Below are 125,118 nucleotides of genomic sequence, written 5' to 3' on the forward strand. Positions count from 1 at the left end.
CTCAAACAGCAGCAATAGATGAGCGATCGTCTCTGACTTTACATCTACAAGGTGGACCAACTAGGTAGGAGTGTCTAATAGAAGAAGAAGATATACTTTATTTGTCATATATGCGTGGACAGTGAGTGGACACGGTATTTAAAAAAACTCCAGCAGCGCTGCTGTGTCTGATCCACTCATACCAGCACAACACACACTAACACACAACCACCATGTCATTGTCACTGCAGTGCTGAGAATGATCCACCACCTAAATAATACCTGCTCTGTGGTGGTCCTGTGGGGGGGCCTGACCATTGAAGAACAGGGTGAAATCAGGCTAAAAAAGTATGTAGAGAAACAGATGGACTACAGTCAGTAATTGTAGAACTACAAAGTGCTTCTATATGGTGTGTGTGTGTGTGTGTGTGTGTGAGTGTGTGTGCTCCTTACATTTGCCCATGTGCTTAAGTTTGTCTCTGAAGGCATCATCTGAACCGGGGCTGTGATCTCCTGCAGAAATGATAAAAATACAGATTGCACAATTGAACAGATTGTGTCTTGCCATTTTTTTTAAACTAAATTTTTCTTACTTTAAGCTGCTCTTGGATCTGGTCCACACACCAGATTTTGCAAAGGATGCCCTTTTTTATGCAACCCTCAATTTCTATTCTGGCTCTAGACCGGCATTGAAAGTGCACTGGCAAGTGTGGCTTCCAATGGCTAGGCGGTTTCAGCCATCTGCTACTCGGACATTAGCCAATCATGTCCATGCAGGTGTCCGATCGGCCGATAGCACCGCTGAGATTCAAACCCTGCACCCACATGTCTCAGCATGGGTGGGATAACATACTTTTTTTCTGCTGTGCCACCCAAGTGCCCATACTTCAAAACTCACTAACTTGTGAAATGAATCGCATTTATCTAGAAGTGTTTATGTTTACATACTTTCAAGTACACTACCATGTAGTATGTTCCCTGCACTGTGTGTTACTGTGTAGTGGAAATGACTAGGTGTAGCTTGTGAATAATCATCTGTCCTAGTTTGCAATCTGGCATCAGCATCGTAAATTAAGCCAAATGCGTCTGGGGTGAAAAGCACAGTGCTATTGGACTCTGGAGCAGAGAAAGTGAATTTTCTGGAAATATATACATCATAGTTTTCTATCTGGCAACCTTAGTCCCAACCTCTAAGTGTGGTAAAGAAAATTGGGGGATGCCCTGTCCTGTTTTAGCATGAATTTGCTAAGTTTGGTACGGAAGAACACAAGCCTGACAACATAACTAGGATGAATTTAAATACCACTGTGGGCCAGACCCTATCACCCAGCTCTTAACATCGGTGCCCAATCACACAAAATTAGAATTAAATCCTTGCAGTCATGTTCAGAAATATAATAACGCCAGGTGTAGACCATGGGTTTGGATCAAGACCCAAACTCACCACGCTATTGTTCTCCAACATTAGCCATTATGAGCAAACACACAGCCTGGTCTGAGATGAGTGTGGGTAAGCAGGTGCAGTGAGCTGATGAATGATATGTACCTTCAGTGGAACTCTCCATGCAAGCAGATGAATGATAAGCCTGATATTTCAGAGACTCGTGCCTCTGACGATCTACAACATAGAGAGCCAGCGTGAGATGAGTTCAGACGCGTAACCTTGCATAAAGCAGGGAAGAGTTATAAAAGGTGAACTTGAGTTAACTTTCCCTCGGAGATGCAAGCACATCAAGAACAGAACAAAAACTGGGAAATAAATCACACAGACTTACAGTGAGAGAAAATAAGTATTCAACCCCTTTTTTATTTTAAAAATAATTTTGGGTCATTCCTACAATTCGGTGCCTTTTGTGTCCCCAGTACTGATCATTGTATTTATTAAGTACATTTTAAACAATACAGTTTCTAAACATCTTACTGAAATATTTAACACTTTCAAATACTAAACACAATGTTTTCTATGACGGGAGATTTGGACCACTGTGCAAAGTCTCCAGCACATCCCAAAGATTGTCAATGGGGTTCAGGTCTGGACTCTGTGGTGGCCAATCCATGTGTGAAAATGATGTCTCATGCTCCCTGAACCACTCTTTCACAATTTGAGCCTGATGAATCCTGGCATTGTCATCTTGGAATATGCCCGTGCCATCAGGGAAGAAAAAATCCATTGATGGAATAACCTGGTCGTTCAGTATATTCAGGGCAATCCGTAGCTTAGTGGTTAAGGTACTGGACTAGTAATCAGAAGGTTGCTGGTTCAAGCCCCACCACTGCCAGGTTGCTGCTGTTGGGCCCTTAACCCTCAATTGCTCAAACTGTATACTGTAACTGTAATGTAAGTCGCTTTGGATAAAGGCGTCTGCTAAATGCCAAAGTAAATGTACATGTAGTCAGCTGACCTCATTCTTTGGGCACATAACGATGCTGAACCTAGACCTGACCAACTGCAGCAACCCCAGATCATAGCACTGCCCCCACGGGCTTGTACGGTAAGCACTAGGTATGAATGGGTGCATCACTTCAGCCGCCTCTCTTCTTACCCTGATGCGCCCATCACTCTGGAACAGGGTAAATCTGGACTCATCAGACCACATGACCTTCTTCCATTGCTCCAGAGTCCAATCTTTATGCTCCCTAGCAAATTGAAGCCGTTTTTGCCGGTTAGCCTCACTGACAAGTGGTTTCCTTAAGGCTACACAGCTGTTTAATCCCAATCCCTTGAGTTCCCTTCACATTGTGCGTGTGGAAATGCTCTTACTGTCACTATTAAACACATCCCTGAGTTCTACTGTAGTTTTTCTACCATTTGATTTCACCAAACGTTTAAGTGATCGCCGATCACGATCATTCAAGATTTTTTTCTGACCACATTCCTTCCTTGAAGATGATGTTTCTCCACTGTCCTTCCATTTTTTAATAATGCGTTGGACAGTTCTTAACCCGATTTTAGTAGTTTCAGCTTCTCCTTAGATGTTTTCTCTGCTTGATGCATGCCAATAATTTGACCCTTCTGAAACAGATTAACATCTTTTCCACGACCACAGGATGTGTCTTTCCACATGGTTGTTTAACAAATGAGAAGCTACTCACTGCATCAGTTAGGGTTAAATAACTTGTTGCCAGCTGAAACATAATCACCCATGCAGTAATTATCCAATGGGAGGCTCTTACCTATTTGCTTAGTTAAATCCAGGTGGTGACCTTTTTTTGGCCAGGCAGTGGATGAGGTTTAATCATGCAATCATAAAAATATCTCATTCTTTCAATACTGTTTAAAAGGTTTGCTTAAGTCCCTCTAAACCTTGGATTTTTTTTCTTAATGAATTTCATTTTATTGCTGATTATAAGGGTTTTTCACACGTCCCTCAAGTTGCTGTCCCCCTGTTATTTCTTACTACTGTCTCTTAAAATGAAGAGCTGTTTTACATACTGACATAATTTCCTGGAGCTCACATGATCTTTTTGGAGGGAAAACAACTGTGGATGATGAGTGGCTAACTCCTCATTTTAATGTCGTTTTTTCCACATTTTATCCTAAAAGTCTTATATGGTCAACCATAACATGTCCACCCTGTTACGGGATATATGAGAAGAAGCAATACGATTTGATCATTTTAAAAATAATCATACTAAAAAGCAGAGAATTTGTCTGAATTCACTTTTATGCTAGCATGGTTTTGCTCACTCGCTAGCTAATAGCTCAGAATGTCCACCCTGTTATGTTACAACCTAATACGTAACAGGGTGGATGTTACAGTGTATATGAGATGCATGTGAAATGTATATAGCTTTATTATTCAGTTTGGTTATAATAATAACACAAATATTGATATCATGTGTGCATCCTTGGACGTCCTGGGTCAGAGACTGCATAAAAATGTTTTAATAAAACCTACAGTTTGTGTGCTTGAGCTTGACCAATATTAGTTTGGAAAAGTATAACATGTCCTTTTTATAATAAAACATGAAAAACAAATAAAAACAGTGTTTCATTTTCAAAAAGTTTTAAGGTCCAAAAGGCACCGAATCCCAGGAATGACCCATATGTGTTTTAAAGCTTAATGGCAAGAGTCAGGTCGATTCTCCTGGCACCTTATGGATAGTGTTTCTCCAGAACAGTACAATGAGTAAAAAGTTTTTAAAATCACAAACTGTTCCTGGACAGGAGCGCCACACAAGATTTCACAGTGTACTCTTAAACCAATGATACAAAAGATAAGACGGAAGCTGGTAGTACTTTAAACTAAGTTGCAAGATGACCTAAACAGCAGAAACAACAGTAATAAGCGGTGAACTTTACAACTATCTCTGTTCCTATAGCCCACACAAACTCCTCTGCAAAAATAGCATTAATGGTCTAATAAAACTAAATATAAAACTCTCCACAACATGTTCGGAGAAAGATGAGAACATACGATTACAAGAACACCAAACCCACAGCATGGAGGAGGAAGCATCGTGATTTGGAGCTGCCTGGAAATATGGACCAAATGTACATCTGCGTCTTAAATCCGTAACCGCCAATAACTGTATTAATTTATGGAGTCTGAGCTCTTTTTTCTCTAACATTTTCATCCTGTAAACATATCTTTCATTCTGAGTATAAATACAGTGCGTACGTTTTTGTTAATATTAATTACTACAACATTAAAAGACTGTGTGTACCATGTATCCATGTGAAGTGGATATGTGCACAGGAAGTACAGAATATTGAATAATAAAACATAAGTGGTTGAATACTCGTTTCCCTTAGTGTAAGCTTACATGATATGCACAAGAAGTACAATTTAACAAAAATAAATGTCATTTTATTGTTGTAAAAATGAAAGCACAACATTCAGTGCACAAAGTGAAGAACGAGCTTCTTTCAGCTGCTTGCACAACCTTCGAAATTAATGAAAAGGATAAGCAAAACCCATATATACCATCATATAAAATAACTGAGTAAACACTATAAAACATTATACATTTTTATAATGTATTTTAAAACAAACATTATAATACAATACAACGTTTTATAATGTGAGAGCACACAACAGTGTTTTATAATGAATAGATTAATTTATTCTTAGACCTTACAGCAAGACAATGATCTAAAACATACACTATATATATATACACTATATATATATATACAGTATATATATGTATGCTTATGCATTTTTTCTCCTTTCTCTCCTGACTTTTTAGTCATATCTAATTACCCAATTGCATTACGCTTCTCTACTGATGCCAATCCCCGCCCTGATTGAGGAGAGTAAGACTGACACACGCCCCTTCCGACACGTGTGCAGTAGCCGACTGCATCTTTTTACCTGCATGAGGCGAGTTCATATGCGGATCAGCTTTGTGTCTGGAGAGCCACACTCTGATCAATGCATTATCCCTCGACTCCACATTGACTGTGCAGGTGCCATCAATCAGACAGCAGAGGTCGTAATTGCCACAGTTATGAGGAGTCCCTATTCGGCTCCCACCCTGTATGAATAACAGCCAATCGTTGTTCATGTAGGCTCCCAGCCCAGCCGGGTGGCACAGCTGAGTTTCGAACAAATAATCCACACCATTTCTAACAGTAGTGTAAATCCAAAATTGAAAAATAAATCGTATGCTTCCAAATAGCATGGCAGTGTGCCTGCGCACAAGTCCAAATAGCATGGCAGTGTGCCTGCGCATAAGTCCATATCAACATGGTGTTTTGAGTTTGGTGTGGAAGAATTAAAGTGGCTTGCACAGAGCTCTGATCTCATCCTCAGTGGGGTACATGCTCTTTTGAATGAACTGGCAAAGAAAACATGAAAATGTAGTAGAAATTCTTTCCATAAGATAAAGAATTAACTTCTTGATCTATCTTCATGTTATTGTAAATTCTATTAATACAGAACTCTGTATCAGTGCCCATGGGGTTGGAATTGGATGGCCATCAACCACATACAACACATATCCAATTCCACATTAAGGGACCTAGCAGCCTGGAAGATCTGGCCAGATTCTGGATTAGGAACTACTGTCAGATAACTTGCTCTGGATACTCTAATTACTAAAGCTGGGTTTTAATTATGTTACCTGGGTATTTTAGCGCATGTATGTGTATGTTACCTCTTTCCAGGGCAATACGAAACTCGCGGTTGCGCTGCAGTTCCATCATGAACTCTTCGTTCTGCAGGAAGAGGGCAATGCGCTCATCCCTCCGGTACTGCTTCAACTTCCTGTCATGCTCTGAAGCCAAGTACTGCGTCAGAGATGACAATGAGGATGAGGAGGACGAGGAAGGCTGGGACAGGCTGCTCTGTGAACGCTGGGGGAGAGAAACAATGATAGCCTTAACTTTGGGATCAACATTAGAATTAACAGTTTGTAGGAACTGTAGAGCATCATGGTTGTTCAAATGTTGCCTGTTGCTGCCTTTACTATGGTCAGTATTCAATTCAATACACATAATAAAAATACTGATTCTCACAATTTTATGAATCTGGAGGTGTACTATATGGCCAATAGTATGTGTACATTTGACCATGAGCGTGTCAGACAAAATCCACCCTGTGTGTTAGGTACATTACTCAGGGCAAGAGGTCTAGCCTTTTGACATCCTGTGGTCACATATGGGGACATTACAATTGGGGTTTGTTACATCTTATACCTCACTCTGCTTAACTTAGACCTGTTTGTCCCCGTTAGTAGACACTTTTGTCTGCGATCTAGTGGTAGCAAAAATACTGGACAATAAATAAGGTAAAAAGATTTTTAAAAAATGCATAGAAAAGTCAAAGCTCTGGTCTTAAAGAGGCTAGAGCAGTGGATGATAGACACAATTGGGTAGCTGGATATGACTCAATAAGGAGAAAAAAAATAAAAGAAGATAAAGAGCATCTGTAAGGTTCCAGGCAATGATGTTGGACATGCACATTCACTGTTGGATGCATTCACTATTCCACTATAATCCAAAAGTGTTCAATATGATTGATCTTTGTGCAGGCCACTGAAGATCCTCCACACCAAGGGGGAATAAATGGTAGAACAAATTTCCCAAAATTGTTACCACCTAGTCAGACATGTATTTCATTAATAATACTTACTCATTAGCAAGGAAGAGTGTCCACATACTTTTGGCCATATGGTGTAGATAACATTTATTTAGACAGTGATGTTGTCATTCACTTATTGTGTAGTGCTCTTCAGAATATATCAGAAACGTAATGAATCGCTGTTCCTGCTGCAAAAGCCTACCTGCAGACTGTCCTGCTGTTGGGGCAGGATCCTCAGGAAGTCGTCAGGGAGGTTGCCTAATAATGGCGGGTTCCAGTTCCTGTATCCACTAACCTGCCTTTGGCTGGGAGGTGGATGAGCATCAAACCTGGCATTGATGTGGACAAACCGAGTTTAAGGTCAGTCAGAGACTTGAATCCATGACAAACTTGAGGTATTTTTTCTTTATAGAAAGCAGGTGAATTGCAGTGTGTTTATGATTATTGGCATCTTTTGAGTAAAAATGGCATCACTGGCAGCCACACAATTATACTAAGAAACCACTGACAGTAGATGGAGTGCAGATAAATAAATACGTGTAGGAACACAACTGATACAATGAAAACCCTTAATAAAGCTTGAATAACAGATAAAGCTGTTTTGTTTGCACTTTTCACTCGCTTTAGAATAATCCCATCTATATACACTGATCAGCCATAACATTAAAACCACCTCCTTGTTTCTACACTCACTGTCCATTTTATCAGCTCCACTTACCATATAGAAGCACTTTGTAGTTCTACAATTACTGACTGTAGTCCATCTGTTTCTCGGCATGCTTTGTTAGCCCCCTTTCATGCTGTTCTTTAATGGTCAGGACTCTCCCAGGACCACCACAGAGCAGGTATTATTTAGGTGGTGGATCATTCTCAGCACTGCAGTGACACTGACATGGTGGTGGTGTTAGTGTGTGTCGTGCTGGTATGAGTGGATCAAACACCGCAGCACTGCTGGAGTTTTTAAAATACCATGTCCACTCACTGTCCACTCTATTAGACACTCCTACGTAGTTGGTCCACCTTGTAGATGTAAAGTCAGAGACGATCGCTCATCTATTGCTGCTGTTTGAGTTGGTCATCTTCTAGACCTTCATCAGTGGTCACAGGACGCTGCCCATGTGGTTGGTGGACTATTCACAGTCCAGCAGCACTGCTGTGTCTTATCCTCTCATACCAGCACAACACACACTAACACACCACCATGTCAGTGTCACTGCAGTGCTGAGAATGATCCACCACCCAAATAATACCTACTCTGTAGTGGCCCTGTGGGGGTCCTGACCATTGAAGAACAGGGTGAAAGCAGGCTAAAAAAGTATGCAGAGAAACAGATGGACTACAGTCAGTAATTGTAGAACTACAAAGTGCTTCTATATGGTAAGTGGAGCTGATAAAATTGACAGTGTGTGTAGAAACAAGATGGTTTTAATGTTACGGTTGATCAGTGTACATATTTATATTAATAGACATGCTTACTGAATCTAATAGTAAGTCCTAATGGAAGCCAAATGTTGTCCTCATATCATACAAAAGAAGAACTTGATTCCCAAGACTTAAGGTAGCAAAATAAACTGAGAGTTGCATGTGCCAAGTGCTAAGCTAAACGGTAAAATTGAATGATTATGAGGAAAACTAATTCATTTTTGAAGCTCTGGCATCACACAACTGTCTCTTTAATTAATAAATATAAGTGTGAGTGTTCTATTTTAAGGTTTTAAGGTTGCCTTTATGTTTATGTTTAGGTTTGAGCTTTGGTATCAAGTAGTATTGCATTGCACTGAGGATTAACGGTATCTTAAAAGCAGGACTGATTTACAGTGCTCATAATGTGAAGCTGCAGTGACAATGTTTGGACATGAGGGGGTGAAATCCAGCCACAAAATCCATGCTGACTGCACATTTGATTAAATCTAAGCAACCAGATCCAGCAATGATAAATTATTTATTATTACTCACTTAGTTCGTGCCCACAGATTAGAATAATCACATGTGTAGACCTACAGATACTTAGTTTTATAGTGATTCTTACGTTGTAAACATTAGGATTAGAAAAAGTTCTCAGTTAAATGGAATGTCCCACACTGATCAGCCAGATCATTAAAACCACCTTCTTGTTTCTACACTCACTGTCCATTTTATCAGCTCCACTTACCATATAGAAGCACTTTGTAGTTCTACAATTACTGACTGTAGTCCATCTGTTTCTCTGCATGCTTTTAAATCTGCTTTCACCCTGTTCTTCAATGGTCAGGACCCCCACAGGACCACCACAGAGCTGGTATTATTTAGGTGGTGGATCATTCTCAGCACTGCAGTGACACTGACATGGTGGATCACTGACATGAATGGACCAGTGCTGATGGAGTTTTTAAACACCTCACTGTCACTGCTGGACTGAGAATAGTCCACCAACCAAAAATATATCCAGCCAACAGCGCCCCGTGGGCAGCGTCCTGTGTCCACTGATGAAGGTCTAGAAGATGACCAACTCAAACAGCAGCAATAGATGAGTGATCATCTCTGACTTTATATCTACAAGGTGGACCAACTAGGTAGGAGTGTCTAATAGAGTGGACAGTGAGTGGACACGGTATTTAAAAACTCCAGCAGTGCTGCTGTGTCTGATCCACTCATACCAGCACAACACACACTAACACACCACCACCATGTCAGGGTAACTGCAGTGCTGAGAATGACCCACCATCTAAATAATACCTGCTCTGTGGTGGTCCAGTGGGGGTCCTGAGGGGGTCATTGAGGAACAGCATGAAAGGGGGCTAACAAAGCATGCAGATAAACAGATGGACTACAGTCAGTAATTGTAGAACTACAAAGTGCTTCTATATGGTGGAAAAAGTGGAGCTGATAAAATGGACAGTGAGTGTAGAAACAAGGAGGTGGTTTTAATGTTATGGCTGATCAGTGTATGTTTGCGTTTGTTTCAGAGAGACTGTTTTAAAATCAGTGTGGCAGCATGAAATAAGAAGCGCATGATTACTCATTGATCAGACTGAGCAATATAGTTCAGTTCTTGTTCTGGTAATACAGAGCTTGTTTTTTGTGAATGTTTCTTTATGATCAACAATTTAGGAACTTGTTGGACAGGCTATTCCAAAATCATAGCTAGTTTGTAGCTTTAACAGCCCTCCATCAGAGGTCAGGTTACAATTTATAAAAAAAAATATATTATATTTTATTTGGGTTGTGGTCAATACTCAGGCCAACAAATTCGGTAGCATATAATAATGCTAACATACAACATTTTATTAAGAAAACTGTTAGCCACCAGAACCGAGATACTGAACTCCTCGGTTTGAAACTCGGCGTCGGCACCGGTCGGCTGGGCACCATCTAGCGGGCATAATTGGCAGTGCCTGCAGGGAGGGAATGACCGGAATATGTGAGCAGGGTCTTTAAACGCTGTGTAAGGACTCTGACTGGCAGATAGAGGCGCCTGTGCAGAGTGCATGGGTGGAAAGGGTTCCATAAGGGCTGCGCAGCAATATACCCTCTTCAACTGCAAAATATCGGGGATCCCCAGCAGCAGAAGACAAATTAACTACACTAAATTGGGAGAAAATGGCTGATCATTTGTCTTCATCTTGCCCTGTCTTGTGCATCCTTCTCTGTCAACACAACCACCTGCATGTCCTCTCACCTGTACCCTGCTGACCAACAGTACTGGAGGTGGACGTTGACCGATCTGGTATACAGATATATCTTTTGATCTGCATATTTAATTTGGCAAAGTTTTGGCCAGTTACCCTGGCTTGGGACCAGCACTTAAGAGTGCACTGATATGTGAAACCCCAATGGCTAGACTCACAATTTAGAAGGAGTGTCTACATACTTTTGGCCATAAAGGATATCGCTGCCACTCATACTAAGATGCAGTGACATGTGAAAAGTAAATTGCACATTAATATTATTATTATTTAATTCTAATATGAAGAGTTGAACATTGTTTAATCAATAAATCTTAACTGGGATGCTAAATGAAGGTAAACTTGACATGCTCTGCTCTCCGTGTCTTGCCTGGGAGGAGGGAAGGGTGGCACGTCGGCCGGGTACTTCCTGTCGTAGATGTGCATTTCGTAGGAGGGTGGAGAGTATACAGGTGGGGGTTCTTCGTCTGAGCTGTCCGGCTCTAATGTCCTTTCCAGGATCTGTGGAGGCGAAGAGACACAAGCTGAATAAAGAACGGATTTGTTAGAGAAAATACCCCGTCTTGACAACTTCTGTGTTGTGTGGAAAGTGTGAAGCAATTGCAACTTTTTCAATTGCTCCTGTTTTTGCAGATTTGTCCACTGACTTGACAACTGTTACAAATTTCCTTTTATAACAGATAATGGCTCTTGCTATGGCCTTAAAATAGCTTTGTAACTCTTTTCAGACTGATATATATATTTTTCCACAGACCGTGGCATAGTGTTTATGTAAAAAGTGATGTTCTTGGGTTTCATCTGAAGGTTACTAAATAAATTAAATATGTAATCGACAAGTCTGGCTAAAGACTAGTTGTTTTTAATTAGATTAATTGGCTTATAAATTAATTTGTTGAACTGATTAATTAAGCAACCAAGCTGGGCGCCTACATGAACAATGTTTGGCGGTTGTTCGTACAGGATGGGACTCCGGACCAGGGACTCCTCATAACTGATGCAATGACAGCCTTTACTGGCTGATTGATGGCACTTGCACAGAGTTGAGGAATAATATGTTTATCGGGGTGTGGCTCTCAATTCACAAAGCTGATCCGCATTTGCAATCGCCTCATGCAGGTGAAAAGATGCAGTCAGTTACTGCACACGTGTCGGAGGGGGCGTGTGTCAGTTGCGGCATTCCTCGGTCAGCGGTGGAGGGTAGTATCGGTAGAGGGGAAGCATAATGCAATCATGGTGATTGGATACGACTAAATTAGGGAGAAAATTGGGGGGGAACTTGAATTTCTAGAGTTTCTAGAATGATTTGTTTATCATGAACTAGTACTGTGATATAGGGTGAAATTACTCATTCACAGTCTTGTATAAATGAATACAAAATCTGTATCCTCAGTACGCAGTTGTTTCCCGAATAACTAATAATCCCAATCGCACGAGCTTGCTTGATTAGCATGCACCAGTTAGCCGAGGCGCAGAAGTGTGGATCATGCAAGAGATCTGCCTGACCCAGTTTGTTTAGAGAAGTCCTGAGAGTGCTTGCTAAGCTTGAAGTGAAGACAAGAGCAATCAGGACTTAAACAGCCATCTGACAAAATATCATCCTGCAAGTGACTTGACTGGAGTTAAATGCTGCACAAGAGGTAAATAAAACATGGAGGATTAGGGAGTTATGCTTAAAAAATGTGTATCATTCATTCTTACAGGCACTTGGATCTTTACTGAGATTAAAAAGGGGTTAAAGACACTACTCATGAGGTGTTATCTAATGTAGGGCACTTTAAATGGAGCTAATTACTTTATAACCAGGGCACTTGGGTTGTGCAGCGGTAAATCGTGCTAGCCAACTACTGCTGAGATCTTAGCAGTGCTAACCGCTGATTGAACATCTACACAGACATGAATGGCTGTGTCTGAGGAGGGCGGGATGGCCGAACAGCCCAGCCAGTGGGAGCAGCTCGTTGGTGCAATCTCAGTGTCAGTCCCAAACCCAGATTATACAAGGAGGGTTTGTCAGGGATTATACGGACCGCAATTATATGCTGTGGTGATCCCAAAAAATACACAATTATGCTGTGGTAGCCTAGTGGGTGGAGCTTTGGGCTATCATTCTGAAGACTGTCGGTTCAAATCCAGGCTTTTCTATGCAGCCACTATTGGGTCCTTGAGCAAGACCCTTAACCCTGTCTGCTTCAAGAGCGCTGTACAATGTCTAACCCTGCACTCTGACCCCAGCCTTCATACAAGCTAGGATACGCTGAAAAAGCATTTAATTGTATTGTACACTTGTACATGTATATATGACAAATAAAGGCATTCTTCTTCTTAAATCACATCAAAATAAAAAGACCAAAGCCCATTAAACAAACCAACATTTTCAACAATTTACCACTGCTAGGTCAGACATCTAATCATAGTAAAGAACATATTTGTAGAAGGATAACCTGAATATATATATACACAGACCAGGCATTACATTATGACCACTGACAGGTGAAGTGAATACACACTGATTATCTCTTCATCACGGCACCTGTTAGTGGGTGGGATATATTACGCAGCAAGAGAATATTTTATCCTCAAAGTTGATGTGTTAGAAGCAGGAAAAATGGGCGAGCGTAAGAATTTGAGCGAGTTTGACAAGGGACAATTGTGATGGCTAGACGACTGGGTCACAGCATCTCCAAAACTGCAGCTCTTGTGAGTTGTGTCCCGGTCTGCAGTAATCAGTATCTATCAAAAAGGGTCCAAGTAAGGATATGGTAGTGGTAAATCGGCATCAGGGTCATGGGCAGCCAAGGCTTATTGATGCATGTGGGAGGTGAAGACTGGCCCGTGTGGTCCGATCCAACAGACGAGCTACTGTAGCTCAAACTGCTGAAGAAGTTCATGCTGGTTCTGATAGAAAGGTGGGGGGGGGGGGGCACAATAATAAGAAGGTGGTCATAATGTTATGCCTCATCTGGTTTTTTTTTTTTATGACATGGGACATAAAATATTTTTTATCACTTAAGGCTTAGTGTATCTATCCAAAGCTTAAGGGTTTTTTATTTAGTAACACAGTTTAGCTCAGAACATGAAGAATTGTATAATTTATTAAAATTGTCATTTTCATTGAAATACCACCTACATAATCAAATAATACAACTATTTCTACACCCACTTTCCTCTGAATTCCATTTCCCCAAATCTCATCCTTTCTCTCATATATTACTAATTATCCTCTGTTCCAGAAAAGGACACACACAAATGAGCTAAAAAATCTTTCTGAGCCAACCTTAACGATGCACACTACATAGTGAAAAGTATTTGAGTATTGTTTTAAATTTCAGCTTATAAAAATGTCTATACTGGCCCTTTTCTGTGATCTATATATATATATTGTTTCTGCATTGTCTCCTTTTTAGCGCGTCCAATTGCCCGATTGCATCATGCTTTCTCTCCACCAATGCCGATCCCCACTCTGATTGAGGAGAACAAAGCTAACCCACGCCCCCTCTGACACGTGGGCAGCAGCCGTATGTATCTTGTCACCTACACTTTGACGAGTGCAATGCGGATCAGCACTGTGTACGGAGAGACACACCCTGACAGCACTCTTTTTCCCATCTCTGTGCAGGCAGGCTAAGCTGAAACTCGATACAATGTATTCGAGATCCCAGCTCTGGTGTCAGCGTGTGTTTTTACCGCTGTGCCACCTGAGCAGCCTCTAAAAATATTTTTAAGTGTCAGTTAAAAAAAAAGTCAAAATGATTTAGAGGAATAGGTGCCCAGGTGGACATAGGTGCACAGCAGGATATTCCGCTGGCACACCAGCGCCGTGATTCTGAACACCTCGGTTCGAATCTCGGCTCTGCCACCTGCTGGGCGCCATCAAGCGGGCACAATTGGCAGTGCTTGCAGCAGACAATAATTGGCCACAGAGTCTGCTGGGTGGGGAAAAGACTAGACTGTATGGGTGGGGTCTACAAACGCTGTGTAAAGACTCTAGTTAGCAGGCCGAGGTGCCTGTGCAGAAGTGGAGGAGCCTGAGCAAATGCAGCAGACAATAATTGGCCACCGTGCCTGCTGGGTGGGATGACCGGACTATGTGGGTGGGGTCATCAAAAGCAGTGTAAGGAACCTGATTAGCAGAGAGGCACCCGTGCAGAATGCATGGGTGAAAAAGGGTTGCGCTAAGGGCTGTACGCGGGTCGGAGGAGGCATGAGCAGCAATATACACACCTCGACTGCAATCAGGGATCCCCCAGCAGCGGAGGACAAATTGACTACTCTAAATTAGGAGAAAAATGGGAGAACATGCATAAATAAAACAAAAAAGAATGGCTAGTTATATACTTTTGGCTATGTAACCTGATAGCATGCATGTTTTTGGTAGTGTAATTTTTTATTGTAATGAGAAATGCTTTAATCAGATTTGCCTAACTGATTTAAACTCTCTTGTTGACAGAGATGGGTGTTCTAAACAGAATTAGTTACTGGAATCAGCAGAACAAACACGACTCACCTCTGCAGGGATGCTGTCCTCTGAGTCAGAGCTTTCATCAGTACCCTGTCCGTCCAGGCTCATCTGCAGGAGCTGGTCAATTGTAGAGTCCACGGCGCCGTTGTTCGACCGCAGCACGCACTCGATCACCTCGTGGTCCATGCTCGGGAACATGATTTTGAAATCATCCATGGCCTGGTTGAACTCCAGCCGCCGCACCTGCAGCACAGACAGAACTGGGTCAGGACCGGCGAGATGTTACTGTTTCATTTAATCTAATGATGTTCTTGCAGACTCGCCTGCTTGTCTGCCGGCTCTATTTTGGCAGGCTTTGAGATGTAGTGTGTATTGAATTAAAGAAATAGACTGGCACTTCTGAACTCTCTTTATCTACTACAGCTGAAGTCAAACGTTTACATACTTTTGTAAGGAACATGTACATTATATGACCAAAAGTATGTGGACACTAGGGTTGGGCGATTTTCATACCGTCATACCATCTTCATAAAATACAGCAGTATACGGTATTACCGCGGGGGGATGAGTTCGCGAGCGATCCGATTCTATTGAACGGCTCTTTCGAATGAACTCGAGTCGCATCTCTGGGAACCGTTATATATACGTTTTATATGTTCTTTTCATTTTTGCGCCGTTCTTATTGGCTGTAATACACCCATTCTGCTTCACATCAGTACGGGGAATTAATCAGTCATAATGAAAGCTGTTTTTTGTCGGAATTCAAATCCGAAATCCGAGTATCGCGAAGAGTGAGCGCGACACACACACACACACAGATAATATTATATTGTATAAACTTGCACAAGTGTGTTTTTTTGCAAGTTCGGGCTTGTCAGTGAATGTAACCGTATTCGGTACACAGATGTGATGACATGCCAGCACGTTGTGCCACCCCATCCCATGGTTTTGAATGGCAAGATACTAACTGTTAGCTTAGCAAGCAAAACCCGATGGAATCGCTGTCTAAGTAGCGCGTTTGAATAACCTGCCTTATAATAAGTCATTGACTTATTAGAATCCTCTCTACTGAGGCAGCTGCCTATGTAGGCAGTAAGACAGCAAGGCAGCTCACTAGGTGTTTGAGCTTTTGTGTTATCGCCTCAAAAAGTGAGCTCCCCCACAACCAATCAGTGAGCTCCAACCACCTACAACTCCCACCCCTCCCTTATTGTGGATGCGCACAGATCTTAAAGTCTCCGTTTTCAAGGTAAACCCTAAGCAGAAATTTGGCGCTTCACATTTTTAAAATACCGTCACCGTTTTTAAATACCGCGGTATACCGTAATACCGTCATACCGCCCAACCCTAGTGGACACTTCTATTAATTATTAAGTTCAAGTGTTTAAGCCACACCAATTACTAACAGGTGTATTAAATCATCAATATTTAATATATTATATGTTTTTAAATCTGTGGCAGTATTGTGGATCTAAATGTACCCATATTTATTTATTTATTAGGATTTTAACATTATGTTTTACACTTTGGTTACATTCATGACAAAAACGGTAGTTACTCGATACACAAGATTCATCAGTTCACAAGTTTAATGTCAAACACCGTCATGGACAATTTTGTATCTCCAATTCACCTCATGTGCAGGTCTTTGGACTGTGGGAGGAAACCGGAGCTCCCGGAAAAAACCCACACAGACACAGGGAGAACATGCAAACTCCACACAGAAAGGACCCGGACCGCCCCACCTGGCGATCGAACCCAGGAGCTTCTTGCTGTGAGATGACAGTGCACCACCTGGGACACTATATTGGAGTTTAGGGGAAATTTAGGACAAATTAGTGATCCCAGAGAGTCTCAATTCAATGAAAGCTTAGGGTGGGCTATACTGCTTCAGGAAATCAAGCATCATTCTGGCCCTTTGGTGTTGCAGTGGTAAAACACACTAAAACACCAGAGCTGACATCTCAAGCTTGTGAGTCACAGGCTAGGTGACTATACAGACAATGATTGGCTCATCAGTGAGTGGGATTGCCAGAGGGGCTACTGCACACAGGTATGTTTCAGTCATGGCTTTCCTCAGTCAGGAGTGAAGGTCAGTAGCAGTAGCGGAAGGAAAATACAAATGGGTAATTGGATACATCTAAATTGGGAGGAAAATTGCATAAAAATGCATAAATAATAAAAGGTAGGCGCCCAGGTGGTGCAGCGGGATATTCTGCTAGCACACCAGCGCCGAGATTCTGAACACCCCGGTTCGAGTCTCGGCTCTGCTACCGATCGGCTGGGCGCCATCTGGCGGGCACAATTGGCAGTGCCTGCAGCAGACAAAATTGGCCACCGAGTCTGCTGGGTGGGGAAAAGACTGGGCTATGTGGGTGGGGTCTTCAAATGCTGTGTAAGGACTCTAGTGCCTGTGCAGAAGTGGAGGAGCCTCATGAGCAATTCCACCGAAGCACGAGCAAAAAAGAAGGGGTTGAGGACTGCGAACGTGTCGGAGGGGGCAGGAGCAGGCAAATATACCCTCCTTAAACGCAATTGGGATCCCCAACAGTGGAAAGCTGATTGTCTACAATAGATCGAGAAAAAAAGGGAGAAAATGCATAAATTAATAACAAAAAAAGGATGTGCAGCATTGTGAACTATCTGAAGCGTATTTGAAGGAACTGCAAAACAGCCAGTCAGCTAAATATTCCAATAGTCCGAAAGGTCATAAAGGTTATAAAAGCATATAGCAGTTTCTTACTTTTTCTTTGTTTTCATGTTAGAAAAATGCGTCCACATCATTATTCATGGGAACACAATACAATATAGTTCCAGTAGATCATTTTTATAATTTCATAAACAGCAGCACGTTTGATGCGCATGCACTCACATGCAGGAAATACAAACAAGGAATGCAAGACCAGACAAACCTGTCGAGAAGGCTTGCCGTTATTGAGCTCAGATCCGCCGTCACCTAGGTTATCTTCCCGTGAGCCATGGCTACCGTTACTGCTGGCGCTGCGCCGAAACAGGCTGGTCATCATCCACCGTGCCTTCTGGAGCCTGGACCAAGCTCTGCCAAATCCTCTGGGCTACAACCCTCTCGCTCTGCTCCCACCCCTGATCACACCTCCGTTATTCCCACATGGTACTCGCCGAGTCAGAGAGCACACTCAAAAAAGGTACAGAGGTGTACTTTTCAGGGTACAACTGCTTCTCACGGAGGTCGCACCAGGAGTGTGTCCTTTTAAAAAATAATGTAATGTACCTTTACTACTCATTTAAGGTACATAACTGGACCTAAAGGAGCCCTAGAGGGTAATTTTACATTCTGTGTACCTTGCAGAATTAAAATGTTCCCGTAGAGTCCTTTTTTGTGAAAGTCTATGGAACGGGGAGACGGCATGGAAGGAGTTTGTTTTTGCTGCAGCCTCATGAGACTGAGCATCAATAAAACATTTTCTTAAGGGCGAGTTCCTCAGATCCGATTCCAGAGTCTAAAACTGAGCCAGGGAGTCTGGGCGTGGGATCTTTTCAGGATCTGCAACACAAAAGTAATTGGAAACAAAGTTAAAGTCAAAAGTTTACATACATTTACACTAAAACCACCTCCTTGTTTCTACACACACTGTCCATTATATCAGCTCCATTTACCATATAGAAGCACTTGGTAGTTCTACAATTACTGACTGTAGTCCATCTGTTTCTCTGCATGCTTTGTTAGCCCCCTTTCATGCTGTCCTTCAATGGTCAGGACCCCCACAGGACCACTACAGAGTAGGTACTACTTGGTGGTGGTGTGTTAGTGTGTGTTGTGCTGGTATGAGTGGATAAGACACATAAATGCTGATGGAGTTTTTAAACACCTCACTGTCACTGCTGGACTGAGAATAGTCCACCAACCAAAAACATCCAGCCAACAGCGCCCACTGGGCAGCGTCCTGTGACCACTGATGAAGGTCTAGAAGATGACCAACTCAAACAACAGCAACAGATGAGCGATCGTCTCTGACTTTACATCTACAAGGTGGACCAACTAGGTAGGAGTGTCTAATAGAGCACCAGCAGCGCTGCTGTGTCTGATCCACTCATACCAGCAAAACACACACTAACACACCACCACCAAATAATACCTGCTCTGTCATGGTCCGGAGGGGGTCCTGACCATTGAAGAACAGGGTGAAAGCAGGTTAAAAAAGTATGTAGAGAAACAGATGGACTACAGTCAGTAATTGTAGAACTACAAAGTGCTTCTATATGGTAAGTGGAGCTGATAAAATGGACAGTGAGTGTAGGAACAAGGAGGTGGTTTTAATGTTATGGCTGATCAGTGTGTATATAAGGCCCTACCTAATTCACAGCAGTGAAAATCGAGTCACCGACCGTGAAATGACCCTCTTGCAATTTGCTGTGAAATTTTAAATGTAAGGTTTGTGTTTAGCGATTTAACATTTTTAATTCACGTAGTGTTCAAGTGTCTCAAGTTTACTGGTTAATCTGCACTTTGAAGCAATCCTAGCAACCCTATGGCAATTCAGTTAGCAATCGCTTAGTCAAAATGTCCAAGATGTTAAAGTGTGCAGCAGCTAAAAACACGACTCAGGTAACTCACACAGATGAGAATTTTCATCTGTAAGACCGTCGCTGAATGTTCTAGGTTTACATTTAACTATTAAGGTAGGCTGTGCTGTGTATTGTAGTTTCCATTTATTCTGTCGTTCAATTTATGAGTGTTATTTAATGACTGCCATGAAATGTAGCACTTTTCTTAAAAAATCTGTGAAATCTGTGATTGGTGGCTCGGTGGGTAGCACGGTCGCCTCACAGCAAAAAGTCCTCGGTTTGATCCCCAGGCGGGGCGGTCCGGGTCCTTTCTGTGCGGAGTTTGCATGTTCTCCCCGTGTCTGCGTGTGTTTCCCCCGGGAGCTCCGGTTTCCTCCCACAGTCCAAAAACATGAAGTCAGGTTAATTAGAACACTGAATTGCCCTATAGGTGAATGGGTGTGTGTATGTGTGTGTGTGTCTGCCCTGCGATGGACTGGCACTCAGTCCAGGGTGTTACTGTGTGCCTTGCGCCCATTGAAAAGCTGGGATGGGTTCCAGCACCGATAAGCGGTCAAGAAAGTGAGTGAGTATTACACCACACTTCCAAAAAACACAAATGTTCTCTGAATATACGAGGGTTCTTCGAAATGTTTCCGCACTTTTTAAACTCTATTTATTAAGAATTTCAAGAACAAATGACATCACTTTTCTACACAGTCACCTGTTTAATGTGTTTTTGGTTGAGCGTGTAGCCACTGATGCACCACTGCTTTCACATCATCACCACATGAAAATCTTCTTCGTCTTAAAGCTTCTTTGAGCAGTCCAAAAATGTGGAAATCAGATGGTGCTAAATTCAGACTATAAGCTCTCTCTCAGTCTCTCAGACACGACCAATTACTCCTCCTCCCACCCTCACCGTTTTCAACCAAAATATAAAAGTGCGGAAACTCTCGGATCTTTCGTACAACAAAATCTGTTGGGTCAAAAAACACACACAGCACCTAATATTAATGATTCGTTGCTGAAGAAAGTGTTGTAATGTTATTAAAATCATTTAACAGGTGGGGACTTCTCTGTGCCTACATAAAAAAGGTTAGCTTGCCTGCAACCATGTCTCATCAACAAGCATTACAATAGGATGCCTTATTTGGACACAGATGTATGTGATCTATTCATTCAGTCACAGAACATTCATGATCATTGACTGTTTTACCAGCGCTTTATCCCGGTCAGGGTCGCTGTGGGTCTGATTCATTTGGCACAAGGCAAAAAGCACCCCAGACAGGTCACCAGTCCATCACAGGGCAAACAAACACACACACACACACACACACTCATATTCAGGGCAATTTCAGAAGCTCCAATAGGCCTCACTGCATGTCTTTGGACTTGTAGAAAGAAACATAAGACACCCAAAAACCCACATGGACACAGGGAGAACATGCCAACACCACACAAAAGGACCCTGGGAATCAAACCCCAAGTTCCCTTTCTGCCACAGTGTCGCCCAGTCACAGATCAATGGCACAGAAATTATTGAAAGACCATAAGACTGGTCAGTGATTAAAAGCTGTCAGCAAGGAGGAAGTGACCAAATATGGACATATATTTGACCAAACACAGGCATAAACACTATACGCTTCATTGTACGTAACAGGTTCAGCAGGAGGTCCCACTGCCAAAGTCTCCGTCTGTTCTGATTACGTATCAGTCTTACCTCCCAACTCTTACACAAGCCCGGGACTCCAGGAATCCCTGTTCCTATGGTAACACCAGAGTCCCTGAGTTGGAAGTAGCGTAGGCTGGCGCTGGTAGGATGTGCCCTGTACTAACTTCACAGTGACCCAGAAGGCAGCGTCTGTCTGCATCGTATAATTATATCCCACACAGAGAAGAACTGTGAGTTTTAAACAGTTAGTTTCGCTTCAGTTGTATATTTTAGAGCTAATAAAGCCTCAGAAATTGTGAAGCTGACTGATTTAACTTCTTAATTGTCTGTAACATGCACAGCTTGTGTGATGGAATGCAGTTAGGAGTCTGATTTAGCTCTGTGTGAGATACTCTGGTTTACTCATGCCCACCTATACACATTCCAATACAGTACCACAGGGTTTCCTGCTTCTAAGGGTTCCATTGAAGGGTGAACTTGCTGTCTTATGTTCCTCATTCACACCTTTGTAAGGCTCTCTTTCAATCATGAGTAGGTGTGATGCCAGGGCAGTGGTTCCCAAAACAGGTATAGCAGCACCACTGGGTGTCATCATCACACCTACTCATAATTGAAAGAGAATTTGCTAGTACCTCTATATTCAAATTAAGGTATTATTGTATTTCATTTGTATCCATTATTAGGAACCATGAGGTAGATAATAGTAATAATAATAATCAGCTAAATCCATATCCAGTATTTTCTAGGCTGGTTCATTAGAACTGCCCATTTTTGTACATCTTAATTTTAATTAAATAGTAAATACAAACATTTTAGATGATGGGATAGCTGTTTTTTTTAGCTATTGTTAAATTTGTAAAGGTTAACCTAGCCCTCTTGTCATTTGTGCTTTTTGTAATGTTCCCAATGTTCACAAATATTACAAGAACACTTTTATAAAGTCAAACCGAAACACATGAATCAGTGCTTAAGAGTTCCTTAACATGGCATAGCAGTCTAAGGTCGCATTTCGCTTACTGCGAGGTTGGACGCAAATTGCTGCTTTGCTTAGTACTTGGCTTAAGTGGTCCGATAAAATGTCATGAAATACCACAACACAAATAACCATCAAAGTTTAGCTGTATTTTAAAGTTTTACACTTTGCTTGGAGGCAAATCGGCGTTTGCTCGGGCTTCGAAAATCAGCTCTCGATCGCTATGTGTGAACTGTTAAATGATCGATCCGAGCGGCTCGCCAATCAATCTCAGACTCAAGAAAAATATCTAGCATGTTAAATATCTGGACCTGTCGGCGACTCAAAATCCTGTAGTATAAAAAGTGTCGTGATCAGGTTGTGATTAATATGAACGGAAGATACAGAAGGGAAACCAATGGAAACTGTTGGCTGGATATTTTTGGTTGGTGGAGTATTCTCAGTCCAGTAGTGACAGTGAGGTATTTAAAAACTCCAGCAGCGCCGCTGTGTCTGATCCACTCATACCAGCACAACACACATTAACACACCACCACCAAGTCATTGTCACTGCAGTGCTGAGAATGATCCACCACCTAAATAATACCTGCTCTGTGGTGGTCCTGTGGGGGTCCTGATCGGTAAGTGAAGCCAATAAAATGGACAGTGAGTGTGGAAAGAAGGAGGTGGTTTTAATGTTATGGCTGATCAGTGTATATTTGTAAGAAATAGGGTGGCAAAAAAATCCACAAAAAAACATGCTTTAGTTTTTTAGTTTTTTTCATTTTATTAGAATACATTTACTTTAAATACCTTCCTCTGATATTTCAGTATTAGACTTAACCACAAAAAAATACAATTTGACTATTCAAAGGTGTCAATAATCCTGGAGCTGAACATACAACCAGATTCATTTCAGTGCTGTTAAATTAAGAAGGCCAATCATGATAGGTCATGAAGACGAAATAAAAAAGACATTGCGAAAATAACTAGAACAATCTATTTTTAGCATGCTAAAGCACACCATGATGAAGTCACCACATTCTGCTGCAGGAAACCATGTGCCCCACTTGTTTCAGAGAAAATACCTCGCCAGAAACACAGTCGCTGACTCGAGTCCATCACTGACAGCATTCAGAGCACATTGCTGATTTGGTTGCTTGCCAGTAGTGACATATTGCTTACAAATCCTATTTATATCCAGTTTAATAAACTGCAAACTACAGTTCCTACAGTGAAGAGCATAGTGAAAACTCATCAAAGTAAAATAGATTCCACACTGAAGGTTTTTTTTAGCATTGACCCAATTTAGTCATTTCAAATACCCTATTGCTCTTGCAGCTTCTGTATCATCCACAAATGAGGAATGTGCAGCCGACGACTTCATTTTTCACTGACCAGAGGCAGATTCATACAGAGGGGCCTAACATACACCGATCAGCCATAACATTAAAACCACCTCCTTGTTTCTACACTCACTGTCCATTTCATCAGCTCCACTTACCATATAGAAGCACTTTGTAGTTCTACAATTACTGACTGTAGTCCACCTGTTTCTCTGCATGCTTTGTTACCCCCCTTTCATGCTGTTCTTCAATGGTCAGGACTCTCCCAGGACCACTACAGAGCAGGTATTATTTAGGTGGTGGATCATTCTCAGCACCGCAGTGACACTGACATGGTGGTGGTGTGTTAGTGTGTGTTGTGCTGGTATGAGTGGATCAGACACAGCAGCGCTGATCGAATTTTCAAACACCTCACTGTTCCTAAAAGATGACCAACTCAAACAGCAGCAATAGATGAGTGATGGTCTCTGACTTTACACCTACAAGGTGGACCAACTAGGTAGGAGTGTCTAATAGAGTGCACAGTGAGTGGACATGGTATTTAAAAACTCCAGCAGCACTGCTGTGTCTGATCCACTCATACCAGCACAACATAAACTTGTAAGATATGCAGTATTGCAAAAAGGTCCTAGGACAGAATCATTAAAACAAACAAACAAACAAAAAACGTCCATCAAATTGTATTGACAAAGTCTGCAGTGTTGAAAATATATGTACAGCAAATGAAATTATTAATTTGGAAGTATAATAAGCTTCATACAACAGTTGGTTCCGACCTTACAATCTGATTGGTTGAGAAGCGTTCTAACCGTGCTGATATTTGTGATAACAGCACGGCCTTTTCACACCACAACTGTATTACTCCGCTGACGCGTTGCCAGTAACGACAAGCTTCATGCACACAAACGCACACGCAGGCGACTTTTTTCGCAGGCGACTTAGACTTTTTTCCCTGATCGCGTTTTAAATCCGTTATCTGATATACAATCTAGCACACTGTGTAGGGAACATAAATCAATTGTCTAATTCACTATCTAGTGCACTATGTAGGGAACATAAATCCGTGATCTGATACACAATCTAGTGCACTATGTAGGGAACATTAATGTGTTTGTAATGCGAACAGTTAGCTTAGTAGGTCAGTTAGCAGCTCCTAAAAGTTCTGTTATCACTCATATCCTCTGGTGTGTGCGAGAGGTTTTTTATTTATTTTTTCCCTTCGGAGGTTCTTGCCTTTTTCTTCTTGTTGTTCTTACCTCCCTGAAATGAGTTTTTGCAACTTGGGATGTCTGCTTTGTAGTGTTAAACTTTATATTCGTTGTGGAACTACTTTTTGGCGGAAGGTATTGTCAATAATAAAGCATATATGCTTTAATATATAACATATAATATACGCTTTGATTTATTTTCTTTCTTTATTTTGTAAAAACTGTTGTATAAAAGCAATAGAACACTTGAGGTCGTGTGTTATCGCGAATAACATCACGGCTATGATTTGTTCGCATGAGCCGAAGGCGAGTGCCGTAGATCATCACAGCCGTGATGTTATTCGCAATAACACACTCCCTCTCGTGTTCTATTGCTTAACTATAAGCTCAGTTATCTTTCTGTGGCCTCATGGCTTCTCTTTAGTGATTATGATTGACTACAGCTGGTGAATTCTCTTGACTCATATAGTAGAGCTAGTCTGAGTTCACCTATTTGCAATGCATCAAAGCATTACAGGGAACTCAAGGACGCTCTGTAGTGATCTCAGAAAGCTGATGTTTAAAGGTCACTTGAAGCTTTTCAAAGCAAATGCAGATTTTTATTTCATCTGAACAAGCATTGGTCAGGCCGCTCAGGTGGCGCAGCAGTAAAGTACGCTAGCTCACCAGAGTTGGGGTTTCGAATACATCGTATCGAATCTCAGCTCTGCCTTTCCGACTAGGCTGGGCGGCAGTATTAACAACGATTGGCTGTTGTTCAGGGTTAGAGGGTAAGAAAGTCGGATCATAGGTCCTCATAACTGGTGCGGGGACTGCGGCCCTTGCTGGCTGACTGATGGCGCCTGCACAGGGCTGAGGAATAATGCTGATGGGGGTGTGGCCCTCCAAACACAGTGCCCGTCAAGTGTATGAACTCAACTCGTCCAGGTGAAAAATGCAGTCTGTACTGACTGTGCGTACTGGAGGGGGGCGCAAGTCAGTTGAGAGGCGTCCTCAGTCAGCAGTGAAGGGTCGAACCAGTATAAAGGACGCATTCAGGGTAATTGGACACGACTAGACTGGGGGATAAAAATTGGGGGGAAAAAGAGGGGAAAAAATATATATAATAAAAAAAAAACAAGCAATTGTCTATAAGTTTAACGTACATGGAACAGTGGTGTCTTTGCTAAGGTTGAAAACCACAAAAAAGGCTGATGTAAATCAGATGCTATTGGAACATCAGAAACACTGTCCACAGTCAAGCAGGCATTATGTTGCCCAGGGCTTGAGGGCTACCAGACAAAAATGCATATTAACAAAAACGTTAAATGGCATAAAAGCAGAGCAGGTGGTGTTGGTGCACTGCTCCAGTAACCAGGGTTTAGTTCCCGTCCCTAGTCACTGTCTGTATGGTCAAACAAGTCAGTTCATTCATCAGTTCTTAATTTTTTTATGTCCAACACAGTCGTGGAAAATCTCTAATTAACCTGACTTTGGACTGTGGGAGGAAACCGGAGCTCCCGGATGAAAACCCATGCAGACACAGGGAGAACATGCAAACTCCACACAGTAATCAAACCCAGGACCTTCTTGCTGTGAGGTGACAGTGCTACCCACTGAGCCACCGTGCCACCCAAACAAAATGAGTAAGTGTATGATGCCCTGAGATGGACTGGCACCCTAGACAAGGGCATCATAGACAAGGCACATAAATATGCTTACTCAATAATTAACTCACCCACAACAGTAGTTGAACTTGGAGTGGGGAATTCAAAATCTAGTTTGTTAATTTAAAATCATGTGTTGTGTATGCACTAGCCCTTGAGTTAATTCCTAGTTCTCTGTGTTTACAGTTTGAGCTTTTGCTAATGGCATGCTAATAAACGGAAAGGAAAACCCCCTAATATGCTTCCAGCTTGCACTTTAGTCCTGCACTTGAGTCACACACTTGTACATTAAAGTCACAAGCAAATATATACTGCATTAGGATTTACTGCTGTGGCTGTTGACAGTACAAGTGTGGCACTCCTCCTGGTGAAACTGTAGCAATTAAACATTCATCCCAGCACACCAACCTGATCAACAAATCGATAAGCATTTCTGATGCCAAGGGAGAATTGTAGGATGCTTACAGTACACAGGTATGCTTACTTATTCTTTTAGAATAATAAAAAACTATTACATTTCAATACGGTATACATTCACATACACATAAACCCCAAAACCTAATTTCCAAAAAAGCTGGGACTACTTTTGGATCTTCAAAACTATTAAAAGTCAAAAAGAACAGATTTTCCTGGAACATCATTATATTTGATAAATTCAAACAGAACTGAAGGCAAAGTAAGACTGAAAAGTCACAATAAGGGAATGATTGGGTTTTAAAGTAGGATACACCAAAGGATCAGTGTTTACAAGCTTTTTACAACGCTGGGTTGCAGCTCACCACTCTGTGCCAAATATTAGAAATATCACTTCAAAAAGAAAGTTTGCAAATAATTTAGTCTTTCACCATCTACTGTTCATAATACTGTAAAATGATTCAGGGAAGGCCGCTCAGGTGGCGCAGCGGTAAAAAGACACGCTGCAACCAGAGCTGGATTCTGAGTACCTGGTATCGAATCCAGCTCTGCCTTACCGGTTCGAGGCTGAGTGGCTGTACGAGCAACGATTGGCCGGTTGCTCAGTTGGGGGGTGGGACAAAGAACCGGATGTGGGTCTCTCTCTGTCAGAATGCGATTACGACCTCTGCCGGCTGATTAGAGGCGCCTGCACAGAGATGAGGAAGAGTGCCCTTAGGGTGTGTCTCTCCGCATGCAACGCTAGGTGGCAAAAATGCATCCGGCTGCTGCCCATGTTTCGGAGGGGATATGGGTTAGCTTCGATCTCCTCAGGCAGGGCAGGGTTCGGCATAGACAGAGAGGAAGCACGATGCAAATTGAACAATTGGATGCACTGAAGGGGGAGAAAAAGGGAGAAAAAATGATTCAGGGAATAGGGAGGGATCTCAGTCTGTGTAGGGCAAATCTGGAAACCACTGTTGAATCTGCAGGACATTTGAGCTCTCAGACAGCACTGCATGAGAAATCATAGCCACATGGGCTCGAGAGTACCTTAGAAAACTACTGTCAATTACTGTCAGTAATTCAATGCAAAAATGGATCCCCGTTTTCTGGTCCCAAGCTTCTCTCAAATCATATGAAAGACAGTGAAATGTGTGCTGTGGTCAGATGACGTTTCAGCTTGATTTTGGGAACAAATGGCAATTGAGTGCCAAGAGACCATCAAGATTGTAATCAGTGAAAGGTGCAAAAACCAACATCTTTTAAGGTATAGGGGTGCATCAGTGCCCATGGCATGGGTGACTTGTATGTGTGCGAAGATATCTTTGACGCAAAGACGTATATTGGAAAGGTGTACGTACGAGGTTGCGTGCATACTGCACACTTGCGTACTGAAAGAGCTTACTGCTTTATCGGCCGAGCAGTGCGCACTGCCTCGAATTTAGTACTTACTGTTTAAGTATGCGATCTGGAACACAGCCCATGATTATTTTAGCTAGACGATGCCAGGCCTCATCCTGTGCGTGCTATGACAGCATGTCTTCATAGACACAGAATCTGTGTGTTTGATCAGCCTGCCAATATATATTGACTGGCCTGTATATATAGGCATGTATGTATATAGCACGCACAGGATGAGGCCTGGCATCGTCTTGCTGATGACTCAGTGATCACGGTAACAGACTATTCATTGGAAGGTGTGAAAAAGCCAAGAAGTCTGAATACTTTCTGTATTCACTGTATGTACATTTTTGACCTAATCTGTATGTATGTACAGCAAGGTTAAACATTGTCTCATCACAATAACAATGCAAAATCACATGCTGCACACATTACAAAGGCATGGCTGCAGAAGAAGAGGGTACGGGTACTGGACTTGCCCGCCTGCAGTCCTGACCTGTCCCCAATAGAGAATGTGTGGAGAATTTTGAAATGAAAAATGCGACAACGACGACCCCGTACTGTTGCTCATCTTAAGACGTGTTTGCAGGAAGAATGGGACAAAATAAAAGCTGATACACTAAATTACTTGGTATCCTCGGTGCCAAAACATCTTTTAAGTGTGGTGAAAGGGAATGGCAACATTACAAAGTGGTAAATGATTTACTGTCCCAACTTTTTTAGAATGTGTTGCAGACCTGAAATGCAGGAATGGATGTTTATTAACAAATGAAATGAAATTGACCAGACAAAACATGAAACATCTCAGGTTCATCATGTCTGCAATCAAATAAAAGTCAAACTCAGTGTTTTCTATTATTTGCATTTTCAATGCTGTCAATAAGTGGTAAATAGTAAGTAAAATTAAAGTATTCCTTTAACCTCAAGTGACTAGATTACTTCTGGGACTATGATCAACGCAAGTGCCAAAATTAAACTTCTACTTGAGCTGGGACAGCTGCCCAAGGCCTCTCACTGTCAACATAAATGATTCAACACTATTATCTGACATGTAACACCAGCCACTGAAGGGAAGAAGCGACTACAGTGATCTCACCAAGGTTTCACACAGCACTAATTTTGCAGAATGAACACCAAAACGTGCTAAAAGTAACAGAAGTTCAGGAACACAATACACATAACTTGTGTACATAAGTATTTAGACCATATTTCACAATAATATGGACACACTGTAAAATGTAAAGGTTTATTCCCGACTTACATTTACATTTTCAGCAGACGCTTTTATCCAAAGCGACTTACAGAACTCTGACAGTATACAGTCTAAGCAATTGAGGGTTAAGGGCCTTGCTCAAGGGCCCAACAGTGGCAACCTGGCAGTGGTGGTGTTTGAACCACGGACCTTCTGCTTACTAGTCCAGTACCTTAACCACTAGGCTACAACTGCCCTGTTTTAAAGAAAACATCTTTTTGTTGATACAATAAAGCAGTGGTTTTCAACCCTTGGGCTTCGGCAGTGCAATGTTATACAGTATTCATTTAAACCAAGTGTTAGTGATCTGTTGATGTCTGTGTGCTGCACGTATTGAACGGGCCATTGTGTCATATGCATTCAAACACTGCCACTAAATCAATCTCTTAAAAGCAGCACAGCTCCTACAGAAGCCATATTTTACTGTCATTTTCAACACTCACATTAATCTGCACCTCATTCAAATAGCCAAGCTGTATTTAGCCTCTGGAAACCAGCCCACTCTCTGTCTTTAAAGCTACTTACTGCCAGAGAAGGACGGACATGCCCTTGTGAATAACACACGGCACATGGCTGACGTCACCTATAATGATTCCAGGCTCTGAGAGCAAATAATGCTTAAGCACAGGGCTATTCCACTGAGCAACGTGTGAAAGGGGTACTACATGAGTCTCCTTTCCACTGTAGGGCTGAAAAGTTCTTGTAGTTCTTGAGTAAACAGAGTTTCTTTTCAAAATTGTAGCTAGTTGGTCACATTTAAGAAAGAGGAAGAAAGAATCATCCAGGGTTTTGAGAACAAGTGCATCAAAAACTGCTGAAAATAACATAATGAAGATGATCACCACTGAGCGAGTTTACATGAAAGCCAGAACAGAAAAGAAGCTACTGAACCAAGTTGGGCGCTCAGGTGGCGCAGTGGTAAAACACGCTAGCACACCAGAGCTGATATCTCGAACTTGTCGGTTTGAATCCCTGCTCTGATAGCGGAAGGCTGAGTACCTACAAATGGCTTGTTTTGTTCTGGGACGGTGCCGGAGGGGATCTCATAACTGATGCAACTGATACCACCTCTGCTGGCTGATTGATGGTGTCTGCACAGAGACGGGGATAATGGGATCAGGGTGTGTCTCTCCGTACACAAAGCTGATCCACATAAGAACTCGCCTTGTGAAGGTGTAAAGATGCAGTTGGCTACTGCACACATTTTCCCCCAATTTTTCTCCCAATCTAGTCGTATTCAATTACCTGATTGCATTTCGCCACCTCCTCTATACTGTTGCTGACTTCCATTCTGACTAGCACACACCCCCTCCAAGACATGCAAGAAAGAAAAGAAAGAAAGATATCCTTTATTTGTCATATATACATATACAGATGTACAGTACAATGAAATTCTTTCTTCGCATATCCCAGCTGGTGTTGGAAGCTGGGGTCAGAGCGCAGGGTCAGCCAACTTACGGCGCCCCTGGAGCAGACAGGGTTAAGGGCCTTGCTCAAGGACCCAACAGTGGCTACATAGCAGAGCCTGGATTTGAACCGCCAATCTTCCGGTTGATAGCCCAAAGCCCTACCCACTAGGCTACCACAGGCCCATGCAGTAGCCGACTGCATCTTTTCACTTACATGAGGCGAGTTCATATTGCACTCGGTCTTGCGTATGGAGTCACGCACTGATCCCCATTATCCCCCGTCTCTGTGCAGGCACCATCAGTCATAACTGCGTTAGTTATGAGAGTCTCTTCTGGCATCCAACCCAACGGAAGAGCCAATCATTGTCTGTGTAGGAGCCCAGCTTGCTAGAAGCAGGGCTGAGATTCGAACTTGTGAGTTTGAGATGTCAGATCTGGTGTGCTAGCGTGTTTTACCACAGCAACTAAATTTTAATAAAAGGTTATAGGTGATAAAGGTGATAAAAGGTTGTGTTACAGATTGTCCACTTATCCATTAACCCATTGACTTTCTTGGCTCAAAATGCTGTCCCTCCATTATTATCTCATTATAATGGGAATATTTGTAGAAGCGTGCGTCTATTATCTGACATGTGTTGTTTACGTCTTTAATTTCCTCCATTAGCGCTCTGTCTCCTCTACTCTTACCCAAACAAATGCAATCAGAGTCGGACCACACAGTTCATCGCTATGGCAACCCCTCCCTCCGTCGCTCCAGATGGCCTCATCCGATGCACAATATTGACTCTCAGATTAATTGATTAAATACGGATTATGCCCCCTCTGTTCAGGGACATGGCATGAAATCAGAGAGTTTAGAACAAAATGATGTGAAGTGCACACTGCTATACAGTAGCATGCCTAAAGCCCGGGGCAAGCATGCTTAATTAATGCGCAGCATGCAAACTAGCACTGGTGCTAGCGCTAAATCCGATTACCATCCTACCCCGGACTTCCCTAATCTTATAATAGCTGTATGTTAAAGCTAAATCCAGTGAAGGTGGCAATGACCAGCACACACAAACACACAAAAACATATAATAACACAGTCCACGTTTTTTCTTGTCTGAATTTCTTTTACAATCTTACGCAAATCTAAATGTATTAAAAATGTACAAAATGTAAAAGTACTACATGTTTATTTATGATGTCTGGAAATAAAAGCATGTTTCATTTAATAAATATATAACACAAATACAATATAAAGTCTTGGTTATACCAGGTTTTTGTAATGCAAAATGTTGTGGCATATTTGACATTCATTTAAAAAGAATGATGAACAAAACAAGGTTTGTAGAACTGCAAGTTCACATCTGCAATCGATACCATAATCGCTTCACTACGTTAACTTAAAGATTTAAAAGTGATGATTCATGTTAATACACATTTTAGATTTGAAACAATATTAACCAACCTGAATTAATTCAATGAAAAACTGTGGGCTGAGCAGCCACATGAACAATGACTGGCCTGTTGTTCATATAGGGGTGGGGTAGTGGTAAGCCGGATAGGGTCTCCTCGTAATTAATGCAACTACGACCTCTGCTGCTGGTTGATGGCGCCTGCACAGGGAGTGCATTGATCAGGGTATGTCTCTCCGTACACAGGGCTGATTTGCATTGGCACTCGCCTAGAGCAGGTGAAAAAATGCATACAGCTGCTGCCTACGTGTCGGGGGGCGTGGGTCAGCTGCGTTCTCCTCAATCAGAGCGGGGATCTGCATTAGTGGAAAGGAAGCATGATGCAATCTGGCAATTGGACACGCTAAAAGTTGGTAGAAAAAGGGGAGAATGCATAAACAAAATACCAAAAAACAGTATATGGACACCACTTTTAATTACTAAGTTAAGATGTTTCAGACACACACATTGCAAACACTTGTTAATAATCAACTATTTTAAAAATGGCTTTTAACTTTGTTGCTTTTAAATTTGTGAAGAACGTTTTACTGTTCCAGCATGGCACAAAGGTTCATAAAGATATGGTTTGATGAAGTTCGTCTAAAATAACCTTCTTGGCCTGCAAAGAGCCCACAAGTGCTCTTTTGACTAAATTGACACACTTAAAATAATCTGGAAAGCCTTTCAATAGCGCTGGAATGTGATGAATATAGTGTAGGTAGCTGTAAACAAACTCAAAAAAAGAAGACATTCTGAAGATATGCAGATCCTTGACAAGGAGGAACGCTGGTTTGAACGGGGAGTCAAAGAGGCCATCTATGTGAAGAGGGAAAGACCATCTCTGAACCCGGGAGGGAGCCTGAGAGTACATCTCTCACCATCTTACAACGCCGTAATAGGAGCTATACCCCAATCATGACCATTGTAATTAATGGTCATTGTGATTTGCATATGGACCTGATCACCGGTTCAATTGTTATGCAATGGGCGGTGATCGGTCGTTATGCAAATCGGCTGCATATAAGGGTTGGGTATCCACCACCAGCTCAGACTGAAGAAGTCACTTGGATTGAATGGCGAAACGTATCTCTACAACAAACTTGTGTCCAGATGAACTGATTCAACTTTGTGGATTTGTGTACCTGGATTATTGTGCATGCATCAACAAAGACATTCTGTGCTTCATCATGTGCTTTAATCCACACTGATAACAATATAATTCTTCCAAAGTAACCATTCCTATTAGTAAATGAGAATAGTGTCTGTTTCTGCTTCTAAAATGAGATTTTTGTGATGCTAAAATTAGTAAAGACGAGCACACGGGCATGGCCAAGCATGCACACAACCCGGAGTTATTAGCACACTGGACTCAGAGTCTTTTAACCTCATTTCTAACCTGCTTCAGCTCGGAAGAACCAGACAGAGGAGAAGTGAGGGAGAAAAAGAGAAAAATGTGAAAGAAAAAGGACAGGGTGGTTTTGTTTTCCATGTCATGCTGTCTTCACTAGCAGCGTTGAAAAGCTAATAATGAGCTGCATGTCATGCTTAAATGAGTCTGTCCAGACTGCGAATCTTCCCCTTTAATGAGCATTATTTTAAGTAATTGATAAACTATGTATATATTTTAATGCATTTTCCCATTTTTATCTCCCAATCTAGTTGCATCTAACTATCCAATCCCATTTTGCTTCCTCTACTGCTGCTGACCTTTACTTCTGACCGAGGAGATTCATGACAAACACACGCCATGACTACAACAACTGATCATTACATTGGTGGTATAACAAGTTCTGTATTGGCATTTAACATTGTGACATGGCCTTCAAAATTTTTGTTAGTGTTTATGATTGACTACAGTACCTAACTTATATAGGAATGGAGGAAGCAGCGTGTATCCAACACCTGAACGACTGAATTTCGCTTCCTCTCTATTGCTGCTGACCTCCAATCCTGAACAAGAAGAGCTATGACTAACACCTGCACGAGGCGAGTTTATATGGGGCTATCGAGTGTGGAGAGTCACGCACTGATCTCCATTATCCTTGGTCTCTGTGCAGGTGCCATCAATCAGCCAGCAGAGGTCGTAATTGCATCAGTTATGAGGAATCCCCTCCGGCCATCCAACCCAACGGATGAGCCAACTGTGCATGTAAGGCAAGGCAAGGCAAGTTTATTTGTATAGCACCTTTCATACACATCATTCATACACAAAAAAAAATTAAAAGCATTAAAACATTCCTGAGATCTAGAACCTCAAAAAGACTTCTTGTAAACATTAGTTACAATTAAGAGAACATGAAATTAAAACAAGAGAGATAAAAAAAATTAAGAACAAGAAAAACTAAAAGAAAATATAGCAAAATAGCTTATAAAATGTGCAATATGAGTAAAAATACAGATTTTTAAATAAAGATTTTAAAACATCAAGGCTAAAGAGTAGTAGAGCTCGATCATAGGCACAAGAAAAAAGAAAAAATTTTTAACCTGAATTTAAACATTTTTACATTTGGGGCACATCTAACATCTTCTGCCAGTCTGTTCCAGTTATATGCAGCCCAACAACTAAATGCTGCTTCACCATGTTTAGCTTGGACTCTGGGCTCGACTAGCTGACCTACAGAGATCTACTGGGTTTATATTCTCTAAACATATCTGAGATGTATTCTGGGCCGAGCCCGTTCAGTGATTTATAGACCAGTAGCAGCACTTTAAATTGGTTAGTGGTTTACCTTAACCACTTAAAGCCGTAGCCTAGTGGTTAAGGTAAAGGACTAGTAATCCAAAGGTTGCTGGTTCAAGCCCCACCACTAGGGTGGCCAGATTCATAGTAACAAAAAGGAGGACATTACACCCCAAAAAGCCGGACATTACACCAAAAAGACGGACGTCATATTAGGAACAGGGGGACATGATACTGCAACACACAGAATGAATCCAAAACCCATATAACAGAGTTTTTGACCAATTTAAGCAAGAATTCTATATCAAATGACTGTTTTACTCACTAAATGTTGTGTCTACTTTTTATATTTAAGTCCGTTCCTCGCTGCCTCCAAAAGTTCACTTTTTGGCATTTTCACCGCGTTCCTGATCATGAGAGCTGAGTGATTGACTCAGGTAGAGGTGTTTACAGGACAGAGAGGGCGGGCGAAATTCAACGACCCAATCACAGACTAGCATTAAGAGGGCGGACCTTCTCCGATTGGCCAGTGGTAGCTCTATATGGAGTCAAATGAGGCTATTAAACCAATGAAATACAAAGCATTTGTTCTGACATGTACCTGAGCCAATGGTAAATAATATTGATCAAAAATGAAACCAGTTCACTCCAAAAGGAGGATTTTTAAGTGTCCGTCCTAGCGTTGCGTGAATGGAGGACTGGCAGCTGAAAAGCCGGACTGTCCGGCCTAAAACCGGACGTCTGGCCACCCTACCCACCACTGCCAGGTTGCAGCTGTTGGGCCTTTCAGCAAGGCCCTTAACCTTTAATTGCTCAGACTGTATAATGTAACTGTAATGTAAGTCGCTTTCGATAAAGGCGTCTGTTAAATGCTGAAAATGTAAATGTAAATTCTATTCTGTGACTAACCAGAAGCCAGTGTAGAGATTTTAGACCTGGAGTGATGTGTTCTGTTCTCTCCGTCTTAGTTAAAACTCTAGCAGCAGCGTTCTGAATGAGCTGTAACTGTTTAATGGTCTTTTTAAGAAAAGTGTAGACACTTAGCCTGCCGGTAGCAGAGCTGAGATTCAAACTCACAGGTTTGAGATGTCAGCTCTGGTGTGGTAGCATGTTTTACAGCTGCGCCACCTGAGCGCCCACCCAGGAAATACTTGGTGAACAACTTATAAGAGAACTCTAATTTGAAAGAGTTTTCTTGAACATACAGGGTGAGTCAAAATTATGTTAACACTAATGGATCTATTCACTGTGAAATGTGTGTCCGGGCTGGTACTGTTGTTCGCTGGTTTTTGTGTGTTGAACGTGATGTCGAACAAGTTAAGGCTGTCCTGTAAATCATCACACACATATGAAGTATGTTTTGTGAATAAATGGTTTGACTTTGACTCACCCTGTATAAGTATGAAAACATTCCCAGGTCTGCATTGACCTACAGGTCCCTAGTGTATATAAGCCTTTATCTATCACTGTAGTAGAAAAATGTGATTTTCTATTAAACACGACAGAAAGCACTGTGTGGAAAACAAAGGCAGGGTGTATTTAAATATGTTCTCAATTTTAATTACTTTCAAGTCTTCGAGAAATTCGATATTGTACACATCACAATATTTGCTGTGGGTCTGTCCCAACTATGTACTGGGTGCAGATCAATACAGGTAAACACAGCAGCAAGGAAAATTGACCTGCTTCCAGTTCTCCTGAATGTAAAGTGAACGTGATTACTAATAATAACTAAGCTTTCATCTCAAATGGAGGCTTGCATATGTCGTCATCATTATGCTAGCCATCATGTTTTCAGGATCCCCCCTCTGCAGTGTGTTCTTGTAGTGTCATGTAGTTATTGTGGTGTGTTTTTAAAAGTAACCAACCCATATTTGTTTTAGAGGAACAATTTCTTGCTCTCGACTAGGGATGTAAGGATGCACCACAAGACAGTTAAAAATCGGCGCACATGCCACGATTCAAATCGTTTTTTCATTTAAGTTAAATCGATATTCACTTTAAACAGCAGAGGGCGCTATTCACCTCGCCTGGTTGACGGCACCTCACAGCGATTTTCCAGTCAAATTTATTTATGTGGGGATACTTTCTTTACTTGTATTATTCATTTATTTATTAAATGTTGGGTTTGTTTTAAAATTTCATTTCAGTTTTTTTACACAATAAGCATTATGTGGCATCATTTGTACCTACCTCAGAAATATTCATTATTTAAATAAATAAAAGATAAGCACAAATACAGTAATTTATTATTTTTTAAAGAGAAATAATGAAAGGAAACTTTGTCATAATTTGTCTTCAATTTAATTTTGTTAAAAAAATCATATAGTGAAGCCAGTATCGTGAATTGTATTACATCATCGGTAGAGTGTATCGTTACATCCCTACTCGACTGCATATACACTTCCTACTGGAACCCCTGTTACTAAACATGAGTATATCATATCATATAACTGCATGTCCTTTGGGCACAGATGCATCACTGAATTGCCCGGTACAATAAGAGCATGAATCTGCTTAATGTACAGTGTTTCTTAAACCTTACGTTAAGCAGGCCAAGGAACAAACAGAGGGAATTTAGAAAAGCTTTAAAAACATCACTACTTTTCATTATTAGCTATCATACAGATACTAAGAAAGGTAAAAGAACAGCCAATATATTGAAAAAAATTGCAGGACATCCTGAAAGCAGCAGGAACAACAGTAACAATCAGCAGTTAATTGCTAGACAACTTACACTATTACAAACCCACACAATCAGTGGCGTAACTAGGCCCCTCAACAAATGTCATATATATATATATATGAGTGAGGTGAGTGAGGTGGGTGAGGTGGGCCCCAGTGCACCTGCCCCCCCCCCCTGCACCCCCCCCTGCACCCCCCTGTAGTTATGCCACTGCACACAATATTTCTTTACTAAAGAGGAAACCACAGAGGTGTATGGATGACACACACACAGAGAAAGAAGGGTTAAATGTATAATCCAGAGAACACCAAACCCACAGTAAAGTATGGTGGTGGAAGCATCATAATTTAAAGCTGCTTTTATGCAAAAAGTAAAGAGGCATTACAAGTCATTGAAGGAAACATCAATGAGGGGCTGTACCTGGAAATATTAGGGAAACATTTAATCAACAATACACAAAATCTGGATCTGGACATTTCAACAAGATAACCCCAAAAACTCTCAAGATTGGTTTCTATGAAGGAAGAAGGTGGTGCTTGCATTGTCTTGCCAATTTCCTCACTTGAATCCTATTACAAAAATGAAAAATGCAGATGGACCCTTGTAACCTTGCATAATTTAAAGTGGGTTGCCAACAGCAATTGGCCAAAATTGAACCACAATGCTGGTAAACAACCACAATGCTGATTACAACGACTTTGCAACAAATTCTCTATATAAATAGTTAGTGGTGACTGGATGCCTAATTTCCATTATCAATTTATTTTTGTTTATGCTTCCAAATACATTATTTTGATGTGTTTATAGGCAGAGTAGATTACATTTTGTATAAATTTGAGGTTTTTCAAGTGGAAATATGAACTCTGAATATATTAAATAACACAAACAATCGTGGTTAAACACTTGTTACCACCACTGTACATACGCATGAGGCTCAATATTTGGTTGGCACCAATTAGCAGCTGTCTTACCACCAACGATGCAGAACATGGGATTACATGTGGTGGTTCAATCCCAAACAGCCTCCTGCTGAACAGCTAGTGCACTACACAGGCAGGATCAGTCACTCTAGGTAAACATTTAGGATTCCAGTTCTGATCTATAAACGAGTGGTTGTCTGATCTAAACCTAAATGTCTAATGTAGATGAGAGCATCAGTAATATCAGACGTGTTGATCATGCATGCATTCGTGTGGAAGATCGTGCTTACCAGGTGCAGTGAGGGGACTCCTGTAGATCCTCATTAAAACGGTGTTCCATATAGTTCTGATAGATGAAACACAGGAAGGATGCTCTGATCTGCATGTACATTCCTCTGTGTATGAGTGTTGGTGTGTATTAGTCTGTGTGTGATTGTGAGAGTGTGTATGAGGGTTGAAAGCAGGTTTGGAGGAAGGAGGAGGTGGAGATGCAGCACTGAGCCAAGTAAAGAACTGGAGAGCAGCCTGGTGGATAAACATACACAGTGCAGTTAACACATATTTATTCATCATTTTTCTAATTTTCATGTTGATTTGCTGAATTTAACATATTAAGGGGGATAAAATAATAAACATAATATATAATATGTCCTTTTTAGTATGCTAAATTAAGCAAATAAATAAATACACCTCAATTTGCATTTAAAATTTAGAAATTTGTACTATGTAGATAATGTGTTACCTTGTTTTACTAAGAAAATGAACAATGTACGTTGGCCAGGGTAGTACAGAAGACTGTATTACTTATAAACATTTCATCAGCTCCACTTACCATATAGGAGCACATTGTGGTTCTACAATTACTGACTGTAGTCCATCTGTTTCTCTGCATTCTTTGTTAGCCCCCTTTCATGCTGTTCTTCAATGGTCAGGACTCTCCCAGGACCACCACAGAGCAGGTATTATTTAGGTGGTGAATCATTCTCAGCACTGCAGTGACACTGACATACATGGTGGTGGTGTGTTAGTGTGTGTTGTGCTGGTATGAGTGGATCAGACACAGCAGCGCTGCTGCAGTTTTTAAACACCTTACTGTCTGTCAGGACTGAGAATAGTCCACCAACCAAAAATATCCAGCCAACAGCGCCCCGTGGCGCCCTGTGACCACTGACGAAGGTTTAGAAGATGACCAACTCAAACAGCATCAATAGATGAGCGATCATCTCTGACTACATGTACAAGGTGAACCAACTAGGTAGGAGTGTCTAATAGAGTGGACAGTGAGTGGACATGGTATTTAAAAACTACAGCAGCGCTGCTGTGTCTGATCCACTCATACCAGCACAACACACACTAACACACCACCACCATGTACAGGGGTTGGACAAAATAACTGAAACACCTGGTTTTAGACCACAATAATTTATTAGTATGGTGTAGGGCCTCCTTTTGCGGCCAATACAGCGTCAATTCGTCTTGGAAATGACATATACAAGTCCTGCACAGTGGTCAGATGGATTTTAAGCCAACATCCCTTTCAGACAGCTTCCTCTTGCATCCACAGTTAATCCTGTTGGATGTGGTTTGTCCTTCTTGGTGGTATGCTGACATTACCCTGGATACCGTGGCTCTTGATACATCACAAAGACTTGCTGTCTTGGTCACAGATGCGCCAGCAAGACGTGCACCAACAATTTGTCCTCTTTTGAACTCTGGTATGTCACCCATAATGTTGTGTGCATTGCAATATTTTGAGCAAAACTGTGCTCTTACCCTGCTAATTGAACCTTCACACTCTGCTCTTACTAGTGCAATGTGCAATTAATGAAGATTGGCCACCAGACTGGTCCAATTTAGCCATGAAACCTCCCACACTAAAATGACAGGTGTTTCAGTTATTTTGTCCAACCCCTGTATGTCAGTGTCACTGCAGTGCTGAGAATGACCCACCACGTAAATAATAGCTGCTCTGTGGTGGTCCTGGGGGAGTCTTGACCATTGAAGAACAGCATAAAAGGGGACTAACAAAGTATGTACAGAAACAGATGGACTACAGTCAGTAATTGTGCTCCTATGTGGTAAGTGGAGCTGATAAAATGGACAGTGAGTGTAGAAACAAGGAGGTGGTTTTACTGCTATGGCTGATCAGTGTGTATATTGATTATTTACTTTGTCGCTCCCTAGTGCCTGAAGCATGCTACTTCATTCTCCCTGTCAATTAGCATTAGCGTGTGACCACTGTTCCTTTTTGCTAATGCTGAATCTACCATGAGGTCCAAGACCATTCTCTCGTTCATATAGGACCACTATTTGGCTTGTATGGTGCCTCAGGTTGCTTTGAAATCTTGCATGTGTTGTTTTCTGTCAGAAGCTCTTTTATAGTTGATAATGCTATGACCTTATCAACTCAACTTCTAACTCAATAATTCAGCTGTGATTTAAAAACTGTAGTCTAAAGTCAACTTTTCTGACTTTGGCTGCAAGTAAAACACATGAGAACATATGAACTCCAAAACAGGCACTTAAAAATAGCTACTAATGTAATCTAAAAGGCATTAAGGCAAGTTTTAAAGCCAGTCGGATCACTATCTTCCTTTAAAACACCTTCCAAAGCCATGTCGTTATCAAAAAGCTGCTTAGAACTGGATGGCATACAAGTCTAAAGCTTCTTTGCTCTAACTGCTTGAGTTTTGCCTGCCGACGTTTTTCATTTCATCTATTATTATCTATTATTTAAAGAGCCACCACAGGAGCACATCATTTTCCCCAACTAAATGTTTTACCAAAAGTAAAAAGTATCACAGTGGGTATGTTCGAAAACCTGAGTAGGGTGGCCAGACGTCCGGCTTTAGGTCGGACAGTCCAGATTTTTAGCTGCCAGTCCTCCGCCCATGCAACGCTAGGACGGACACTTCAAAATCCACTTTTGGAGTGAACTGGTTACATTTACATCAATATTACTGTCATCGGCTCAGGTACATGTCAAAACAAATGCTTCGTATTTTATTGGTTTAACAGCCTCATTTGACTGCTTATAGTGCTACCTATCGTGGGCGGACCTTCTGCGATTGGCCAGCAGAAGGTTACGCCCTCTAAATGCTAGTCTGTGATTGGGTGGTTGAATTTCGTCCGCTCGCTCTGTTCTGCATACACCTCTACCTGAGTCAATTAGTCAGCTCTCATGCTCAGGAACACTGTAAAAACAGTAATTTGTTATAGAATTCTTGCTTAAATTGGTCAAAAACTCTGTTATATGGGTTATGGTTTCATTCTGTGTGTTGCAGTATCATGTCCCCCTGTTCCTGGTATGACGTCCTCCTTTTGGGGGTGTAATGTCCTCCTTTTTGTGACTATGAATGTGGCCACCCTACTAGTGAGCTGCTTCGCTGTCTTACATAGGCAGCTTCCTTAGCAGAGAGGCTTCTAATAAGTCATCGACTTATAAGTCTGGTTATTCGGACGCACTACTTAGACAGCGAGTACATCGTTTTTTGCTTACTAAGCTAGCACAGTTAGCATCATGCCATTCAAACCAATGGGATGAGGTGTCACAACGTGCTAGCATGGCAAATAACATCTCCCTCCGTGTACCGAAAAAGGTTAAATTGTCACTGACTAGCCAGAACCTGCAAATAAATACACTTCTACACGTTTATACACATTAAAAATCAATGATAATTTATTTACATTTGAAAATGACTCTGTTCGTTGCCCCGCATCGTCCGACATATTTTTGTATGAAAAGTTGTGCAGCATTGAATGCTGGGATTGCCTTCACCGCTAAGGAAGCATCAGATGCTCCCTCGTTATTCACTCAAAATACCGGTCAAATTTAAGGTACCTTACTAGGCAGCATTTTAAGGCATCTAGGATTTCAAACTGCCTACTTTTTGGGAGCTCACATAGGATGATGTAAAATGCTGTCTATGTAGAGAGCTCACTAGGTTTTCGAACACACCCAGTGAGTGTGTTCAATCCATGAGCCTTCATCTCATACATACATTTTTTAAAAATGCTATCTAATTTTCATCAACTGCTTTATATTGGTCAAGGTTGCGTGAGTTCCACCAGAAAACACTGGGCACAAGGCAGGAATACACTAAATGGGGTGCCAATCCATCGCAGGGCTTCCGGCCAAGAAGACATAGCCATTAATGTCTGTGTGGAAGACCGGCCAGTTGATAGAGGGCAAGAGTAAGAAACTGCAGTGCCACCAAGTGCTCATCGTATACAGTACAACAAACGTATCAGATACGGAAAGGCCACACCACTCACTGTGTAACTCATTCATTGCTCATGCAGGTGCCTGAACCTGCCAGCAGAGGTCGCAAATGCAGCAGCAAGATGTGCTGCCTGTTGAATGCCAGGCTATGTAAATGCACACCTGAGAATCAAAATTAAAAGCTTGATATCTCAGCAGTGGTGTGCTAGCGCCACACAGGTCACTCCTGAGGTCTTATATACCTGCGTCCTCTTACTGCATACACCGATCAGCCATAACATTAAAACCACCTCCTTGTTTCTACACTCACTGTCCATTTTATCAGCTTCACTTACCATATAAGAGCACTTCGTAGTTCTACAGTTACTGCCGGTAGTCCATCTGTTTCTCTGCATGCTTTGTTCTTTAATGGTCAGGACCCCCACAGGATCACTACAGAGCAGGTATTATTTGGGTGGTGGATCATTCTCAGCACTGCAGTGACACTGACATGGTGGTGGTGTGTTAGTGTGTGTTGTGCTGGTTTGAGTGGATCAGACACAGCAGCGCTGATGGAGTTTTTAAACACCCCACTGTCCCTGCTGGACTGAGAATAGTCCACCAACCATATAAAATATATCCAGCCAACAGCTCCCTGAGGGCAGCGTCCTGTGACCACTGATGAAGGTTTAGAAGATGACCAACTCAAACAGCAGCAATAGATGAGCGATCGTCTCTGACTTTACATCTACAAGGTGGACCAACTAGGTAGGAGTGTCTAATAGAGTGGACAGTGAGTGGACACGGTATTTAAAAACTCCAGCAGCACTGCTGTGTCTGACACTAACACACCACCACCATGTTAGTGTCACTGCAGTGCTGAGAATGATCCACCACCTAAATAATACCCGCTCTGCGGTGGTCCTGTGGGGGTCCTGATCATTGAAGAACAGGGTGAAAGCAGGCTAAAAATGTATGTAGAGAAATAGATGGACTACAGTCAGTAATTGTAGAACTACAAAGTGCTTCTATATGGTAAGTGGAGCTGATAAAATGAACAGTGAGTGTAGAAACAAGGAGGTGGTTTTAATGTTGTGGCTGATCAGTGTATATCTTTCCCAAACCAGTTTTGATGTGTGTCATGGGTACAACACAATAATTACCATCACTACACTTGACACAAGGTACAGTAATGTTAGGTTAGGCTTCAACCTTTTCATAACGAACAACTAAGAAGTTTAGCATTTATTAAAATCTGCTTTGCTTGGTAAGCGTCCTATAAAACTGAGCGTGAATAAAATAATGGCGCTAGCCTCAGGCTTAGGCTTGGGCTTGGACTCGGTGTGCAGCTGCACAGACTGTTTGATCACATTATTCCGGTGAGCAGATGGTGCACAGCAGTATTGTTTAGTATTGTGCTCCCACATCACATGACCCTTGTCTTTATCCCTGTCCCAAGTACAGAGCCTGAAACAAAAGAGCCCAAACCAAACCACCTGCTCCTGCATACAGATTACACACACACACACACACACACACACACACACACACACACACACACACACACAGTAAGATTATAGGCACTGACTGTACTGATAATAAGACTTCAGTACAGCCTGACAGTATAGATTACATAAATATGTAGACAGAGAATTAGTCACAGTCTCATCTCTGATGATTCCCAAAGTTTTAGTGGGAAAAAATAAATGTATTCTTTTTACTAACCTCTTTATTGTGGTCATGGTTACACTGAGTCAAGCTACGTGCAGAAACAGTAGGCCTAAGGCCCTGAACACTGTGCCAAATATCACAGAGAAATGAGCTCAATATACTCACGCATTTACTCACACAACCCCTCACTTATACACACTCAGAGATGGCAATTCAGCATCATCAACATTTGAAAGAACATGCAAAACTCACAGACTGTAAAAAGACACGAGAATCAAACCCAGGGCCCCATGACCAATGTTGCTCGGCAGCACCCACTGTTCTAGCTCTGGGTATATATACAGGGGTTGGACAAAATAACTGAAACACCTGTCATTTTAGTGTGGGAGGTTTCATGGCTAAATTGGACCAGTCTGGTGGCCAATCTTCATTAATTGCACATTGCACCAGTAAGAGCAGAGTGTGAAGGTTCAATTAGCAGGGTAAGAGCACAGTTTTGCTCAAAATTTTGCAATGCACACAACATTATGGGTGACATACCAGAGTTCAAAAGAGGACAAATTGTTGGTGCACGTCTTGCTGGCGCATCTGTGACCAAGACAGCAAGTCTTTGTGATGTATCAAGAGCCACGGTATCCAGGGTAATGTCAGCATACCACCAAGAAGGACAAACCACATCCAACAGGATTAACTGTGGACGCAAGAGGAAGCTGTCTGAAAGGGATGTTCGGGTGCTAACCCGGATTGTATCCAAAAAACATAAAACCACGGCTGCCCAAATCACGGCAGAATTAAATGTGCACCTCAACTCTCCTGTTTCCACCAGAACTGTCCGTCGGGAGCTCCACAGGGTCAATATACACGGCCGGGCTGCTATAGCCAAACCTTTGGTCACTCGTGCCAATGCCAAACGTCGGTTTCAATGGTGCAAGGAGCGCAAATCTTGGGCTGTGGACAATGTGAAACATGTATTGTTCTCTGATGAGTCCACCTTTACTGTTTTCCCCACATCCGGGAGAGTTACGGTGTGGAGAAGCCCCAAAGAAGCGTACCACCCAGACTGTTGCATGCCCAGAGTGAAGCATGGGGGTGGATCAGTGATGGTTTGGGCTGCCATATCATGGCACTCCCTTGTGCTAGATGGGCGCGTCACTGCCAAGGACTACCGAACCATTCTGGAGGACCATGTGCATCCAATGGCGGTGCCGTGTATCAGGATGACAATGCACCAATACACACAGCAAGACTGGTGAAAGATTGGTTTGATGAACATGAAAGTGAAGTTGAACATCTCCCATGGCCTGCACAGTCACCAGATCTAAATATTATTGAGCCACTTTGGGGTGTTTTGGAGAAGCGAGTCAGGAAACGTTTTACTCCACCAGCATCACGTAGTGACCTGGCCACTATCCTGCAAGAAGAATGGCTTAAAATCCCTCTGACCACTGTGCAGGACTTGTATATGTCATTTCCAAGACGAATTGACGCTGTATTGGCCGCAAAAGGAGGCCCTACACCATACTAATAAATTATTGTGGTCTAAAACCAGGTGTTTCAGTTATTTTGTCCAACCCCTGTATATACACACACACACATTAAAATCATCTCCTTGTTTCTACACTCACTTTTCATTTTATCAGCTCCACTTACCATATAGAAGCACTTGGTAGTTCTACAATTACTAACTGTAGTCCATCTGTTTCTCTACATACTTTTTTAGCCTGTTTTCACCCTGTTCTTCAATGGTCAGGACCCCCACAGGACCACCACAGAGTAGGTATTATTTGGGTGGTGGATCATTCTCAGCACTGCAGTGACACTGACATGGTGGTGGTGTGTTAGTGTGTGTTGTGCTGGTATGAGTGGATAAGACACAGCAGCACTGCTGGAGTTTTTAAATACCGTGTCCACTCACTGTCCACTCTATTAGACACTCCTACCTAGTTGATCCACCTTGTAGATGCAAAGTCAAAGACGATCGCTATTGCTGCTGTTTGAGTTGGTCATCTTCTAGAACTTCATCCGTGGTCACAGGGCGCTACCCATCCACCACTCAAATAATACCTGCTCTGTAGTGGTCCTGGGAGAGTCCTGACCATTGAAGAACAGCATGAAAGCAGGCTAAAAAAGTATGTAGAGAAACATATGGACTACAGTCAGTAATTGTAGAACTACAAAGTGCTTCTATATGGTAAGTGGAGCTGATAAAATGGACAGTAAGTGTAGAAACAAGGAGGTGGTTTTAATGTTATGGTTAAGTGGTTAGAACCTAGGTGCTGCGATGGATTGGTGTCCTGTCCAGGGTGTGCCACTGCATTGCGCCCAGTGATGGACCCACTGCGACACTGACCAGGATGTGTTAAGTCATGAACATAAAATGAAATACAATTTTAAATCCTTTAAATTAATACAATAAAACTTTTTATTTAATAGTAATGATGTATAAAATAGTCTCATAATTTGTAAACAAATTGTCTTTAAAAAAACAAATAATGTAATAAAATGTATTTAATAGTTTATCTTTAAAATGTAAAAACTTTAAAGTATTTCGAGAAGTCAGATAAAAAAGTAAACACATTGAAGCTGTAATGAAACACAGCCTTGTTCTTGCACTTGTCTGTACATGCAGTAGTGAAAACGCTTTAATGCTGGTGACGTATAATTAAGCATGTTTAGATGAAAACATGGAAATCTGTAGAACTTCTGCATCAACAGGGACTCCACATCCAATCCAGTAAGTGGAGTGGGGGAAGGGAGGACAGAGGCACCAGATGGAGCCCCATGAATAAAAGATTAAAGAGCTGACTCAATTTGTGGGCACTGCTTTAACCCTTAACCCCAGTATCGAGTCTGGCGTGGGGAGGTTCATAGCTACACTGGTTGGGAAAGTCGTATTGATTTTGTGCTGTTATGTCTGGACTTTTTTTGGCTGGTGATCTTTTTTTCATTTGGCCTGGTCAGAGTCCTGGGTGAAACACTAGGCAAGAGGCAGGAATACACTGGACAGGGGACCCATGCATTGTAGGGTATCAGCCATCCTATCCCATGTTGTTTCTTTAGGTTGGTGACAGTATACACCGATCAGCCATGACATTAAAACCACCTCCTTATTTCTACACTCACTGTCCATTTTATCGGCTTCACTTACAATATAGAAGCACTTTGTAGTTCTACAATTACTGACTGTAGTCCATCTGTTTCTCTGGATGCTTTGTTACCCCCTTTCATCCTGTTCTTCAATGGTCAGGACTCTCCCAGGACCACTACAGAGTAGGTATTATTTGGGTGTTGGATCATTCTCAGCCCTGCAGTGACACTGACATGGTGGTGGTGTGTTAGTGTGTGTTGTGCTGGTATGAGTGGATAAGACACAGCAGCGCTGATGGAGTTTTTAAACACCTCACTGTCACTGCTGGACTGAGAATAGTCCACCAACCAAAAATGTCCAGCCAACGGCACCCAGTGGGTAGCATCCTGTGACCACTGATGAAGGTCTAGAAGATGACCAATTCAAACAGCAGCAATAGATGAGCGATCGTCTCTGACTTTACATCTACAAGGTGGACCAACTAGGTGGGAGTGTCTAATAGAGTGGACAGCGAGTGGACACGGTATTTAAAAACTCCAGCATCCACTCATACCAGCACAACACCACCATGTCAGTGTCACTGCAGGGCTGAGAATGATCCACCACCTAAATAATACCTGCTCTGTGGTGGTCCTGATCATTTGAAGAACAGGACGAAAGCAGGCTAAAAAAGTATGTAGAGAAACAGATGGACTACAGTCAGTAATTGTAGAACTTTAAAGTGCTCCTATGTTGAGCTGATAAAATGGACAGTGAGTGTAGAAACAAGGAGGTGGTTTTAATGTTATGGCTGATCGGTGTAAGTACACTGTATGGCAAAAAATGTGGCCAAAAGTATGTGGACACCTGGCCATGAGCTTTTAAAGTTGATTAAAAAGGTTGTGTTTTGGTCACTGGTAAATTTGCGCATTATATCAAAAGACTCAAGTCAAGCTGTAGGACATTTCACAATCTTCATGACCATGTAGTCGAGCTGCACTGCGTGTTACGAGTCCATTTCCTGTGTGAGGATATAGGAAAGGTATTAGAGGAAACTCTATTTCTGTAGTGTGTTTTGTTTAGGAGCAGGATGTTGGTCTGAATGAATGGACTCTTTATTCCATGCATACCTCAGTCAGTAGGCATGTGCAGGAGTCACACATTCCACACGATGTAAAGATGCTGGTCGGGTTTTGTAACGTTTATGACAATACAATCTCAATGGTGTTATCGGCCAGCCAGGTATCTACATAGGTATAAAAATGCCATGTCTATGCATATTAATCATAAATTACTGTAACAAAGGCAGTGAGTGAGCTGTCTGTCTGTCTGTATCTATCTATCTCCTTGTTTCTACACTTACTGTCCATTTTATCAGCTCCACTTACCATATAGAAGCACTTTGTAGTTCTACAATTACTAACTGTAGTCCATCTGTTTCTCTGCATACTTTTTTAGCCTGCTTTCACCCTGTTCTTCGATGGTCAGGACCGGTATTATTTAGGTGGTGGATGATTCTCAGCACTGCAGTGACACTGACATGGTGGTGGTGTGTTAGTGTGTGTTGTGCTGGTATGAGTGGATCAGACACAGCAGCGCTGCTGGAGTTTTTAAACACTGTGTCCACTCACTGTCCACTCTATTAGACACTCCTACCTAGTTGGTCCATCTTGTAAATGTAAAGTCAGAGACGATCGCTCATCTATTGCTGCTGTTTGAGTTGGTCATCTTCTAGACCTTCATCAGTGGTCACAGGACGCTGTTGGCTGGATATTTTTGATTGGTGGACTATTCTCAGTCCAGCAGTGACGGTAAGGTGTTTAAAAACTCCAGCAGCGCTGCTGTCTGATCCACTCATACCAGCACAACACACACTAACACACCACCACCATGTCAGTGTCACTGCAGTGCTGAGAATGATCCACCACCTAAATAATACCTGCTCTGTGGTGGTCCTGTGGGGCTCCTGACCCTTGAAGAACAGGGTGAAAGCAGGCTGAAAAACTGTCAGTAATTATTGAACTACAAAGTGCTTCTATATGGTAAGTGAAGCTGATAAAATAGTGAGTGTAGAAACAAGGAGGTGGTTTTAATGTTATGCCAGATATTTTATATATATACAGGTCCTTCTCAAAAAATTAGCATATTGTGATTAAGTTCATTATTTTCCATAATGTAATGATAAAAATTAAACTTTCATATATTTTAGATTCATTGCACACCAACTGAAATATTTCAGGTCTTTTATTGTTTTAATACTGATGATTTTGGCATACAGCTCATGAAAACCCAAAATTCCTATCTCAAAAAATTAGCATATTTCATCCGACCAATAAAAGAAAAGTGTTTTTAATACAAAAAAAGTCAACCTTCAAATAATTATGTTCAGTTATGCACTCAATACTTGGTCGGGAATCCTTTTGCAGAAATGACTGCTTCAATGCGGCGTGGCATGGAGGCAATCAGCCTGTGGCACTGCTGAGGTGTTATGGAGGCCCAGGATGCTTCGATAGCGGCCTTAAGCTCATCCAGAGTGTTGGGTCTTGTGTCTCTCAACTTTCTCTTCACAATATCCCACAGATTCTCTATGGGGTTCAGGTCAGGAGAGTTGGCAGGCCAATTGAGCACAGTAATACCATGGTCAGTAAACCATTCACCAGTGGTTTTGGCACTGTGAGCAGGTGCCAGGTCGTGCTGAAAAATGAAATCTTCATCTCCATAAAGCTTTTCAGCAGATGGAAGCATGAAGTGCTCCAAAATCTCCTGATAGCTAGCTGCATTGACCCTGCCCTTGATAAAACACAGTGGACCAACACCAGCAGCTGACATGGCACCCCAGACCATCACTGACTGTGGGTACTTGACACTGGACTTCAGGCATTTTGGCATTTCCTTCTCCCCAGTCTTCCTCCAGACTCTGGCACCTTGATTTCCGAATGACATGCAAAATTAGCTTTCATCCGAAAACAGTACTTTGGACCACTGAGCAACAGTCCAGTGCTGCTGTTTCTGGTTCAAAAGTGGCTTGACCTGGGGAATGCGGCACCTGTAGCCCATTTCCTGCACACGCCTGTGCACGGTGGCTCTGGATGTTTCTACTCCAGACTCAGTCCACTGCTTCCGCAGGTCCCCCAAGGTCTGGAATCGGCCCTTCTCCACAATCTTCCTCAGGGTCCGGTCACCTCTTCTCGTTGTGCAGCGTTTTCTGCCACACTTTTTCCTTCCCACAGACTTCCCACTGAGGTGCCTTGATACAGCACTCTGGGAACAGCCTATTCGTTCAGAAATTTCTTTCTGTGTCTTACCCTCTTGCTTGAGGGTGTCAATGATGGCCTTCTGGACAGCAGTCAGGTCGGCAGTCTTACCCACGATTGCAGTTTTGAGTAATGAACCAGGCTGGGAGTTTTTAAAAGCCTCAGGAATCTTTTGCAGGTGTTTAGAGTTAATTCGTTGATTCAGATGATTAGGTTAATAGCTCGTTTAGAGAACCTTTTCATGATATGCTAATTTTTTGAGATAGGAATTTTGGGTTTTCATGAGCTGTATGCCAAAATCATCAGTATTAAAACAATAAAAGACCTGAAATATTTCAGTTGGTGTGCAATGAATCTAAAATATATGAAAGTTTAATTTTTATCATTACATTATGGAAAATAATGAACTTTATCACAATATGCTAATTTTTTGAGAAGGACCTGTATATATATATATATATATATATATATATAGGCATAACATTATGACCACCTTCCTAATATTGTGTTGGTCCCCCTTTAATGCCAAAACAGCCCTGACCCGTTAAGGCATGGACTCCATGTCTTTGCTTATCAATCACTTACTGTAACAAGGCAGATTAATCATTGACATTTATTAATGTTTGCAACAATAATCAGACAAACGATGTTTTATAGTTTTCTTTTATTTAGACAACCCAAATAAAAGGCACATTAAACGTTGCGCATGTTTACATAATTGTTTCTGACAAACGTACATTTAAAAAAAATGTAGGAATGTTTTCCTTTCTGCTACTCAGAAAGCCTAATCTTCATATATATACAAAATTACCATTGTTAATGTTCTAATACAAAAAAGTTCTTATAAAAGGTTATCTTGCTTCGTCCGTGTGTCTATCCGTACGGTTCCTACCACGTCCTCAGAGCTACACCGCATCTGTACAAACATATACATTCATCTGCCTTCACAGGGTTTACCCAAATCTTTCAACTCACTATGTTCATTAAAATAATAACATCAGGCTCAATTCATTCACACCACTTCAGTTCATCTATTGGTGTCAGTCTGGCAAATAAAAGTCGATTCATTTGTTTGCTTTAAAAAAATAAAATGCATAAAAGCTACTTTTCAAAACACTCAAACTAAATGTGGAAAACAAAGTGAAAAGGAGGAAGAAAAACCTTCACATGCACTCGTATTTTCTCTTTTTCTATGTGAAAAATAGATGCAAACATCTGGACGAACGTAAACATTTGCTAATATTAAATTTGATCATGTTTTAATCCAGTCGTCGTGGCAGTCCTGTTTCTAAACACCTATCAAATTCTCAAAATGAGCAGCTCAACCACAAGACAAGAGGCGTCCGAAAATAAAATGCATGTCAAACATCCTGATAGTGTATAAACAGGTAACATGGTGGCACAGCTGGTTTATTGGGTGCCACAGAACATAATAAGTACCGAGTACCTGGGTTCAACCCTCAGGTCACTGACAGTAAGGAGTCGTGTATGTGCTTCGTCCAGGCATTTTGGTTTTCTTCCCACAATCTCAAGACAAGAAGGAGGTAAGATGGAAATTTGGCTGTTCTAACTGGCTCTTAGGTTCGGGTTAGTGCACAGGTGGATGTATTGGTGCCCCGTCAGAGGTGTATCCCCGTGACAATGGACCAAAAGTGATCCAGGTGTACCAACTTCAATCCTACATATCACAGACCTAGAACTACAGACCAAATTCATCGCTGTGTACCAAAAAATCTTGTAATTAGTGTTTTCTCCACATCACTTACACACACCAGTCTGATGCACAATTATTAAAACACAAAAGAGGGGGGAAAAAAAAACAACCCAAAACAAAGCTGTGCACCGACAGTGGTTAACACAGTGTACCTAGACTCACATTGACAGGGATCTGAACCCTTGTAGTGGATAAGGCCAGGAACATGCTCAACGCAAGTATGTAAACACAAAACCCTAACGTGCATTCCTGCAATCAGTACCCGACGTCTTTTTATTTTATTACAAAAACTAGTTCTAGCTCTGCAAGATTTTTGTTTAACTGCTGTTCTATGACAAACTGGAAATAAACACACACACAGCATGAGCCTGCATTGTTATGAACTGCATCCAGACACATTTTAAAAGGCCACGAGAAGTTAAATTGATTTTGGATCCTTAAGGTTGTGTATATGCATTGACCACGTTCCTAATCTAAGAGCGCACGCACCCTTTAAGACTCCTGGTTAAGTAGTGAAAATCCTGAATTGTAATTGTACCTTACACTAAAGATCGAATTTCTTATTTGTTAGATTAATGTGTTCAAGTTTTAGATGAGAGTTGAAAGCCGTGATGCGCGTTTTCCTTTAATTTCATTACTCCTCAAGTATCAATTAAAAGCTGATGCACGATGTCAAATGAGTTCCATCAAACATTCAAACCTGGAGAACTTTAACCAATCAGAAATGTCCAAATGCCACAGGTGTGTTTTGTTACGTCTAGATTAAGACCTTTTGACCTGCTCAGTGTTCCAATCAGATTTGTAAACACGCTCTCACTAACACTTCTTTGCTGTTTCTCTCCATTTTCCTCCCGATTTAGAGCACTCAATTTGTCTTCCGCTGCTGAGGGATACCCGATTGCATCCGAGGAGAGCACGTCGCTGTACACGCCTCTTCCGACACGTGCACGGCCCTCCTCTTCTCGCCCGTGCATTCTGCACAGGAGCCTCTTCAGCCAATCAGGGTCCTTACACAGCGTATGAAGATCCCACCCTACACAAAGTCCGACCCCCACCCTGCAGATGGCGCCCAGCCGACCGGTGGCAACACCGAGTTTCGAACCGAGTAGTTCAGAATCTCGGCGTTGGTATGCTAGTGGAATATCCCGCTGCGCCACCTGGGTACCTGTTTCTTCTTTTTTGATCTCATATTACCATTAGACAATACATTATTTTATCAGCTCGAGTCAGGTCAAATATTTACATACACTTCTAAAGATACATGTCAAAAGATTTAGGATTTTTATATGGGATTCTTAGGATTTCTATGACCAGATATATGTAGAACTGCTGGTGGCTTCTCTAATCCCATATAAATGGAGCTAGTTTGACTGTATCAATTAAAAACACACAGGACAGTGGTCTGAACCATCTGTCACCTTGGATGGTTGGATTTAATCCTGGAAATACCAAACAAGTCTACCACGAATTACAAAAACTATGGGTGTTACTGCTGGGTTGATGGTCTGCAAGTGTGCATCTCTTCCAGTGTAGAAGGTCTGCATGGATCTCAGAAAGTGAATCATAGATTTGTTTCAATAACGTACCAAAAAGCCATGCAAAGGACTTTTGTGATCAATCTGGACCTGCTGTAAAGCATGCTGGTGGTGGTAATAAGCTGTAGGGTTGTTCTGCTGGTAATTTGGTAATTTAAACAGCAGAAAGTAGATTATTTTACCAGTCTTGGTTCTTGGACACAATTAAGTGTTCCAACAGGACGCAAAACTGCTTCTGAACTGGCCAAATCAGAATAAAATGAAGCTGTTAGTGTGGCCTTCCCAAAGTCCTGACCTTAACCTTACTGGGAATATTTGAAGTGTACTAAAAAGTCAATTCCATGTCAGGACACCAGCAGATTTGACCTTCAAAACAAAGTTGTCAAAGATTGCTGAGGAGGTGTAACAATTTCCCGGTGTAAAAAGCTAAGGAACATAGCTAAATCACATCCCAAACGTTCTATTTGTATATGTTTTAAATGCAAAAGTACTTCTTTTCGACCTAGCTTATTAATTGTTATTAATTGCTGCTGTTCTGTCAAATCTTTAGTCCAACTCTCCATGTTTTGTGTTTCCAAACAAGAGAAGAGTTCATGTAATATTATTATTATTTCTTTAGGTGCTCGGAGGGCGCAGTGGTAAATTACGCAAGCCCATTACAGCTGGGATCCAGGGTTTGAATCCCAAACGGTGCTTTCAGCCGGTCAGCGTCTACGCACAGACACAATTGGCTATTTCTAATTGAGGGGAGTGGCCGATGCCCCACGATGGATTGGTGTCCTGCTTTAGGTTTGTTACTGCATTGAGCTCAGTGTGTTCGTGTATTCTAATACAAAATGAATGTGCATGCCCTTCACTAGCTAATATCATGATTTTATTTGGAACAATATAGGCCTAACATGTGGTTTGCTATGTTCAAACATCACAAATGATTAAAAGCTAGTCATATTATTAAAGCCAGCATGACGGTACACAGTCTACTACATGGCTGTTGCTGATCCTTAAAAGAACGCATTTCATACAAACGTCTGATAACTGGAAATGGAATGGGTGCACAGGCTAAAATTAGATCTGTGTCGGCTCAGGTTGAGGTACTGGTCTGATGATCAAAAATGTTAAGGGTACCAACCCTAGCACCTACCAAACTGCTAATGTTGAGCTCCTTAGCAATGCCCCTAAGTCATAGTTGCTTGGCCTGTTTCCTGAATGAGCTGGACGTTCCTTTGGATAAAAAAAGAGAAAATTAAGGACCATGATGGAAGCATTTTATCAATAATGGACAGGAGAAAAGAAGCACGGTTCTGAATGTCCAATCCTCCATTTGTGATTTGATACAGCTCATAGAAACAACTAATAGTATCGGAGTTTGTCTGAGCTGCATCAGTCAAAATTCCACAACATACGACCATGTATGGGTTCAGAAAACACGTCAACTGCGATCTGTCAAGATCCAGCGCTAATACAGATTCTCAGTCGGGTCTCAGTATTGGGTCACATCCCTAGTGCCTGAAAAAATACAAATAAACCTTCCAGAATCCAGTTCTTAATATTTACTGAATATTATTTTAGCAAAAATAATGAGTCATTTTCTGGGTTTCCTGAGCAGAAAGTTCATCCTAACAGGGCCCTTGCAGCTAAAAGAAAGAAGATAAGAAAACAAGGGTACAAAAAACTACCTACTAATTTCTGTCAACATGAAGACAGTCCAAATTATTTAAGAAAAAAAATTATTTCTTGAACATATCAACCACTAAACGGCCCTGTTTAAAGCAGGTCGCTTTAATAATACTGTTTTATACATAAAAGGGATTTGCTTTCAGTGCAAGAATCAATCTTCTGTGTCATGTTCCTGTTTTTAGACGATTCCTAAGTGTTGAAGATCGAGTAAACACAACACACCCCAGCCATCCGAAATAAAATAAAGAAAATAACAGTCTTAAACTGCAGCGTCGTCAAACTGCGGCTAAAGAAAAGGTTCACAATTGTAGGTTAGGCGAAACTAAACCCAGCATACGCAAGCGTACAGTTACTGTACCTCAAATCCTAATCGCCAATCAATCCTTAATGAAATGAAAGTTCATCCCTTTTAACTCATTTTCTAAAAAGAAAAACAAACAAAACAATTAAATACTGATTAGCAGGCTACAGCTAAACAAATGACAAGATATAGGAAAAGAAACCTCAATCTCTACTATTATCAGTACTATAGTCTTCCTCACAGTATCCTCACACTGGTGCTCCAATTACGTAAGCAGGGATTGAGGCGGTTTCCCTACAAATAACTCCCAAAAAAAATAAACAGCACTTATTGCATTTGTTCTTTTGAAAAACCTTGGCGAGGTCTGCATGCTCAGTGTTGCTAAAATTCGTCCGATTCACACGTTAAAACTACGTAAGAAATCCTTCAAAAAAAATCCTCTGTAGTGTAAAAACTCCATCATCGATGCAGCGGTTTTGCGGCGCGGCTGTACAGACGCGCGGCAAAGGTAAACACTCATTGGTTTGGGAAGAGGGTAGGGGGCGGAGTCAGCTGGTTTCGCGAATCAGGTCGGGATCCGGCACGCTCTACCACGGAGGCGAGGAAGGCAGGACCTGCGAGAGGAAGGACATGCTCTCCATGGGGCGCATGATGTTGAGCTGCGCGCCGATGTTCATGGGCATGGGCATGGGCGTGGTGATGGTCACCGGGTGGGCCAGGTTCATGTGCGAGGCCGTAGCAGGGATGTTCACCGAGGCGATGTTGACCGGGCCGGTGATGGTCACCGGGTGCTGCAGGCTCACCGGCGCCGACGTGATGTTCACCGTGTTGGTGCCGAAGTTCATCTGGGCGCCGATGGTCACCGCGGCGCTGGAGTTGGCGCGGCTCATCTGAGTGGTGGCGGGGGCGGAGACGGGCGTGGCCGAGGCTGAATGGCACACCTCGGTGTTGTCTGGGAATAGAAGAGACAGGTTGTAGGATGTGTTCTGAATGTTTTTTCTTACTGTCTTGTGCTGGTCATTTATTTTTAAAGCTTTGTAAAGTGTAAACCCTTGTTCACTGACCACAGAAGGGAGGAAGGGGCACTACTGCCAAGTCAAAAGTTTACATACACCCGTAAACAATGGCATTTACCTGTACTTATCAGACTAAACTACAAGTTTTCAAATAGAAATGTCCTTTGGGGCCATTTCTCATTAACACTGGTCTCCAAGATCCTCTGTACAATCACATGGAACAGTGGTCTCTTTACCAAGCTTGAAGTAAACCCAAACTTTTACCTTATACTGTATGTATTTATTTAGATGTTTTACACAGTGCTAACACAATGGTAATATTCACAGCAGGACGAATAAGTCATTTTTATATTAGTCTATAGCCCTAAAGTTTCTATAACCCCAAATCAGCAAAAGTTGGGACAGTGTGGAAAACGCAAATAAAATACAAATGCAGTGTTCCTTACATTTACGTTTATTTGATTGCAGACAGGATGAACCTGAGATATTTCATGTTTTATCTGCTCAACTTCATTTCATTTATTAATAAACATCCATTCCTGCATTGTAGGTCTGCAACACATTCCAAAAAAAAATTGTGACGGAGGCAATTTAGGGCTAGTAATGAGGTGAAAAAACTAAATAAGGACATGTGATGTCAACAGGTGATTGTAATCATGGTTTGGTACAAAAGCAGCATCCAGGAAAGGCTGAGTCTTTGATGAGTAAAGATGATCAGAGGATCTCCAGTTTGTCAACAAATGCGTGAGAAAATTATAGAAACGTTTAAAAACAATGAACCTCAAAGAAAGATTGGAAGGGATTCGCCCTCTACAGTGCATAATATCATTAAAAGATTCAAGGAATCTGGAGGAATTTCAGTGCGTAAAGACCAAAAGTGTAAGCTTAAGCCGAACGCCCGTGATCTTCGATCCATCAGGAATGGATGTTTATTAATAAATGAAATGAAGTTGAGCAGACAAAACATGAAATATCTCAGGTTCATCCTGTCTGCATAGAAATAAAAGTCAAAATAAATGTAAGAAACTATGTTTTTTTTTATCATTTGCATTTTCCATGCTGTCCCAACTTTTTCTGATTTGAAGTTTTGGTCTTAGATATTGCTATACATTGTAAAGCATTCAGTCCGTATATGTTTAATAGAAATAGGTATTTGGCAGATTACACAGAGTGAGGTAGCTTCCGCCCTGTTACCTTATACTGAAAGGAAATGTATATATATAGCTTTCCTAATTTCCAATTGCTACTTTCACTGCGGCTGCAGACCCCGGCCCAAAGATCATTAAGTGGCCCTTCTGACAGGTGCACATGTATAAATGTAGAAATCTTTCCTTGGAATTATTACCACAGTGGCAAAAATAAATACAAATAAGAATTATTTCTAGAAAGTTCTACCTTTAACATTGTATTTACATAACATTGTAATTACATACTATCAAACCACTGGAACTCGCATGTTATCTGAACATCTTTCCCACAAGATCTGTAATTTTACACTTTGTTCCTTTTATTTTGCAGTGGTTTGACCAAAATAATAGAAATGATCCAAAATTACCACTTGACAAATGTCTATAAAGTCTTTCTGTCAAAATTCAGGGAAGCCAAGGTTGGCTGCTCGAATGTATTGAATTTTCTTAGCAACGACTTTAAAGTAAACTATGACCTTTCATCATCCCCCTTCCTGAAATATTAGCACTCTTTGCCTTGCTTGATCTTCCTGATAAACCTGTGAAAAGAAAACATGGCTGCTGGATTCCTCACAACAACTGAGCACTGGTTACCCTTCCTCTGCTGGTGGACTCCTTTAAATTCAGTACGGCAGACGACTAAACCACTTGCGGTCGTTCAGCACTGTGACGCCCAGCCTTTGGGACGCGACGCTCAGATCTATAATCAACTTCCTCTACCTACATCAGTTGTTCAAAACTCACCTGGATTTGAGAATGTCACTGTATAAATAAAACATCATTACATGAATCTGCATGTTTACCTTTGTGCATGCCTGATGTGTTCCACTGCCAGTCCCCTATTCAGAAATACAGACACAGAGTGTTACGATGGCCAGCCGGCCACAGCTGTGGGTGCGAGTCTCGGGGACAGCACACTCCAACATGTGATAGTACAGAATAGACCAGCTTTTGGGGCTCGTCCTGCAGGGCTTAAGTTCACTTAATAGGTGTTGGGTATTATCGATTTAAGATTACAGGGTAAGGGGATACTGAGCTAGGGGAATCATGGGAATGTGTTTTTTTTTTGTAGCTACTGTACAACAAAGAAAAACTTTGCTAGTGGGTTGGAATCGGCAACTAGACTGTGTGCAAACAGCATACAGATGTTTGTCTGCGTGCTCAAATGGTCCTGCTCTCTCAGAATTCACACTTGCTATTTAAACAATTATTGCAACACTAACAGGACTTGCAAATTTGTTCTGTTGCCTAATATTTCCATGGTAAATGCACAGGTGGCAAAAAAACTTTTACAATTATTTTAAGTGTGCAGCTCAGCCATAAATAATACAAACAAAATAATAATTTTAGTAAACACAGAGCATAAACCTCGTAGCAAAGCTGAGGCCCATGACTGACTCCCATGTTTCATCACAAAGCATGGAAGTACAAAGTTAGAAAGAGCTCTTTTATTTATCTTACTTAATTTGATCTATTTCAGCTTTTTTCCTTCTATGTCATCCTACAGACCCCTGTAATTGGCTGCTGTTGCAAGATTGAATACACTAAATGCCCTTACTTTTACTTAATTAGAGCAACTCAGCTTCCAGCCTTTGGAAACAGGTGGATTTTGGGTATAGTCAGGGTTTGAACTGTTAACCCATGTCCATTTTAAAGCCAAGAAAACAGCCATAACATTAAAACCACCTCCTTGTTTCTACACTCACTGTCCATTTTATCAGCTCCACTTACCATATAGAAGCACTTTGTAATTCTACAATTACTGACTGTAGTCCATCTGTTTCTCTGCATGCTTTGTTAGCCCCCTCTCATGCTGTTCTTCAATGGTCAGGACCCCCACAGGACCACCTCAGAGCAGGTATTATTCAGGTGGTGTGTCATTCTCAGCACTGCAGTGACACTGACATGGTGGTGGTGTGTTAGTGTGTGTTGTGCTGGTATGAGTGGATCAGAAACAGCAATGCTGCTGGAGTTTTTAAACACCTTACCGTCACTGCTGGACTGAGAATAGTCCACCAACCAAAAATATCCAGCCAACTGCGCCCCGTGGGCAGCGCCCCGTGACCACTGATGAAGGTCTAGAAGATGACCGACTCAAACAGCACCAATAGATGAGCGATCGTCTCTGACTTTACATCTACAAGGTGGACCAACTAGGTAGGAGTGTCTAATAGAGTGGACAGTGAGTGGACACGGTATTTAAAAACTCCAGCAGCGCTGCTGTGTCTGATCCACTCATACCAGCACAACACACACTAACAGACCACCACCATGTCAGTGTCACTGCAGTGCTGAGAAGGATCCACCAACCAAATAATACCTGCTCTGTAGTGGTCCTGTGGGGGTCCTGACCATTGAAGAACAGCATGAATGGTGGCTAACAAAGCATGCAGAGAAACAGATGGACTACAGTCAGTAATTGTAGAACTACAAAGTGCTTCTATATGGTAAGTGGAGCTGATAAAATGGACAGTGAGTGTAGAAACAAGGAGGTGGTTTTAATGTCATGGCTGAACAGTGTATATTCAGTCACTCAGACAAAGCCGATAGCACCACTAAGATTCAAACCCCAGATCTCAGAGGTAGTGAGCTAGCCTTTTTTAATTCAATAAGAAAAAGAAAAGTCAATAATTTAAAAAGCTTTATAGAACTAGATTTTGATACTGAGCTGCAAAATGTTCATACCACCAATGTCTCGTCTCCTACAATCTAGAAACGAGTGGAATAATAATCTGAGGGTAAAAGGTCACCCAGCCATTTAATTTATCAAGCAAAGCCACTGGCTGTAGTCAATCAGAATCATTGATAAGGACTTAGGAGGCCATGCCAGAAATGTAAACACAGAACTTTCCACACATATGATCACATTATGTAAACATGACAATCAATACACATCAAAACAAACGTTTTCATTCCAATAATAGCAGGCATTACAAGACGAGCTAACACAATCGATGCTAATCAGGTTTTGGTATGACTGGACAGAATGAGTGGTGGAATGGGAGGATGAAAGACAGAACTACGCTATATGAAATATAATAGGGGGAGTTTAAACATGATGGGCATTCCATAATTTAGTGAATAAAAATGTAAATATGTAACCAAAAAAAAAAAGCATGATCTACAGTACAGATCTACACTTGGTTGATCAGGCCACATTATATTTAGCTTACACAATATTAAGCTAACCATTATATGCTAGACTTTCACAATAGAAAGGTCCAAGTCGGACAGCCCAGGTTCAGCATTAGGACTCATTTTGGTCTAAATGTTAGATCAGGATCAGACATAGAAAAAGGACAGTGGTAGGCTAGTGGGTAGAGCTTTGGGCTATCAACCGGAAGATTGGCGGTTCAAATCCAGGCTCTGCTATGCAGCCACTGTTGGGTCCTTGAGCAAGACCCTTAACCCTCTCTGCTCCAGGGGCGCGGTACGATGGCTGACCCTGTGCTCTGACCCCAGCTTCCAAACAAGCTGGTATATGCGATATCAGTATATATATGCGGTATAATATCTATCTATCTAATCTATCTATATTATAACTATTATAACATATTATAACTATTATAATCCTGTACCTGGCAGAAACAAACAACCCTAACATGTACACTATATTGCCAAAGGTATTCGCTCGTCTGCCTTCACACGCATATGAACTTGAGTGACGTCCCATTTTTAATCTATAGGGTTTAATATGATGTCGGCCCACCCTTTGCAGCTATAACAACTCTTTTAGGAAGGCTTTCCACAAGGTTTAGGAGTGTGTTTATGAGAATTTTTGACCATTCTTCCAGAAGCACTTGTGTGAGGTCAGACACCGATGTTGGACGAGAAGGCCTGTCTCGCAGTCTCCGCTCTAATTAATCTCAAAGGTGTTCTATCTGGCAACTGCAAAATCCAGACGGAGAAGCGTGATTCGTCACTCCAGAGAACACCTCTCCACTGCTCTAGAGTCCAGTGGCGGCGTGCTTTACACCACTGCATCCGACGCTTTGCATTGCGCTCGGTGATGTGAGGCTTGGATGCAGCTGCTCGGCCATGGAAACCCATTACATGAAGCTCTCTACACACTGTTCTTGAGCTAATCTGAAGGCCACATGAAGTTTGGAGGTCTGTAGCGATTGACTCTGCAGAAAGTTGGTGAACTCTGCGCACTATGCTCCTCAGCATCCGCTGACCCCACTCTTTCGTTATAATACCACAGTCGACTGTGGAATATTTAGTAGCAAGGAAATTTCATTACTGGACTTGTTGCACAGGTGGCATCCTATCACAGTACCACGCTGAAATTCACTGAGCTTCTGAGAGTGATCCATTCTTTCACTAATGTTTGTAGAAGCAGTCTGCATGCCTAGGTGCTTGGTTTTATACACCTGTGGCCATGGAAGTGATTGGAACACCTGAATTCAATGATTTAGATGGGTGAGTGAATACTTTTGGCAATAGTGTATATTCATTTATTTTTATTTATTTAGTATTTTTTACACTGTGCTTACACCATGGTTATATTCACAATAGGAAGAGTAGATCATTCTCATGTCAGTCTATCATCCTTGTCAAGTGCTGTTCTTATGTTCTTTAAATGCTCTCTTGTATAGCAAATTAAGAATTGTTTTCATTTTAATGTGCGAGTACAGTTTTATTTTGATATAGTCTGTGGTATTGCTGGAGAGTGTCGTTCCTGTGAGTCCTAACATGTAAATCTAACCTTCTGATTTCAACTGTAGCTTTACTTTAAAACACTTAAATATATTAAATGTTTTGAGCCTTACAATACTACCGGATTTACATCTCAACTTCTTGGTTGGACAGCTAAAGAACCTCCTACTGTTCTGGATATCAATGAATGAATGAACAATTGATGGGAAGCTCCAGTCTTTTAGTTATTCCTTTCAAGGTGCTCTCAGACACACATCTGAAAAATCATATCATGGCCCTAATTTTCATCAGTTATCATTTAGTTTTCATTGCAACCATCTCATATTCCCAAGCAACCAAACATAAGCCACAGAACGCTCTCTACAGCCACACCAGGAAAATTAAAAACAAAAATGTTCTTTATAAAACCATGTATGTAAAAGACACATCGCACCAGTTTAAATACTGTCCTGACATTATGGCACAAGTGAGGTCAGTTCAGGTCTTGGTTCGTATGTGACCTAGATACTTTGCTTCCAGCTCAGCTAATTAAAGATCGAGCCTGGTTAAACCATGAACCATTAACAAAGACTCACAAATGGCTAAACTACAGTGGACAGAGAGACCCTCATTATTACCAAGGTTTGGTTAGATGATTTTAAGATAGTCAAGAGATTTTAGTTAAAGGAATGTTTCACATTTAAAATTTTACTTTTAACATTTACAAAATACCACACCAAAAGTTGTTCCACTAAAACATTCAATGCCAATGCATATGTTTATCAGTTAAATACAGGTTTATTGCATTTCTTTTGGAAATAGGGTTTGTATACACTGATCAGCCATAACATTAAAACCACCTCCTTGTTTCTACACTTACTGTCCATTTTTCTTTTAGCTCCACTGACCATATAGAAGCACTTAGTAGTTCTACAATTACTGACTGTAGTCCATCTGTTTCTCTGCATGCTTTGTTAGCCCCCTCTCATGCTGTTCTTCAATGGTCAGGACTCTCCCAGGACCACCACAAAGCAGGTTTTATTTAGGTGGTGGATCATTCTCAGCACTGCAGTGACACTGACATGGTGGTGGTGTGATAGTGTGTGTTGCGAAAGTCACTGTCACTGCTGGACTGAGAATAGTCCACCAATCAAAAATATCCAGCCAACAGCACCCCGTGGGCAGCGTCCTGTGACCACTGATGAAGGTCTCGAACATGATCAACTCAAACAGCAGCAATAGATGAGCGATCGTTTCTGACTTTATGTCTACAAGGTGGACCAACTAGGTAGGAGTGTCTAATAGTGGACAGTGAGTGGACACGGTATTTAAAAACTGCAGCAGCACTGCTGTGTCTGATCCACTCATACCAGCACAACACACACTAACATGTCAGTGTCACTGCAAGTGCTGAGAATGATCCACCACCTAAATAATATGCTTTGTTGTGGTCCTGTGGGGGTGCTGACCATTAAAGAACAGGGTGAAAGCAGGTTAAAAAGTATTTAGAGAAATAAATGGACTGCAGTCAGTAATTGTAAAACTTCAAAGTGCTTCTATATGGTAAGCGGAGCTGATAAAATGGACAGTGAGTGTAGAAACAGGGAGGTGGTTTTAATGTTATGGCTAGAGGATAGAAATGGAAAATTTCAAAACTGCTAAAACAAACATAACCCTTAAAGTGTATATAAAATTATGACAAACTGTACATGATAACCATCTGTAAAATCAGATGTTGATTTACTAACTGGATAAAAAAGCAGCAAGCAGCAAAAGAGGCTTCATTTGACATAGGTTAAAATTAAAGGAAGGAGTGAAAGAGAGAGAGAGATAGAGGGAATAGAATATCTTGTTTATAAGAGTGTTGGTCAGGTGGACCTGGATATCCCAGAGTGCTTGAAATACACTCTGGAGACACAGCACTACAAAATTACACATCAAGCTATATTAGTATGAGATGAATATTAGTAGAAATGAAGCTAAACTACTCAAAAGAAATAAATAACGTAGTAAAATAATAACACTTGCTCTTGATCACTGATTGCAGTCGAGGTGGGTATATTGCTGCTCACGCCTCCTCCGACCCACGTGGAACCCTTTTCACCCTATCACTATCTGCCAATCAGGGTCCCTTACACAGAGGTTGAAGACCCCACCCACATAGTCCGGTCACCCCACCCACATAGTCCGGTCATCCCGCCCTAGCAGAACCGTGTCTGCTGCAGGCACTGCCAATTATGCCCAGCCGACCGGTGGCAATGGCAAGTTTCGAACCTCTCGGGACTGGTGTGCTAGCGGAATATCCTGCTGTGCCGCCTGGGTGACCGTTGTTAATGTTTTTTAAGGAATTTCCAGTGCATATTTAAAAACAGGAACCTGATACGTCTGGGCTTTTAGTTGTAGTTCAATTGTGATCAATTAGACAAAGTTTGCATGTCACAGGAGCAAGGGATATACATTTATTGGGGAGGGGTCAGTAATTGGGCACTTTATGAATGGTGCATCTGTATAAATAAATAATACAGATATTCAGGTACTAATTTGTACAAGCTGAATAAAGAGCAATACACAATGTTGCATTTAATATCAGAAACATCACATAAATGATTCTGAATATTTACTTGGACTATGTGTTCCATATGCACAAACAATCAGCAACATGCACTGCTGCTATCCTCATTTCTGCATACCATTAGTGGGAACTGGAAACTACTGGTGCCAGACAACAGACACCGTGCTTTGTCTATCACATCTGTAATAAGGTACTCAGTGATGGAGAAAAGCCCTAAGCCATGGTACCATTCTCAGAAAAAATTATGTATAATCTTTTATTTATTTATTTTTAATTTGTCCCCCTTTTAGCGCATCCAATTGTTCAATTTGCATCGTGCTTCCTCTCTGTCTATGCCGAACCCTGCCCTGCCCGAGGAGATCGAAGCTAACCCATATCCCCTCCGAAACATGGGCAGCAGCCGGATGCATTTTTGCCACCCGCACATTGATGAGTGTGGCGCCACCTAGCGTTGCATGCGGAGAGACACACCCTAAGGGCACTCTTCCTCATCTCTGTGCAGGCGCCTCTAATCAGCCGGCAGAGGTCGTAATCGCATTCTGACACCGAGAGACCCACATCCGGTTCTTTGTCCCGCCCCCCAACTGAGCAACCGGCCAATCGTTGCTCATACAGCCACTCGGCCTCAGAATCCAGCTCTGGTTGCAGCGTGTCTTTTTACCGCTGCACCACCTGAGCGGCCCCTATGATGTATAATCTTAACATACATCTGTACGACTGTAACAAACCACCATCATCATCAGAAGACGAAGCCAAATTTGATCAGCTGTTCCAATCCGAGAACCTACTGAACTACATCCTGCTGTACTAGTGAAGGCGGTTTGTACCTTTGTGGCAGTTGTTGTTGTTGAAGTTGGTCTGGCCGTGAGTCTTCAAATGGCTGGTGATGTAGGCAGCGCTGAGCATCTTTCCACAGATGTTGCATGTGACCTTTCCCTCGTGTCGGATCATGTGTGAGCGCAGTCTGTCTTTGGTGGCGAAGGCTGAAGTGCAGGCCTGTCCAGATGAGGAAAATGATTAGAACTACAGAGAAGCCTCACAGTAAAAATTTTTGCTTATCAAAGAATAGAGATGCAGCTATGACTATACAAGTTGAGCAACTGAGGGATAAGGACCTTCCTCAGAGGCCCAACAGTGGCAACTTGGCAATAGTAGGGCTTGAACCAGCAACCTTCTGATTACTAGTCCAATACATTAACCACTGAGCTACCACTTATACCAGACATAATTTGGTTCTATTTACATTTATGGCATTTAGCAAAAGCGGTTTACAATGATGACTGAAATCCATGCAAGCATTTGAGGGTTAATGACCTTGCATAGGGGCCTAACAGTGGTAACTTGGCAATAATGGGGATTGAACTAGCAACGTCCTGACCACTAGTCCCGTACCTTACCACTGAGCTACCATTGGTCTAGTATTTAAGGGTACTCCCAGAGGTGCCTCATTTTTAGGAGATTTCACACTGCAAAATTCAGATTTTGTCTAAATAAAATTAACATTAAAGTCTCTTGATGAAACTCCACCTGAAATGTAAGCAAGTTATCAAACACTATACACGTGACTGAAAAGATGCTAGTTCCATACCGTGACTTGGCACTTGAACGGTCTCTCTGAGGAATGCACATGCTTGACATGGCAGCTGAGATGATCAGGCCTGAGAAAGAACAAAAAAAAAAGCTTAAGTTAGTAAGTCAGTCCTGCTGCATAAAGCATCAGCTTCAGCTCACGAACAAATGACCTTACACTTTACTCTCAACTCCACAATTTTTTGATGGAGTGGAAGTCCTAGTTTCCTGAACTGTCAACAAAAATTTCAGCAAGGATTAGGGTTTGAGATTTGCAGATGGTGGTAGAATGTATGGGTTGTCAAGTACATTAGGATGCCAACCAGCCACAAACATAGACAGTTGAAGTTCTGTAGTCGCTAATGTAACTTTGACTGGGAGTATGTTTTATTGTCATAGGTGGATGGATGGATGGATAGAAAGATAGGATCCATAGATGTATAGATGTATGGGTTGATGGATGGATGGATGGAAGGATGTATGGATGGATGGATGAATAGATAGATGGATAGATAGATATATGGATGGATGGTAGGGTGGATAGATAGATGAATAGATAGAAATAGATAGATGGATGGACGGACGGATGGATAGATATATGGATAGATAGATGAATGGATAGATAGATGAATGGATAGATGGATGGACAGATGTATGGATAGATAGATGAATGGACAGATGGATGGATAGATAGATGGATGGATGGATAGATGTATGGATAGATGGATGGATGGATAGATGTATGGATAGATAGATTAATGGATAGATAGATGAATGGATAGATAGATGTATGGATAGATAGATGAATGGATAGATGGATGGATAGATAGATGAATGGATAGATGGATAGATAGATGAATGGATAGATGGATGGATAGATAGATGTATGGATAGATAGATGAATGGATAGATGTATGGATAGATAGATGAATGGATAGATGGATAGATAGATGGATGGATAGATAGATGGATGGATAGATAGATGTATGGATAGATAGATGGATGGATAGATAGATGAATGGATAGATGGATAGATAGATGAATGGATAGATAGATGAATGGATAGATAGATGAATGGATAGATGTATGGATAGATAGATAGATGGATAGATAGATGGATAGATGGATGGATAGATAGATGGATGGATAAATAGATGGATGGATAGATAGATGGATGGATGGATAGATGTATGGATGGATAGATGTATGGATAGATAGATGAACGGATAGATGGATAGATGAATGGATAGATAGATGAATGGATAGATGGATGAATGGATAGATGGATGAATGGATAGATGGATGGATGGATGGATAGATGTATGGATAGATAGATGAATGGATAGATAGATGAATGGATAGATGTATGGATAGATAGATAGATGGATAGATAGATGGATAGATGGATGGATAGATAGATGTATGAATGGATAGATGTATGGATGGATAGATGGATGGATAGATGTATGGATGGATAGATGTATGGATGGATAGATGTATGGATAGATAGATGAATGGATAGATAGATGAATGGATAGATGGATGAATGGATAGATGGATGGATGGATGGATAGATAGATGAATGGATAGATGGATAGATAGATGAATGGATAGATAGATGAATGGATAGATGGATGGATGGATGGATAGATGTATGGATAGATAGATGAATGGATAGATGTATGGATAGGTAGATAGATGGATAGATGGATGGATAGATAGATGTATGAATGGATAGATGGATGGATGGATAGATGGATGGATGGATAGATGTATGGATGGATAGATGTATGGATGGATAGATGTATGGATAGATAGATGAATGGATAGATGTATGGATGGATAGATGTATGGATGGATAGATGTATGGATAGATAGATGTATGGATGGATAGATGTATGGATAGATAGATGTATGGATGGATAGATGTATGGATAGATAGATGTATGGATGGATAGATGTATGGATGGATAGATGTATGAATAGATAGATGTATGGATGGATAGATGTATGGATGGATAGATGTATGGATAGATAGATGTATGGATGGATAGATGTATGGATGGATAGATGTATGGATGGATAGATGTATGGATGGATAGATGTATGAATGGATAGATGTATGGATGGATAGATGTATGAATGGATAGATGTATGAATGGATAGATGTATGGATGGATAGATGTATGAATGGATAGATGTATGGATGGATAGATGTATGGATGGATAGATGTATGGATGGATAGATGTATGGATGGGTAGATGTATAGATGTATGGATGGATAGATGTATGGATAGATAGATGAATGGATAGATGGATGGATAGATAGATGAATGGATAGATGAATGGATAGATGTATGGATGGATAGATGTATGGATGGATAGATGTATGGATGGATAGATGTATGGATAGATAGATGGATAGATAGATGTATGGATGGATAGATGTATGGATAGATAGATGTATGGATAGATGTATGGATGGATAGATGTATGGATAGATAGATGGATGGATATATGTATGGATAGATAGATGAATGGATAGATGGATGGATAGATAGATGAATGGATAGATGGATGGATGGATAGATGTATGGATGGATAGATGGATGGATGGATAGATGTATGGATAGATAGATGGATGGATATACAGGGGTTGGAAAAATAACTGAAACACCTGTCATTTTAGTGTGGGAGGTTTCTTGGCTAAATTGGACCAGTCTGGTGGCCAATCTTCATTAATTGCACATTGCACCAGTAAGAGCAGAGTGTGAAGGTTCAATTAGCAGGGTAAGAGCACAGTTTTGCTCAAAATATTGCAATGCACACAACATTATGGGTGACATACCAGAGTTCAAAAGAGGACAAATTGTTGGTGCACGTCTTGCTGGCGCATCTGTGACCAAGACAGCAAGTCTTTGTGATGTATCAAGAGCCACGGTTTCCAGGGTAATGTCAGCATACCACCAAGAAAGACAAACCACATCCAACAGGATTAACTGTGGACGCAAGAGGAAGCTGTCTGAAAGGGATGTTCGGGTGCTAACCCGGATTGTATCCAAAAAACATAAAACCACGGCTGCCCAAATCACGGCAGAATTAAATGTGCACCTCAACTCTCCTGTTTCCACCAGAACTGTCCGTCGGGAGCTCCACAGGGTCAATATACACGGCCGGGCTGCTATAGCCAAACCTTTGGTCACTCGTGCCAATGCCAAACATCGGTTTCAATGGTGCAAGGAGCGCAAATCTTGGGCTGTGGACAATGTGAAACATGTATTGTTCTCTGATGAGTCCACCTTTACTGTTTTCCCCACATCCGGGAGAGTTACGGTGTGGAGAAGCCCCAAAGAAGCGTACCACCCAGACTGTTGCATGCCCAGAGTGAAGCATGGGGGTGGATCAGTGATGGTTTGGGCTGCCATATCATGGCATTCCCATGGCCCAATACTTGTGCTAGATGGGCAAGGACTACCGAACCATTCTGGAGGACCATGTGCATCCAATGGTGGTGCCGTGTATCAGGATGACAATGCACCAATACACACAGCAAGACTGGTGAAAGATTGGTTTGATGAACATGAAAGTGAAGTTGAACATCTCCCATGGCCTGCACAGTCACCAGATCTAAATATTATTGAGCCACTTTGGGGTGTTTTGGAGAAGCGAGTCAGGAAACGTTTTCCTCCACCAGCATCACGTAGTGACCTGGCCACTATCCTGCAAGAAGAATGGCTTAAAATCCCTCTGACCACTGTGCAGGACTTGTATATGTCATCTCCAAGACGAATTGACGCTGTATTGGCCGCAAAAGGAGGCCCTACACCATACTAATAAATTATTGTGGTCTAAAACCAGGTGTTTCAGTTATTTTGTCCAACCCCTGTATGTATGGATAGATAGATGAATGGATAGATGGATGGATAGATAGATGAATGGATAGATGGATGGATGGATAGATAGATGAATGGATAGATGGATGGATAGATAGATGAATGGATAGATGGATGGATGGATAGATAGATGGATGGATAGATGGATGGATGGATAGATAGATGAATGGATAGATGGATGGATGGATAGATAGATGAATGGATAGATGGATGTATGGATAGATAGATGAATGGATAGATGGATGTATGGATAGATGAATGGATAGATAGATGAATGGATAGATAGATGAATGGATAGATGGATGGATGGATAGATAGATGAATGGATAGATGGATGGATGGATAGATAGATGAATGGATAGATGGATAGATAGATGAATGGATAGATGGATGTATGGATAGATGAATGGATAGATAGATGAATGGATAGATAGATGAATGGATAGATAGATGAATGGATAGATAGATGAATGGATAGATGGATGGATGGATAGATGTATGGATAGATGTATGGATAGATAGATAGATAGATAGATAGATGGATAGATAGATAGATGGATGGATGGATAGATGGATGGATAGATAGATGAATGGATAGATGGATGGATAGATAGATGAATGGATAGATGGATGGATGGATGGATAGATGGATGGATGGATAGATGTATGTATGGATAGATAGATGGATAGATAGATGTATGGATGGATAGATGTATGGATAGATAGATAGATAGATAGATAGATAGATAGATAGATAGATAGATAGATAGATAGATAGATAGATAGATAGATAGATAGATAGATAGATAGATAGATGGATAGATAGATGGATGGATAGATGGATGGATAGATGGATGGATAGATGGATGGATAGATGGATGGATAGATGGATGGATGGATAGATATATGGATGGATGGATGGAAGGAAGGCTAAATAGATGGATATATACATAGATGCATGGATGGACGAATAGATGAATAGCTGGCTAGATAGATGGATAGATACAGAGATGGATGGATGGACATATAGATAGATGGATAGATACAGAGATGGATGGATGGACATATAGATAGATGGATATATAGATAGATCCATAGATGCATGAGTGGATAAATGGATTAATGGAATGAATAGATGGATAAATAATCACTTTATTAATCCGAAAGGTAAAGTCAGGTATTACAGCAGCTCAAGGTACATTAAAGTAAAATGTATATAAGTAGTTCTGTACAATACTATGTAGGTAAATAAATATAATAATTAAAAAATACAGTATGTAATATAATAAACTATTATGAAAGCGTCCTGTGTAGTAAACATTAACAGATGTACAATGTAGGCTTAATAACCAAAGTGGCAGATCATGCTCCATGAGTCCATCCTGACAATGGCTCAGTGTACTATGATGTCCTAGTACAGTGATGAGGTGTTACAGGATAGTGTGTGATCGCTGTTGGTAGAAACAGAGCTGTCTGGCTAGAAGGTCATGGAAGGGGTTTAGTAGGGTGGGTTCAAAAATGTGTTTGTTATGCATTCCTTAAACTTCATGAAATGCTTGTTTGGATACATGATGAATCTAAAAGATTGTTGTGGCTGAGTCTTCCAGCAGGACAATGATCAATCCGATTAAGTCCCGCGTCCCCGAATAACTCCTAAAATGATCTGATGAGCACAGAATCAAGCTTTTTAGGGTTAAGTTTAAAGGACTGGTTTAGCATAGTCTACAACTGAAGATCTAGAGTATTGAGAAGTGCTGTTGAAGACTTTGTGCAACCTTACTCCCAACATACTACACAAAATACTAAAGACATGGTGGGAGACAAACTGTTTTACCCATCTTGACCAAGGGAGCCAATAATTCTTGTCAATTAGTATGTGAGGAGTGAGTTTTTTAGGTATTCCACCCACCTCCTTAATACAATTGCCCCATGGTGTTGATTATGGACTGGTTGCTAAACTTATGTAATAAAAAAAAAAAAAAAAAAGAGGGCCAATGATGGCTTCCAGTCCTAATTCATTACAACTTGACTCCATTGCTATTAAGGCACCTTTGAAACAATTAAAAAAAATGTTCCATCCTCCTCGGCTGTGCTCCTATCTTTTCTAAAGATCCATAGCCGGCCAGCTCAGGTTTCATCACAAAAATTACAAGCACCGTTCAAGAGCTGGTGAACAGTTGGCATGCTAAAAATGGCTGCCTTTCATCTCAACTTGCATTGCTCACCCTGAAATTAATCCTCAGATTATTAGTCACGCAGTGCCGGGAGCTGGAACAGGAGGTGGGGGGAGTCGTACTGACGCACTCTGACTGGAAATAGAGGAATGATGCAGTGCCGTGGACTCTTAAAGACGCCACGGTCTCGGTTAGCCGAGCGTGTTCTACAGGGACCGACGTGGTGAGCAAGAGGAAATCCCAGACTCATGTCTCACTGAATTTTTCACTGTTTTTTTTTACTCTCTTGGGTAGGTCACAGCGAGCTGAATGAATCCAGTGGAATCAAAACAGCCAGGCTTACCTCCCCTCCCCCTCCCGTATGGGTTGGTAGGGCCCGCCGCGTGCTGTGGTGCACAAAAGCAGCCAGTCACAACTATTCAGTGCGGTTATAAATCAGCCGGCGGTCGAGATAAATCAGCGGGAGCTAGACAATGTTAACGTCATATGGAGGAGCAGATGGTGAAGCCGGCGACGTCTTTGTACACGTATTTCACGACCGGGTATTAAAAACCACTGACCTCACTCCGTTCTCCCAGATTAGCCAACCCAACTAATAAAGCAGCAATAAACCAGTGTTAGTCAAACAGGAGTTTCTTAATGAATACTGGTAAAGTCAATACTGGTATTTAATTCACCTTTGTTAGTGGAATCAGGATGAACTGGTGAATTGTCCTAGTAATGATTATTTAAAAGGTTGATGATGGTTGCTTTATTTTGGTAAAGAATTAAATAAAGAAGTGATGCACAGAAATAAATTAAATAAATTAATTTATAAAAAACACATATTAGGTATTAAATTAAATTTAAAAACATTTAACAATTATAATGTACACCGATCAGTTTCTACACTCACTGTCCATTTTATCAGCTCCACTTACCATATAGAAACACTTTGTAGTTCTACAATTACTGACTGTAGTCCATCTGTTTCTCTGCATGCTTTTTTAGCCTGCTTTCACCCTGTTCTTCAATGGTCAGGACCACCACAGGACCACTACAGAGCAGGTATTATTTAGGTGGTGTGTTAGTGTGTGTTGTGCTGGTATAAGTGGATCAGACACAGCAGCGCTGCTGGAGTTTTTAAAAACCGTGTCCACTCACTGTCCACTCCATTAGACACTCCTACCTAGTCGGTCCACCTTGTAGATGAAAGTCAGAGACGATCGCTCATCTATTGCTGCTGTTTGAGTTGGTCATCTTCTAGACCAGGGGTCTTCAACCTGTGGGGCGCGAGCGGCTGTCTGGGGGGGGGGGCACACGAGACTGGCGGAGGACGCGGCAGGCATCCGCGATTGAGCCGTGGTCCACTAAGGGGAGGGGCGCATGGCGAAAGCCGTGCTTGGCATCCGTGCTCGAGCCGTGCCTTATCCAGGGGAGGGGGGGCGTGGCGGAAGCAGCGCTTGGTACACGCGACCGAGTGCTGTTCCACCCAGGGGAGGGGGGCGTGGTGTGAAGGGGGGCGGGGGTTGCAAGTCGTGCTCGGCACACGAAGGGGGTCGCACGCCTAAAAAGGTTGATAACCCCTGTTCTAGACCTTCATCAGTGGTCACAGGACACTGCGCACAGGTTGGTGGACTATTCTCAGTCCAGCAGTGACAGTGAGGTGCTTAAAAACTCCAGCAGCGCTGCTGTGTCTGATCCACTCATACCAGCACAACACACACTAACACACCACCACCATGTCAGCTCTGTGGGGGTCCTGACCATTGAAGAACAGCATGAAAGGGGGCTAACAAAGCATGCAGAGAAACAGATGGACTACAGTCAGTAATTGTAGAACTACAAAGTGCTTCTATATGGTAAGTGGAGCTGATAAAATGGTCAGTGTGTAGAAACAAGGAGGTGGTTTTAATGTCATGGTTGATCGGTGTATGTACTGTGTGTAGGGGGTTGGGGGGGGTATGATAATGTTTTTATTGTGAACCTTAAAGCCTTGCAGCAACTATTTAAAGATTAAAGGCGTGCTGACCGTCATGGACTTTCATACTCAGTCACATGACCTACATTATATCTAGATTTTATAGGGGCACTTGAAAACAGAGCTTCAAAATCCTGCAGATTTTACAGTATTCCTTTTTTACTAGTGGTCTTAGACCTTTGGCCCCCACTGTATGCCACCGTGCCAGTTTTGGGATGTCAGTGACATGCAGCTGTTCTTGCTGTGTGACTGCATGGTTGAAATATCTAGCTCATTTTTACCACGATCTGCCACTTAACAAGCTTCTGGCACAACTGCCCGGGTCTCAGACCACTCTGATAATGAGATGATCGATCATACCTGGAGAAGCCCTTCCCACAGACGGAGCAAACGTAGGGCTTGTGAACTCCACCATCGTGTGAGCGGACGTGGTAGGTCATCCGGTCCTTTCTCTTAAAGCGTTGCTGGCAGATCGGGCACTCGAACGGCTTCTCGTCCGAGTGCGACAGCTTATGTCGGTTCAGGTGGTAAACGTCGCGGAAGGCCTTGCCGCACATCTCGCACCCGTGGTTCTTCTTCACGGGCTTGGCCGGCTTCTTGGGCGCGCTCGGTTGGCACACTGCGCCCGCCGGGGTTTGCACCATGGTACCCACGCCACCCGAGATGGACGTCGCGGCAGTGGTGAGGATGTACGAGGGGTTGACGTTGTTGTTGTTCTCCCGCGTCATGCTGGACAGCAGGGGCACCATGGTGGGTGCTGTCGTGTGTACAGTCTTCTTGGGTCGCGAGACCATCTTGACTCCGGTGTGGCACGACTCGTGCCGTCGGAGGTGGTAGCTGTCGCGGAAGGCCTTGTTGCAGTAGCCACAGATGAACGGGGTTTTACTTTTGGGTTCTTTCTTTATTATGGGCATCGGTGCTCCGACGCCTCCGCCACCTCCGTGGCCCCCTCCGCCCCCCACTCCAGCTCCGTTGCCAGTCATGCCGATCATGCTGTCCTTGAGATCAGCAGAGCTCACCGGGGGCTTCTGGTCTAGTAGGATGGGCATGATGGGCTTCTGGTCTGGCAGCTCGGTGGTTGCATTGAGCAGGGGCAGAAGGCTGCTCGGGTTCACCTGGTGCTGGTGGTGCAGGGCATCATTGGCCTGCTGGAGGCAAAAAAAATGGGATTTTAGAAGGAATACTGACAGCTAGACATGAGCCAATATTACATTTATCACAGCAATTCTATATTATATAATTATTAAAAATGTAGACAGACATTGTGCCTTTAAATGTTCTATAGGAAAACTATATAAATCTCAAGCTGTGGGTCATTTTGCACCTTTTTCCTCAATCTGGTCATTTGAACTTGCTATTGCAATCGGTCTGCTGTGTTCCCAACCCCCGCGCTGGCCCGAGGAGAGCCACAGACTAGCACCTGCCCCTTTCCGACACACGTACAGTCATCAGATGCTTCATTTCATACAGAGGAGAGTCATGCTATACCACTTGTGCACCATGTTGGGTCCTGAGATCATCTGTACAGACATTTGTCAGCAGGTACAAAGAACATGGAACAGAGGTCTCCCTGCCAAGATTATATAGTTTTCAATCCATAGTGAACTTAAAACACCCTAGGTTTTGAAAGGTCATTGCATCCATCATCCAAATATGGGACATCCATATATGGGCAATGGTAGCCTAGTGGGTATAGCTTGGACTATCAATTGGAAAGATTATCGGTTCACATCCAGGCTCTGCTATGCAGCCACTGTTGGGTCCTTGAGCAAGGCCCTTAACCCTCATTACTCCAGCTTCACTTACCATATAGGAGCACTTTATAGTTCTACAATTACTGACTGTAGTCATTTGTTTGTTTGTTTATGTTTAACGCCATATCAGCACATTTAGGCTATTTATACGGCGGAACGTAGGTTGTATCTTAAGTCTGACTGTAGTCCATCTGTTTCTCTCCATGCTTTGTTACCCCCCCTTTCATGCTGTTCTTCAGTGGTCAGGACTCTCCCAGGACCACTACAGAGCAGGTATTATTTGGGTGGTAGATCACTCTCAGCACTGCAGTGACACTGACATACATGGTGGTGGTGTGTTAGTGTGTGTTGTGCTGGTATGAGTGGATCAGACACCTCACTGTCCCTGCCGGACTGAAAATAGTCCACCAACCAAAAATATCCAGCCACCAGCGCCCCATGTGCAGCGTCCTGTGACCACTGATGAAGGTCTAGAAGATGACCAACTCTAACAGCAGCAATAGATGAGCGATCGTCTCTGATTTTACATCTACAGGGTGGACAAACTAGGTAGGAGTGTCTGATAGAGTGGACGGTGAGTGAACACGGAATTTAAAAACTCTAGCAGCGCTGCCGTGTCTGATCCACTCATACCAGCACAACGCACACTAACACACCACCACCATGTCATTGTCACTGCAGCGCTGAGAAAGGGGGCTTAAAAAAGCATGCAGAGTAACAGATGGACTACAGTCAGTTATTGTAGAACTACAAAGTGCTTCTATATGGTAGGTGGAGCTGATAAAATGGACAGTGAGTGTAGAAACAAGGAGGTGGTTTTAATGTTATGGCTGATTCGTCCTCTTCCTCTACCATATGACCTTCAAATCAAGGGCATTAATATAAAGTTGCCTCCTCCCTTTGCCATGACGATCTTTTAGGAAAGCTATCAGATACGATTTTGCACTATGTGTCCAATTAGTCAAAAGAGCGTTTGTGAGGTGTAGGCACCGAGTTAAGGCTTGACTTGCAATCAGTGTTCCAATTCATCCCATGGGTGGTTTGTTTGTTTGTTTATTAGGATTTTAACGTCATGTTTGACACCTTGGCTACATTCATGACAGGAACGGTAGTTACTCATTACACAAGGTTCATCAGTTCACAAGGTTATATCAAACACAGTCATTGACATTTTAGTGTCTCCAGTTCACCTCACTTGCATGTCTTTGGACTGTGGGAGGAAACCGGAGCACCCGGAGGAAACCCACGTGGAGAACATGCAAACTCCACACAGAAAGGACCCGGACCGCCCCACCTGGGGATCAAACCCAGGACCTTCCTGCTACCCACTTGGCCACCGTGCCACCCAGGCCACTGGAGTAACTGCACACCGACCTCACAATACACATGATGGTCAGTAAATAAGAATAAATAAGGATGTCCACATACTTTTGGCCATACAGTGTAAATCATTTACACGTGCACATGAGCATTTGCCTTTAACTCTACATGCAGGTTTTTATTATCTTTGTATCATTACCAAGTCAAAAGGAAACAAATATGCTGTGTACTGGATCGTAAAATTGGGGTATCTTTACACCAGTGAGGTTTTAATATTTCAAAAGGTCATGTGTTTGATTAAAACAGTAGTCGTTTATTTTCTCCTGTCTTAATGCAGCAATGAGAGGTCAACTAAGAGTGGTATATGAGAGGAAAAGTGCAGTACTGGCAGCACAATCAGAGCTGAATTACATGGAAAAAATGAAATAATAACAAATAAATAAATAAAGGAGTTTCTACTTCAGTATCACAGACCTGCATTCCAAACTAATGCTCCAAACAATCACTCTCCCCTACGAAAGCTGTCCTGCTTCATAATCAGTCTCTGTTAAAGTCTAAATCACCACAGCACCCCCACAAGTGTAGGTGTAACAGGTAGCCAGACGCTGACCGGCTCAGTTAATCAGCAGACTAAACAAAGCTAATCAAAGCTGAGCAAACGTTTAAAATGCCACCAAGAAATCTGAGCTGATGTGTGATTGTGTTTTAATACACAGCCAAAGTTACAAACACTAAAATATATTAACAAAACTGGGCGCTCAGGTGGCGCCATCTGCGTGGTGCACCCCTCACACCATAGAAAACGACGACACGAGCAACGCAAAGCGGCACAGCCTTGGGGCTAGAGCTCATTTGGTAATTTCTTGCATTATTTTTAATAAAAGCTATTGCTTTGTTAAGTGAGCCATACCGGTCAGCTCAGCTCGCGACTCTTTTATGCTCCCAGATGCCTCTTTGATCATTTTTCCACCTAAATTCCCTGCACTATCAGTCCAGGTCTAAGCTTGTATTCCATTTGTGATGATGATGATGATGTATTCGGATCTGTCTGACCTTATATGCAGCTTCTCAACGCAAGCTGGAGACTTCTCCTACCTCTGAAACAACAAAAGCTGACTCAAAAAGGCCGTCCTGTTTACACGACACACTACTGATTCCAAGATCTGCACAAATGTAGAAAGTCAAGAACACTTTCTGGGTGGGTTTATAAAATCGATTTTTCGATTCGAATCGATCTTTATTTGAACGATCCGATATCGATTCATATAAACGCGAGATCGATCTTTTAAATACGCCCCTTTTTACGGTACACACGGAAATCTGTTACCCCCTTTAATTTCGCGTGACCAGCCACTGTTTTTTCATGCAACGAGATCTGACCTGCACATCAGTTTAGCATGGCAGAAGCTCAAGTTATGACCACTACACAACCTTTTGCACTGATTTTCGCTCGGCGACGGGTCGGTGCTGGATTCGGGAGGAACTCGGTGTTCGCTCTGCGATCAAAACTCGGCTCTCAATCGATGTGAGAAACAGCGAGGGGAAACACAGGGGAGAGGTTGTAAACAGGTGGGACAGGGGGATAATATAGTTTCTATCAGAATACATCAGCACACGCGAGATCGTTCTCTACAAAACAAAATATTTATTAACCTCCAACTCACTATAGAACAAGCCATGCTGCTCGTGTTGCCAAATCCACTCAGATTCATTTATTTCATCAGCGCACAAACTTTGATCTCTCGCTACTTGTTGATGTGCATGTTTGGACGTGGTATCATTAAACCTTTCATCACTTCTCACGTGTGTTTTCGTGACAAAACGTAGTTTTGGAGACCAGAGAAGCTCGCCTGTGATTCCCCCTGGTGATGGATGGTGTAGTGTAAACCCCCCATCGCCGATCAGTCGTGTAGTGTGAACATTACAGCGACCAGGTGTTAATCAGTGTCGTGTAGTGTAAACTTGGCATAAGCTGTTTACAATGTTGTAGCGTGTCAGATATATAAAATAATAATAAAAAATGAATGTTACTGTTTTCTGTTTTAGATTAATTATTTATGTAAACAAAATACACAAATATTTTTAATAATGAGTGTTCTTTGTACTGTACAATTATCACATTCGTTCTCTGAACATCTGTACATATTTAAACAAAACCTGTTAATGTAACTGAAATATGCCTCAATGTGTTGAATCGAAAATCGAAGATCGAATCGAATCGGGACCTTCTGGATCGGAATCGAATCGATCCAGGAAATTAGTGGCGATACCCAGCCCTAAATGGGAGTATGACATTTGCATGACCAGTGGAATAATCAAAACAGCATTACGATTAACGATCAGATCAGCAGTGTGTCCATAAATCGCATCCTGTTATGGAACGGCTTGTTGTTTGGGCATTTTTTGGAAATCCTATGAAATGCTTAGCTTTATCAGTTTCTCACCTTCCAAATGACAAAACAGCAAAAATAGCTAATGAGAGCAAGCGAGCGAGAGCATTTAGATACTAAATACCAAGTGTTGGTTTCCCGATTACACATCATAAAAGGGAGAATAAGTAAGAAAGTGAAAGTAAAAACATTACCGCCAGACTAAGCAAAAGGCAACACATCACCAGACAGACACACAAGCATCTAAAAACAGCCAGTGATTCATTACAGCCACCTGATGATGACCCACGATGAGCACAACCCACTCAGCACTCGTTTAGACTTGATATCAAGATTGGCCTTGCGTAATCCGATCACAAGTGGACAGCAGAGACAAAGAGCTGTTTATACCTTGCATGAGTAAGACTTTGCGAATACCAGGGTTGAGAAATTCACACACACACACACACACACACACAACAGGCGCACTGGCACTTGAGAATGAGCCTAAACCAGCCCTGTACAGCTGGATGCTCAGACAGAACAATACAGGACTGAGCAAAGACAATCAGGTAGTAATGATTAACTGATAACCAATAAATAAGAACATGTTAATTCGGTCAGTTAAAATTACATGAATTACCAGAAGCTGATGGTTGTATTGCATCGAGAGCAGAGTGACACGTCTTTTTAAACACACGAGCGGTACAGCGTGCAGAAGCGGCATTCAATTTGAACGGACTTTCACCCAGTCCTTTCTTATATTGTCGCTCTCCGATGAAAAACACGTATCTCCAAAAACGTTCCAGGAAAACCACAGATGGCGACATTTACATACAATTCAGCACAGGAATAAAAATACATCTTTATCAGGTCGTCAGTCCGTCTGTTTCATATGTAAAAAGATACTCGTTAAAGAGATTGTGTGATTTTTCATCTTTTCATTGGTCATTTTGATATTCGCTGCTATGGACAGACAGATTTATACCCATAAACAACAGGTAAAAAGTGAAAACCGCTATAAGTGGAGATACGTGTTTTTCATTGGACAGTGACGATAAGCGTTTGGCTGGCATTATGAACATTATGGAAAGAACCAATTCAGTGAAAAAGACAAATATTCTTGGAAGAGTTAAAGGTAAAAGAGGTTCGTTTGTTTATTAGGATTTTACCGTCATGTTTTACACTTTGGTTACATTCATGACAGAAACAGGTAGTTACTCATTACACAAGGTTCATCAGTTCATGAAGGTAAAAGAGGAAGAGGACGGCCGATAACGAGATGAATAAGCCATTAAAAAACCTGAAGACCCAAACCGAAGATAGAATGTTCTGGAAAAACACTATATGGTCACCAGGAGCCAAAACCAACTTGACGATAATTAATAATAAAATTTAAAATATATTTATATATACAGTATTTATATTTATATTTATATATATATATATATATATATATATATATATATATATATACAGTGTATCACAAAAGTGAGTACACCCCTCACATTTCTGCAGATATTTAAGTATATCTTTTCATGGGACAACACTGACAAAATGACACTTTGACACAATGAAAAGTAGTCTGTGTGCAGCTTATATAACAGTGTAAATTTATTCTTCCCTCAAAATAACTCAATATACAGCCATTAATGTCTAAACCACCGGCAACAAAAGTGAGTACACCCCTTAGTGAAAGTTCCTGAAGTGTCAATATTTTGTGTGGCCACCATTATTTCCCAGAACTGCCTTAACTCTCCTGGGCATGGAGTTTACCAGAGCTTCACAGGTTGCCACTGGAATGCTTTTCCACTCCTCCATGACGACATCACGGAGCTGGCGGATATTCGAGACTTTGCGCTCCTCCACCTTCCGCTTGAGGATGCCCCAAAGATGTTCTATTGGGTTTAGGTCTGGAGACATGCTTGGCCAGTCCATCACCTTTACCCTCAGCCTCTTCAATAAAGCAGTGGTCGTCTTATAGGTTTGTTTGGGGTCATTATCATGCTGGAACACTGCCCTGCGACCCAGTTTCCGGAGGGAGGGGATCATGCTCTGCTTCAGTATTTCACAGTACATATTGGAGTTCATGTGTCCCTCAATGAAATGTAACTCCCCAACACCTGCTGCACTCATGCAGCCCCAGACCATGGCATTCCCACCACCATGCTTGACTGTAGGCATGACACACTTATCTTTGTACTCCTCACCTGATTGCTGCCACACATGCTTGAGACCATCTGAACCAAACAAATTAATCTTGGTCTCATCAGACCATAGGACATGGTTCCAGTAATCCATGTCCTTTGTTGACATGTCTTCAGCAAACTGTTTGCGGGCTTTCTTTTGTAGAGACTTCAGAAGAGGCTTCCTTCTGTGGTGACAGCCATGCAGACCAATTTGATGTAGTGTGCGGCGTATGGTCTGAGCACTGACAGGCTGACCCCCCACCTTTTCAATCTCTGCAGCAATGCTGACAGCACTCCTGCGCCTATATTTCAAAGACAGCAGTTGGATGTGACGCTGAGCACGTGCACTCAGCTTCTTTGGACGACCAACGCGAGGTCTGTTCTGAGTGGACCCTGCTCTTTTAAAACGCTGGATGATCTTGGCCACTGTGCTGCAGCTCAGTTTCAGGGTGTTGGCAATCTTCTTGTAGCCTTGGCCATCTTCATGTAGTGCAACAATTCGTCTTTTAAGATCCTCAGAGAGTTCTTTGCCATGAGGTGCCATGTTGGAACTTTCAGTGACCAGTATGAGAGAGTGTGAGAGCTGTACTACTAAATTGAACACACCTGCTCCCTATGCACACCTGAGACCTAGTAACACTAACAAATCACATGACATTTTGGAGGGAAAATGACAAGCAGTGCTCAATTTGGACATTTAGGGGTGTAGTCTCTTAGGGGTGTACTCACTTTTGTTGCCGGTGGTTAAGACATTAATGGCTGTATATTGAGTTATTTTGAGGGAAGAATAAATTTACACTGTTATATAAGCTGCACACAGACTACTTTTCATTGTGTCAAAGTGTCATTTTGTCAGTGTTGTCCCATGAAAAGATATACTTAAATATCTGCAGAAATGTGAGGGGTGTACTCACTTTTGTGATACACTGTATATATATATATACACACACACACACACACACACACACACACACACACACACACATCTACACAGAGCTCTAGACTAACGTTTTGCACTGGTTGCACTGGTGCACCTAACTTTTTTTCTTAGGTGCACCAGCACAAAAGTTAGGTGCACCCAAATTTACAGGCAAGGCAATATTGACTTGTAAATAACTAACAATCTGGTCAACATGGTTTCGTCTGATGATCTGTTTGCTGCTGCCTGACAATGAAGGGCAGTGGGGAGAGGGGAGACTTGGGCAGTGCATTTATCGAGGCATGTAATGTGTTTTATAGATGCATTGGGCTTTTTCAGCCTTTCAATTCAAAATGTATTAGAACCAGTCACAAATATACTATTGCCGGCCACTGTCTTCTTTACAGTTAATTATAGTATTACAGACTAATTATAGCACACTTATAAAAATTATAAAAATAATAGAGTAAATGTGTATGTATGTGTGTATATCTATTTATATGTGTGTGTATATTTAAAATTATATGTATATGTTTGTGTGTGTGTTAGAGTGTAATCTTAAATGCAGTGCATTATATTATCGGCTTTACTGAATCTTTTACACAGATTCCCAAAATCGCTTGCGGTGCACTCACTGCGTATTTTGACTACATGTATTCTAATATATTTTGGTCTTTTAGTTATTTTTATATTTTACTTAACGAAAATATTGTCGTGTATTTACTTTCACTATCGCGGCACTTTACCGCTAGCATTAGCCCCTTGCTACTGTAGAGGGTCGGCTCACCTAGCCGCTGTCCGGTGGGGATGCTGCGGGTCTTTTGCTGTGCGGTGGTGGAGGTGTGGGAATAAAAATATACAGTGTATCACGAAAGTGAGTACACCCCTCACATTTCTGCAAATATTTCATTATATCTTTTCATGGGACAACACTATAGACATGAAACTTGGATATAACTTAGAGTAGTCAGTGTACAGCTTGTATAGCAGTGTAGATTTACTGTCTTCTGAAAATAACTCAACACACAGCCATTAATGTCTAAATAGCTGGCAACATAAGTGAGTACACCCCACAGTGAACATGTCCAAATTGTGCCCAAATGTGTCGTTGTCCCTCCCTGGTGTCATGTGTCAAGGTCCCAGGTGTAAATGGGGAGCAGGGCTGTTAAATTTGGTGTTTTGGGTACAATTCTCTCATACTGGCCACTGGATATTCAACATGGCACCTCATGGCAAAGAACTCTCTGAGGATGTGAGAAATAGAATTGTTGCTCTCCACAAAGATGGCCTGGGCTATAAGAAGATTGCTAACACCCTGAAACTGAGCTACAGCATGGTGGCCAAGGTCATACAGCGGTTTTCCAGGACAGGTTCCACTCGGAACAGGCTTCGCCAGGGTCGACCAAAGAAGTTGAGTCCACGTGTTCGGCGTCATATCCAGAGGTTGGCTTTAAAAAATAGACACATGAGTGCTGCCAGCATTGCTACAGAGGTTGAAGACGTGGGAGGTCAGCCTGTCAGTGCTCAGACCATACGCCGCACACTGCATCAACTCGGTCTTCATGGTCGTCATCCCAGAAGGAAGCTGACGCACAAGAAAGCCCGCAAACAGTTTGCTGAAGACAAGCAGTCCAAGAACATGGATTACTGGAATGCCCTGTGGTCTGACGAGACCAAGATAAACTTGTTTGGCTCAGATGGTGTCCAGCATGTGTGGCGGCACCCTGGTGAGAAGTACCAAGACAACTGTATCTTGCCTACAGTCAAGCATGGTGGTGGTAGCATCATGGTCTTGGGCTGCATGAGTGTTGCTGGCACTGGGGAGCTGCAGTTCATTGAGGGAAACATGAATTCCAACATGTACTGTGACATTCTGAAACAGAGCATGATCCCCTCCCTTCGAAAACTGGGCCTCATTGCAGTTTTCCAACAGGATAATGACCCCAAACACAACCTCCAAGATGACAACTGCCTTGCTGAGGAAGCTGAAGGTAAAGGTGATGGACTAAACCCAATTGAGCACCTGTGGCGCATCCTCAAGTGGAAGGTGGAGGAGTTTAAGGTGTCTAACATCCACCAGCTCCATGATGTCATCATGGAGGAGTGGAAGAGGATTCCAGTAGCAACCTGTGCAGCTCTGGTGAATTCCATGCCCAGGAGGGTTAAGGCAGTGATAATAATGGTGGTCACACAAAATATTGACACTTTAGGCACAATTTGGACATGTTCACTGTGGGGTGTACTCACTTATGTTGCCAGCCATTTAGACATTAATGGCTGTGTGTTGAGTTATTTTCAGAAGACAGTAAATCTACACTGCTATACAAGTTGTACACTGACTACTCTAAGTTATATCCAAGTTTCATGTCTATAGTGTCGTCCCATGAAAAGATATAATAAAATATTTGCAGAAATGTGAGGGGTGTACTCACTTTTGTGATACACTGTATACATATATACACACACACACACACACACATATACACACGCACACATATACCTACAGTGTATCACAAAAGTGAGTACACCCCTCACATTTCTGCAAATATTTCATTATATCTTTTCATGGGACAACACTATAGACATGAAACTTGGATATAACTTAGAGTAGTCAGTGTACAGCTTGTATAGCAGTGTAGATTTACTGTCTTCTGAAAATAACTCAACACACAGCCATTAATGTCTAAATAGCTGGCAACATAAGTGAGTACACCCCACAGTGAACATGTCCCAATTGTGCCCAAATGTGTCGTTGTCCCTCCCTGGTGTCATGTGTCAAGGTCCCAGATGTAAATGGGGAGCAGGGCTGTTAAATTTGGTGTTTTGGGTACAATTCTCTCATACTGGCCACTGGATATTCAACATGGCACCTCATGGCAAAGAACTCTCTGAGGATGTGAGAAATAGAATTGTTGCTCTCCACAAAGATGGCCTGGGCTATAAGAAGATTGCTAACACCCTGAAACTGAGCTACAGCATGGTGGCCAAGGTCATACAGCGGTTTTCCAGGACAGGTTCCACTCGGAACAGGCTTCGCCAGGGTCGACCGAAGAAGTTGAGTCCACGTGTTCGGCGTCATATCCAGAGGTTGGCTTTAAAAAATAGACACATGAGTGCTGCCAGCATTGCTGCAGAGGTTGAAGACGTGGGAGGTCAGCCTGTCAGTGCTCAGACCATACGCCGCACACTGCATTAACTCGGTCTGCATGGTCGTCATCCCAGAAGGAAGCTGACGCACAAGAAAGCCAGCAAACAGTTTGCTGAAGACAAGCAGTCCAAGAACATGGATTACTGGAATGCCCTGTGGTCTGACGAGACCAAGATAAACTTGTTTGGCTCAGATGGTGTCCAGCATGTGTGGCGGCGCCCTGGTGAGAAGTACCAAGACAACTGTATCTTGCCTACAGTCAAGCATGGTGGTGGTAGCATCATGGTCTTGGGCTGCATGAGTGTTGCCGGCACTGGGGAGCTGCAGTTCATTGAGGGAAACATGAATTCCAACATGTACTGTGACATTCTGAAACAGAGCATGATCCCCTCCCTTCGAAAACTGGGCCTCATGGCAGTTTTCCAACAGGATAACGACCCCAAACACAACCTAAATGCTAAATGCTGAGTATATGTTAGAGGCCAGTGGATGCTCAGTGGTTTAGTTGCAGGACTCGTGATTAGAAGGTCACTGATTTAAAGGGCCCCTGAGCAAGGCCCCTAATCCATAATTGCTTGCACTGTATTCAAGTGTAACTCGCTTCGGATAAAGGCATCCGCTAAATGCCAGAAAGGTTATAAACACAGGCAGCAGCTTTACACAGTGGTTCAAAGCTAGTACACAGGAAAACCTCAAACCTGGCAACACTAGGGACTAGGTGTTCCAGAGGTGCATTCAGGATCCCTCCCTTAACATCCACAATACAAATATTATGAGTCTGACCAGCTCCCAAATGTAATCAGATCTTGTTTAGACCTGTAATCAGCAATTAAAAAAAACAAGACACACCTTAAATTCAGGTTTAAAAGAAACAAAGTCATACTGTAAAAGTACCTCCTTAAAAACCCAATAAATATCTGTCTGGGGTTAAGAATAAGTCAAGAATACTAAGCCAAAATCTCACATCTGCATTTGTTTAAGGGATGACCCAGCAGCTGAGTCACGAGAACCGAATTCTTCGGAAAAATTCAGCACCACCCCCATGAGTTGACAGCAAAATGAACCGAGCGTCTGTCTGCTAAAGAGGCGCAACAACAGCCCCCAGCATTCCGACAAACCGAAAACAGCCCGGCGCGACCGGACCCTCGAAATATCTAGCGCGTAAACCCGATCCGACCCGCTAAAACACCACCGCTGGGGTCATGTGACATCCGAACAAGCCGACTCATGTGGAGCGCGGCTGCGAGCCAAGGCCGCTCTCGGCGAGAATGAGTTCAGCTCTAAACAGGGAGGCTGAGGCAAGCCTGCACTTCAGACCTGCGGCGGGAGAGGAAGCCGGAACGACCCGACAGACAGAAGCTCTGGAACGAGTGACTAGACCCCAGGCGAGGGGGGGGGGGGTTTGGGGGATCCGAGGCTGGAGGAAATTAAGGCCGAGGCCCTCTTGACCCGAAAGTGGAGAGGTTTGTTTGTGGTAGCACTGAGCGCGGGGGCAGGGCCGTGCTGTCCGGTCGCTGTGTGGCCTGCAGCATGTTTCTGATTACAGAGCCCTGGCCGACGGAGAAGAACCACAAACCGCAACCGCGTCCGAGCGGTCACTGTGATTTCCCTAATCAAAAACAACTTCTTTATTATAAAATTCAATCTGTATCATTATGGATAGGGATGTCCCGATCACGTTTTTTTGTTCCCGATCACGATCATTAATTTTGATCCCGATCCGATACCGAGTCTCAAAGCGATACTTGTATTTTCTAATATTGTCTAGATAAGAACTGGATAATACTGTTCACACGGTGCACACTTCAAGTACGTTACAGTTATTCATATTAATCCAATGTTTATGTTTAACAACTGAATAGCTCTGCAGTGCTGTAGTAAAAAAATTGCCTGCATCCAAGCTATTGCTTAATATTAGGGATTTCCTCGATCAAGGCATTTTTTAACTGATCGCTTTCGGCATTCGTTTTACATCAGCGGTCAAGCAGGTGTCGTAAACGGAGAGTCCAACAGTGAAGTGTAATGTCTGCAATGCGAGCGTTTCACGAGGCGGTAGTAGCAGAGCTGCGTTCATTACTGTCGAATTTTACTATTTATATGGTGTGTGAGTCAAGGATCACACCGGTTTACAAAACGATAGCTGCGTCCGAAATCGCACACTTCCATACTCGATAGTACGCGAAATGAGGACGCGAGAGCGGTTAGTATGTCCGAATACATAGTATACACAAAGAGGTACGCGAGAAGTACCCGGATGACCTACTTATTGAGCAGCCATGTTCGAGTATGCAAGCGATGCACACTTGCGGTCCGCTAATGTATCCCATAATGCAACTGGAGCTGCGTAGGCGTTCGAAGCGGAATAAGAAACAAGAAAGATAGCGGCCCTCTGAGTCCTCTGTTTACAAGTGTAAGTAAGATAAATAAAATTACAATTTTAAAGACGAATAAATAACAAAAAGACGATAAATATCCAAAATTTTGGCGAGCGGGGTTTGTAATGAGTCTGTAACTATGGTGATATTACGTCATCACGTCCCCACGTCATCACTTGACGTTGGTAAGATGGTGGATGTAGAACGTAGCGGTGTTGTGTGCACACTGCATACTTCTGTACTGAAAGTATGTACTTCTTTACCGGCCGAGTAGTGCATGCTTCCTCCAATCTAGTACGTACTCTGTAAGTATGCGATTTCGGACGCAGCTAATATCTTTTACGTGTTACAAGACTGAACAACATCTCAGTATCGAGCACTCTGATTGGCTTAGTTATGTAACCGAGCGTCGTAGTGATGCACTTGCTTAACACAGAAATAAATACACGGTATATTCACAGATTGTCGGGAGCAGAACACCGAGTTCGAACCGAGGAGTTCAGAATCTCAGCGCTGGTGTGCTAGTGGCATATCCCGCTGCGCCACCTGGGTGCCATAAACCTTCATTTTTTAATGCGTTTTCTCCCCATTTTCAGCACTCAATTTGTCTTCCGCTGCTGAGGGATACCCGATTGCATCCAAGGAGAGCACGTCGCTGTACACGCCTCTCCCGACACGTGTACAGCTCTCCTCTTCTCGCCCCTGCATTCTGCACAGGAGTCTCTTCCACCAATCAGGGTCCCGACCCACCCACCCACACATACAGGTCCTTCTCAAAAAATTAGCATATTGTGATAAAGTTCATTATTTTCCATAATGTAATGATAAAAATTAAACTTTCATATATTTTAGATTCATTGCACACCAACTGAAATATTTCAGGTCTTTTATTGTTTTAATACTGATGATTTTGGCATACAGCTCATGAAAACCCAAAATTCCTATCTCAAAAAATTAGCATATCATGAAAAGGTTCTCTAAACGAGCTATTAACCTAATCATCTGAATCAACGAATTAACTCTAAACACCTGCAAAAGATTCCTGAGGCTTTTAAAAACTCCCAGCCTGGTTCATTACTCAAAACTGCAATCGTGGGTAAGACTGCCGACCTGACTGCTGTCCAGAAGGCCATCATTGACACCCTCAAGCAAGAGGGTAAGACACAGAAAGAAATTTCTGAACGAATAGGCTGTTCCCAGAGTGCTGTATCAAGGCACCTCAGTGGGAAGTCTGTGGGAAGGAAAAAGTGTGGCAGAAAACGCTGCACAACGAGAAGAGGTGACCGGACCCTGAGGAAGATTGTGGAGAAGGGCCGATTCCAGACCTTAGGGGACCTGCGGAAGCAGTGGACTGAGTCTGGAGTAGAAACATCCAGAGCCACCGTGCACAGGCGTGTGCAGGAAATGGGCTACAGGTGCCACATTCCCCAGGTCAAGCCACTTTTGAACCAGAAACAGCGGCAGAAGCGCCTGACCTGGGCTACAGAGAAGCAGCACTGGACTGTTGCTCAGTGGTCCAAAGTACTGTTTTCGGAAATCAAGGTGCCAGAGTCTGGAGGAAGACTGGGGAGAAGGAAATGCCAAAATGCCTGAAGTCCAGTGTCAAGTACCCACAGTCAGTGATGGTCTGGGGTGCCATGTCAGCTGCTGGTGTTGGTCCACTGTGTTTTATCAAGGGCAGGGTCAATGCAGCTAGCTATCAGGAGATTTTGGAGCACTTCATGCTTCCATCTGCTGAAAAGCTTTATGGAGATGAAGATTTCATTTTTCAGCACGACCTGGCACCTGCTCACAGTGCCAAAACCACTGGTGAATGGTTTACTGACCATGGTATTACTGTGCTCAATTGGCCTGCCAACTCTCCTGACCTGAACCCCATAGAGAATCTGTGGGATATTGTGAAGAGAAAGTTGAGAGACACAAGACCCAACACTCTGGATGAGCTTAAGGCCGCTATCGAAGCATCCTGGGCCTCCATAACACCTCAGCAGTGCCACAGGCTGATTGCCTCCATGCCACGCCGCATTGAAGCAGTCATTTCTGCAAAAGGATTCCCGACCAAGTATTGAGTGCATAACTGAACATAATTATTTGAAGGTTGACTTTTTTTGTATTAAAAACACTTTTCTTTTATTGGTCGGATGAAATATGCTAATTTTTTGAGATAGGAATTTTGGGTTTTCATGAGCTGTATGCCAAAATCATCAGTATTAAAACAATAAAAGACCTGAAATATTTCAGTTGGTGTGCAATGAATCTAAAATATATGAAAGTTTAATTTTTATCATTACATTATGGAAAATAATGAACTTTATCACAATATGCTAATTTTTTGAGAAGGACCTGTAGTCCGGCCTCCACCTTAGCAGACACGGTAGCCAATTAGAGTCTGCTGCAGGCACTGCCTATTACGCCCAATAGATGTCGCCCAGCCGACCGGTGGCAACGCCGAGTTTCGAACCGAGGAGTTCAGAATCTCGGCGCTGGTGTGCCACCTGGGTGCCATGAACTTTTATTTTATTTAATTTATAAGCGATGATTCGATTCATTTCAGTCATTTCATTTCATTTCAATCAACCGCCAGTTTGACTGGGAATACACGGGACAAGGCGCTAATCCATCTCAGGGCTTTGAATCCCCACCCTTCTGTCAGGGACATAGTCTATCATGTCTGCGTAGAGGCCCAGTCGGTCGATAGCACGACCAAAATTTGAATCCGGATCTCAGTGGTAGTGGGCTAGAGTGACTTATGTGCCACCTTAGCGCCCGAGTGAGGCAAGTGTTACTCATTCAAATCACAAACAGCTGCTCATTAAATAAAGCATGACGACTTGTGATTAAACTCAGCGACGTGTTTTAGATTTTAATTGGCTGATGAAAAATGGTAATTACTTTTCCTCAACAGCACACTTTCATCATCACTAACCCTTCAGTTAAGAAACTAAAACAATCCTATATAATCGTTATGACTTCAGATGACGCGGCAGCACAATAGCCAGCAGGGCCGGCGCCGGAGGGTGCAAGCGCCCGGCTTCTCACGCTATTGTTGTTCAATGGAGCATCCCAAATAAGCCAGGGCCAGCGCACATCGGGATCCGGCCGAGTAACAATGATTTCCCAATCGCCATTGTGGTCGCAGCCGCTGCCCAACGACGTCTCAAAATGGCTCCGTGTTCCAGACACCCGACCGAACGCACTCGGAGTTAAAGAGCAATCTGTGCCTCCAGCCAAGACTTGTAAAACCCAATAACGTCCTTCATACTGGGAATGTGCTGGGAGTAAATCCTTATATCTGACCTATCACTGTACACCAGGTCAAAATGAGAAGCTCACATGAGCGGATTCTAAACAAGCCATCAGTAACACAGTGCTGGTCCCAGTGTCACTGTCTAATCTGGAACCAAACCAAGTACCATTAATAGATGGGGCATGAGGTGGCACCCTTGTTTGGCTTTGACCCAAGTGCTTCTACAATTGGTAAAGCGCACTAATTTACTGTAATACTGTTTAATGAGGATTAGGGATGTAACGATGCACCACAGGACAGTTAAAAATCGATGCACATGTGTAACGATTCAAATCAGTTTACATGTATAATGAATCGATATGAATTCTCAGACCGACCTGTTTGAAACATGAATCCTCTCTACTCAATACCTACAGTTAGCCAGGTAGTAGCGGCGATATGGTACTGCCAAAAAAGTGTTTTAAAATCTTATTTCAATTAATATGGCCCCCAAGCTTAAAAGTAATTATACTACACGACACGACTACACGACTTTCTGATTTGCCGGGTCGCTGTACAGTTCACACTACACGACTGAATCTTTTGCACTCGGGAGTCTTTCAGTTGGTGTATATTTCACACTACACGACTGATCGGTGATAGGGGCTTTCACACTACACGATCTATCACCAACTGGAATCACAGACGAGCTTCTCTGGTCTTTTTTTTTTTACAAAAACACACGCGAGAAGTGACGAGGAGTTTAATGATACCACGTCCAAAAACGCACGTCAACAAGTAGCGAGCGATCAAAGTTGTTTGTGCGCCGATGTGCAGCGTAAAATCAAGGAGTAAAAATAAATGAATCTGAGTGGATTTGGCAACATGAACAGTATGGATTGTTCTATAGTGAGTTGGAGGTTAATTAATAATTTTGCAATGCAGCGTGGGTATTATGTTTTGTAGAGGACGATCAAGTCAGAAATACTGTAAAACGTGTGTGCGCCGGTGTATTCTGATATAAACTATATCATCCCCCTGTCCCACCTGTTTCCTCTCCTGCGTTTCCCTCACACCGTATCCTGCGTTCTCATTGGCTGTTCGACATGTCACTCATTCTCAGTCGGACATCTCAGATCAGATATCTGACGTGCTAGATATCTCAATCCAGTCGCCGAGCGCTCGGCGAGCCGGTCGGGTCGAGTTGTTGGATAGTTCACACTTAGCGATCGAGAGCCGAGTTTTGTTCGCCGAGCGAACGCCGAGTTGCTCCCGAGCCGGAAAATCTAGCGCCGACCAGTCGCCGAGCGAAATCTGGGCAAAAATCGTGTAGTGTGAACCAGGCATAAGCTGCGAGTCCATGGAATGCTCCTATTAAGTAAAAACTCTGGTTTTAGGCATGTGGACGTATTTCACAAAGATAATGAGGGCTACGGTATTGCAAGTGAGACTCATTATCATTTTCTTTATGTATTTTCTGCCCTTTGTCTCCCTTTTAGTGCGTCCAATTGCCCGATTGCGTCATGCTTTCTCTCCACCAATGTCGATCCCCGGGCTGATTGAGGAGAACGAAGCCCCCTCCGACACGTGGCAGCAGCCGTGTGCATTTTATCACCTACACTTTGACGAGTGCAATGCGGATCAGCGCTGTGTACGGAGCGACACTCTTTTCCCGTCTCTGTGCAGGCACCATCAATCAGCCAGCAGAGGTCGTGATTGCATTAGTTATGAGAGAGTCCCTATCCGGCTTTAATATCCCACCCCTATCTGAACAACAGGCCAATCGTTGTCCATGTGGTCGCTCGGCCCAGCCGGCAGGCAGAGCTGAGATTCGATACGATGTATTCGAGCAACAAGGCATAAACGCCCACCATCTGGGATATTGAAGAACAAAACAAACTCCATGAAAGACAGACAGACACACAGACAAATACTATATTAATCCCGAAGGAAATGAAGGCCTCAGTGGCTAGTTACATGAATGTGCCCAAGTGCCAACATTAAAATGTTCAGAATAAAATGCAGTGATCAGGTAGCACACACTCGGTGCAGAATCGGACATACTTTCCCAATTAATAAGAGGAGAAAAAGCTCCACTGTGTGACACCTGCTAAGTACCCATCTCCATCAAGCATATACACCGATCAGCCAGTGTTTTTCCGCTGCGCCACCTGAGCGGCATAAAAAAAAACAGCCTTTTTAACCTGTGTGTCAACTTGAAGCTAGCAGCTGAAAAATCATCCATGAATCTAGTAAAAGTAAAATCATTATTTGGTGAGACCATTGATGGGTTAATGGTAACAGCAAAGTCATTCAATTGTGTCTTCTAAATTGCCTTTTTTTAACCAAGCTTAGGTTTTTGCATAAAGCAGTTCAGGCTCATAAACACCCAAGATTTTAGAAGACATATCTTGGTTATTAAAGACCTGTGGCATCAAACTTCTAACAATCAGAAAAAAAAGCAAGAACACTTTATTGTCGCACCACTCATGAGACCATACAAGCATTTTCTACAAAAGCTAGGGTATTGGCGGCACACACACTATAACTAGAGATGGGACGATCGATCGGCTACGAATCGGTATCGGCCGATTTTTAATCAAAACATGCTATCGGCGATCGGCGATATTTCCTAAAAGTAGCCGATCCGATCGTGTGATATATAAAGACCATGTTAAGTTAACAGCTCAGTGGATTGATCCAGACTTCGAGCTACGAAGCACCAACCATCACATCACCATTCATCAACCATCGTACAGAAACCATCGTGAAAGCTCTTACGATGTAATTTTGCTGATTGTAATATTTACTTTAAAAAGATAATTCAACCCGGTCACATCTGAGTCGATTCTATCAGCACGTTATATAAACTCCTGGTTCACTTTGGTAAATCGTAAGCGGTTCTTACTTGTGATGTAGATGAGAACAGAAAACGTTACAGAGCCAATCCGAGGCAAAAGTTTATTCATTACCAAATTCGTTAGTTCAGGATCATCTGCTGAACTTTTAGAAAACTTTTAGCTCCTTAGACGGAACGAGTCTGACTCGGTTACAGATCTGTGGTAATAGCAGTTTAATGAAGCTTTTTAATGTAAGAGAGTCACACAGAATGTTCTGTAGTAGCTGGTGTTTATTTAAAACCACGACATTTAATTAATAACAGTAAACACGGAGAGATAACTGAGAAGAGAAACTTACGCTTCACATAAAAACGAATCAACTCATGAATCACTTATAGCGATACTGTGAACAAAGCGTCTCTTCTAAAGGCACAAACACACACACGCGCGCACTGCTCCGGTTTATCTTTACTGTGAGGCTCTTTTTAAGTTTATTTACTGCTAATCCCCCGCCCCCCCGATCGGAATCGGCTATCGGCCGATATCCCTGAAAGGAGATCGGAGATCTGAATCGGTGCCAAAAACCCCGATCGGTACATCTCTAACTATAACCATCATAATTACTAAGTCTGGGTGTTTGACACACCCTTTGCCAACTGTTGCATGTCAAATATGCATTCCTGTACAGAAAAACGATACTTTGATGAGTTTGGTGTGAAGAACTACACAATGGCAGCTCTGACATCAACCCCACTGAACACCTTGGGCGTACACTTAAAGGTCAGTTAAGAGTCGGACCTTCTCGTCCAACATCAACACACGATCTGACAAATGCTCTTTGGACCAAATGGCCACAGATTCTCACAAACACTCCAAACTCTTGTCGCAAGTCTCCCTAAATGAGAGGAAGCTGTTGTAGCTACATTGTAGTGGGGTTGAAAGACCTTTCCATATTAATACCCATGGCTTTGGAAAGGGAATGTCCAACAAACTCATGGGTCATACTGGATTTTGGCTTGATTAACCACCTCGGTCTAGAATGTGTGATTTTAACACGGAGATCATAAACATGAACCAAACCATTTAAAGCCCAACATCATCACAACCTTGATGTTTCTATTCGAGATGGACCGATCAGCGCTTTTGAGGCCGATTCCGATCGCCGATCACCTCTCAGCGCGATCGGCCTATAGCCGATACCGATCTAGGGCGGGGCTATATGCCACGGCAGGAAACTTGCAATTTTTAGCGCAAGCAAGACATGAAACATGGTCTAAACTGGTTTATTATCATTTTTAACGAACTTATGTGAAACAGCATATCTTTAACAAAATTAACAGTAAATAAACAAAGTAAATCCAGCAAATACAGCCAATACTGCAAGGATTATATTATTAATTTAAAACAAAAAAAGTCAATTAAATAAATGCAGTCAAAACTGCAGTCATTAAACGCAGACTCTGGGTTATTAAACAGTCAACACTGCAATACGTGTCGTGCACAAGCATGGATAGTGAAAGATTGTTTAACGTCGCTTCAAATATACTGACTGAAAAAAGGAACAGACTGTCATCCCAAAAAGCTGAAATTAGAGATGCAGGAGTACCGATACTGGTATCGGGTATTTGCCCGATACCGCGCTCATTAACTTGTACTCGTACTCGCAAACGAGGCTCCGATACTAAACATCCGATACCGTGTCCCTAGTGCACGTTGCTGCGTTATGCCTGGTAGGGGTGTGCTATATCGTATCGTTCACGATAATACCGGTATAATTTTTAAAACGATACAAAAAAGCCCATATCGTAATAATAGCGATATTCTGCGTTGTTTGCGGAATGACGTCACACAGCTACGCAAATGGCGTACGTTCGTTACGTGGGTCATTTGGGCACAGCAACGAGTATGGCGGAAAGCGGCTCTGCGGTGGAGGAGCTCGTTCCAAAAACTCCAAGTCCACCATAAATTAATCTTTGGCAACCCAAACCCCAACCACCGCTTTGCCGGCAACTTTTTTGCGGAAGTATTTCTACACGCAGGTTCACACAGGGACGCAATTCAACAGCGCACCTCCACCAAACAGTTCAGGAATACTCTTAACATTAATGTCAACCACCAACACAGAAGTAGTACTACTGCTACTTAGTACTACTACTACTTAGTACTATTACTACTACTGTACTTAGTACTACTGCTACTGTACTTAGTACTAACACTACTACTGTACTTAGTACTACTGCTACTGTACTTAGTACTAACACTACTACTGTACTTGGTACTACTGCTACTGTACTTAGTACTAACACTACTACTGTACTTGGTACTACTGCTACTGTACTTAGTACTAACACTACTACTGTACTTAGTACTACTGCTACTGTACTTAGTACTAACACTACTACTGTACTTGGTACTACTGCTACTGTACTTAGTACTAACACTACTACTGTACTTAGTACTACTGCTACTGTACTTAGTACTAACACTACTACTGTACTTAGTACTACTGCTACTGTACTTAGTACTAACACTACTACTGTACTTAGTAGTAATTGTGGCACGCTACGAGTAAAGGCGCCACCGGGTTCTGCGCGTTCCAGTGTTGCCAGATTGGGCGGTTATCCGCCAAATTGGGCGGATTTTGTTGGGAAACAATTTAATAGCAGTTAAATAACACTTATATTTTAAAGAAAATATTCCGTTTTAAAAAGCTCCAGCATTGAAGAAGGTTATTAAAAGTAAAGTCTATTTTCAATGCTGATTTGGCTTAACAGTGTTGGTCAGTCTGTATCATATTGTTAAAAGAAAATTAAAATGAGTTTCTGGGCATGTTCTGGGGTTCAATTGAGTGTCATCATTACACACAAGTTGGCAGCCAAATTATAAAGTATTGCAAAGGAATATCTTTGAAATTCTTCCTCATAATGTTAAGGTTGCTATATATTTTTTTTTTTTTACTTGTCAGGGAAAATGAAGAGAAAAAAAGCTTAGTAGTATTCGGGTCTTCGTGATGTAATTCTACATGGCACTCACTGCCTGTATAGGTAAATGAGTGAGTGACCACACGTTTCTGTGCGACCCCCGTGTGAGCAATGGTCTCAGTCTGGCCACCCCTATGGAAATTGTCTGACTCCGCCATTACATTATGTTACATTATTTTTACTGGAAAGACAAAATACAGAAAAGTGTGCGTAATTCTTACATATGTCTTACATTTTTTTACGAAGTGTTAACTTATATTAATTCTAAATAAAAACTGAACATAATTTTTTTTTGCAATAGTGTTTTCTCGAAATAAAATATTTTTCAGTATTTTGTTATATCGCCAAAAATATCGTTATCGCACAAATAACCTGAAATATCGTGATATTATTTTAGGGCCATATCGCCCACCCCTAATGCCTGGTTCACACTACACGATTTTTGCCCTGATTTTCGCTCGGTGACTGGTACTCAAAGGAACAAATCAACTGTTCCATTGCACTATTTTACACTAAAAACTACACTATTCCATAATGCTCCAGATTGCATCATTCTAAATAGGTATCGGTATCGGCAAGTACAAAAATACATGTACTTGTACTTGGTTGGGAAAAAATGGTATCGATGCATCCCTAGCTGAAATATTACTATTTGTGAAAAGAATTAAAACAGGCCCAGTTGTTTAATTTCAAACGTTCCATATTTTATATAGCAGCTGTTATATTTCATCTGTAATTAATTCAAGACCCACGACGACTGCTCGATTTCAGTGACGCTATGCAGACAACATTTGCTTAATTAGCTGTTTTTCGTTTAAAATAATTCAATAACTACATGTAATGGTTGCAGTTTTTCGTTTTAAAATAATTAGTTTAATGACAGTAATTTTGACTGCGTTTTTGTAATTTACTGTTTTTCTGTGTTAAAATAATTAATGGTCTACATTTAATGATTGCAGTATTTTCACTGTATTTGTTTAATTCACTGTTTTTTTTTCATTTGAATCATTAAGGGCTATGTTTAATTATTGCAGTATTGACTGTTTAATTTACTGTTTTTCAATTAATGGTCTACATTTAATGATTGCAGTTTTCTGATACTCACTGTATTCAGCCGTGTGCATGGTGTACTCTTAAATGCCGTATCAGATTAGCAGTGTTAAATGTCTTTGTTTTGGTTCCCCCGCGAGACACGTTGGTTTTACAAATTTTACCAAACGTCCTGGATGAGTCTGTGTCATATACGGTAAAAAACTGCCAGACTGACGACATGTTTCCTGTCCGCATATGAAGCCGAACACCATAAATCACCAATACATAGCCGATCGATCCTCCCATCTCTAGTTTCTATAATTAAAGTGTTCCAAAGTTAGGAAGCTCAGAATAAATGTCGTCATGCAGGCCACTGAAGACCTTTTTTATTGCATCTTTGGACAGTTTTAGCGTCATGAAGAGCCCGTGACATCAACGTTGTTAAATAACCTTCAACAAACACCCTAAAAATACTCCTGAACTTTTGAGGAACAGCATGTCCTCTTACACGTACATTAATATCAACACCCACTTCATATCGCCCAAGTAGGAAACTCTGGGAAAGCAGAGTGCGGCAATTAAGAATGGCGCTCGTTCTTCCGAAATCGCGTAAGCCGGGGGGTTAACCACCTGACCCCTTAGCATTGGGGTTCAGCCATCCATTCAACGGGGTCGGACTCGACAGGGTCGGAGACGGAGGAGGTGGGGGAGGGGAGAGAGAGAGAGGGAAGAAAAATGAATTCCACATTCTGCTTCTTATTTCATCTGCTCCTTTGTTGCCTCCCCACAAATCCGTGCAGTGATGCACTCAGGGCCCGACGGGGGGTCTTTGTATGGGAGTCTCCGCTGATTTGGTTTTGCTATTCAGGAGCGGAGGCGCTGCATTACTCCACACGCACACCCCTCGGTGAGACGCTGTGCTCTGCCTAACAGATGCGGAGGGGACCTGGGAACTCGTACGTGTGTGTACCGAGACTGTGGTAAAAAAGAGGGGGGGGGGGGGGGTGTGTGTGTGATTTATTACCCCCTACCACCCTACTGTCTGTACACCTGCTTAGTCAGTGCTAGGCGTGCTGCAATAATCTGTTAAGCGATATATATTAAATAACGACCATCGTTGTGTCCTGATATTCTCAGCACTGCAGTGACACTGACATGGTGGTGGTGTGTTAGTGTGTGTTGTGCTGGTATGAGTGGATCAGACACAGCAGCGCTGCTGGAGTTTTTAAATATCGTGTCCACTCACTGTCCACTCTATTAGACACTCCTACCTAGTTGGTCCACCTTGTAGATGTAAAGTCAGAGACGATCGCTCATCTATTGCTGCTGTTTGAGTCGGTCATCTTCTAGACCTTCATCAGTGTTCACAGGATGCTGCCCACGGTGCGCTGTTGGCTGGATATATTTTTGGTTGGTGGACTATTCTCAGTCCAGCAGTGACAGTGAGGTGTTTAAAAACTCCATCAGTGCTGCTGTGTCTTATCCACTCGTACCAGCACAACACACACTAACACACCACCACCATGTCAGTGTCACTGAAGTGCTGAGAATGATCCACCACCTAAATAATACCTGCTCTGTGGTGGTCCTGACTATTGAAGAACAGGGTGAAAGCAGGCTAAAAAGGTATATAGAGAAATAGATGGACTACAGTCAGTAATTGTAGAACTACAAAGTACTTCTATATGGTAAGTGGAGCTTTTTACAATATCATGTACGGTGGACAGTAAAAGACCTTACTTGTTTGAACCATGAGGTTCGTCACAAAGTAGTGAGCCACGGAGAACCTGGACGGAACCCACCCGGACACAGGGAGAACATGCAAACTCCACACAGAAAGGACCCGGACCGCCCCACCTGGGGATCGAACCCAGGACCTTCTTGCTGTGAGGCCACAGTTCTACCCACTTAGCCGTTAAAAAAATAATGTGGCATTAAGCTGTGATAAAAACTAAAGTGCGATTTTGCCAACAGGGTTTGTGGGTCAGTGTCTGGGCTAAGCCTGCATGCACACACATCTGATACGAGCGTGAGGCTACATACAGAGACGCGTCGCCTGCAGCCCACCGAGACTTAACGTCGTCTTGACAGTTTTTATCCAAATCTTCCCTGAAGGCTATGGTCACTAGGACGCACCGAACACGGCACACAGAGTTTGGTTTGAAAAGCAGCAATTTTTTTAAGAAAAAAACCCCCAGTTCCCTCACATTCACAATAGGAGCTCGAACGCACATGCTAATTCATTTTCCAGCCAAACTTGTGCACATTTGAATTTGAAAGGAGACCAAAAAAAGTGGAATGTGTGTTTAAGTGAGGAAAAAAAAAAGCCTCAACAAAGCAGCCCGGTGCTGGCGGCGGGTAAGAGAGCACGCTGTATGATCTGCGTTTCTAGACGGCAAGTCTGATCGGCGTCAACTTTCTCACAGTTTGGTTTAGCGGGAGTTTTACCACTATGAGCTCATCCTGAATAAACGCCTGACTCATTAATCGGCTTCCTGCTTCCCACTGGCGGGAGCTGGCCGAGGACCAGCGCTTCTATCACTCCTCTCAGAAACAAGATCACGCATCTTTTTCCATATGCATGTTTTCAGTTTTATACTCGGGAGGAGTCTGAGTACTGTAGTTCTACAATTACTGACTGTAGTCCATCTCTTTCTCTGCATGCTTTGTTAGCCACCTTTCATGCTGTTCTTCAATGGTCAGGTGGATGATTCTCAGCACTGCGGTGACACTGACATGGTGGTGGTGTGTTAGTGTGTGTTGTGCTGGTATGAGTGTCCACTCTATTAAACACTCCTACCTAGTTGTTCCCCCTTGTAGATGTGAAGTCAGAGGCGATCGCTCATCTATTGCTGCTGTTTGAGTCGGTCATCTTCTAGACCTTCATCCGTGGTCACAGGACGCCGCCCAGGGGTGTTTTTGGTTGGTGGACTATTCTCAGTCCAGCAGGGACAATGAGGTGTTTAAAAACTCCAGCAGCGCTGCTGTGTCTAATCCACTCATACCAGCACAACACACACTAACACACCACCACCATGTCAGTGTCACTGCAGTGCTGAGAATGATCCACCACCTAAATAATACCTACTCTGTAGTGGTCCTGACCATTAAAGAACAGCATAAAAGGGGGCTAACAAAGCATGCAGAGAAACAGATGGACTACAGTCAGTAATTGTAGAACTACAAAGTGCTTCTATATGGTAAGTGGAGCTGATAAAATGGACAGTGTGTGTAGAAACAAGGAGGTGGTTTTAATGTTTTTGAATTGATGGGTGTTACCACTAGCAACTGAGGCCTTCATTTCCTTCAGGATTAATATAGTATTTGTCTGTCTGTCTGTCCATCTGTCTGTCTGTCTTTCATAGAGTTTGTTTTGTTCCTTAGTATCCCAGAAGGTGGGCGTTTATGCCTTGTTTCTTCCAAACTTAGGGGCAGGTCAGCTTATATTTAGCTTCCCAAATTAAACCTACCATGTGTAGACGTACAGCTGAGGTCAAACTTGTGGGGTACATGTGCACCCCAATAGATTCATGCAACCGAAAAACCATTTACTGCTGTACAATTAACCAACTAAAACTGAGGTGACCAATCACATCCCAAACAGGCTAGGATCATGAATACCTCCATTAAAAGAATACATTTATTTATTTATCAGTAAAACGTCATGTTTTGCACACTGGTCAAACGCAGTCATGGCTGATTTAGTATCTTCAATTCACCTCACTTGCATGTCTTTGGACTGTGGGAGGAAACCGGGGCACCCGGAGGAAATCCACACAGACACGGGGAGAACATGCAAACTCCACACAGAAGGGACCCGGACAGGATGTTCAAACAGGATGTAAAATGCTAACAAAAACAGAACACTTTCGAATGGAGACAGGTCTAGACTGCAGGCAGGCCAGTCTAGCACTCAAAATCATCAATATCAGAGTGAGCATAAATTTACACACAGTTTTATGACATATTTAATTTCTCTGACATGATTATCTGGTACATACATTTATAGATTATTAGCCAGACCACACAGAGACATCAATAATTAACTGATAACCAGCAGAGACGTCCCTGTCTAATAAATACTGTCTGTTAAAATGTTCGAAGCGTACTTTCCCAACCTCAGTGTATGACACTTTCTAAACACAGGACCCTGTCTTTATATTTTTGGCACCAGCACCGACAATGAGAGTTTAAAAAAAAAATGCCAACAACACTGCTGTATCTGCAACACTTCTATCACAATACACTACCCTGTTGTAACCACATTATTGTCAGTGCAGTGCTAATAACATCTGGTCATATTAGGGTGGTCCTCCAGGGCAGTGGTCCCCCAACCACTGGGCTGTGGACCGGTTAAGTTTTACCGGGCTGCACAGAAAGAATAAATAATCCGAGACCGCTTGAAAAGCAGTTTTTACTGCTTCCATTTTCAAAAAAATCAGGGTGTTATAGTGTCGTATCACCCCTAAGTGGGAGCAGCGTCTCGTTGCATCGAAAAAAAGCTCATTTTCAATCATTTGTGACTAGTGTTGTTAAATCCTCCCGTCCCTGCCAGTATGTGAAATTATATCTTGTATGAAACACGCAAACTGCACACAGAGAGGACCCGGACCGGCCCACCTGGGGATCGAACCCGGGACCTTCTTGCTGTGAGGCGACAGTGCTACCCACCGAGCCACCGTACCGCCCCAGCACCGACAATGAGGGTTTAAAAAAAATCCCAACAACACTGCTGCACCTGCTACACTCTCTCTCTCTCAGTGCAACACACTATCATGTTATTACCACATTATCATTGCAGTGCTGATAACATCTGGTCAGCGGCGGTCCTATTGGGAAGTATAGGAGTGACTGTGGGTATACAATTACTGACAGTTGTCCATCTGTTACTCTGTACAGAAAGTTCATTTGTACTGTATAGTAAGTACCATATACAATAATTAATGAATGTAGGTACCAGTGGCAGTTGTAGCCTAGTGGTTAAGGTACTGGACTAGTAACCAAAAGGTCGCTGGTTCAAGCCCCACCGCTGCCAGGTTGCCACTGGCAGTGCAAGGCCCTTAACCCTCAATTGCTTAGACTACATACGGTCACAGTACTGCAGGTCGCTTTGGATAGAAGCGTCTGCTAAATGCCGGAAATGTAAATGTAAAAAAGGATCAGACTGGTGTACTTAAAAGTGCTTGGTGAGCTTTAATGGTCTGTAATGATAAATGTAGCAAGTGGGAAGGATGCAAAACTGGGACGCTCCCAGGGTTGGAGTGTATAAGGTACTATAAGAAGAGAGAGAGTTAGCCCTCTGTGTTTGGCGGGAAAAACAGTGAATCACTGATGCTGGTATTTTTGGGTCGGTCATGCTAATAGGGCCGGCTTGGCCTGGACTCTCTTTCTCCTCGCTTCACTTCAGCCGAGTAATAAAGGGATTACATGTACTCAGCACTCGCACAATGCCGGCTGTGCCCAAGCATTCACATGAAAAGACGACCGAATGAAATTCTCTCTCATACCAATTCTCATTCTCACTTTTGTCTTCACCGAAATACCAGAGCTTGCTTTACCGCTACTCAACTTAGGGTTGCCAACCGTCCCGTAAAATACGGAATCGTTCCATATTTGGAAACTAAACGTGTTGTTCCGTATTGAACTGATACGGGACGCGCTTTGTTCCGTATTTTTATCAATGGGAGAGAAATGCTGCAGATTAGAGACATCAGCACTAGAAAAAGCTGAACTACAGCAAAATTACCCTAAGAAGAAATCTAGTTTGGTTCATTAAAATTACTTTGTGGAAGAATAGATCAAACTGACAGTGTACATGTGATATGAAATTCTAACAAAAGTAGGGATGCATCAATACAATTTTTTCCCAACCGAGTACGAGTACGAGTACATGTATTTTTGTACTTGCCGATACCGATACCAATACCTATTTGGAATACCGTTTTTTTTAAACAAAAACACACGTGAGAAGTGACGAGAAGTTTAATGATACCACGTCCAAAAATGCACGTCAACAAGTAGCGAGCGATCAAAGTGTTTGTGCGCTGATGTGATGAAATCAAGGAGGAAAAATAAATGAATCTGAGTGGATTTGGCAACACGAATAGCATGGATTGTTCTGTAGTGAGTTGGAGGTTAATAAATATTTTTGCAATGTTGGTGTTTTGTTGTTATGTTTTGTAGAGAACGATCAGGTCAGAAATACTGTAAAACTTGTGTGTGTGTTGATGTATTCTGATATAAACTATATTATCCCCCTGTCCCACCTGTTTACACTCCTCTCCTGCGTTTCCCCTCACACCGTATCCTGCGTTTTCATTGGCTGTTCGACATGTCACTCATTTCCAGTCGCACATCTGAGATCAGATATCTGACATGCTAGAAAACTCGATCCGAGCGCTCGCACTTAGCGATCGAGAGCCGAGTTTTGCACGCCGAGCGAACGCCGAGTTGCTCCCGAGCCGGCAAATCCAGCGCCGACCAGTCGCCGAGCGAAAATCAGGGCAAAAATCATGTAGTGTGAACTAGGCATAACGCAGCAACGTGCACTAGGGACACGGTATCGGATGTTTAGTATCGGAGCCTCGTTTGCGAGTACGAGTACAAGTTAATGAGCGCGGTATCGGGCAAATACCCGATACCAGTATCGGTACTCATGCATCTCTAAACAAAATATAATACAAAAAAGTAACATGCCGGCAAAAGATGCCACACAGTTGAGTTTATTTCAAACAGTGCACACTGTAATACATACAATACAATACCAGGTCTGTTTTATTAAATTTTTTTTAAGTGAAATTTGCAATAGTTTGCACTATTGAGAAAAAAATGTTACATGATGTTCTTCATGCATGTTGTTTTGCCTAAAATATGGTTCTGATTTATTATAAAGAGCGAAAAAAATAAATGTTAAACAGCCTAAATAAAACATTTTGATAATGTTCCTATGACGGTGTAAGACCCGTTATATTTTTTATAGGTGTTGTTGTTGTGTTGTGTTTTATCGCCATTATAAGCTCTGTATTCAGAGCCACCTCTATGGCGTGCCATTTGTATGTTGTTTAGAACACTTTAACTACACGAAAGATGTTTAAAGAGGTTGAGCTTACAAGAGATGTTTCAGTTTTATGCTTTTCAGAAATTTTAAAATCTTAGAAGGAGCCGTTTTTCTAAAAATTCCTTTTATATCTGATCCAATTAGGTATAGATTTCTGTCCTGGGTAAAAAACTCACATTCACATAGAATATGTTTAATTTAGGGCTGGCAAACAATTAAAATTTTTAATCGCGATTAATCTCAGAATTTCATATAGTTAATCGCGATTAATCGCATAATTTTTTTTATTTTTTATAAATGTTATAGAAAACAAGGATTTTTAAGTGAAATGTTACAATTAAAATGGTGAACACATTTTATGCTAAATGTACTTATGTTAAAAACTGCTGGGACAAGAGAAAACTGTAAGGGAGTTTTATTCACTCACATACTAGGCAGTAATACTATCCAGCAGAGACCCTTGACTTCGTATATATGTCAGATTGTAGGTTAGAATTTCTCCATCAGCAAACATTGTAGATCAGCGGTGCTTCAGGTGGGATAAGGCGTAGTTATTGTAACAGTTATTGACAATGGTTTGATGGACGTTTCTACACGGAGTGTGTTTTAACCCTTTGGGGCTTCCATAGTTCATGGAATAGCATGCTTGGCTAACGACTCTAGCTGTCCGCTATTCGGTACCGTAACAGAAAAAGTAATAAAAGTGTTCTGCTCCCGACAATTTGTGAATATACCGTGTATTTATTTCTTTATTAAGCAAGTGCATCACTACGACGCTCGGTTACATTTGAGAAACGCTGTCTTAATGAGAGATGCCGTGCACGGTCAAGTCTCAACATGAACTACGGATGACTCGCAGAGCCAAATAGAATTTGCGTTAACGGCACAAATTTTTTTTAATCGCGTTAAATTGAGATGCCGTTAATGCGTTATTATCGCGTTAACTTCGACAGCCCTAGTTTAATTGTTAAAGTAATTGAGCAATGAGAGCACTTTGGGGTCTGTTCTCCTTTTAGTAGGTGTCCGTGTGTCGGGTTTGAGTGTGAGGGCTACGTGTGAGGGCTACTCGGTCCTCCCTCTTCCGAGTATAGGTAATTTTGTTCGGTTGTACGCTTTGTTGAATTTCCCTGAGTTTGTTATTTTCTTGTAAATCCCAGTCCTCTTGCCATTTTTCTTGTATATAGCTCCTTATGAGGGGTCTTAAGTCTGTTGGTGGTATGTATATTGGTGTGACCTTCTGTTCTGCTGCTCTTTTGGCTATGATATCCACTTCCTCATTTCCCCTTATACCCTTGTGGCCTGGTATCCAACAAAACCTCAGAATTTTATTTGATTCTTCCAGTGCTTTCAGTTTATGCAGTATTTCTTCAAAGATGGGGTGGTCAATATTTAGTGTTTTATAGGTGTAAACACCCGCCATATAATCCCCCCACCCTATGCCTTCCGCCACCCTGCCAGCCCAGGGTGTTCCTTATTTCCAGTTCTGAAAACTCGAGTTTTCATTCAACGAGTTTCGACTCCACAACTGAAAATCTAATACATAAATACATCATATAATCTACCATGGATAGTCAGAAGATCACTAAGCTACGACTTGCCTACTTTGGACACATCATACGAAGAGAGCGATCACTGGAGAAGGACATCATGGTCGGAAGAATAGAGGGAACAAGGCGAAGAGGAAGGCCAGCAACTGGATGGCTCGACACAATCACAATAACGGCAGAGAAGACCCTGGCGGACCTATCTAGAGTTGCACGGAATCGATATTCCTACAGAACGTTCATCCATCAAGTCGCCATGGATCGAGATCGAGCCGAAGGCCAATAAAATATATAAATATAATCTAAATAACGTAGTACGTAGTAGAGTAGCAGGATATTTCAACACCATGTCACAATTATCCCATCCCTACAGAATATTGCTAGTCTTAAAACCTACAGCTAGTCTGTATGACCTAAAGTTGGGTTACAAAATTAGTAAACCATTGGGAATCAATAATCAGCCTTAATTTGCTTTAGTTCAGCCATGACATTAAAACCACCTCCTTGTTTCTACACACACTGTCCATTTTATCAGCTCCACTTACCATATAGAAGCACTTTGTACAATTACTGACTGTAGTCCATCTGTTTCTCTGCATGCTTTGTTAGCCCCCTTTTATGCTGTTCTTCAATGGTCAGGACCCCACAGGACCACTACAGAGCAGGTATTATTTGGGTGGTGGATCATTCTCAGCACTGCACTGACATGGTGTGTGTTGTGCTGGTACTGCTGGACTAAGAACAGTCCACCAACCAAAAATATCCAGCCAACAGCACCCCAAGGGGAGCATCATGTGACCACTGATGAAGGTCTAGAAGATGACCAACTCAAACAGCAGCGATAGATGAGCGATCGTCTCTGACTTTACATCTACAGGGTGGACCAACTAGGTAGGAGTGGACAGTGAGTGGACACGGTATTTAACCGGTATCAGCACAACACACACTAACACACCACCACCATGCCATCGTCACTGCAGTGCTGAGAATGATCCACCACCTAAATATTACCTGCTCTGCGGTGGTCCTGTGGGGTCCTGACCATTGAAGAACAGGGTGAAAGCAGGCTAAAAAAGTATGTAAAGAAACAGATGGACTACAGTCAGTAATTGTAGAACAACAAAGTGCTCCTATATGGTAAGTGGAGATAATAAAATGGACAGTGAGTGTAGAAACAAGGTGGTTTTAATGTTATGGCTGATCAGTGTATAAACACCACACAGATATTCAAGCTGAAAGAGGAGACCCTCAATATTGCAAGATATACCATCGGGAGTATTGATCAGAAGCTCCAATCTTATAACACTGGAACAAACCTGCCTGGCCATGGATGACCTGAAGAAGGCTGGGACAGATGTCAGTGGCAACCGAGGACATTATGGCCTGCCTTCATGGCACACATCACGCATGGCCTTCAGGCTTGACCAAGAAGCAAGGAAGTGTCGACTGGAATACACCAAAAGGAATTTGCATAGATGTGCAGAACTCTGGGAGACAGTTCTATAAAGTGATCAATAGTGGTGGGTCATCATGGACGATGGGGGATGTGACTGGCATCATAGATTGACAGAAATACCACTGCATTTTGAGGTGTTTTACCAATCATATATAGAAAAACAACCAGAACTTTCCAGCACAGTGACCAATACTCTGGTCATTTAGTTCTGGCTTTATGTTACAACCGTAAGTCGTAACCAAGTTTGCAGCCAGTCAGAAATCACTTCACCCCGATTAGCTTTTCTGAGCCATGCTGGGATACAGTAACACCGACCTGTCATGAGTACTGCAATCACTTCAAAGCCAAAACTGGTGTGGTAGAAGCACAGCCTCGGGGTTTGCATTTGAACTTTGAATGAATAATTGCTCAACTCGGAAAAACAACGAGAAAAATAAACACATGCACAGACTTGTTCATTCACTGTATGTGCAACAAACACCGATCAGCCACCTACCATATAGAAGCACTTTGTAGTTCTACAATTACTGACTGTAGTCCATCTGTTTCTCTGCATGCTTTGTTAGCCCCCTTTCATGCTGTTCTTCAATGGTCAGGACTCTCCCAGGACCACTACAGAGCAGGTATTATTTGAGTGGTGGATCAGACACAGCAGCGCTGCTGGAGTTTTTAAACACCGTGTCCACTCACTGTCCACTCTATTAGACACTCCTACCTAGTTGGTCCACCTCGTAGATGTAAAGTCAGAGGCGATCGCTCATCTATTGCTGCTGTTTGAGTTGGTCATCTTCTAGACCTTCATCCGTGGTCACAGGACGCTGCCCACGGGGCGCTGTTGGCTGGATATTTTTGGTTGGTTGACTATTCTCAGTCCAGCAGTGACAGTGAGGTGTTTAAAAACTCCATCAGCGCTGCTGTGCCTGATCCGCTCACACTAACACACCACCAGTAATTGTACTGTAGAACTACAAAGTGCTACTATATGGTAAGTGAAGCTGATTAAATGGACAGTGAGTGTAGAAACAAGGAGGTGGTTTTATGGCTGATCGGTGTATTTTTAGCAGGAACATCTGGGTTTTTTTTTTAATTGCTTGGTGTCAATTAAACCATGGCAACCAAACACAGTCAATGATGACGCTGTCGGTGTAAACACAAGGCAATGAGCGATCAGAAATTTGGGCAACAAGAGGCGAAAATTCGCTGCTGGTCTGAACATAGGGGGAGAAGAATCAAAATCCAGTTATAATGGTTCACATGTAACAAAGTTAAGTACATAAATCTACACGTAAAGCTGGAAGGCTGGTTAGCTGTTAAAAACATTACCATGTTGAACCTTGTTTACATGATACTGCTATGTAATAGCATCAGCTGTACATTCATACTGTGAGTCTACCATCTGCTCTTGTGAATCTGGTTCTGATGACTGGGAAGGCTATAAAGGGACGCACTTGGTTAGCAACAATACTCAGCAATGTGTGTCATTCCCCATACCACTACATCATCACGACCACACATCTGAATTTTATAGCAAATTGAAGATTAGAGAACAACAATCTTTCCTAGACTCAAGTTGGTGGCACCCACTGACCCTATACATTGAAGTAAAATTCTTCCAGTGATAATTTATTACAACAGCAAAGGCAAATAGGTTCCACAGTTTTGTTTTCTTTAACCAAACTGGTGTAGATTTATCTTGCACAAGTCATTTTCTGCAAGATTAACCAACCTGCAAACCACTCAGCATTAAGAAGTGGCATTAAGCATAGAGAAGATGCAGCTGGTTCATTTCAATGTCTGTGGGTTGGGTATACGTCTGTTCACATCAAGCAGGGCTTTCCTCATAAATGTTAATATGTGCAGCCTGGTAAATTATTACTTAAAGGCTGAGAGAACGAATGATTATGACCACCTTCCTAATACTGTGTTGGTCCCCCTTTTGCTGCCCCATACGCAACAAACTGTGATGCACTGTGTATTCTGTTACCTTTCTATCAGAACCAGCATTAACTTCTTCAGCAATCTGAGCTACAGTAGCTCGTCTGTCAGCCTTCGCTCCCCACGTGCATCAATGAGCCTTGGCCGCCCATGACCCTGTCGCCGGTTTACCACTGTTCCTCCCTTGAACCACTTTTTTTTCTCCCACTTTTAGCGCATCCAATTTCTACCCGTCAATCATCCTCTCACTAATGCTGGTCCTGATTGGGGAGGACGACGCTGCTCCACGCCCCCTCCGACACGTGCACAGCAATCGAACATCTCATCACCTACACTTGACGAGCGCAGTGCAGTACTGTACAGCGCTGTGCACGGAGGGCCACACGCCCTACCGCACTCCTTCCCCATCTCCGTGCAGGCGCCACCGACCAGCCAGCAGAGGTCGTAATCGCACTAGTCTGAGAGAGAGAGAGTCCCCATCCGGCATTGGTCCCACCCCTTATCTGAACAACAGGCCAATCGTCGCTCATGTAGCCAGATTCGATACGATGTATTCGAGATCTCAGCTCTGGTGAACAGCGCGTGTTTTACCGCTGCGCCACCCGAGCGGCTCCTTGAACCACTTTTGATAGATACTGACCGCTGCAGACCGGGAACACCGCACAAGAGCTTCAGTTTTGGAGATGCTCTGACCCAGTCATCTAGCCATCACAATTTGGCCCTGGTCAAACTCGCTCAAATCCTTATGCTTGCCCATTTTTCCTGCTTCTAACACATCAACTTTGAGGATAAAATGTTCACTTGCTGCCTAATATATCCCACCTACTAACAGGTGCAGTGATAGAGATAACCAGTGCTATTCACTTCACCTGTCTGTGGTCATAATGTTATGCCTCGCCAGTGTATAATGATAATGTCTCAGGTGTTGAATGTGAAATGGCTTTGGAAAAGCTAGGAAAAATGTGTTCTCCAAAACAGTAGGACTAGAGGTCCTAGGGCTCCTGTTTTCCAAAACTCCCTGAACTAGGTCATGCTGCCACTTTAGTTCATGACTGATGGGTTTTGTGTTGCGCAGTGGTACTACATTAGCCCACAACTGCTGAGATCTGGGCTGCGAAGTGACCGTTTTTAGTTTAAATCCAAAAACCTGTAAACATTAATATTAATATACGATGATAAAACTCCCATTCTTTATATTATAGAACTTCAGAACTTTTTCACAGCAGAAGTAATCAGTGGCGTAATGCCAGCTTGCAGCAGTCTGCTTTTTGCTTTCCCTCTGCTTCACACATGGCATGAAGTGAAACCAACACCAGTCATGTAACATGCGGCTCAATTTCCTAACGTGCTTTCCTAAAGTAGCTGGAGCGGGGACAGCAAGTACTCTCTGAGTCAGCCTTGGCAAGGATCTTTAGGCATCTTTGGAAAATTCTATTCCTGTGCATCATCGACTCCAGGTTAGGAGGGTGACTAGATACCGGAATAAGGAATTCTTAAAGCTGTAGTAACTACAATCAAGCAAATATACAGGGGTTGGACAAAATAACTGAAACACCTGGTTTTAGACCACAATAATTTATTAGTATGGTGTAGGGCCTCCTTTTGCGGCCAATACAGCGTCAATTCGTCTTGGAAATGACATATACAAGTCCTGCACAGTGGTCAGAGGGATTTTAAGCCATTCTTCTTGCAGGATAGTGGCCAGGTCACTACGTGATGCTGGTGGAGGAAAACGTTTCCTGACTCGCTTCTCCAAAACACCCCAAAGTGGCTCAATAATATTTAGATCTGGTGACTGTGCAGGCCATGGGAGATGTTCAACTTCACTTTCATGTTCATCAAACCAATCTTTCACCAGTCTTGCTGTGTGTATTGGTGCATTGTCATCCTGATACACGGCACCGCCATTGGATGCACATGGTCCTCCAGAATGGTTCGGTAGTCCTTGGCAGTGACGCGCCCATCTAGCACAAGTATCGGGCCAAGGGAATGCCATGATATGGCAGCCCAAACCATCACTGATCCACCCCCATGCTTCACTCTGGGCATGCAACAGTCTGGGTGGTACGCTTCTTTGGGGCTTCTCCACACCGTAACTCTCCCGGATGTGGGGAAAACAGTAAAGGTGGACTCATCAGAGAACAATACATGTTTCACATTGTCCACAGCCCAAGATTTGCGCTCCTTGCACCATTGAAACCGACGTTTGGCATCGGCACGAGTGACCAAAGGTTTGGCTATAGCAGCCCGGCCGTGTATATTGACCCTGTGGAGCTCCCGACGGACAGTTCTGGTGGAAACAGGAGAGTTGAGGTGCACATTTAATTCTGCCGTGATTTGGGCAGCCGTGGTTTTATGTTTTTTGGATACAATCCGGGTTAGCACCCGAACATCCCTTTCAGACAGCTTCCTCTTGCGTCCACAGTTAATCCTGTTGGATGTGGTTTGTCCTTCTTGGTGGTATGCTGACATTACCCTGGATACCGTGGCTCTTGATACATCACAAAGACTTGCTGTCTTGGTCACAGATGCGCCAGCAAGACGTGCACCAACAATTTGTCCTCTTTTGAACTCTGGTATGTCACCCATAATGTTGTGTGCATTGCAATATTTTGAGCAAAACTGTGCTCTTACCCTGCTAATTGAACCTTCACACTCTGCTCTTACTGGTGCAATGTGCAATTAATGAAGATTGGCCACCAGACTGGTCCAATTTAGCCATGAAACCTCCCACACTAAAATGACAGGTGTTTCAGTTTCATTGTCCAACCCCTGTATATTGTATGTAGAGATGTACCGATCGGGGTTTTTGGCACCGATTCCGATCTCCTTTCAGGGATATCGGCCGATAGCAAATTTAGCAGTAAATAAAGTACATCAAACAATTATTTTTTTACCCACAGGAGACATATTTCATTAGTCTAACTGACCACACACACACACAGGTTTAATGTTATTCAGTTCAGTCTGAAAAAACCTTAAAAAGAGCCTCACAGTAAAGATAAACCGGAGCAGCACGTGTGTGTGTGTGTGTGTGTGTGTGTGTTTGTGCCTTTAAGAGAAATGATCTGTTAATTGTATCGCTTAAAGTGATTCACAAGTCGATTCATTTTTCGCGAAGCGTAAGTTTCTCTTCTCAGTTATCTCTCTGTGTTTACTGTTATTAATTAATGTCGTGGTTTTAAATAAACACCAGCTACTACAGAACATTCTGTGTGACTCTCTTACATTAAAAAGCTTCATTAAAAAGCTTAATTAAACTGCTATTACCACAGATCTGTAACCGAGTCAGACTCGTTCCGTCTAAGGAGCTAAAAGTTTTCTAAAAGTTCAGCAGATGATCCGGAACTAACGAATTTGGTAATGAATAAACTTTTGCCTCGGATTGGCTCTGTAACGTCTTCTGTTCTCATCTACATCACAAGTAAGAACCGCTCACGATTTACCAAAGTGAACCAGGAGTTTATATAACGTGCTGATAGAATCGACTCCGATGTGACCGGGTTGAATTTTCTTTTTAAAGTAAATATTTCAATCAGCAAAATTACATCGTATGTATGATGCACAAGGTTAATTATGTTATTTTAGGTCATAAAGAGCTTTCACGATGGTTTCTGTGCGATTGTTGACGAATTTTGATGCGATGGTTGGTGCTTTGTAGCTCTGGATCAATCCACTGAGCTGTTAAGCTTAACATGGTCTTTATATATCACACGATCGGATCGGCTACTTTTAGGAAATATCGGCCGATCGCCGATAGCATATTTTGATTAAAAATCGGCCGATACCGATTCATAGCCGATCGATCGTTCCATCTCTAATTGTATGTATGGGACAGATTTACAAGATAACTGGCAAGCAATAGTAAAGCAGTGCCAAATGTCAGGGAGTTAAGCTCTATAGTCCATAAAGCATCTATAGTCCATAAAGGTCGATCAAAAGTGAGCCAACAGTGTCATGACTCAATGAACCAAGGTTAAACAGGTTCTTATTAAATAAAAGTATTTATGTGCCGCTCAGGTGGCGCAGCTCTAAAACACACGCTGTTCACCAGAGCCGAGATCTCGACTACATCGTATCGAATCTCGGCTCTACCTGCCGGCTGAGGCCGAGCGGCCACATGAACGACGATTGGCCTGTTGTTCAGACAGGGGCGGGATTAACCCGGATGGGGACTCTCTCTCAGACTGGTGTGATTTCGACCTCTGCTGGCTGGTCGGTGGCGCCTGCACGGAAATAGGAAAGGAGTGCGGTAGAGGGTGTGGCTCTCCGTACACAGCGCTGCACTGCACTCGTCAAGTGTAGGTGATAAGATGTTTGATTGCTGTGCACATGTCGAAGAGGGCGTGGAGCAGCCTCGTCCTCCCCAATCAGGAGCAGGGACCAGCATTAGTGAAACGATGATTGACGGGTAGAAATTGGATGCGCTACAGTGGGAGAAAAAGGGGAAGGAAAAAAAAAAGTATCTATGGGCGCTTTTATTAAACACTTTTATTATTTTTTTTTATTATTTGTTTATGCATTTTCTCCACTTTTTCCTTCCTTTGAGCGCGTCCAGTTGCCCGATTGCGTCATGCTTCCTCTCCACCATCCCCGATCCCCGCTCTGATTGAGGAGAACGAAGCTAACCAACACCCCATCTGACACGTGGGCAGCATGCCGTATGCATCTTGTCACCTACACTTTGACGAGTGCAGTGCAGCTCAGCACTGTGTACGGAGTGACACACCCTGACAGCACTCTTTTCTCTTCTCTGTGCAGGTGCCATCAATCATCCAGCAGAGGTCGTAATTGCATTATTTATGAGAGAGAGAGTCCCTATCCGGCTTAATCCCACCCCTATCGGAACAACAGGCCGATCGTTGTTCATGTGGCAGCTCAGCCCAGCCGGAAGCAGAGCTGAGACTCGATACGATGTATTCGAGATCCCAGCTCTGGTTCCAGCGTGTGTTTTTACCGCTGCGCCACCTGAGCAGCCTAGTAAACACTTTAATTATTCAAATAAATGTTAACAGAATGCATATTGTTGAATCAATTCAGCTGCTAAAAAGATGTAATTCTCTGCAAGCAGACACTTGATGATTAAATTGAGAACAGACATTCAGATATCACACACAGTGCCATGTAAAGAGGGCTGGTGTGCTGAAATCTGACACAGCAGAAATGATCGTCGTCAGGATCCACACACCACTTACAACACTGGTGTTATGCCAAATTCTGAACCCTTTCCTTCAGATGCTTTGATTTTAAGTTACAATGAGGAAACTATTATGCATTTTATTCATCTAAATTATGAAGACAACTATTGTTTATTACAACCCCAAATCAGAAAAAGTTGGGACAGTATGGAAAATGCAAATAAAATAAAAACAGTGTTCCTTACATTTACTTTGACTTTTATTTGACTGCAGACAGTTTGAACTAAAGATATTTCATGTTTTGTCAGGCCTGCAACACATTCCAAAAAAGTTGAGACGGGGGCAATTCAGGGCTAGTAATGAGGTGAGAAATCTAAATAATAATGTGATTCCAAACAGGTGATGTCAACAGGTGATTGTAATCATGGTTTGGTACAAAAGCAGCATCCAGGAAAGGCTGAGTCTCTGATGAGCAAAGATGATCAGAGGATCTCCAGTTTGTCAACAAATGCTTGAGAAAATAAATGATTGAAATGTTTAAAAACAATGTACCTCAAAGAAAGATTGGAAGGGATTTGCATATTTCTCCCTCTACAGTGCATAATATCATTAAACGATTCATGGAATCAGGAGGAATTTCAGTGCGTAAAGGCCAAGGGTGCAAGCTTAAGCTGAATGCCCGTGATCTTTGATCCCTCAGACGGCACTGCATCAAGAACCGCCACTCAACAATAGCTGATATAACCACATGGGTGAGGGATTACTTTGGCAAATCTTTGTCAAGCACTACAATACAGAGTTACATGCACAAATGCCACTTAAAACTCTACTGTGCAAAAAAGAAGCCTTATGTCCTTATGAACCATGTCCAGAAGCGGCGTCGATTTCTCTGGGCTCTGAGGCATCTAGGATGGACCATCACACAGTGGAAATGTATATTGTGGTCAGATGAATCAGCATTCCAGGTCTTTTTTTTGAAAAAATGGACGCAGTGTGCTCTGGACCAAAGACAAAAAGGACCATCCAGACTGTTATCAGCAACAAGTCCAAAAGCCAGGATCTGTCATGGTATGGGGCTGTAAATTATGAAGACTTGGAGGCATGGACTGTATGAACCATATTAAAGGGTTTTTGTGTAACAATTTAACCAAAATAGTATTTGCTTGTACCCAAATATAAAAGTAGGACTTTTTAGCTGTAATATTTAACTATAATGGACTGCTAGCTACTGCTTTTCTTAGTTTAAAGTACAGTATGTGTTTAATATTTTGATATTTTGGGCTTTAAAAGCATTAGCTTGCGGCTAACTCACCCTGAGCTCGAAGTGTAAACAATCAACCAACAAACCCCTCGAATGAACAAATGTGATGATGAGGTGACACAAAAGTACTAAACAAACCCACAACTTTTTAATCAACTTTATTATAAATCCTGCCGTGTTTCTCATACATATAAATTAGCTTGTGGTTAGAAAAGCACAGAATGAAGAAATTCGTGTATTAAAAGTTAAAGCTAACCGCTAATGCCATGTGAAACGCTCACTTGCTCTGAAGCAGGAAAAATACTTGACATGAATGATCATGACAGAACAATTATATCATTTTTATTTAAACCGACGTTGTACTACTGGTTGGATGTTAATATTTTTAAAGATATAAAAATGTTACATTTTGTACACTTCACTTTATCTTTTCTATTAAACTTATATCTCAAGTTACCGATGCGATTGTTTATTACACATTTTAGCAAAAGCTTGGTAAAAACTACCACGTGTTTCACGTATCCTGTTATTTTCTACAACTATTAAAAAAGCAAGGTAATATTAAAAGTGCATAGGTGAAATGTAACTAATTTTAATATTAAAATACAGCAGCAGATTGTTTTTAAAAGAGTATGAAAAAACGCTAACCATTTTGAACAGGAGTTTACATCTGTGAGCTATAATAGTGAGGAATAGTAATAATAGTGAAGTAAACAAGTCTGCACGAATCTGTTTTCCTAAGCTCTCGGTGTTATTATTATTATAATTATAAGCTTAAATATTGAGTAGAAACATTAAAACAGTGTTTGGAGAGAATAAAACACCGCAGTCCCGCAGTTAAATTTCTGGTCACCCGCGGTTACACAGATAATGTGAATTCATATAATAGGAGTCGATTCTAAAGAGTCGAGTCTCAGTATTTATAAATAAAAATTTGAGTCGACTCAAATGATTCAGAGTCGAGTAAATAATAGAAATTATATTCAAATGTTAAATTTCTCATTACGAAAAAAAAAGAATATCAGTTATAATTGTTAATTTTGTACATATTAATACAAATTAATAGCTGAAAAGGGATTTACATGAATGTATAAAACACATTTGACTCAAATATCAATGTTTGAAAATGTTAAGCATACATGCACAGTTTCTGTTCACTGAAAGTTAAACAATTCTTTGTTCAAATATTAATGCTTTATGTACCATGTACTTTGCACTGATTTGTTGTACTGTATTATGTTACACTTGTGTAGGTTATTTTGCACTTTGACCTCCATTATAAAACGTAGTTTTGTTTATGTTTACTTATTTTGACTCAGAACAATCAAATACAGATCTGCACTTGTGCACTGAACTTTGCAAAAGGCTGTCCCCTATAGAGAATGTGCTAACTTATTTACTTTTGACAAAAATAATATATATTGCATATTTGATTCGGAGTTGAATCGGTGATTTATAGTGTCGACTCTAAAGACAAATGTTAACGGGTTCGGAGACGTCTAGGTGATTTATGAATTTGAACAGAATGGGCAATCGAGGGAAAAGTTATCATTGTTTTGTTGTTTTGCTTGTTTAATTCAGCGACTTGTGTCGAGTAAAATTCTTGTTTGTGTTTTTTTTTTTTTTTTCTCAATTAAAATAAAGTTTCCACAACAGTCCTTGGTAAATAAATTGTAACTGTATTTATTATAATTAGTCATATCTTAATTTAAATACGCCAAAAACTCTTTAAAAAAAAAAAAGAACACAACAACTACAATTTGTTTTGGATCGCATATATTAATGTAAAATCGATTCTATCCAACCGCCTTTTTCTTCCACGAACTGAGTGAAACTGCAAAATCAGAGTCATTTGTCGAATCGACTCCAAAAACCACGAAGAAATTGTAACGGAATGAGAGTCGACTCCGCCATTTGAGGAATCGAAATGACAGAGCTGGGAATAGAGGGAAAAGTTATCAGTGGTGAACTTGCTTCATTTAGCGGTGTAATTTGCAGCAAATAAAGCTCCACAATAATCACGTTAAACTTCCTAATTGTTGTATTAATACGTATTAAAGAACGAATACTAGTCTGTTTAATGTACAAAACTAATCAAGCAGAAAAAACGACGATTCCAAGGGCTGATCCATGTGGTTAGAAGCTGCTCATAATACATAAGTGAGTCAGATTTATTCAGGTCAGACATACTCAGTGAATATGTGTTAAAAGCGATATTAAAATAAAAGAGTGAATAAATAAAGCGGGTTTCTAAGCCTCATGCTCTCACTCACAGCTGGAGTCCGGACTGATGCACCATTGTTTTGCTTCACTGCTCTGATTCACTTATCTATCTAATCCAAAATCAAACTTCATCTCAAAAAAGCTGAAGAGATAAAGCACCGCGTTTCCATGTGTGTTTTTAAGTCATGCAAGAGTTTGCTTACCTGAAATAAGAAGGTACTCCAACTCGGCTCCATGTCCATCCACACTTCCACCAATCCTGCAGCAAAAAACCTACAAGAATCTACAACAAAGCAGCACAGCTCAACATGGCAGCTGCTACAACTTCCTGTAACCACAGGACTCAACCAAAACACAGGAGTAGAGGGGGGGTCGGATTCTAACACGCCTACAACTTTGATTTAGTAAAACGGATTTAAATAATGTTTTAACATATCGGTTTAATTATATTAGATAAAATATAAAGTTAATTTAGATGTAATAATTTGTTATGTAGAATAAAATGCAGACCAGTCGTTCTGAAAGACCCCCTTATTTGGGAGAATCTATGAGGACAGAAGTGGATCAATTGCACATCTCTGAGTGAAATTTGTATCGCCTCATAATTATTTCTAAATATAATGTAATGTTTTTAATGCCATTTCTATGTAATTTTTTTTTTTGGAAGTGATATTATGTTATATTATACGATAAAATATAGGAAACTTGAATAAAAATAAAACATTTTACAAAACAATAATTTACCTCAGCAAGTTATCCAACACTTCTATCAATCCTGTAAAACAAAGTAAAAACACATTTGGTTTCTGTATAAACAAGCCTTCTAAATATAATTACCCAGTTAGTTTAACCAGGGCTTGATTTAAACCCTTTATAAAAATTAAACTCACTCATTTTAACCTGCAAAGTCGAGCATTCATCTTAAATGTTCTACAGGAACACTCACCACAACCTAGATACAATTCAGACCACACGTTGTCCAGTTTATCAGCTCCACTTACCATATAGAAGCACTTTGTAGTTCTACAATTACTGACTGTAGTCCATCTGTTTCTCTGCATGCTTTGTTAGCCCCCTTTCATGCCGCTCTTCAATGGTCTGCAGTGACACTGACATGCAGTGGTGTGTTAGTGTGTGTTGTGCTGGTATGAGTGGATAAGACACAGCAGCACTCACTGTCCCTGCTGGACTGAGAATAGTCCACCAACCCAAAAAATATTCAGTCAACAGCGCTCCGTGAGCAGCGTCCTGTGACCACTGATGAAGGTCTAAGATGACCAACTCAAACAGCAGCAATAGATGAGCGATCGCTCTGACTTTACATCTACAAGGTGGACCAACTAAGTAGGAGTGGACAGTGAGTGGACATGGTATTTAAAAACTCCAGCAGCGCTGCTGTGTCTGATCCACTCATACCAGCACAACACACGCTAACACACCACCACCATGTCAGTGTCACTGCAGTGCTGAGAATGATCCACCACCTAAATAATACCTGCTCTGTGGGGGTCCTGACCATTGAAGAACAGGGTGAAAGCAGGCTAAAAGGTATGCAGAGAAACAGATGGACTACAGTCAGTAATTGTAGAGCTACAAAGTGATCCTATATGGTAAGTGGAGCTGATAAAATGGACAGTGAGTGTATTTTGCGTGTAAGATTTGGATCTAGAGTCCCTTTTCTATTGCACAGTACCTTAAAGAACAAAACAGTCTGCATTCAAATTCTGAACTGTGTGTACTGTACCTAATGTGCTATTGTCTGGTTCCAATTGTTCGAAGCTACCTGTCTAGGTAGTATGAGTTCACTAAAGGTGAGGCTGTAATGACATTCTCCTTCATACGCTCCTTCATTTTATTGCTATTGTTTTCAGTTAGTGTCTTAACACTAACTGAAAACAATAGCAATAAAATGCTTTGCAGTTAGGGTTTTAGTATGGTGCTTGTATTCTCTCACTCCAGAGGTAATTCTGTTTGACCTATAAACAGTCTGCACTTTTTATCACTTCACTTATTCAGCCTGTATTGGTACACTTCGGTTCCTGGTCAGGAAGGGTAATCAAATTTTGTACTTGGCAAAGGAAACAACCACTAAATGAGGGATTACATGTTTTAAAACATACCATATCATAGGGTACTGCACAGTGAATCACAGACAGTAATATTATATCCAAATGTAAACAAGTGACAAACCTTCTGAACGTTGTCCAAGGGTTTACAATAGATTTCTATCTATCTATCTATCTATCTATCTATCTATCTATCTATCTATCTATCTATCTATCTATCTATCTATCTATCTATCTATCTATCTATCTATCTATCCATCTATCCATCTATCCATCTATCTATCTATCTATCTATCTATCTATCCTACCATCTATCTATCTATCTATCTATCTATCTATCTATCTATCTATCTATCTATCTATCTATCTATCTATCTATCTATCTATCTATCTATCTATCTATCTATCTATCCATCCTACCATCTATCTATCTATCTATCTATCTATCTATCTATCTATCTATCTATCTATCTATCTATCTATCTATCTATCTATCTATCTATCTATCTATCTATCTATCTATCCATCCTACCATCTATCTATCTATCTATCTATCTATCTATCTATCTATCTATCTATCTATCTATCTATCTATCTATCTATCTATCTATCTATCTATCTATCTATCTATCTATCTATCCATCCTACCATCTATCTATCTATCTATCTATCTATCTATCTATCTATCTATCTATCTATCTATCTATCTATCTATCTATCTATCTATCTATCTATCCATCCATCCTACCATCTATCTATCTATCTATCTATCTATCTATCTATCTATCTATCTATCTATCTATCTATCTATCTATCTATCTATCTATCTATCTATCTATCTATCTATCTATCTATCTATCCATCCTACCATCTATCTATCTATCTATCTATCTATCTATCTATCTATCTATCTATCTATCTATCTATCTATCTATCTATCTATCTATCTATCTATCTATCTATCTATCCATCCTACCATCTATCTATCTATCTATCTATCTATCTATCTATCTATCTATCTATCTATCTATCTATCTATCTATCTATCTATCTATCCATCCTACCATCTATCTATCTATCTATCTATCTATCTATCTATCTATCTATCTATCTATCTATCTATCTATCTATCTATCTATCTATCTATCTATCTATCTATCCATCCTACCATCCATCTATCTATCTATCTATCTATCTATCTATCTATCTATCTATCTATCTATCTATCTATCTATCTATCTATCTATCTATCTATCTATCCATCTATCCATCTATCCATCTATCTATCTATCTATCTATCTATCTATCTATCTATCTATCTATCTATCCGTCCCTCCGTCCATCCATCCATCCATCCATCCATTTATAAATCATATAAATCTTTTGTAAACCCTTGGACAAAGTTCAGCAGGTTGGAATTTTTTTGACTGGCAAATGAAACAAGATTTAACAAATTGTAGACATTGCTAGTCCTAGCAAAGGTTGGTGTTCAGGAGTTCATAATACAAAAGGGACTATGCAAAAATATAAGGATATAAAAGAAAAGAAATATCTGCCTATACAGAAAACCATAAAAAGTACAAGGATATCAATAATACAAATACAATTTTATGTTAATTGAAAAATAATAAAAAATGAATCTTTTAATGGGGCTTGTAAAAGTTTTGACTTAAGAACCAAATACATAAGCTGTGCTAAGATCAGAAACAAGTAAGTAAGTAAATAAGTGAGTTAGTGAAATAGTTAGAGAAGATTTTGTCAATGTTTTGAGTTTGTGTGCATGTTTTCATGAATCATCTGGTTTATTTGTCAGGGTAATTTAAAGGTTATTTAAAATAAAATAAGACTATACACTGATCAGCCATAACATTAAAACCACCTCCTTGTTTCTACACTCACTGTCCATTTTATCAGCTCCACTTACCATATAGAAGCACTTTGTAGTTCTACAATTACTGACTGTAGTCCATCTGTTTCTCTGCATCCTTTTTTAACCTTCTTTCATCCTGATATTCAATGGTCAGGACCCCCACAGAGCAGGTATTATTTAGGTGGTGGATTCTCAGCACAGCAGTGACACTGACATGGTGGTGGTGTGTTAGTGTGTGTTGTGCTGGTATGAGTGGATCAGACACAGCAGTGCTGCTGGAGTTTTTAAATACTGTGTCCACTCACTGTCCACTCTATTAGACACTCCTACTTACTTGGTTCACCTTGTAGATGTAAAGTCAGAGACGATCGCTCATCTATTGCTGCTGTTTGAGTTGGTCATCTTCTAGACCTTCATCAGTGAACACTGGACACTGTTGGCTGGATATTTTTGATTGGTGGACTATTCTCAGTCCAGCAGTGACAGTGAAGTGTTTAAAAACTCCATCAGCGCAGCTGTGTCTGATCCACTCATACCAGCACAACACACACTAACACACCACCACCATGTCAGTGTCACTGCAGTGCTGAGAATTATTCACCACCCAAATAATACATGCTTTTTGGTGGTCCTGGGAGAGTCCTGACCATTGAAGAACAGCATGAAAGGGGGCCAACAAAGCATGCAGAGAAACAGATGGACTACAGTTAGTAATTGTAGAACTACAAATTGCTTCTATATGGTAGGTGGAGCTGATAAAATGGCCAGTAAATGTTATGTAATGTTATGGCTGATCGGTGTATATTTAACAAATACTAACAATATTTAAAATGACAGTAATGCATCCAAATAAAAGCAGTATGCTGAGAATCTAATAGTTTCAACAAATTACTAAACCAATCAATTTAAGAAACATTATTTTAAACAATATATGAATGAAAATAGTGAATATATCCAACAGTTAAAGTCACTGTGTTAAAAAAACACGTTTTCAGAAGCATATGTTTAACCTCTTGAGTAGAATAAATAGATCTAAAGATGAAATGAACAATATAATGTCTGTATACAGTGCAGTTCTTACAAAGATAAAAAAAAAACTACATGTTTTGGGGAGTGGGGGTGATTGTGAGGGATTTATGAGATCAGCTTGAGTTTCTTATAAGAAAATTAACAACTAATGTGCTTACCTGCAATACTCTGTCCTTTAAGTTTAAGTTTTAGAGGGAGTTTTTTTTTTTACATTTTAAATGTTATCTTGTAGTTTTAAATAGGATGTCTTTACCATTGTACTATAACATTTATGGTATTTAATTTTCTGTCTTA

The 125,118-nt window shown here is 41.8% G+C and overlaps 2 protein-coding genes across 5 annotated transcripts in view; both read right to left on the bottom strand.

The window, feature by feature from the left end:
- Positions 1-18,464, bottom strand: part of cuedc1a (CUE domain containing 1a) — a 23,792-nt gene extending 5,328 nt beyond the window's left edge. For 2 of the 3 annotated variants that reach the window (XM_063014184.1, XM_063014186.1), the window contains exons 1-7: positions 18,041-18,464; positions 15,174-15,371; positions 11,043-11,173; positions 7,210-7,336; positions 6,082-6,280; positions 1,526-1,597; positions 433-492 (exon numbers count right to left, since the gene is read on the bottom strand). In XM_063014184.1, coding sequence (XP_062870254.1) covers positions 433-492; positions 1,526-1,597; positions 6,082-6,280; positions 7,210-7,336; positions 11,043-11,173; positions 15,174-15,371; positions 18,041-18,154 — 901 coding nt within the window. In that variant the 5' untranslated portion in view covers positions 18,155-18,464. The remainder of the gene's footprint in view (positions 1-432; positions 493-1,525; positions 1,598-6,081; positions 6,281-7,209; positions 7,337-11,042; positions 11,174-15,173; positions 15,372-18,040) is intronic. The other variant, XM_063014185.1, reaches the window with a different exon arrangement.
- A 33,038-nt stretch (positions 18,465-51,502) lies between these two features.
- vezf1a (vascular endothelial zinc finger 1a) lies at positions 51,503-120,108 on the bottom strand. 2 transcript variants are annotated; one of them, XM_063014199.1, is made up of 6 exons: positions 120,063-120,108; positions 75,453-76,240; positions 67,084-67,153; positions 66,323-66,491; positions 59,089-59,124; positions 51,503-57,034 (listed from the first exon to the last, which is right to left on the bottom strand). In XM_063014199.1, exons 1-6 carry the CDS (start codon positions 120,099-120,101, stop codon positions 56,670-56,672), a joined length of 1,467 nt encoding a protein of 488 aa, XP_062870269.1. In that variant the 5' UTR covers positions 120,102-120,108; the 3' UTR covers positions 51,503-56,669. The 2 variants fall into 2 exon arrangements, with proteins under 2 accessions (XP_062870269.1, XP_062870270.1); XM_063014200.1 differs by lacking the exon at positions 59,089-59,124.
- Positions 120,109-125,118: the final 5,010 nt, after the last annotated feature.

This window comes from Trichomycterus rosablanca, chromosome 18 (assembly GCF_030014385.1).
Source record: "Trichomycterus rosablanca isolate fTriRos1 chromosome 18, fTriRos1.hap1, whole genome shotgun sequence".
NCBI classification, from domain to species: domain Eukaryota; kingdom Metazoa; phylum Chordata; class Actinopteri; order Siluriformes; family Trichomycteridae; genus Trichomycterus; species Trichomycterus rosablanca.

Bases quoted from the DNA above. Each gene is read 5' to 3' on its own strand.
- vezf1a (XM_063014199.1), bottom strand. From the start codon at position 120,101: ATGGACATGGAGCCGAGTTGGAGTACCTTCTTATTTCAG. The intron at 76,241-120,062 runs GTAAGCAAACTC...TTTTGCCTCCAG, and splicing joins GGAGTACCTTCTTATTTCAG to CAGGCCAATGATGCCCTGCA. The intron at 67,154-75,452 runs GTATGATCGATC...GTTCTTTCTCAG, and splicing joins TGTGGGAAGGGCTTCTCCAG to GCCTGATCATCTCAGCTGCC.